The following is a 122,395-nucleotide window of genomic DNA, read 5'->3' on the forward strand; positions in this document are numbered from 1 at the left end:
GGTTTCTTGGCACTTGGCACAGTCCAGTCAGGTCTCTTGGCACATGTCACAGTCCAGTCAGGTCTCTTGGCCCATGACACAGTCCAGTCAGGTCTCTTGGCCCATGACACAGTCCAGTCAGGTCTCTTGGCACTTGGCACAGTCCAGTCAGGTCTCTTGGCACAGTCCAGTCAGGTCTCTTGGCACTTGGCACAGTCCAGTCAGGTCTCTTGGCACATGACACAGTCCAGTCAGGTCTCTTGGCACTTGACACAGTCCAGTCAGGTCTCTTGGCCCATGGCACAGTCCAGTCAGGTCTCTTGGCCAGTCAGGTCTCTTGGCCCATGGCACAGTCCAGTCAGGTCTCTTGGCCCATGACACAGTCCAGTCAGGTCTCTTGGCCCATGGCACAGTCCAGTCAGGTCTCTTGGCACTTGGCACAGTCCAGTCAGGTCTCTTGGCCCATGACACAGTTTGATCAGACTCTGTGCGTGTGTCATCTGGGTAACGAGTCATGACTTCATCCGTATCAGTGGTTCATTTGGTGCTGCGTTTGTTTCCCGTTAGATAGATCGGAATATGGTGTGTTTGTGTTGAGCGTCGGTGCTGTGATCAAAGCTCTTATCTCCACATGACCTCGACACAATAATGGCCATAAACACAGAGACGCCTAATTATATGTCCTAATAATACTTTCTACAGATACTAGTACTGCTAGATACTAGATAAGATAAATACAACTACTACTACTACTACTACTGCTACTACAAATGTTGCTGTAGTTCTGCTGCTGCTTCAAATTATTCACTTATTTAATTATTATCATGTTTTTTTTTTTGACAATATGTCCTTATTTAGACCTGGTTTATTTCTGGTTAAGAACTCTGGTTTAGGCCCTCTTTAGTCCTGGCTTAGTTCTCGTTTAGTCCTGGTTTAGTCCTGCTGGAGTCTCTGGTTTAGTCTCGGTTTAGACCCATTTTAGACCTGTTTGAGTCCTGGTTAAGTCTTGTTTTAGTCCTGGTTTAGTCCTGTTGGAGTCTCAGTTTTAGATCTGGTTCAGACCCGGTTTAGTCCTGGTTTAGTCTTGTTTTAGTCCTGGTTTAGTCCTTTTGAAGTCTCAGGTTTATTTCTGGTTTAGACCTGGTTCAGACCCGGTTTGGTCCTGGTTTAGTCCAGTTGGAGTCTCAGGTTTGGTCCTGGTTTAGACCTGGTTCAAATCCAGATTAGTCCTGGTTCAGACCCGGTTTAGTCCTGGTTTAGTCCTGGTTTAGTCTTGTTTTAGTCCTGGTTTAGTCCTTTTGGAGTCTCGGGTTTATTTCTGGTTTAGACCTGGTTCAAACCCAGTTTAGTCCTGGTTTAGTCCCGCTTTAGTCCTGGTTTAGTCCTGGTTCAGTCTTGATTCAGTCATGGTTCAGACCCGGTTTGGTCCTGGTTTGGTCCTGGTTTAGTCGTGTTGGAGACTCTGGTTTAGACCTGGTGTAGTCCTGGTTCAGTCCTGGTTTAGTCCTGTTGGAGACTCAGGTTCAGACTCCTTTCACACCCGGTATAGTCCTGGTTTAGACCCGGTGTAGTCCTGTTTTAGCCCTGGTTTAGACCCAGTGTAGTCCTGTTGGTGTCTCTGATTTAGTCCTGGTTTGGTCCTGGTTTAGTCCAGTTGGAGTCTGTGGCATGTGTGCACGTGTTTTTAAATGTTTGCAGATCATTAGAGTCTGACTTTGTTTGAGTTCAGTTAATACAGAATCACAGCGTTAAACCTGAACCTTCAAAATAAAAGCATTTATCTCACTTCACCTTTCACAGTAAAAGCCTCAACCCACAATCAACATCTGCACGGACAAAACATCTGATATTTAAGGGTTTTAATCTTGTTATCTCCAGAAAAACATACTGTAGATTTCTTTATTAGTCTCCAGGGCTGAAATGAGACTTCCCTCACCCCAGACGCTTCACCCTCTGAACACAAACAGTTGTAATTCACTTTAACACATTTTTTATGGACTTTTTATGGACAATTAATCCACAGATAATTATTTAAACTCTGCACAATAAAAATCATGTTCGGGATTGTATTTCTGTTGGAGAGGTCATAAAACAAAATAAAATAAAATAAATCCTGTAGGGTTTGATAACGTAATGATCTTGTTCTCACACATGGAGGCAAGAGACACTTTACTCCTAGTTTAGTTCTCATTTAGTCCTGGTTTTGTTCTGTTGGAGTCTCTGGTTTAGTCCTGGTTTAGTCTTGTTTTAGTCTTGTTTTAGTCCTGGTTTAGTATGAATTTAGCCCTGATTTAGTCCTGGTTTAATTCTTGTTTAGTCCCGTTGAAGTTTTTGTTTTAGTTATGGTTTTAGTCCTGGTTTAGCCCTGGTTTATTCTTGTTCTAGTCCTGGTTTAGACTTGTTTTACTCCTGGTGTATTTTTGTTTTAGTCCTGGTTTAGAACGGGTTTAGTCCTGATTTATTCTTGTTTTAGTCTTGGTGTAGTCTTGTTTTAGTCCTGGTTTAGTACAAGTTCAGCCCTGATTTAGTCCTGGTTTAGTCGCATTTAGTCCTGGTTTAGACCTGTTGAAGTCTCAGGTTTAGTCCCGGTTTAGTCCTTGTTTAGTCCTGGTTTAGTCTTGCTTCAGTCCTGGTTTTGTCCTGTTTGTTTGCTTACTTTATTCTTGTTCTAGTCTTGTTTTAGTCTTATTTTAGTCCTGGTTTATTCTTGTTTTAGTCCTGGTTTAATCTTGTTTGGGTCAAATGCAGGTCATTAAAGCCTGAAACTTAAATATGACTTTTGTTTTTCTGTTTTGTGATTTTCAGACGGTAAAACTAGAACCAAGGACAAGTACCGTGTGGTCTACACCGACCACCAGAGACTGGAGCTGGAGAAAGAGTTTCACTACAGCAAATACATCACCATCAGGAGAAAGGCGGAGCTCGCTTCTGCCCTCAGCCTATCAGAGAGACAGGTGAGAGACTACAGCCAATCAAAACACGGAAGTGAACTTTTTTTTTTTTGCACCATTGAGCACTGCCCATTGAAAACAGTACGGCACCATCTTGGGTTCAGCTTCCAGATTTTATTATAGTTCTCTGCTACTGACTTGAAAAATCTCACTAAAGTGATTGTTTATCTAAAGCTGAGCTACAAGTCATTCTTCAGTGTAGTGTTCAGTAAATTCCTCTTTCATCGAACTCAGCACAGCAAGTCAAGTGAACTTAAGTTTTCATTCATAGAACTCGTGTGGTGAAGCTGTGCCAGTGAATCAGTCAGTTCCTCAAATCTGAAATATGTATCTTCAGTATATTCACTTCATCTTATTTGGTAAAATCATGGACAGTAGGTTCTATTCTACAATAATGACATTTAGATCTAGCCAGGCTGGAGCCACCTAGTGCCTCCACTTAGGTCAGTTGCCATAACCACAAAAATGAATCACCTCGGTACTAAGAGGCCATGCCCGTGATAACCCAGGACTAACTCTGGACTAACCCAGGTGCGCCCACGAAGACCATCGGGTTACAGGTGAAACGGGTGGACCACCACAGCTCCACACCGCACAGAGTTAATCGTGGCCGTCGCTCAATCGCGCTTTGCAGACACCTGCTCTGTGTGCTCATGCTCAGGGCTCTCTCTCAAGTCTACAGGTACCCGACCTGGTGCGGGACTCTGACCCGACCTGGTGCGGGACTCTGACCCGACCTGGTGCGGGACTCTGACCCGACCTGGTGCGGGACTCTGACCCGACCTGGTGCGGGACTCTGACCCGACCTGGTGCGGGACTTTGACCTGAGCTGCCACAGTGAGAGCTGGAGAGATGCAACAAGCCAAATGTTACTTCTCCACAACACACACTATATCCACACGACAACCAAGATACTTGTGCATCTGCAACAAGTGCATCATCAAAAAGAGTTTTAAGAGCCGCTGGAAATATTATAACTCCGAGAGATGTGGGTGGAGGAGGGGATGCAATATCCCCACATACCGCGGTGTTGAGCAGCTATACCAGACTGCAGGAGAAACTACCTATCCGCGACAGTCCTACCTCCACTGTTTCATTTTTCTCCAGCGACTAGGCCAGGAAACAGAATACACTAGACGATTTGCAAGATCAACGGAAGTTGTAGACTTCGGCCAGTCAGAGAAGAGTTAAACCAACCCGAGTTGTGATAGCAGACTGCATACTCTATCTTCCTTTGGATTTCCTTTGTCAAATACAAACTTGGCGTTTTCTATTGCTCCTTTAATTCGCAAATTCATCTCACAGAAACTATAGTGATCGCTGACAGACATGTTCACTCTCTGTTTTGTTTGCTGTTGTGCCAGCAAATACTCGGACACCACTGAATGCTCCGGGGCATTACATACGTCACGACCAAACAGCAGCGATTGGTTAAATAAAAAAAGTACCTGTAGATTGTTTCCATTGAAATGTGAAACAAGCTGATGAATCAGTACTTATTAGTCATAAATGTAAAATGTAGCAAAGCTTTTGACAAAAATGTTTGTGTTTTTAATGGGGAAACAACTTTATAACAGCCCAGAAACGAGTGTGATAAATATATTTTCTCTTTTTGGTTTCACGTGTCTTTTTGTTCGTTCCAGGTGAAGATCTGGTTCCAGAATCGCCGCGCCAAAGAACGAAAGATCAACAAGAAGAAGCAGCAGCAGCCGGCGTCCTCTACCACCACGGCCACGCCCCCCGGCAACGCATCCCTCACCCCTAGCAACAGCAGCGCCATGGTAACCAGCAGCATCAGCATCAAGGAGGAGTTCTGACCCGACGCTCCCACCCGGGCCGGACCTGCGAATCTCCGCCGATTTTAACCGAGGGCACGGCGACGGACAGCCACGCACACCTGCGTGTACTCGAGTAGCATGAAACTGTACTCAAGTAACGCAAAGATTCCAAAAAGAGACAGTATATTGTTTGAAATAAATCCTCAGCGTTTAACATTTTTCAGTGTCTCTTCTTTAAAACTTCGTGAACCATAGACTGTATAAAAAAGTGGATTAAGTGAAGCTCGTCGAGGTTAAAGTGGGAATTTGGAGCCAAGTTTGGAATTCTATTTGGAATTCTGACTGAGAGGGGCTGTTGAACACGCCATGGGGAAAGAAGGCGTCTGATTGGTCTGCGATTAATGTTCCATATCTTGATTTAAGGACCAAATATCGAAATAAAAACCCCAGGATCACGAAGAGCTGGTAAAAACGAACATTTTAAGACCAAAATGACGAGCCTGACCGCAGCATTTACGGAGAGAGGAGTGACGGTTTTTCAATAGAATTTGAGTTGGTGGAGCCAGATGTGCGTCCGTGCTCACTTCCTGTTGTGGAACGCTGACATATATACAGTCTATGGCCCAGACACAGGGAGAACATGCAAACTCAAAGACCTGACCCAGGCCAAGACTCACAGTTCTCCCTGTAGAAGACGCTCACAAAGAGTCTGGACCAGACTCTGGACCGGACTCTGGACCGGACTCTGGACCGGACACTGGACCGGACACTGGACCGGACACTGGACCGGACACTGGACCGGACTCTGGACCGGACACTGGACCGGACTGTCCCTGTGGTGCAGATCTGAACCGCGGCACAAATGTTATGGTGGACTTGAGCCAAAATGGCGTCGTCAAAACTGAACTTTTGTCTCTTACGTTTGGGACTAAAACACCACAACTATAAATCTGCACTGGGACTCCATCCTTGTTTAGACCTGGTTTAGTCCTATTTAGACCTTGTTTGGACCTGGTTTAGATCCAGTTTAGACCTGATTTAGACTTGTTTTAGTCCTAGTTTCGATCTGGTTTGGACCTGGTTTAGTTGTGGGTTAAACCTGGTTTAGACCTGGTTTAGACCTGGTTTAGTCATGGTTTAGACTCAGTTTAGACCTGGTTTGGACTTGGTTTAGATCGGGTTTAGTCTTGGTTTAGACCAGGTTCAGTCTCTGTTTAGTCCCGGTTTAAACTCGGATTAGACCTGGTTCAATCCTGGTTTAGTCCTGGTTCAGACATGGTTTGGACCTGGTTTAGATCTGGTTTAGACCAGGTTTAGACCTGGTTTAATCCTGGTTTAGACCTGTTCAGACTCTGTTTAGTCCTGGTTTAGACTCGGTTTAGTCCTGTTTAGACCTCGTTTGGACCTGGTTTAGACCTGGTTTAGTCCTTGTTTAGACCTGGTTCAGGCTCTGTTTCGTCCTGGTTCAGACCTTGTTCCTCCTTTGGTGTTTTTCCTTCCTTAATGCTCCAGTCGGTGGAGTCCTTGCGCCCTCTGCTGGAAACACTGGAGTTTTTTTCTAACCACAGAATCAGGACTCTCGTTTTTTTTCACTTTCACACATCCAGAAATAAAAGATACAATTTACAAAACACTCAAAAGTCATTAAAAATAAACCTCTGAACTCAGACGACACAGAAATAATTTGAACTTTTCCTGATAATTCCTTCACAAAATGTCCGACGTCGTGTTTTATTAAATGAAGAGTTTTTACTGTTTATGTAAAAGGGTGAATGTTTTGACCAATCAGAGCGCGCCTCAGCGTCATGTGACCAAATGAATGTACAATGTGATTTTTATACATGTTTACTGTAATTTGTTTAAACTAAAGATTTATTTAAACTGAAACTCTCTCAGATTTTTTATTTGTTCATATTTAGATTTTATTTTCCCACATCCACATACGAATCTGTCCACTGAGCCTGTGGTGATGGGGCGTGTGCTCAACTCCCTGTGCCACTGTGTCCTCATGTGCCTCAAGTGAAAGTATGTGCAGTAATAAAGGGTTATAAATGTGTAATAAACGTGTAATAAAAGTGTAATAAAAGTAGGTTAAAGAGAGAAGAGGAAACTGAGGACGAGCCGGTGCCACCAGGTCAAACTACACCAGGTTTAGACCTGGTGTAGTACTGATTTGGACCTGGTTTAGTTTTTCTTTTGGACCTGGTTTGGACCTGGTTCAGTCCTGGTTTAGACCCAGTTTTAGTCCTGGTTTAGACCTGGTTTAGACCTGGTTTAGACTTGGTTTAGACTTGGTTTCATCCTGTTTTAGTCTCAGCTAAGACCCGCTTTAGCTCTAGTTTTGTTATGATTTAGACCTGGTTCAGACTCAGTTTAAGTCCAGATTTAGACCCGGCTTTAGTCCTGGTTCATTCTTGGTTTAGACTTGGTTCAGATCCAGTTTTTGTCCTGGTTTAAACTTGGTTTAGATTTAGTTTTGTTCTGTTTTAGTCCTGGATTAGATCCACTTTCTTGTTTCGTTACGGTTTAGACCTGGTTCAGACCCAGTTTAAGTCCAGATTTAGACCAGGCTTTAGTCCTGGTTCATTTTTGGTTTAGACTTGATTCAGACCCGTTTTAGTTCTAGTTTAGACCTGGTTTTAGTCCTGGTTGATTCCTGGTTTAGACCTTGTTTCGTTCTGCTTTAGTCCCGGATTAGACCCACTTTAGAGCTATTTTTGTTATGATTTAGACCTGGTCCATAACCAGTTTTAGTCCAGACTTGGATCTGGTTTTAGTCCTGGTTCAACCATGGTTTAATCCTAGTTCAGTCCTGGTTCATACGTGGTTCATTCCTGTTTAAATCCTGGTTTAGACCTGATTTAGACCCGCTTTAAGTGCTGGTCCAGACCTGTTTTAGACTGGGTTTTGTCCTGCTTTAGTCCTGGATTAGACCCACTTCAGATCTAGGTTTTTTATGATTTAAACGTGGTTCAGACCTAGTTTTAGTCCAGATTTAGACCTGGCTTTAGTCCTGGTTCATTCTGGTTTTAGTCCTAGTTTAGACCTGTTTCAGATATGTTTAAGTCCTGGCTTTAGTTTAGTTTTGGTAACACAGACTTCACAGTGACACTTCACTTTTAGTCCTGCTGCTTCTCTGTGGCGCCTGAACTGGATCACGTGCCCCTCACTTGCCGCCCCTGGAAGCCCCGCCCCCTTGTGTGACCGACGCCTCATAAACGTTTCCACGGCCGTGTTTGCTCTTCTCTCTAACTTCCCTTTTTTCTTTATCTTCAGTTGCTCAAAAATAACTTTATATATATACCCACCAACACGGAACAAAATCATTATTATACAGGAACTCTGAACTCGAGGGATTTTTTTTTCCCTCTTTCTCACGCTCATTTTAACAGCACTAACAGTACTTTTTTTTTTCAGTCTCTGGTTTAGTCCTGAGTGAGGGTCGTGAAGAGTTCTGATTGGACAGAGGCACAAACGTATTTACATCGACCAGAAGAAAACACAAACACTTCAGCTGCTGCCGACTTTTCTGTCATCTCAGTTTGTCTTTACTCCACGGACACAAACATGATCCAAACTTTTTCCACAGTCGACCCAACGAGCATCACAAACACAACTCCAGGTCTGGTTTTGTTTATGATGAACAACTTTATTAGCCAGGCTGGTGCCACCTAAGGCGTTTTCAGGCCGACAGAGAACTGTGCCAGTTTCGGTTCCCGCGCCAAATCTTGAACTGACTCATGTCTTCACGCCAGAAATCAAAGCGTTCGGGAACTTGTTTTTTTTTTTAAACTTGTTTTTCCTAAGCGAACCGTGACGACACAGAAGACGTCAGCACGTTCATCCGGGTCACACGCCGTAAAATAAACACACCAAGAGAAATTGAAACTATCACGTATGAAATTAAAAGTTTTAAGTCTACAGAAAGGATTACGTACCGTTTGTCTTGCATGTATCAGTGTTCACCTGATAAGATTACATTTTTGGATTGGGCGTCGCTGTCGTCTTCTCCACAGCAGATCGATGTTGTGTCAGAGCTTGGCACATAAATAATGACTTGTATAAGTACAAATACTCGCTGGTGTTGATGATGCGATCTGTTAGAATAATTGTATATATTATCCCATATTTGCTATATTTGCTATGTACCATTCTTTGTGTATTTGAATAATCTTTTGTGCTTGGAAACTGTATGCAGTCATGTGTGAGCAACGGCGATTCGGCGCTCGGAGCCTGGGAGCAGATGACTTTCAAGGCTGCATGGAGAAAGCTGTGTCTGAAAGCTAAACGAAACATATGCACCTGCTGTTGATAACACATATTTGTCATATTTGTATGTCTGGTGTTTCTGCTGTTTTCACCCCCTCTCCCTGAGAGCGGAGACACCCATTGTAACTAGGGACCCTCCTAAGACAATAAAAAGAGGAGACGCAGAGAGTGCATCAGAGCGGGTCGAGATTGTAACGGTAAATGCACTCTCTGTCCGCCCTCCTCATGAGAAAACTATTCTAATCTCTTGTCTTTCTTCTTGTTTTTACAATGTTTAGGTGGGTTTAAACCTGACATTAACTTGGTCTTTCCAGCCGGATCCCAACACACCTGAGGACTCCAGCAGACGTTGAGAATCCAGAAAGACCGTGGCCACGGCGGATTTGACAGCGAGTCCTTGAGACCCTTTCCGGGCTGGTTGTCTTCTCGTTGGTTGGAGTCTGACGGTTGACGGGAGTCCGAGGAAGAAAGTCAACAGACAGTGAGTAGGACTTTTCACGATCCATGATTGTTATTTTTCTCTCTGTGACATCTGTTTTCATGTGGCCTTGTTTTTATTTGGTGGTAAATCCACACTCTCTGTCAATGCGTCATTTCTCTCCAGCGACTAGATCAGGAATCAGAATACACTAGACGGTTTACAAGAACCCTGGAAGTTGTAGACTGCGCACCGCCCAATCAGTGAAGAGCTGTGAAGCCATGACGTCAAACTCGTCGCGTCTGTCTGGGTCCCTTTTGTGGAACAGCACAACAGTAAACAAAGCGTCGAGATGGATGTAGATGAAGACAGACATTCTGTGTGGGCAACGACTCCCGAGATCAAGGATTTAAAGCCGGAACAAAGAGAATGTTTGGTGAGTTTTATCAAAGGGAAAGACGTTATTGTCCTTCTTCCTACAGGATTTAGCGCATTACATAAGTCACGACCAAACAGCAGTGATTGGTTAAATAAAAAAAGTACCTGCCTCCCGTCGAGCGAACAAATCCTAACGCTGCGAGGTCAGATGGTCTCTACAAAGTGAAACTGTCTGTTGAATCAGGCTACAACTTTATAACATAGATCAGAAAATGCCTTAATCTGCACCTTTATTGTTAATCGCTATGGCAACCGCCTGAACATCTCATCTAGTGAAAAATCTATCAAAATCAAAAGACAGAAGCCTGCGATTTTTAGCCACTAGATTTAGACTTAGACAAACTTTACTGATCCACAAGTGAAATTATTTGGACACAGCAGCTCACACATCACAGAATAATATAATAACAAAGAGAAAAAAAATATAAATGATAATAATAAATTCTAAATAAGCAGCAAAATAAGGTATAATTATGTAAATGTTTATGTAGAAGTCAAAATAAAATAGAAAAAATAACTAGAAATATTAGTATTTTTTAACTCAAAATAAATTCAGACTAAAAACTGAAAACCCAAAGATCTAAATCCCGCTCACTTCTGAATCATCATAAACATAAAACATAAAAATAAACGACCCTGACATTTCCTCTTATTTCAGCAGAGTTCAAAGGTCACGGCGGCAGATAAATCCCTGTGCTCCAATTGGCCGATGAGAGCCGAAGAGGAGGAGCTCAGTGATTGGCTCGTGGGTGTGGACGGCACGGAAAAGGCCTCTGGGAAGAAAACTGGTAGATAAGGTCACCGGAATGTTAGATGTTTGCATACGATTTTTTATAGTTTTGAATTAAATAGTTCGGGATTAAAATATTCTTCTTTGAGTTTACATGGAAATAATAATTCTGAATTGAGGTTTGCATGGAAAACTTGTTAAATCGACTTTAATTCCGCTCAACGTCTGTGGAAAGGTTCGGATTGGACATAGACACAAACGTTTTTGCGTCGACCAACCTGGTTTAGTCCTGGTTTAGATCTGGTTTAGTCCTGGCTTAGACCTGGTTTAGTCCTGGTTTAGATCTGGTTTAGTCCTGGTTTAGATCTGGTTTAGTCCTGGTTTAGATCTGGTTTAGTCCTGGTTTAGATCTGGTTTAGTAAGATAAGATAAGATAAGATAAGATAAGATAAGATAAGATAATCCTTTATTGTCTCCCATGAGAGAAATTTGTCTTGGGACAGGGGGTAACATGTTTGATCAAAAAACAGGACAACACAACACAAAGCAGCACATAAACAAACACCATAAAACAAAATAAATATGAGACCAGTATGACCACGAGTGATGCACCAACACGGACCCTTAAATTATCCTTAACAGGCAAACCCTTGCATTCTTCTGTTCTATTAATTATTGCACATTCCCTAAGCCTATGTGCAGTTTTAGTTATAATTATTGCACATTCCCTAAGCCTATGTGCAGTTTTAGTTATAATTATTGCACATTCCCTAAGCCTATGTGCAGTTTTAGTTATAATTATTGCACATTCCCTTAGCCTATGTGCAGATTAATTATTGCACATTCCTTAAGCCTATGTGAAGCTTTAATTGCACATTCCCTAAGCCTATGTGCAGTTTTAGATATAATTATTGCACACTCCCTACACCTATGTGCAGTTTTGATTGCACAATCCCTAAGCCTTTTATAATTATTTTTTAACTGCATTATCTGAGTTTAGCAGTTTAACAGCTAGTGGTACAAAAGAATGTTTGAATCTGTTCAGTTTACAGTTTTGGACCCTGAACCTTCTGCCTGATGGCATCAACTCAAACTGACCGTGAAGAACATGGGTTGGGTCACTGATCACCTTCCTGCTGAGCTTCCTCACAGTCTCCTCAAAAATTTGCTGAAGTGAGCTTGGGGCCACACCCATTATTTTACCTGCTCTTTTAGTCAAGGTAAAAATCTGTGCTTTAAGTTTGACTGAGAGGTCACCAAACCATGTTGACATGTCATAGCGTAAGATAGATTCTATGCATGTTTTATAAAACAACAGCATTACATTGGTGTCAACTCCATGTAACCTAAGCCGTCTTAAAAAATAGAGACGCTGGCTGATTCTTGAGCAGACAGACTGTACCTGCTGGCTCCATTGGAGCTGAGAATCAAATAACACACCCAAGTACTTATAACATGTCACCTGCTCTATGTCCCTCCCCCTGATATTAATGGGGGCTGTGGTCCCCGACAGATTTGGGATCAAAAATGATCTCCTTTGTCTTTTCCACATTTAAGACAAGGTTATGCTCCTCACACCAATGCACCACTTCATCAATTCCTGTCCTGTAGCTGATGGCATCTGTGCTTTTACTGAGTAAACTAAGAATAGCTGTGTCATCAGAAAATTTAATTATATAGTTGTTTACCTGTCTACTCCTGCATGCATTGGTGTACAAAGTGAAAAGAAGAGGTGAGCTAACACAGCCCTGTGGTGCCCCAGTGCTGACAACCTGAATATCTGACAGCGCTGAGTTAACCTTAACTTGTTGCTGTCTCCCTGTAAGAAATGCCCAGTACCACTTAATAACATGACTGTTAACACCCAGATCTAACAGCTTCTTCAGCAGAATGCTCGGTAATATTGTATTAAATGCTGAGCTAAAATCCATGAACAGTATTCTGGCATATGATGAAGGATCCTCTAAGTGTTTCAGTATTAAGTGGGCAGTAGTTAGAAGAGCATCATCAGTACTTCTGTTGCTGCAGTAAGCAAACTGATAGGGATCTACATGTGCCGCTACCTCCTCCCTCAGAAACCCCACCATAACACGCTCAAATGATTTCATGGTCACTGATGTCAAGGCCACAGGCCTGAAGTCATTGTTCTCTTTAGGACAGGTTTTCTTTGGTACAGGGGTGATAATAGACTTTTTCCAGAGCAAAAGGTATATCCCCTGTATCTACTGAAATTTGAAATAAGGGACACCATGCTTGGCTCAGTTCATCAGCAAAAGTCTTTAGCAGGAAAGCTGAGATCCCATCTGGCCCGCTGGCCTTTTTGGTGTCAAGTCTTTTAAAAATAGTGGTGACCACCCTGGAATCAACCAGCGTATGCAGTCCTGGTTTAGTCCTGGTTTACATCTGGTTTAGTCCTGGTTTAGATCTGGTTTAGTCCTGGTTTGGTCCTGGTTTAGATCTGGTTTATTCCTGGTTTAGTCCTGCTTTAGATCTGGTTTAGTCCTGGTTTACATCTGGTTTAGTCCTGGTTTAGATCTGGTTTAGTCCTGGTTTAGTCCTGCTTTAGATCTGGTTTAGTCCTGGTTTACATCTGGTTTGGTCCTGGTTTAGTCCTGGTTTAGATCTGGTTTAGTCCTGGTTTACATCTGGTTTGGTCCTGGTTTAGTCCTGGTTTAGATCTGGTTTGGTCCTGGTTTAGTCCTGGTTTAGATCTGGTTTAGTCCTGGTTTAGATCTGGTTTGGTCCTGGTTTAGTCCATCCATCAGGTGTTTATTTCTTAACATTTTAAAAGCTAAACCTACATTCTAACTGTGAATGGGCTCGCCTCTCCGCAGATCTGACCTGGATCTAGTTTTAAGTAAAAATATTCTTCTCAAAACATGATATTTTCTGCGGTTCAGTTTCATTTCAAAATCGACTCAACAAGAAAAGTTTAAGCACAGGAAACAGGAGCTCATTTGTTTATGTGCTCATGTCTTTGACAGGTGAGGACAGGTGAGGACAGGTGAGGACAGGTGAGGACAGGTGAGGACAGGTGAGGACAGGTGGGGACAGGTGAGGACAGGTGAGGACAGGTGGGGACAGGTGAGGACAGGTGAGGACAGGTGGGGACAGGTGAGGACAGTTTTAGATACGGTCTGTGCTTGTTCTAAAGTCTTGTGCATCCTTAGTCCCTCTTGCCTCTGGTCTTAGTCCTTGTCTGGTCTGTGGTCTGGTCTCTAGTCTGGTCTCTAGTCTCTGGTCTCTGGTCTCTAGTCTCTAGTCTGGTCTCCAGTCTCCAGTATCTAGTCTCTAGTCTGGTCTCTAGTCTCCAGTATCTAGTCTCTAGTCTGGTCTCTAGTCTCTGGTCTTTAGTCCCTAGTCTCAAGTCTGGTCTCTGGTCTCCAGTTTCCAGGCTCTAGTCTCTGGTCTCTAGTCTCTAGTCTCTAGTCTCTAGTCTCTAGTCTCTAGTCTCTAGGTCTCTAGTCTCTAGTCTCTAGTCTCTAGTCTCTAGTCTCTAGTCTCTAGTCTCTAGTCTCTAGTCTGGTCTCTAGTCTCTGGTCTCTGGTCTCTAGTCTCTAGTCTGGTCTCCAGTCTCCAGTATCTAGTCTCTAGTCTGGTCTCTAGTCTCTGGTCTTTAGTCCCTAGTCTCAAGTCTGGTCTCTGGTCTCCAGTTTCCAGGCTCTAGTCTCTGGTCTCTAGTCTCTAGTCTCTGGTCTGGTCTCTGGTCTCTGGTCTGGTCTCTAGTCTCTAGTCTCTAGTCTGGTCTGGTCTCCAGTCTCTAGTCTCTAGTCTGGTCTCTAGTCTCTAGTCTGGTCTCTGGTCTCTGGTCTCTAGTCTCTGGTCTGGTCTCTGGTCTCCAGTTTCCAGGCTCTAGTCTCTAGTCTCTAGTCTCTGGTCTGGTCTCTGGTCTCTGGTCTGGTCTCTAGTCTCTAGTCTCTGGTCTGGTCTCTGGTCTCTGGTCTGGTCTCTAGTCTCTAGTCTCTAGTCTCTGGTCTGGTCTCTGGTCTCTGGTCTGGTCTCTAGTCTCTAGTCTCTAGTCTCTGGTCTGGTCTCTAGTCTCTAGTCTCTGGTCTGGTCTCTGGTCTCTGGTCTGGTCTCTAGTCTCTAGTCTCTAGTCTCTAGTCTCTAGTCTCTGGTCTGGTCTCTAGTCTCTAGTCTGGTCTCTGGTCTCTGGTCTCTAGTCTGGTCTCTGGTCTCTGTCTCTGGTCTCTGGTCTCTGGTCTCTAGTCTGGTCTCTGGTCTCTGGTCTCTAGTTGCTAGTCTGGTCTCTAGTCTCTGGTCTGGTCTCTAGTCTGGTCTGTAGTCTGGTGTCTAGTCTCTAGTCAGGTCTGGTCTGTGGTCTCCAGTCCAGTCTCTGGTCTGAGGTTGAAGTCAGGTCAGTCTGTCATGTTCCACTTTCGCTCTCGTCTTTATGGATTTTTTTTTTTTTTTTTTTTACAGCTCATCTCATAAAAGTCTCTGAGTCGTTTTATGGCAACGCGATTCTCAAAAAACATATTTCACATTTTCACCTCCGCAGGTTTGTGGGTTCATGTTTTCGTGTGTTTTCATGACGCTTTGTGAAACGTCCAGTTCGACTCAGCACACTGCTCCGACCGTATCGTCTCATTTTATCATCGGGACTCATTTAGAATCGAGCAGAATGTTTAGGTCTTTATGACTCAGTCATGGCCAATAAAATAAAAGTGGTGTTGCAGCTCAAACTGCTGTTGTGTCCTGAAAACATCTCAGAGAGTCCAGCGACAGGAGCGACAGGAGCGACAGGAGCGACAGGAGCGACAGGAGCGACAGGAGCGACAGGAGCGACAGGAGCGACAGGGAACGATTACAACATGTCGTTTTTCTCCAGAGATAATTCTCACATTGTACACGCTCAGTCTCTTAAAAAAATAAACAAACTCTCAATCTGTGACGCACAAACTCACAAACTCCTCCAAAATCTTCTTTACATCTTTTCATTTGTGTCGTTTTAATAAAAAAACAGAACATTATTTTATTGTTTCTTCCTGTTTCCTGTTTCTTTCACCCGAATCACCAACTTCAACAACACGACAACACGACAGTAAGTTAAATAAATAAAAAATACACTACTTATGGTCAGTGTTGGGGAGTAACAGATTACATGTACCGGAGTTTTATAATCAGAGTACAAATTATAAGTAACTGTATTCAGTTACAGTTACTGTTTCAGTGAATGGTAATTGGATTACAGTTACTTTGTTGGAATAAATGGATTACACAGAGGGATTTTCCTGTTTTCACATTTTGGGCTATATCCCCCCCTTTTTTTTCTTTTTTTTTCTCGGTAATTCCACTCATTTCTGGAAACTAAACCAGGTCTAGACTAGATCTAAACCAGGTCTAAACCAGGTCTAAAACCAGGTCTAAACAAGGTCTAAACAAGGTCTAAAACAGGACTAAAACAGGACTAAAACCAGGTCTAAACAGATCTAAACCAGGTGTAAACCAGGTCTAAAACCACAACTAAAACCAGGACTAAACCAGGACTAAAGCAGGACTAAACCATGCTGCGAGGACGTGTCTCCTCCTCTTCTATCAATAATATTTTTAATACGGTTCAGTAAAGTCTGGGCTTTTTATTTTCTTTTAACAGATAAAACATCTTATGTGAAGATTTCCTCGTCTTTGCTTCTCTACAGCAAACCAAGTAATCCAAAGTAATCAGATTACATTGCTCACTTTAAGTAATTTAATGGATTATGTTACAAACTACATTCTGGCGTATGTAATCTGTAATCTGTAGGGGAATACATTTTAAAAGTCACCTTCCCAACACTGTTTATGGTGTATAAATGATTTATTTTTTTTGATGTTGATAGTTTATGTGAGAAATAATCTATAATAATCTTTAATAATAATAATAATCTTTAATAATAATAATAATAATAGTGATAATAATAATAATCTATGTGAGTAATAGTTTTCTCTTATTACAGATCATTCTTTTTTTGTTTTTCATCAAACCTAATTATCTAGATTAATTATGTATGTATATAAATCTGTAAAAAAAAAATATATATATATATATAAATGCAATATTATCTTCTATAGAACAAATAACGTAACATATTTATATATATATATATATTCATAAACGTGTATGAGGTGTGTGTGTGTGTGTCTCAGCTGCATTTTACGACCAATACAAACTCATAAACGCAAACTGTAAAGTCATAAACGCTGAAAATGTATTTTTAAAAATATATTAAAAAAATAATAATAAAAAATGAATTTTAGATTCTAAAATATTTATGGAATTTTTTTTTTTACAGTTGTTGGGTTTCATAATTTTCATAATTTGACTGTACTCTTTACTTATATCTGAAGTCTGAAGTATTTTCTCGATTGCTCCATAAAGTCCAGCCTCATTTAGAATCAATATAACTTATTATTTTACCCTTAATTAAACAATAATTATATTTTTATGATGCTCATTTAATTGCTGTGATCACAAAAACATAAAGCTCTTGGATTTCACAATGACCCGACACTTCAGTTTGAGTCAAACGAAAATGACGGAGGATTATATAATTTAGACATAATTACTTCATAATTAATCTTAAGGGTCAGAGGTTTTATAAATATATATATATATATATATATATATATATATATATATATATATATATATATATATATATATATATATATATATATATTATATATATTTATTTATTTATTTATTTATTTATTTATTTGCAGAGGTTTGTAGGACTTACATCGTTACATTTATGCAAGTAACTTAAAAGAAATCTGATGAAATGATTTGATTTGAACATTTCTTGCACTGCTCTTTCAGAGCAGATTATTTAATGTTTTGTCTTTCAAATCACAATAACTTCAAATTTGAAATCACATCCCGACAGTTCAGTTACTCTAAAGTTACTGGAGAAGTTTTCCCAAATACTTTTTTACTTTTTAGAGAGAGAGGAGTTGGTGACCTTTCACCTCTAAACATTTCCCGTCATAAAAAGCTCGTCAGTGCAGCTTTAATAACTCGCCCTGCAAACATCATAATCACCAACACAACAGAATGAGCTCCACCGACAGTCCACAATCCACACAACACACACGTGTAATAATGTCCTTTTCTTGAGTTATGTTTCATTAACACATTTATTATTATTATTTATTAGTTTGACCATAAACAAAATGTCTGCATGTATATATATGTTATGTTATGTATGTATATATAAATATGTATAAATAATATATGGTACTGAATATCTGAAATGCATCTGTGTGCATGCGTGTGTGCGTGTGTGTGCGTGTGTGCGCGTGCGTGCGTGTGTGTGTGTGCGTGTGTGTGTGTGCGCGTGCGTGTGTGCGCGTGCGTGTGTGTGTGTGTGGACCTTGTGATTGTGTAAAACAATTGGGTTCGGGGTAAGTTTTTGTACATATCCTTGATTTTGTTGTTGTTGATTTTTTTGTACTTTGCTCAAACAAATAAGATGCATGAATCTATACGTACAGGAAGTGCTCCACTGTGTTTTTAATTGGATAATTTCAGTCTTGGAATTGCAAATCTCCACTGAACAAAAGATGAAATGAGCTGTTCACGTGAAAACTACCACTTCATGACATCACAAGGTGGAACAGAGCGGTTTGAGGTTCAGAGATACAGACAGACTGATAATAAAGAGTCACTCAAACACAAAACACAACTCCAGGTTTGTTTTATTCTATCGTGTCTTAAAGTTCACAGGCGTCAGTTTTGCGTCACATTGAACCTTTAAACTCTGACAATTACAGATAAAAAAAAAAAAACTTGTACTGAAATAAAAAAAATAAGTGGAACAAAGTGTCGCTGATAAAACGGCGTCGTGACCAGGAAGTGTCGTAAACGCAGGTGAGAGCGAGGACACCTGTACGCATCACTTCCTCCTCACGGGTCAATCATCCACAGACTTATCACAGTCTAACTCACAACCTCCAGCAGCAACGCACTCTCACACACCAAGAGTCTAACCCACAACCTCCAGCAGCAACGCACTCTCACACACACCAGGAGTCTAACCCACAACCTCCAGCAGCAACGCACTCTCACACACACCAGGAGTCTAACCCACAACCTCCAGCAGCAACGCACTCTCACACACCAAGAGTCTAACCCACAACCTCCAGCAGCAACGCACTCTCACACACACCAAGGAGTCTAACCCACAACCTCCAGCAGCAACGCACTCACACACACCAGGAGTCTAACCCACAACCTCCAGCAGCAACACACTCTCACACACACCGGGAGTCTAACCCACAACCTTTAGCAACGCACTCACATACACACCAGGAGTCTAACCCACAACCTTTAGCAACGCACTCACACACACACCAGGAGTCTAACCCACAACCTTTAGCAACGCACTCACACACACACACCAGGAGTCTAACCCACAACCTTTAGCAAAGCACTCACACACACACACACACCAGGAGTCTAACCCACAACCTTTAGCAACGCACTCACACACACACACCAGGAGTCTAACCCACAACCTCCAGCAGCAACGCACTCACACACACACCAGGAGTCTAACCTACAACCTCCAGCAGCAATGCACTCAGACAGACCAGGACTAAACCAGGACTAAACCAGGACTAAACTTGGACTAAATCAGGACTAAACTTGGACTAAACCAAGGACTGAACCAGGACTAAAACAGGACTAAAACAAGACTAAACTAGGACTAAACTAGGACTAAACCAGGACTAAATCAGGATTAAACTAGGACTAAACCAGGACTAAACTAGGACTAAACCAGGACTAAACCAGGACTAAACCTGGGACCAAACCAGGACTAAAACAGGACTAAACTTAGACTAAACCAGTACTAAACCAGGTAAACCAGGACTAAAAAGGGTCTAAACTAGGACTGAAGCAGATCTAAACCAGGATCAAACCTAGACTAGACCAGCCCTAAACCAGGACTAAACCGGGTCTAAACCAGATCTGTGCCAGGACCAAACCAGGACTAAACCAGGACTAAACCAAGACTAAACCAGGACTAAACCAGACCAGGAGTCTAACCCACAACTTCAGAGCTCTGCTGACATCTTGTGGTGAAACTTTAACTTTGCAATTTTGTTCTGAAATTTTAAATCTTAAACCAGGATTAAACTAGGACTAAACCAGGACTGAACCAGGACTGAACCAGGACTGAACCAGGACTGAACCAGGACTAAATAAATTACACTTCACAGACAGTGTAAATGTTTTTATTAGTTTGACGAAAAAACACATTTATATTTAGTTTTAGTTGAAGACAAAAGTAAAATTGCACAAAAGTGAAATGTTAAAATCGTGAGTTTTCATCTGTGGAGCAGGTTCCAGAGGCAGCAGCAGCACAGCGCCGCAGAACACGCCTCCAAAAACGATTTCAGACCTCCTCGAGAACCTGAACCAAAACCAGGAACCAGACCAGAACCCAGACCAGGACCGAGAGACGCCAGAGGAGAACCAAAACCATGACCAGAAGAACGCTCCTCCTGCTTCACCAGGTACACTGAGGAGACGAGGAAGAGGAGACAAGGAGACGAGGAAGAGGAGACGAGGAAGAGGAGAGGAGACGAGGAGACGAGGAAGAGGAGAGGAGACGAGGAAGAGATGAGGAGACGAGGAAGAGATGAGGAGACGAGGAAGAGGAGATGAGGAGAGGAGGAGACGAGGAAGAGATGAGGAGAGGAGGAGATGAGGAAGAGACGAGGAGACGAGGAAGAGATGAGGAGACGAGGAGAGGAGGAAGAGGAGAGGAGACAAGAAGATGAGGAGACGAGGAGAGCGAAAAGGAAGAAAATGAGGAAATAAGGAGAAAAGGAGAGGAGGAGTTGAGGAGAGAGGAGGGGATGAGGAGACGAGGAGGAGACAAGGAGGGATGGGGACAAGAAGATGAGGAGAGAGGAGAGGATGAGACAAGGAGAGATGAAATGAGGAGACAAGGAGAGGGAGGGAGAGAGAAGAGAAGATGAGGAGAGAGGAGATGAGGAGGAGAGGGGACAGAGGAGAAAGGAGACAAGGAGAGAGGAGAAGAGGAGGAGAGAGGAGACGAGGAGGGATGGGGACAAGAAGATGAGGAGAGAGGAGAGGATGAGACAAGGAGAGAGGAAATGAGGAGACAAGGAGAGGGAGAGAGAGGAGAAGATGAGGTGAGAGGAGATGAGGGGAGAGAGGAGACAAGGAGAGAGGAGAAGATGAGGAGAGAGGAGACAAGGAGAGAGGAGACAAGGAGGGAGGAGGAGATAAGGAGAGAGGAGAGGAGGAGACAAGGAGAGAGGAGATGAGGAGGAGAGAGGAGAGGAGTAGACGAGATGAAGAGACAAGGAGAAAGGAGATGAGGAGACAAGGAGAGGGGATAGAGGAGAGAGGATGAGACAAGGAGAGGAGGAGACAAGGAGAGAGGAGGGGAGGAGACAGGGAGCGGTGTAGCGAGGTGAGGAGAAAGAAAGAAGAGGAGACGAGAAGATGAGGAAAGAGGAGAGGGGGAGACAAGGAGAGAGGAAATGAGGAGGAGAGGGTTGAGAGGAGAGGAGTAGACGAGATGAGGAGACAAGGACAGAGGAGATGAGGAGAGAAGGAGAGTGGGAGACAAGGAGAGGAGACAAGGAGAGAGGAAATGAGGAGGAGAGAGTTGAGAGGAGAGGAGTAGACGAGATGAGGAGACAAGGACAGAGGAGATGAGGAGAGAAGGAGAGTGGGAGACAAGGAGAGGAGACAAGGAGAGAGGAAATGAGGAGGAGTGGGTTGAGAGGAGAGGAGTAGACGAGACGAGGAGACAAGGAGAGGAGGAGAAAAGGAGAGGAGAAGTCAAGGAGAGAGGAGAGGAGGAGACAGGGAGAGGTGTAGCAAGGTGAGGAGAAAGAAAGAGGAGGAGACGAGAAGATGAGGAAAGAGAAGAGGGGGAGACAAGGAGAGAGGAAATGAGGAGACAAGGAGAGGAGAGTGAGAAGAGAAGGAGAGGGAAGAGAGGAGAGACAAGGAGAGGAGACAGGGAGAGGGAGAGAGAGGAGAAGACGAGGAGAGAGGAGAAGATGAGGAGAGAGGAGACAAGGAGGGAGGAGGAGATGAGGAGAGAGGAGACAAGGAGAGAGGAGACAAGGAGGGATGAGGAGGTGAGGAGTAGATGAGGAGAGAGGAGACAAGGAAGAGAGGGGAGAGAAGAGGAATAGAGGAGACGAGGAGACAAGGAAAGAGGAGATGAGGAGACAAGGAGAGAAGAGATGAAGAGAGAAGGAGATAGGAGATAAGGAGACAAGGAGAGAGGAGATGAGGAGAGAGGAGACAAGGAGAGAGGAGACAAGGAGGGAGGAGGAGATGAGGAGAGGGGAGAGACGAGAGGGAGATGAGGTGGAGAGAGGAGACGTAATGAGGAAAGGAGGTGAGGAGAGAAGAGCAAAATGAATTAGTGGAGCATTGGAGCAAAATGAACAGGACTAAACCAGAACTGAACCAGGTCTAAACTGGGACTAAACCAGAACTGAACCCGGTCTTCACTGGGACTAAACCAGGACTAAACCAGGACTAAACTAAAACCAGGACTGGCCCAGAACTGAACCAGGACTCGGGTGAGTGTTACCTGTGTTTTTGGGCGTGTCCCAGGATCCTGCAGCAGGAGGAGGAGGAGGAGGAGACGAGGCCTGATAATAAAAAGGCTGAGGAGGATAAGACTGAAGAGAGAAAGAGAGAGAAGGAGAGGGAGAGAGTGAAAGAGAGAGAGAGAAAGAGAGTGAGAGAGAGAGAAAGAAAAATGGAGAGAAAGAGAGAGAGGAGGAGAGATTGTAAGTGGAAGTGAATCAAACCAAGTGACATATCTGGACACATTTAAAATCACACTGTGGAACATTCAAGGCAAAACAGTAATGTTCCTCCACCAGAAAAGTGACTTAGTGCAGCTTTAATCAGAACTGGAGATCTGGGCTCAGTTCATGCTCCAGATGCTCCAGATGCCCTCCCGCCAAAGTGAGTACCTGGTATCCTGGAAAACCCGGAGCAGATCCAAAGCCTGGAGCCGGAGCTGGAGCGTACGGAGGAGGCTGATCCATCTGAGAGAGAAGAGGGTTAGACCAGGACTAAACCAGGACTAAACCAGGACTAAACCAGGACTAAACCAGGACTGAACCAGGACTAAACCAGGACTGAACCAGGACTAAACCAGGACGGAACCAGGACTAAACCAGGACTGAATCAGGACTAAACCAGGACGGAACCAGGACTAAACCAGGACTAAACCAGAACTAAACCAGGACTGAAACAGGACTAAACCAGGACTGAACCAGGACTGAACCAGGACTAAACCAGGACTGAACCAAGTCTAAACCAGGACTGAACCAGGACTAAACCAGGACTGAACCAGGACTAAACCAGAACTGAACCAGGACTGAACCAGGTCTGAATTAAAACAAGACCTTATTGTGAGATAATTCTGCGGAGTCACTCTTTAATTGAATATTCCAATCAGAGGCAGGAATGTGGTGACATCATCAGGGAATAACAACATCCCACACTCATTTTAGTCTAACAAACAGTTTCCATGGTAATGCCACACAACCATAAAACATGTTTATGAAAGTTCACCATTAAATCAGAGCACAGGGACAAATTATTATAATTATAAAAAGCCCAGTGGAGCTTCATTAGAATCATCGGATAATTTCACATCCACCTGAATTTTCCAATCTCTAAATGTGACTGATAACTTGAACATTTTCCGCTTCATGGCATCACAAGTAATTTCCCTCGTGGAACAATAAAGTTTGTCTAAGTCTAAGTTTAACAAAACACATCAGCAGGTCTGTTTCTAAAGAGGAAACAACACAGAACATGACTTAAAGCTCACAAGAAGTCCATCCATTTTCTTCTGCTTATCCAGGGCCGGGTTGTGGGAGCATCAGTTTAAACAGAGACTCCCAGATTCCCTTCATTCCAGACACCAGGGGGCCCCAAGGTGTCCCTCCAGTGTGTTCTGGGTCTTCCATGGGGAATACTTCCGGTGAGACGTGCCCGGAACACTTCCCGAGAGGCGCCCAGGAAGCATCCGGAACAGATGCCCGAGCCTCCTCAACTGGCTCCTCTCAAAATAGAGGAGCAGCGGCTCTACTCCGAGCTCCTCCAATGTGACTGAGCTCCTCACCCTATCTCTAAGGAGCACCCAGACCCCCTGCGGAGGAAACTCATTTCGGCCGCTTGTATCCATGATCTCGTTCTTTCGGTCATTACCCAGAGCTCATGACCAGAGGTGAGGGGAGGAACGAAGACTGACAGTAAATCTTCACCACAACGGTCCGATACAGCGATCGCATCACTGCCGACGCTGCACCGATCCACCTGTCAATCTCACGCTCCATCCTCCCCTCACTCATGAACAAGACCCTGAGATACTTGAACTGTTGAGACAGGGACTCCCCACCCACCTGCAGAGGGCAAGACACCTTTTTCCGGCCCCTCCTTGAACCTTCACCTTAACGTGGTGGAGGGTTTGAGTGCCCGAATCATCCCAGGAGCTGTGTTGTCGAGGGCCTCATGCTGCTGGTCACACGAGGCAAACAGATCCAGGTCAAACTAAGAGTTGTTCAGAAGCCTTTTGCCTACGACGGGCAACACACAGAGGCCAGTTACGCCGCCTGGATTGGCATTTCTGGGGTCCCACCCTGGAGCCAGGCCCAGGGTGGGTGCTCAACATCGAGCGTCTGGTGGCTGGACCTCTCCCCACAGGGTTTGGCCAAGCTCAGCCTGAAGGGGCCATCCTTCCATGGACCCACCACCCACAGAAGGATCCAGAAGGATGCAGAGAGATCTGGGCGGTAGTCGGCGGCGGAGGCCTCAACGACACGGACATGGAAACTGGCTTTAGGGAATGTGACCTGACTGGAGGGAAGGAGCCTGAGTTTGTGCGGGAGGTTGAGCTTTACCGACTGGATATAGTCACCCTCACCTCCTCATGCGTCTTGAGCTCTGGAACTCCTTGAAGTGGTCTCACAAGAATTCATTTTGTAGAATAAAGGATCTTTAAGTTTTGACTAAAATGTTTGTTGTTGGTTTTCTTTTTTTGTAGTTTTGAAGAGATTTATCATTTTACTTCCTGCTCAGAAACGAGCAGCAAATGTGACATAAACATAACAAATATAAACAAAGGTCTAAATGTGTCTTAATTACACAATAGTTATGATGAGACAATTAAAAAATTAATTACGTTCCCTTTACTAGTGAAATCAAAGTTTAAACTGTCAGAAAAATACTTCCCGTGTTTGTAAGTCGTTCCCACATTTTGGACAGAGTTTTCCGTGTTGATGACGTAGGCAGAGTGATTCTGATTAATGCCTCAGTGTTTCTTCCTTTATTTTTATATTTTTCTTTTTTCTTTTTCATACAAACTGATACTTAACTGATGTAAAACTATCATAAATATTCAGGTCGATGTGAAACTCCATCTTACAAATCAAATTTTACTTTAACCAAATCAAACTCAACCCAGAAAACTAAAAATATCTGAACCAGACTCGAACTTACAGAGTGAAAGTAAAGTTGAACTCACCTCTGTCTGTGTCTGAGGAAGAAGATAGAATCAGGAGAGGAAGAGAGATAGAGAGATAGAGGAGGAGGAGGAGAGAGGAGTGAGAGATAGACAGAAGAAGAAGAGGAGAGAGGGACATGGGCCCAGCATGAGTCCTTATCACGAGTCTCTGAGGATAATTGTCCATTGTCTCTCCTCTCTCTCTCCATCTGTCTTTCCTCTCTCCATTCACCCCCTCCTCACTCTCTCTCTCTCTCCCTCACATGCTCCCTTGCTCTATTTAGCTCTCTTCCCTCTCTCTCTCTCCCTCATTCTCTGGCTCTATTTGGCTCTCTCTCCTTCATACCCTTTCTCTCTCTCTCTCTCTCTCTCTGTCCATCTCACTCTTCTTCTTCTCTCCCTTGCTCTAGTTGGCTCTTTTTCCTCTTTCTCTCTCTTCCCTCTCTCTTTCCTCTCTCTATCTCTCTCCTTCCTCTCTTCCTCACTCGCTCTCTCTGGCTCTTTTTGGCTCTCTTCATCTCCCTCTCTCTCTCTCTCTCTCTCTCTTCTTCCACGTTCCCTCACTCGTTCTCTGGCTTTATTTGGCTATCTCTCTCTCTCTTACTCTCTCTGTCTCTCCTTCTCTCTCTCGCTCTCTCTCTCCATCTCACTCTTCTTCTTCTCTCCCTTGCTCTATTTGGCTCTTTTTCCTCTCTCTAATCCCCAGTGTTGAGAAGGTTACTTTTAAAATGTATTCCCGTACAGATTACAGATTACACCCCAAAATGTAGTTTGTAACAGAATCCATTAAATTACTTAAAGTGAGTAACGTAATCTGATTACTTTGGATTACTTGATATTGTCATGTTTTTTTAAACGACATGAATGTAGTAACCACATCCTGAAAATTCTTGTTTGTTGTCTTCAAATTGTCTGAGCCCAAGTCTCCATGAATAAGAAACTGTTTGCTGTAGAGAAACAAAGACCAGGATATCTTAATATAAGAGGTTTTGTCTGTTAAAAGACAGAAACAAGATAAGACTTTCCTTCACCAGATTAAAAAATATTACTGATAGAGAAATTATTTTTTATATCACCTTAAGATTAAGAAGATCACCTTAAATTATGTCAACCTACTGTTAGGTGTCATGTTGTTTAGTCCTGGTTTAGTCCTGGTTTAGTCCTGATTTTTAGACCTGGTTTACTACTGATTTTAGACCTGATTTAGACCAGGTCTAGACCAGGTCTTTAGTTCTGGTTTAGTCGTGGTTTAGTCCTAGTTTAGTCCTGGTTCAGTCCTGGTTTAGTCCTGGATTAGTCCTGGTTTTAGTCCTGATGTGTTAGTTCTGGTTTTAGTCCTGGTGTTAGTTCTGGTTTAGAGGTGCACAGGAGGAAGTGCGGTTTACGCGAGAAAACACAGTCCACACGCGGCGCACGAGACGGCGGTGTCTGCGTTGTAACTACGGAAGGAGACGTGGTCCGCGGGTTCTCAGGTTGATGACGATGATGAAGGTGTGTTTGTGTTTGTGTGTGTTTGTGTGCACGTCCACTCATGTGGCAGGTCACTATAGGACAGTAGTGCAGATATTATGAGTCTATGCAGGTTGTTTTCACCAGTGCCAGTAGCTCCTGTTTCACATTTAAGTTGTAGGTGATTTTATATTTGTTTTTTTATATATATATATCTCACATCGGGAGAAGAATTTCCAAGACACAAATGCGTTTTCACCAATGCACTGCTGCTTCCACTGTGTGACTGACACCGCCCTTTAACATGACGTTTCCATCGCTCTTATTGCGCGCGTTCTGTTTGGGTTTCCGGCAATGAGTGAAATTACCGAAATAAAAAAAATAAATAAATGGGATGTAGCACAAAATGTGAAAACAGGAAAATACCGCCTTGTAATCCACTTATTTCAGCAAAGTAACTGTTATCCAATTACCACTCATTGAAACAGTAACTGTAACGGATTACAGTTACTCATAATTTGTACTCTGATTATGTAACAGTGGTACATGTAATCTGTTACTCCCCAACACTGCTAATCCCTCCCTCTTTCCTCTCTCCCTCACTCGCTCTCTGGCTCTAGTTGGCTCTTCTCTCTCTCTCTCTCTCTCTTACTCTCTCCATCTTTCTCTCATTTTCTCTTTCCTCTTGCTATCTCTCTCTCCTTCCCGGTGTCGGGCGGCAAGGTGGGGCATTTGAGGGCCGTGCCCCCCTAGCGGCCACCGGTGCCTCACCCCCCAGCACAGGCCGTTATTATTACTATTTAAAAATGATTTTGATTGGCGCATTTCACTTCGGGCTGAGGGCACAAACTTTACAATATCACAGTCTCTGCTTATTTAGTGTAGTGTGATTGGACAACTGTCCTGTCACGTCACGTCACGTCAACCTGCTGCGTCAACAAGTAGCTGCTTCACGATTAGCGGCAGCTGCTACTTTAGCCTAAAGCTCCACACAGGAAATGGCGAGGACAGAGTCAAAGACACTGACAGACCCTCCGCCGGGACCCGGGACTGTCGCCGCCCGGACTCGGGACAGTCTCTGCCGGGACTGGGGCAGTTGCCACCGGGCCGGGGCTCTCGCGGCCGCCGCCTTCACCTTATGAACAACTAAATGATTAATTGAAAGAATAATCACAAGATGAATTGATCACCAAAATAACTTTTAGTTGCAACCTTGGCAGATTCCCACCAGTCACGTAGTGTTAAATATTTAATATTATAAATATACTGTTAATACTCTACGCAATAAGGATAAATTTAGATTACTTTATTTATTTCAGATTCAAGAGATTTTATTGTCATTTTCATATGAAGCAATAGTTTAGAGCATCAAACACTGCATTAGTTTTGATGTGAAGCACAATACTACAGGTGTAAAACCCCACCCAATAACCCCTGAAGTACTAACTCCAGTGTAAACATTAGCACAGTAAGGATATTCAGGGCAGCACATATATAATAATGCAACAATGCAAAGTCCAGGTCACTGATATTTTATTGGTGGATGAGGTTATTGTCCATGGGAGAAAGGCAGAGAGGGAAAGGGGGCAGTGTTCAGCAGCCTCACAGCCGGGGGATACAGGCTGTTGGTCAGTCTGGTTGTTCTGGTGTCTATGGACCTGTACTTTCTAACTGAGGGCAGCAGGTGGAAAAGGTGATGAGTAGGCTGGTGCCGGTGACGCAGACCACGGGTCATATAGATGCTACTGATCTGTGGGAGAGTTGTCCCAGTGAGTTTCCCCGCTGTTTTTACCACCCGCTGGAGAGTGTGTAGGTTGGCCTTAGTGCAGCAGGAGAACCACACAAAAAATCCAGATGTCAGAACACTTCAGATGGCACAGTTGTAGAAGTTCCTCATTAGTGCACTGGGGATGTTGGCGCTCCTCAGTTTCCTCAAGTAGTAAAGGCGTTGTTGGGCCTCCCCACAGCTCAGGCAGTGTGAATGCCTCAGGACAGGTCCTCAGTCATGGTCACCCTCTCTACTACCTCAGTGCCGACACAGAGAGTTTGATGGTTGTTTTGCCCATTTTAGTTGAAGTCCACAATAATCTTCTTGGTTGTCACCATGAGGCCAGATGTCACACATCGTTCCTGTAGTCCGTCTCATCATCACTGTCCTTTTTCTCCAGGGGCGTAGTCTTCTATATGAGCTTCATCATTTGTTTTTGAGTCCTCCAAAAAACCATTTGTCTCTTTTTGTTCCTCCATTAAATCCACAGGTCCAGTGTGCTCCTCAGCACCTGCACAGTTACAATATAACACAGGGATCAGACAGTAAAAAATCTTGTTATAAAAACCTGCAAAGATTTAGTATAGGTTCTTTTCTCTCACCACGGTTGGAGTTTCTTGTTCCTCTGGAGATCTTCATCAGCAGTGATGCTTCAGTTTTGATTAGACTGAACTTCAGAGTAACAGCAGATTACACAGACTCTTATTGGACCAGGCCTCGATCACCTCTTCCTCTCATGTGGCTGAGAGCATCTGACGGGTCACACTCCAGGAAACTTTATGGATCCTAAAACACATGTTTAGTGTAATTTTACATTCTACTTTATTAGATTTTAATTATTTTCAGATAATAACTTACAGAAGTCTGTGGATCATCTGACTGGAGCGAGACAAGCCACTGCAGCTGTATACGTCTCAGCAGAGCTGGCAATGACTGTGGCTCCTAAAAGTGCAATAAAAGTACAAAACTCATTATTTATCATTATTTCATTAATTCTCTCATTTCTCAGAATACCTTGTGTTCCAACGTTACGATCAGGACTCCCTCTGGTGGTTAACTGCACTTTGTGGACGACACCATGGACAGTTCCATCAGCGACACGCCTTTCTTTTAAACTGAACAAAGGTCTTTAGTAATTAATACAAATATTACATTAGTATTGGTCTTTACTCACCAGGATACGATGGATCTGACTGGAACATATTTCTGGACATATATATAATAAGACATCAACTTACACAGCGGCCCGCCCCCAATCAAAGCCCTTTTAATGGAACTAGGGAGAAAGCCTTAAGTGTGCATCTACACTCCTTCTGTGTAATTCATCCACAAATATTAGAGCGATGCACTTTGGTTTAGGCCCTCGTTTGAATGAACAACCATCCTGAAAAACAGAGGCTTTTGCGTACCAATGCGCTGTGCAAAAAAGCAAGTACAGTGTTTTATCTTGTAAACACACAGTTAAAATTCACCTTAAACAGGAGAAGTAGGGAGTGTCCCACCAACCGACAAGTTAGTGAACAAACCCAAGTCTCCACATCTTACAAATCAGTATAAAGTAAAAGTACAGTCTCCACAGAGACTGTTTACAGGAGTATAACGTTACAATATAGTACACATTTGTATACTATTTGTAGTACAAGGTATTCAGAAAACAACAAATTAAATGGGAGAATTAAGGAGTGTCCCACCAACTGAAAACTTAGTGAACAAACCCAGATCTCCACATATTACAAATTATTATAAAGTAAAAGTAAAAGTACAGTTTACAGAAAGACATAATGCCACGTAGATACACATGCATTGTAAACAGTTTAATTCTAAATACCATGGTTGTGCTAATTCTGCATTTTAAACTTAAATTACAATTACTGGGAAAAAAAAAAAAAAGAGAGAGAAAAGAGAGAAACTTAGTGTCCCACTAATTCTCTAGTGAATGGACAAACACAAGTCTCCACATCTGTTTACAGGAGTATAACATTACAAATATAGTACACATTTGTTCATTTGTGTACTACTTGTAGTACAATGTAGTCATAAAACAACAACTCGAACGGGAGAATTAGGGAGTGTCCCACCAACCGACAAGTTAGTGAACAAATCTAGGTCTCCACGTCTTACAAATTATGAAAAATAAAAAAAACAAAACTACAAAAAAAGACAAACTGACTGCCTGACAACTAACTGTTGAATGAGCAGACAAAAACAAATCTCCTAATGAAGACAGGGAAATGTTTCCTCCAATGAGGGATTTCATTGTAAGTATATTTAAATTGATTTTAAGTTTTTAAAAATTGTATTAAATTTTATTTTTTTTAGGTATTTTAAAAATAATATTAATGAGTTAGTTAACCCTCCTATGACCAGAGTGGAACTAGCTCAAAGTAAATTCAAGGCAAGGTGTACTATACAGGAAACTACAAATAAGCATCAGATTGACTTTTTTCTCAATTAGAATTTAGTCATTGAGCACATTTAGAGAATTTGTTCATGCTATGTCTGTTACGTTCCTACATAGTTTTCCTTCCCTTTCAACACACAAACAAACACAGCAAACAAACACAGCAAACGAGCGGGAATCGCACCAGCGACCCCACTACCTTCTCACTCTAACCCACCTATGCCCAGAGTAGAATGCGAGGCGTAATATGCAGGACATCTGTGACATTGTAGCTTAAATTATGTTTATCTATTACTATTTACTTACTGATCATGTTTAACTTTTTTTTTTTTTTTGCTTATAAGACTTTTCAAGATTTTAGAAATCCTACATACTATTCCTTGCTTTCTCTCTTTTTTTTTTTTTGAAACACACAAAAGATGAAAAATTATTTTGGCATGCAAAGCTACTACTACTACTACTTAACACACAGCTGAGATAATAAATTGAAAAACTATGTACAAGTGAAATCGGCAGTGTTAAAGGTGGTAAATGTTGCCGAAATGATGTTACAAAGCCCAGAGTCTCAGAGACGGAATTCAGTCATCGTCCGAGTCAGGGTATGGGGGCAAGGGGCGGAAGTACCATGACAAACCTGCAGACGTCCCAGAAGATGTGGAGGGGACGGGCTCTGGGGAACTGGAGGAAGGACGCGGCCTCTTGGAGCTGGGGTCTCCCTCTTCATCCGCATCTTCATCTCTGTGGCGCTTGGATCCACCGAGAGGCAGGACGTCCAGAGCAAGGCCCACAGGGGGAGGGCAAGGAGCAGGATGGCAGGAGGGCGCAGGAAGCACAGCAGCGGGAGAAGACGGGCGATGCGCTCTCTCTTCAACGCTGGGACTGGGCGCAGGAGAAGGGCTCTCTGCTCGCTGCTGAGCAAAGGGGGTCAGGGGACGATCTCTCACATTCCGAGCTTGAGCAGGACGGGCCGCCTGCGCCAGTCGGCCCAGAACTCCTCCGGAGGGAAAACCTGGTCGTCATCTTCTCCCTCCACGTCAACATCTTCATCTTCCTCTGAGAGACTTGAGTAGCCAGAGTCTACGTCATCCTCCTCCTCCTCCTCTTCTTCACTCCAGTCCTCTTCCTCATCATCATCCTCTTCCTCTTCCTCTCGTCCAAACACGTCCTCTCGCCGAGGAGGGGAGAAACGAGCAAGAACAAAAGGCATACTTACCTGCACCTCACCTGCGTCGTCCTCGCCTGGCAAGGAGTCGGCAGCAGGAGGGTCCCCGGAGCGTCCCGCGGATCCGGAGTCACTGCAACATTTTACAACATTAACAAGTTGTTCCATACAAAGCCAGACAAATTTTTACACACAAGTCATTCTACAGAATTGTAAAAACAGGGAAAGACCAGAGCTGCTGGTCAGTGCAATATATTAGCCTATAACTACTTTTCCTTGGCTCACGTCCTGAATTACAGACTTACCAGCAAGGTTTTAGGTATAAATACAGGCCTACAGTTTTTGTACAAGACTCTAAACACAGAGGTCTGTCTGGCTTCTCTTGCACAAGTCCACAGTGCATCTGCCAGTGTGCAGTGCACCTCAGTAATCCCATTCATCCCTAAAACTCGAGTAAAACTCAACCAAAACCCCATAACATGATCTCTTTCAATATAAAATGTACATCTCTGTAAATATTCTAGTGGAGAATCTTTGGCTGGGTGCCATTTTTTTATTTTTTTTTCCCAAAAAATTATCTAAAACACTGAATTTCGACACCTACAAACTAAACTGTCCTGTCAACCTCCAAGCGCTATTACAGTTTAAATGTCCATCGATTTGAGCTACCCGAGGCAGAAGATTTGCGGCAGAATACCTATGTTAGATGATTGAATAGTTTGGATTTAATATTTGATTTTTATCGTCATCATTTTCATTCCATCTATTTTATTTTGCTTCCATGTGTAGAAAACATTGTAAATTTGTTTAGAAAGCTGCTGAATAAATAAAACTCAGTTGCATAGAATTGTCCCATCTTTATTGTCCCCAGGATCACAAAGGTCAGTTACGCTATCTCTAGTGGATGCAGTATTTGGGAGAAGATAGTAGGACTGTCCAGATAAGCTACCTCGACCCATATTCATACAAACAAGTAAATGATGTTGATTCTACAGTGGGAGCATTATTCAATTGGCCTAAATTGGCCTGTCGATATGTGCTACCTTTAGTCGGAGCCCTATTTGATAGCATAATACAACTGTCGAATATTCATACGCATATTCATAAAGATGAGTTGAAATGTACATGACTTAGGTATAAGTGTGATCACCGTGTGCAAACAGCGGCGACCCATAACAACGGCGGCCCATAACAACGGCGGCCCATATCAACAGCGGCAGTTTTCCAGAAAATACTTTGATAACTTTTTACTTTGTACCCATACCAAGAAAAATAGGCCCCTTTTACCAGTTATTATTACAATTATTACAATATTACAGTAAGTAATCGTCGATTGAAAGTCATAACCTCTCAAATGAAGCAGTTTCATATTCGACCTATGATACCATTTTACCCTAACCCGAGTAGAAATAGCCATGCGTGGATAAAATGGTTGACAACATGTAGCATTTAGTTCATTTTATCTATCTTCACGAAGATTTCAGTGATCTGTCTTACCTCCAGGGAAGAGGTCCAGGCGGGCAACAGGGCGAGCCATGGTTGACTTAAGTTGAGTTGCAAACCTTGAAAAGAGTTAACAAAGTAGGATTAGAAAGTGTGCTGATGCCCAAAGTGTAGTTTTTTTTTTCAAGAAATATTGGTATTAAGGAATCTCAAAGTGTATTTTACCAGCAGCAGCGATATTGCGTGAAATCTCTCACTCGAGCGTTCAAGTGAAAACAGACCGATTTAAAAGATGCAGCGCTTTATATAGTCCCCGCGCCTGGACGTTGCTATGGCGCCGACGCACGGACGTGTCTCTCACGTTCACCGGGTTTAGGAACAAGAAACTTTAACTTCACCTAAAGTGTAATCTTATCCGCGGTGTCGGCGGCAAGGTGGGGCATTTGAGGGCCGTGCCCCCCCTAGCGGCCACTGGTGCCTCACCCCCCAGCACAGGCCGTTATTATTACTATTTAAAAATGATTTTGATTGGCGCATTTCACTTCGGGCTGAGGGCACAAACTTTACAATATCACAGTCTCTGCTTATTTAGTGTAGTGTGATTGGACAACTGTTCTGTCACGTCACGTCACGTCAACCTGCTGCGTCAACAAGTAGCTGCTTCACGATTAGCGGCAGCTGCTACTTTAGCCTAAAGCTCCACACAGGAAATTGGCGAGGACAGAGTCAAAGACACTGACAGACCCTCCGCCGGGACCCGGGACTGTCGCCGCCCGGACTCGGGACAGTCTCTGCCGGGACTGGGGCAGTTGCCACCGGGCCGGGGCTCTCGCGGCCGCCGCCGGGGCCAGGGCAGTCGCTCGCTGCTCTATCCGCCTTTGCCCGCTCGTTTCTGGGTGTAAAAGTTTGACCTGAGCATATCACGCAGAGGCATAATTCTACCTGGTGTCCTGGTGCTGATATGGACTGACCGTAACTTTCACATTTAAGTGGGAAGTGGGATTAAGACAAATTTTACAACCATCTTGTGCACTCGGCTCCTGGACCTCGCGTCACGGACCAGTTTCATCTCTTCATATTGGACAATAGACTTTTGGAGACAGAACCAATGGGACAGTGGACAGAGGAAACACTCTGCTTCAGTCTCTGGAGAAGGTAAGAGGCTGGTTTTCATTAGTTTGCGGCAAATCTGAACTTGGAGCCTCACAGGTAAAGAGTGTTATAGTGTTAATAGTTAAATAGTGTTATAGTTATAGTTAAATAGTTAATAGTTAAATAGTGTTATAGTGTTAATAGTTAAATAGTGTTATAGTGTTAATAGTTAAAAGTGCGTAAATGAGCTCGCGGGTGCGATGGAGCTGCTCTGGTTGTTCTGCCGTGTGCTGTAGGAGCGGCATCTGTGTTCATGTTGTGATCGTAGCCTCTTATTGTAGTTTTGCTGACGTTGTTGGGTCTGGGTGTGAGCGGCGTGTTACGTTGTGTTGTTGCGTAAAGTTTGCGCTTGGCTGGTCATTGTGCTCTGATCGATATTGTTCAGCCAATAGTAACCAAAATATCTGTTTCTGGTATTTGTTATAATACTATAGACTAGATATATAATACATATATTGTTAGTAATATATATTTATAATTTTGGCCTTGGTGCCCCTCCCAAAAATTATACCACCAGCTGCCACTGGTCCTGTTTTAGTCCTGGTTTAGTCCCGGTCCCTCAAGTCTCAGGTCTCTATAGGACAGTACTGGACGGCGCACCCTCGCGTACCACGCACACTACAGCCCTGGTGCTGTCCGATGCGTGGCTATTTCTTGCCCGATTGCTTCTTTCAGTGATGTTGTTCAGGGGTGTTTTTGACGAGAGGCTGTTGTTTAATGTTTACAACCAGTGGCAGGCCTTATTGTTTTTTAATAAACCTCAACCTTTTATTATTGTCTTGTGTGCGTATCGTCTACCATACAGCCTCAACAACTATTGCAGCTAATAATAATAATTTTAATAAAATAATGATAAAAATAACAACAACACATAATTAACCTAATACCGTTAAAGAAAAACGTGTTTGATAGCATTTCTGCTTTGTATGACTCCACCGCGTTAAAATATTTCTGAAATGGCAGTGCCCCCCCTGCTGGTGACCCACGCCCCTCCAGTAGATGTGCTCTGACGCCGACTCTGCTCCTTCCTCTCTCCCTCACTCGTTCTCTGGCTTTATTTGGCTCTCTCTTTCTATCTCTCCTTCCTTCCCTCCTTCTCTCTCTCTCGCTCCTTCCTCTCTCCCTCTCACTCTCGCTCTCTCTCTCTCTCACTCGCTTTCTGGCTCTATTTGGCCTCCTCTTTCTCTCTCCTTCCTTCCCTCCTTCTCTCTCTCTCTCTCTCTCACTCTCCTTCTTCTCTTCCTTGCTCTATTTGGCTCTTCTCTCTCTCTCTCTCTCTCTCTCTTTCTCTTCTCTCTCTTCTTCCTCCTTCCCTCACTCGTTCTCTGGCTTTATTTGGCTATCTTTCTCTCTCTCTTCTCTCTCTTCTCTCTCTCCTTCCTCTCTCCCTTACTCTCTCTCTCTCTCTGGCTCTTTTTGGCTCTCTTCATCTCTCTCTCTCTCTCTCTCTCTCTCTCTCTCACTCTCTGGCTCAATTTGGCTGTCTCTGTCTCCTCCCTCTCTCTTTCCTCTCTCCCTCACTCGCTCTCTGGCTCTAGTTGGCTCTTCTCTCTCTCTCTCTCTCTCTCTCTCTCTCTCTCTCTCTTATTCTCTCCATCTTTCTCTCATTTTCTCTTTCCTCTCGCCATCCCTCTCTCCTTCCTCTCTCCCTCCCTTGTTCTCTGGCTCTCTTTTTGCACTCTCTCTCTCTCTCGTACTCTCTCTTTCTCTCTCTCTTCCTCTCTCTCCCTCACTCTGTTTGGCTCTCTTTCCCCTCTCTCTCTTCCCTCTCTCTCCATCTCTCTATCCTTCCTCTCTCCCTCTCACTTGCCTTATTTATCTCTTTTCTTATCTATCTTTTTTGGCTCTCTTCTTTCTCTTTCTCTCTTCATTTTTTGTGCTTTTTAACAATAATTTGTAGTTTGTAGCATTATATTCTGACACTCTGACAGGTGCAGAGACGTGACAGGTGCAGAGACGTGACAGGTGCAGAGACACAGCAGGTGCAGCTTCCATTTTGCTGTTGCAGGTGAAATGACAAATAAAAACGTAAACATATTTCAATTTTTTCTCAAATGTTTTCCCCGTAGCCCCTCCCCTCTCCCCATAGCCCCTCCCCCTTTCCCCGTAGCTCCTCCCCTTTCCCCATAGCCCTTCCCCTTTGCTCAGTAGCCCCTCCCCTTTCCCCGGAGCCCCTCCCCTTTCCTCAGTAGCCCCTCCCCTTTCCCCACACGTAAATAATCATCAGACATCGTTTTGTTTTTCTCATATATCATTTTTTAATTTTGGTTATTTCAGATCATGACATCATAAACACAGCCGGCCCCAAAGCATTCTGGGAGATGCAGTTTTCTCTGAGCACTCGTCAGATACATTCACAAAGCCTGTGCACTTCTACAGCAGTACTTTTACCTGTGTACTTTTACTGCAGCACTGTTATACACGATACTTTTAAATACTTTTTGTACTTCAGGTTTGTGCGTTTTTACATTCAATTAAATTATTTCAGACATTCGGAAAATTCTGTGTCGAATTTCAGCAGCGGTAAAATGATCACGTTTATACATTCAACAAAGTAATCCCTGGACTGGTCTAGACCTGGTTTAGATCTGATTCAGTCCTGTTTTAGACCTGGTTTAGTCCTTTTTTTTTTCTTTTTTTTTTTAACCTGGAATAGTCTTCCTAGTGTTCCTAGTTTAGTTCTGGTTTAGTCCTGGTCCTGATTTAGTCCTGTTTTAGACCTGGTTTAGCCCTGTTTTCGTTCTGCTTTAGCCCTGATTTAGTCCAGTTTTAGATCTGGTTTAGACCTGGTTTAGTCTTAGCTTGTCCTGGTTTAGTTCTCATTTAGACCTGGTTTAGTCCTGGTTTAGACCTGGTTTAGTCCTGGTTTCAAGCTGATTTCTGGACATATGTTTTAAAAAGTCTTTACAATAAAAAACCCAGAATAAAACAGAAATATTTTTCTTCTGTTTAACTCCACAATCTGTTTGTTCATAATAATAACAATAATATTATAATTTTAATCATAACAAAATCAAAATCATAATTCAGGATAAATTCTAAAATTATTCTCCGGTCTCTAGAGCTGTTCAGAGGAGGCCGTTTGGTTTAGTTTGGTTCATCAGAATCTGAGCTGAATCTGAGCTGAGTTTGAGACGAGTCTGAGTCTGAGCCGAGTCTGCGTCCGAGTCTGAGTCGAGTCTGAGCTGAGTTTGAGACAAGTATGAGCTGAGTCTGCGCTGAGTCTGCGCTGAGTCTGCGCTGAGTCTGCGCTGAGTCTGCGCTGAGTCTGCGCTGAGTCTGCGTCTGCGCTGAGTCTGAGCTAAGTCTGAGCTGAGTCTGAGTCTGAGTCTGAGCTGAGTCTAAGTCTGAGCTGAGTCTAAGTCTGAGTCTGAGTCTGAGTCTGAGTCTGAGTCTGAGCCGAGTCTGAGTCTGAGCCGAGTCTAAGTCTGAGCCGAGTCTAAGTCTGAGCCGAGTCTAAGTCTGAGCCGAGTCTAAGTCTGAGCCGAGTCTGGGCCGAGTCTGAGTCTGGGCCGAGTCTGCTAAAGGTGAGTGGACTTTAAAAACTTTAAAAACCCAGAGGAGTAGTACCACCTGATGATGTCACCAGATGAAACAGAATGGCCCCTTTCTGATCATGTGTAAGTGTCGTGTTTGTAAAAGTTCCTGGGAAACGACGTCGCCTGAACAGCTCCAAAAACAAACCTCAAACCGACAGATAAAGAATAAAAGTTTCATATTTACATCACGTCTTATTTACCAACGCAGCATTTGGGGGAGGTCAGAGGTCAGAGGTCAGGAGCAAAGGGCCAGAGACATTCTTTAGGAGGAGATTCTTCTTCTACATTTGTAGTCCCAGCAGACTACAAAGTACATAAGACTACTTTTCTCATGGACTTCCTGGAGTTTGATTATGTTGCGTTCATGTGGTCCTTGGGAACTCCGGAAAATGTTTTTATTTTTTTTTACGAGTTGAAAAATGCCCATGAACGCAGCACAAGTCGAACGAACAAACAACTCCTGCTTTTCTGGAGACACACAAAATTCAGCTGATTTGTCCATTTATCTTAAACATTTGATCTCGACACTGTTTAATTTTATTTTGATTTAACCAGGATAGGGGACACCGGAGCTCTCAGGCACAGGCAGAACATGCAAATTCCACTAGAAAGACTCCGAACTGCCCCAGAATCAAACCCACGAACGACCATCTTGCTATGAGGCGAGAGCGATCACAGCTTCGTCAACGTGATGCTCAATTAGTCCACTGAGGTTCATTTGGTCTTCTGATCATTTATGTTTTCAGACCATGAGTTTGTTTTCATGCCTGACAGTTTCCTCACCTGACGCTGTGAGGAAGACTCGAGTGATCAGTTGAAACTGTCAGGTATGAAAGAAACTCTTGGTCTGAAAAAGAACATAATAAAGTGTTGCTCAGTTAACTGCAGATGTAATTTTAACTAGTGTTCGTTAAGGTCAAATGAACGAGCAAACTCTATGAATTTTTTACTCAAAATCTCCGAGTTCCCAAGGACCAAGTGAATGGAGCACTTCCTGTTGTAATTCTGTGTGAACCTCCTGTTTCCTTCTCATACTTCCTGTAGTTTTTTTTTTTTTTTTTTTTGTTTTTTTTGTAGTTCTTTAAGTTCCTGTAACCCCCAGGAGGAGGAGCCAGAGGGTTTGTTTCCTATTTAACTCTTGTACTTCCTGTAGTTCTTTGTAGTTTTTACAGGTGACTTCCTGTAGTCCTCAGGAGGAGGTGGCGGTGGGTTTGTTTCGGAGCGTGTCGAAAAAGGCCATGACCCTCCGGACGCCGCTGACGCTGACGCCGGCGCCGCTCATGTTGCTGAGGCTGCTGCTGAGGGCAGAGCCTGAGCCGTTACCACGGAGATGATACAGAGTTGTGGCCGTGGCGTCGACGGACGCGGCGCGTTTGACTTTGGGCCGGAGGCGCGGTGTCTGCGCCACAAGACAGCGCTGGTACTGCACCTGAAGAGGGTGCAACAGAGCACATATAAAAACATTAAAATATAACAGACAAAAGGAAAGTTTATTTTTAAAGCACAGTTTGTACACAGAGTTATTCAAAGGGCTTTACACAATAAGAAATACGTTAAAATCACATACATACATACATACAAACATACATACATACATACATACATACATAATCATCATAAAATTAAAAAGAGAGAGACATGAAATGAGAGAGAAGAGTCTAGAATGAAAACCTTTCAGTCATACGCACAGATAAACAGAACTGTCTTGAGACTGGATTTAGGGCGACTCACACTAGGACTTTAGAATCGTGCCGTGCTCAAGCACGATTGCGTAGGGTTCTAGGGCCGCACTCACACCTGCAAATCCGAACCGGGTCACGGCCGAATGGCGTCATCATACGGCGCTGTTTGTTTACATGTGCTAACACTTTTAGTGGAGAAAATATCTTATTAGAGGCAGAAATATCTGTTAAATAGTGAGGCTGATGTGTGTCCTTTTATGATACACACTCCTCTGTGAGTTTATGGAGATAAAAACAGTGCAGAGCAGTGATAACAGTGTTCTACAGCCTGGAAGAATCCAGACTCATCACTGTACCAGCGGCTGACCTGTATAGCAAATACAGAGAAATATCCTTCTGGATTTCCAGGCAAGCGTTTCACAGCTCGTTACAGCAGTCTAACCTACTGGAGACAAACGCATGGATAAGTCTCTCCAAGTCTGTTTTAGATGGTAAAAGGCTGCAGATGTTATTGATTTGATGTGGCTGTTAAAGTTAAATTCTGAGTCCATTATTACCCCTCGATTTCTTGCCTGATTTGAAGGTTTCAGAGAGAGAGACTGGAGGTGACGCTGACACTGTCTCTTTGTTTCTGTGGGACAAACACTATGACTTCTCTGAGTTTAACTGGAGAAATTGCTGCGTATTAACTGGCCTGTAGGGGGCAGCATGTAGCGATTGAACAAAAGGGGGCCCAGGATTGACCCCTGGGGCACCCCACAGGTCATGGACATGTGATCTGAGACACAGTTTCCAATTTCAACAAAATAAGTATAAATACACCTGAGCACAATAAGTATACCTTATGTACCATAAGGCTGCCTCACACACAAAAAGTAGTAGTAGTAGTAGTAGTACCATACACGCAGCCTGCACGGCCTCGGACACGTCTCCTGCGTGTGGGTCACAGTAGAACACGTGACACTGGAACCTCCCTGAGCTGCAGAAAGAGTCGGATGCCCTCCCAGTGCCTCTGTCCATAATGAAAGAGTCAGATGCCCTCCCGCTGAATTTGTCCACGATCACGGCAAAAGTGTGAGAGTCCTGCCCCACGCCGAGGAAGGTGAGGAAACGCACTGGCAAGTCCCACAGCAACTCCTGCAACACACACAGAAAGAGTCAGATGCCCTCCCACCGTCTGGCAACACACTAAGAGCGACCTGAAGAGAGTAAGAAAGTTTTCAGAAATATTCGTGTGCATATTTGTCTGTAGTTGAGCGTAAAACAATTATTCGTAAACTCTCGGATGAGTCCAGTCATACATAAAATGTGTTGTGTGAATTTTATCCATCAGAATGCGAAATGAAAAGTTACAACATCAAGAATTACAATCACGAAATGAAAATGTACGATTATACTTTCTTTAGTACAAATATGAATTCACAGACACAACACGGCTGTTAAAAATAGAACACCAGGTCTAAACTAGGACTAAACCTGGTCTAAACCAGGTCTAAACCAGGACTAAACCAGGTCTAAACCAGGTCTAAACCAGGACTAAACCAGGACTAAACCAGGACTAAACCAGGACTAAACCAGGTCTAAACTAAGTCAAAAACTAGTACTAAACCAGGTCTAAACCAGGTCTAAACTAGGTCTAAAGCAGGACTAAACTAGGTTTAAATCAGGTGAAAACCAGGTCTAAACCAGGTCTAAATCAGGACTAAACCAGATCTAACCAGGACTAAACCAGGACTAAACCAGGACTAAACCAGGACTAAACCAGGACTAAACTAGGTCTAAACTAAGTCAAAAACTAGTACTAAACCAGGACTAAACCAGGACTAAACCAGGTCTAAACTAGGTCTAAACTAAGTCAAAAACTAGGACTAAACCAGGACTAAACCAGAACTGAACCAGAATTGAACCAGGACTAATCTAGGTCTTGAGAGAGATAAACCAACTAATAACTTGAGAACCCCAACCTTGTGGAGCAGAGTGTCTTCAAAGCACGATTGGGCGAAGGCTGCGATTAGTCACTCGACGGTCTACGCGGGCGCACCCCCGGGTCCGTCCTGACACTCAGTCCTGGTTTAGTCCTGGTTTAGTTCTTGTTTAGTCCTGGTTCAGTCCTGGTTCAGTCTTTATGCAGCGCAAAAGTTCAGCATCTTGATCGATGTTTCTTCTGCTTGTGAAGTGACGATGTATTTCTATCCTACGCACACGAATATTTCTGAAAACTTTCATACTCCATAGTCCTGGGAAGAGACTAGAGTCAGAGTCCCTCCTCGTGTGTCAGATGCCCTCCCCTCACACCCTCGTTCAGGAGCATTACCTCTCCCCTCCACAGAGCGAGGGCGCTGTGGGAGACGTGGATGTGGGCGTGGTCCCAGTCATCGGGGTCGGAGGTCATGAGGCTCTCGATCGCTCGGTTCACGACCTCCATCCCTGAAACACACACACACGTTTTAATACATGTCTGACACACACAGAGGACATTCCATGGACTGTTTTGTTAATGATCAGATGATCAAAATTCAAATCTGGGACACACCGGGGTTTGGGGCGACTGGTATAAATAAAATGTCTGTAAATTTTGTTTTTGGCCAAATAAATGACAATTTATGCTCCTCTTTACTCTTGGTAGGGATCAGATTAGTCCAAAATTGTGATAGTCCTGTTTTAGTCCTGGTTTAGACCTGATCTAGTCCTGGTTTTGATCTGATGTAGTCCTGGTTTAGTCCTGGTTTAGACCTGTTCTAGTCTTGGTTTAGATCTTATCTAGTCCTGCTTTAGACCTGATGTAGTCCTGGTTTAGACCTGGTTTAGACCTGTTCTAGTCCTGGTTTAGATCTGATCTAGTCCTGGTTTAGACCTGGTTTAGACCTGAGGTAGTCCTGGTTTAGACCTGGTTTAGACATGGTTTAGACCTGAGGTAGTCCTGGTTTAGACCTGGTTTAGTCCTGGTTTAGACCTGGTTTAGACCTGAGGTAGTCCTGGTTTAGACCTGATGTAGTCCTGGTTTAGTCCTGGTTTAGACCAGTAGACTTGATGTTGTCCTGGTTTAGTCTTAGTTTAATCCTGGTTTAGACCTGATGTGGTCCTGGTTTAGACCTGAGGTAGTCCTGGTTTAGACCTGTTTAGTCCTGGTTTAGACCTGTTCTAGTCCTGGTTTAGACCTGATGTAGTCCTGGTTTAGACCTGTTCTAGTCCTGGTTTAGATCTGATCTAGTCCTGCTTTAGACCTGATGTAGTCCTGGTTTAGTCCTGGTTTAGACCTGGTTTAGTCCTGGTTTAGACCTGAGGTAGTCCTGGTTTAGACCTGATGTAGTCCTGGTTTAGGCCTGATGTAGTCCTGGTTTAGTCCTGGTTTAGACCAGTAGACTTGATGTTGTCCTGGTTTAGTCTTAGTTTAGTCCTGGTTTAGACCTGATGTAGTCCTGGTTTAGACCTGGTTTAGACGTGGTTTAGACCTGAGGTAGTCCTGGTTTAGACCTGGTTTAGTCCTGGTTTAGACCTGATGTAGTCCTGGTTTAGACCTGGTTTAGACCTGAGGTAGTCCTGGTTTAGACCTGGTTTAGATGTGGTTTAAACCTGAGGTAGTCCTGGTTTAGACCTGATTTAGTCCTGGTTTAGACCTGGTTTAGTCCTGGTTTAGACCTGATGTAGTCCTGGTTTAGACCTGATGTAGTCCTGGTTTAGACCTGAGGTAGTCCTGGTTTAGACCTGGTTTAGAAGGTGGTTTAGACCTGATGTAGTCCTGGTTTAGACTTGAGGTAGACCTGGTTTAGACCTGGTTTAGACCTGATGTAGTCCTGGTTTAGACCTGGTTTAGTCCTGGTTTAGACCTGAGGTAGTCCTGGTTTAGACCTGTTCTAGTCCTGGTTTAGACCTGATGTAGTCCTGGTTTAGACCTGATGTAGTCCTGGTTTAGTCCTGGTTTAGACCTGGTTTAGTCCTGGTTTAGACCTGGTTTAGTCCTGGTTTAGACCTGAGGTAGTCCTGGTTTAGACCTGATGTAGTCCTGGTTTAGGCCTGATGTAGTCCTGGTTTAGACCAGTAGACTTGATGTTGTCCTGGTTTAGTCTTAGTTTAGTCCTGGATTAGACCTGATGTAGTCCTGGTTTAGACCTGGTTTAGACGTGGTTTAGACCTGAGGTAGTCCTGGTTTAGACCTGGTTTAGTCCTGGTTTAGACTGATGTAGTCCTGGTTTAGACCTGGTTTAGACCTGAGGTAGTCCTGGTTTAGACCTGGTTTAGATGTGGTTTAAACCTGAGGTAGTCCTGGTTTAGACCTGATTTAGTCCTGGTTTAGACCTGGTTTAGAAGGTGGTTTAGACCTGATGTAGTCCTGGTTTAGACTTGAGGTAGACCTGGTTTAGACCTGGTTTAGACCTGATGTAGTCCTGGTTTAGACCTGGTTTAGACCTGAGGTAGTCCTGGTTTAGACCTGAGGTAGTCCTGGTTTAGACCTGGTTTAGAAGGTGGTTTAGACCTGATGTAGTCCTGGTTTAGACCTGATGTAGTCCTGGTTTAGACTTGAGGTAGACCTGAGTAGACCTGGTTTAGACCTGGTTTAGACCTGATGTAGTCCTGGTTTAGACCTGGTTTAGACTGAGGTTAGTCCTGGTTTAGACCTGAGTAGTCCTGGTTTAGACCTGAGGTAGTCCTGGTTTAGACCTGAGGTAGTCCTGGTTTAGACCTGATGTAGTCCTTGTTTAGACCTGATGTAGTCCTGGTTTAGACCTGAGGTAGTCCTGGTTTAGACCTGGTTTAGAAGGTGGTTTAGACCTGATGTAGTCCTGGTTTAGACTTGAGGTAGACCTGGTTTAGACCTGGTTTAGACCTGATGTAGTCCTGGTTTAGACCTGGTTTAGTCCTGGTTTAGACCTGAGGTAGTCCTGGTTTAGACCTGTTCTAGTCCTGGTTTAGACCTGATGTAGTCCTGGTTTAGACCTGTTGTAGTCCTGGTTTAGTCCTGGTTTAGACCTGGTTTAGTCCTGGTTTAGACCTGTTTAGTCCTGTTTAGACCTGAGTAGTCCTGGTTTAGACCTGATGTAGTCCTGGTTTAGGCCTGATGTAGTCCTGGTTTAGTCCTGTTTAGACCAGTAGACTTGATGTTGTCCTGGTTTAGTCTTAGTTTAGTCCTGGATTAGACCTGATGTAGTCCTGGTTTAGACCTGGTTTAGACGTGGTTTAGACCTGAGGTAGTCCTGGTTTAGACCTGGTTTAGTCCTGGTTTAGACCTGATGTAGTCCTGGTTTAGACCTGGTTTAGACCTGAGGTAGTCCTGGTTTAGACCTGGTTTAGATGTGGTTTAAACCTGAGGTAGTCCTGGTTTAGACCTGATTTAGTCCTGGTTTAGACCTGGTTTAGAAGGTGGTTTAGACCTGATGTAGTCCTGGTTTAGACCTTGAGGTAGACCTGGTTTAGACCTGGTTTAGACCTGATGTAGTCCTGGTTTAGACCTGGTTTAGACCTGAGGTAGTCCTGTTAGACCTGAGGTTCCTGGTTTAGACCTGGTTTAGAAGGTGGTTTAGACCTGATGTAGTCCTGGTTTAGACCTGATGTAGTCCTGGTTTAGACTTGAGGTAGACCTGAGGTAGACCTGGTTTAGACCTGGTTTAGACCTGATGTAGTCCTGGTTTAGACCTGGTTTAGACCTGAGGTAGTCCTGGTTTAGACCTGAGGTAGTCCTGGTTTAGACCTGAGGTAGTCCTGGTTAGACCTGAGTAGAGACCTGATGTAGTCCTTGTTTAGACCTGATGTAGTCCTGGTTTAGACCTGAGGTAGTCCTGGTTTAGACCTGATGTAGTCCTGGTTTAGACCTGGTTTAGACCTGAGGTAGTCCTGGTTAGACCTTGAGGTAGTCCTGGTTTAGACCTGAGGTAGTCCTGGTTTAGACCTGAGGTAGTCCTGGTTTAGACCTGATGTAGTCCTGGTTTAGACCTGATGTAGTCCTGGTTTAGACCTGAGGTAGTCCTGGTTTAGACCTGAGGTAGTCCTGGTTTAGACCTGATGTAGTCCTGGTTTAGACCTGGTTTAGACCTGAGGTAGTCCTGGTTTAGACCTGATGTAGTCCTGGTTTAGACCTTGTTGGTTGAAGATTTGGTGATGGGGCAGATTTATGAAGCTGCTGGAGAATACACCAGACATTTCCACCGACATTTTGCCATAAAAAAACATTAACCAGAAGTTCCGCAAACCTACAACAGGGCACTTCCGGACGTTATGTTTTCCACAACGGTCTGTTTAGTCCCCAAGCACCAGTTTAATAAAGTTTAATAAGGTGAAGAGTTGTAAACATCTGTGTGTATGTAAATATGTGAACCTCTGACCCATGGCTGTGGACACTGGGAGGTTCCCCACGTATTTGACCGGAAACTTCTGCACCTGCTGCTGCACGGCCTCCACACACTCCACTGAAACACAAAAACATAATTATGATGAACAACACTCTATGTTTAATATACAACACTGCAACACACTTGAAACACAAAACATACAACATCAAATATGAGTTTACAATAACGACTCTAAGTTTATACAAAAATACAACACTGCAGTAGCTCCACACACACTCCACTGAAACAAAAAAAAAACAACATAAAACATTAAACACAATTATGAATAATATAAGTTTACAATAATGACTCTAAGTTTATAACACTAGAGAACACGGCAGCAGCTCTACACCATAGAAACATACAAGTGTTTAGAATAAAATAAGATTATCAATATGTTTCTATTTGTATCATATTTTTGCAGTACTTTTGCAGTATTTTTGCAGTACTTTTGCAGTATTTGCAGTACTGACCTTGTCGGGGGAAGTCCTGTGGAGAGATGGACTCCAAAGTGAGAGAACGAGAAGGACGACAACTTTCCTCTGACATCATCTGAAACGAGTACAAGGACGAGTAGTAACAGTAGTAGTAGTAGTAGTAGTAGTAGCGGTAATAGTAGTACTAGCAGTAGTAGTAGTGGTAGTAGTAGTAGTAGTACATGCAGTACCTTGGAGCAGAGTTGGTGCAATGCAGTAGTAGTAGTAGTAGTAGTAGTAGTAGAAGTAGTAGAAGTAGTAGTAGCGGTAGTAGTAGTAGCGGTAGTAGCAGTAGCAGTAGTAGTAGTAGTAGTAGTAGTAGTAGTAGTAGTAGTAGTAGTAGTAGTACCTTGGAGCAGAGTTGGTGTAATGCAGCAGTAGTAGTAGTAGTAGTAGTAGTAGTAGTAGTAGTAGTAGTAGTAGTAGTAGTAGTAGTAGTAGTAGTAGTAGTAGTAGTAGTAGTAGTAGTAGTACCTTGGAGCAGAGTAGTAGCAGTAGTAGTAGTAGTAGTAGTAGTACAGTAGTAGTAGTAGTAGTAGTAGTAGTAGTACCTTGGAGCAGAGGTGGTGTAATGCAGTAGTAGTAGTAGTAGTAGTAGTACCTTGGAGCAGAGTTGGTGTAATGCAGCAGCAGCAGTAGTAGTAGTAGTAGTAGTAGTAGTAGTAGTAGTAGTACCTTGGAGCAGAGGTGGTGTAATGCAGTAGTAGTAGTAGTAGTAGTAGTAGTAGTAGTAGTAGTAGTAGTAGTAGTAGTAGTAGTAGTAGTACCTTGGAGCAGAGTTGGTGTAATGCAGTAGCGATACTTTTCGCTGGGACGTCACATCTGAAAACGTGACACTTCAGGACACACGAGTCTTTGTCTCCGGCCACGAATGCAAAGTCCCTGAAAGTACAAAAAAGTACAACTGCACTTGAACACATCACAGATAAACACACGCGCACACACAGTCCCTGAAAGTACACAAAAGTACAACTGCACTTGAACACATCACAGATAAACACACACACACAGAGTCCCTGAAAATACACAAAAGTACAACTGCACTTGAACACATCACAGATAAACACACGCGCACACACAGTCCCTGAAAGTACACAAAAGTACAACTGCACTTGAACACATCACAGATAAACACATGCACACACAGTCCCTGAACGTAAAAATGAACGTAATTGACAAAATTCTTAATGATCAATTACTGATTAATCGACTAATCATGCCCATCGCTACTCATTTCACAACTTTATTATTACGAACCACCCCAAACCGAGAGTGTTCCAGTTTCTGATTTTGAAATTCTGGTCACTTTGTACATGTAGAACACCACTAGTGTGATATGACAGCAAAGTATCAATATATTACCAAATCTACTCTATTTGGAGGAAAGAAAAAGTGCCAATATTGCTCTTGTCCCCGTGTCTGGCTCTTTTATGTATCATGATAGCTTTTGTTTCTCTCTGTCGGGTTCAGAAGTTGCTCAGTTGCTCCAAAATAGTTCCGCGTTCAATTAAAAGTGAATTAACTTAACTGAAAGTGGATTTTTCTCAGGGCACATCGGGGAATACTCAGAATACACTCGTGAAAATCAATGTTTTATTTAACTGGAAAAGTCCCAGTGAGATTCGTGAAGATCGAGAGCCCATCAGACGAGACACAGACACTGGGGAGAAAATGCAAACTCCACACTCAGAGCTGAACCCAGGACCCTCTCGCTGTGAGGCCTGAGTGCTTCCTTTAATCACAGGGTCATGCAGCAGGAGTCACGTGCACAGGTGTGGTGCAGGTGAGTGTTTTTACTTGTCCGGGGTCTGGTGAGTGTGCTCGTTCTGTGGGAGGGGATGGGTTGGTGTTACTATGGTTACAAGTACATCATAGGTGTTGGTGTGGGATTACCTGTCTCTGAGGCTGTGTCTGTGTGTGTGTGTGTGAGGCGGTGTTACTATGGTTACAGGTACACAGGTGTGCCACAGGTGAGTGTGTGGAGTTACCTGTCCCTGGAGCCATGACGCAGCGAGAAGAGACACAGAGACACAGTGAGACTCAAACATCTGACCAACACACATGTATCAGAGCAACCAAAGAACCCCAGTGCTTTATCGAAATGAGCTACTGCAGCCTAAATCGACAGTGAGGTCTATTGATTCACTCCACCCCATCGAAATAAGGAGGTAAAACCCTTATTCCAACATACAGCCACTCTGACAGACATTCCGTCATTCCAACAACCCCCCATTTCGACACGCCCCCATTCCGACACCTTTTATGTCGCCATTCTGACAACCTACTTATGGAGTGTCACCTTTTTTGCCTTGTCTACACCGCATGGACTGTGCCTCTAAACCAGAACTAAAACCAGGATTAAACCAGATCTAAACCAGGATTAAACCAGGATTAAACCATGCTGCCAGTCTGGGAAAATATTGTCCTGAAAAGAGCACTACCGCAACTTAATAATTACCTGTGTGTGTCAAAATAGAGGAATGTTGAAAAAAAAAAAAGCGAAAGTGCCCCCACTCTGACCAAGGAAAAAAAAAGTCGGAGTTTGATAAAAAATGGAAATGCCGCCACTCCAACAATTAGTCAAAGTTGGAATGGCAGTATGTAACCGAAATAAGTGACCTTACGTTTTTCCATTTACATTTGTATAGATCCAATAAAGCCGAACCTCCTCATATTTCTTTGGATTAGAGGTGCGGGTTTGATGCTGTTTGCACACGGTGATCAAACTTTATACCTTAATTATGTCAAATTTCAACTCATTTATATGAATCTGCGTACGTAGTTCATTTGGACAGATGTTTGGCCAATTTAACCATCGAATAAAGCTCCCACTGTAGAATCACCATTATTCACTCATTTATAAGAATTTGTGTAGAGGTAGCTCATTTCGACAGGCTGATATCTTCTATCAAATAAGACTCCCACTATAGAAGAGAAAGAAATGACTGGAAACACTCAAATCTTTATAGTAAATGGCATTAAAAATATAATATTGAAATGTGTAAATTTCCTATTATACTATAGTGATATTTTATTTATACGCTTTCTTTCTAAACAAAGTTACAACGTTTTCTACACATGGAAACAAAATAAAATATGATGTAGTGAAAATGATAAAGATAAAATCAAATATTAAATCCAAACTGTTCAATCATCTAACGTAGATGTTCTGCCGCAAATCTAACACGCACATGTCGATGCTTAACTCGTCAAACCAGACCAAAACACTTTGAAAATGTGACTTGTTATTCCACTTCTGCCTCGGGAGCTCAATTTGACGGCATTTAAACTGTAACAGCGTAACATAATACTGTTGCAGACCTGGTTTAGACCTGATTTAGGCCTGGTTTAGACCTGGTTTAGACCTGGTGATACTTGGTGTGACCCTAAATGAAAATATTGTGTCAGACTCTGGTTAAGTCCTTCTATGTCTGAGTTCTGATTGGTTATTGGCATCAGTAACTCTTTTCTGATTGGTTTAAACCTCTCCGCCCTCTGATTGGCCGACCTGCCGTTGTTGCAGCCCACGCCCCACACTCGGATGCTGCTGATTGGCTGACAGTGCAGGGGGGTGTGGTCTAAAGGGTCCAATAGGATCAGCGAGTCCTTCTTCAAAACCAGCTTCATGTCCCTCCCCTAAGGAAAGGAAACAAGGAGAGAGGAGACAAGGAGACAAGGTTGTAGTATAGTTCCTCAGATGTAAACAATGGGAGGGCATCTGACTCACCTCTCCACAGGCTTCCAGAGGTTCAGCCGGGTCCTGGTCTTCGTTCGGACTTGGGTTCTGCTGTGGACTTCCCGTAGATCTTGGAGTCCTGTCTCTGGTCTGGTCTCTGGTCCTCTCCCTGGTCTGGTCCTTGGTCTGGTCTTTAGTCCGGTCTTTGGTCCGGTCTCTGGTCTGGTATCTGGTCTGGTTTTGGTGGGACAGTTGTTGGATCACGTGACTCACGGCGATGCTGCTCCGGCCCGGTCCCAGGTCCTCCTCCAGAACCTGCATCCAGCCCAAAGACCGGACGGAGAAGACCTGAAAACAAAACAGAACACCGGTCCAAAACTTTCTCAAGACATCGAGGAAAATGACTAAAATGAAAATGAAAATCTTATCTCTCTACCAATCCGTGTATCATTCGTTCATTCGTTTTTCAAAATAAAACCAAAAATAAGAAAACAAACAAACAAAAATATTTTCTTCATTATTTGTCTCCAAAACCAAAATGAAAAAACGAGTAACGATTAGTTTTTTCAGTTTTCGATTTTGTGCTTAAATTAAGAATGGAAAAAATGGATAACGGCTGTTTCCCATTTCCGTGACTTAATGCCTCATTTTTGCACCATATACGGACTGAACCAGGACTAAATCAGGACTAAACCAGGTCTGAGTGTGACATGTAATCTGTGAACATCTGTAGCATTCAAACTGCACAAATCTATCTGTGCTCATATCGACATCATGAAATCGATTTTTGATTTTAATTGTAGAATCTGTCCAAGTGAACAAGTTTTTAATTTTTTTTTTTTCATGACCGTGACGTTAGTTTTGTTCAATAGTTCAATAATGATAGTTGTTTGTCTTTACATTTTCGTCTTTTGGACCTTGATCGTTGTGGATAAATTCTTCATGTTTATCGTTTGTGGAGCTTGTTGGTTGAAAATGCCACAGAAAAGCATTAACCGGTAGTGACGTTTACTTTACATCGCGGCACTTCCTGTCATTGTGAAAAAGTTCTATTAGCTCTTTGGCTGTTAAGATATTTGCTCTAATTCCAACTGGGCTCTAATCGTGCCCCTGTAACCGCAGGCCTCAATGAGCTTCATTTGACTTGTTCGTTTGTGGCCACACCGGCTCGTCGAAGCCTGATCCCGTCAGATCTCAGAAACGAAACAAAGCCGGGTCTGGTCAGGACTTAGGTGGGGGCGCTAGTGGCAAAAACTGTTGTGTCCTTAGGCAAGACACTTTACCCACATTGCCTAGTATGAAAGTGGTGTGTGTGTGAGTGATGGTGGTGGTTGGAGGGGCTGATGGTGCAGATTGGCAGCTTCTCTTCCATCAGTTTGCCCCAGGGCAGCTGTGGCTACAGTAGTAGTTTACCACCGCAGAGTGTGGAGTGAATGAATAATGATCTGTAAAGAGCTTTGGGAGTCTTGAAAGTTTTATAAATGCAATGACTGATTAATTAATTAAGAACTTGATGGGAGCCGCTGGGTGACGTCACACTTCGTTAGTCCTTGTCTTTATCTGGTCTGTGGTGGAGACGTGACGGTGGGAGTGGAGACCAGACTCATGTCCCTCTGTGTAAAAATGTACAGTCTGGTCCCGCCAGGCTCCACCAGAGGAAAACCAGAGGCAGAAAAACCAGGGCAGGATTAAACCGGATTATACAGATTAGAGAAAGGAGCCGGCAGCACTCGCCTCACAGCAAGAAGGTCCCCGACTGAACTCCCACCACCGAACCAGGACTAAACCAGGACTAAAGTGGTCTGAGTCTCACCTTGGTGTCGGGGTCGTGGTGGGGCAGATCTTCGTGCCAGGAGGATCTGAAATAAAAACAGTTTCATGAATTTTCTAAACAACACAAATGCCCTCCCATAAGAAACGAGCAGAAGAGAGCAGAAAACATTTGTGGATTTCACTTTAATTTCTTTTTCATTTCTCTTTTTTTTGCTCCTCACCTGTGCAGTTCTTCTGGTTTGTCGCTGGGACTCGTCTCCTCCTGAAACAAAAGTCAAACGTCAGACGCGACTTCTGACCCTGTGTGAGGTCAGCCGACTTTACAGAGCGAGTATTACACTTCTGTGGGGTATTAACTACAAACACATGACATATTAGATCACCATGTTTCCTTTTAGTGTTTGGAAAATGCTCTATTTGCTGAAAACAACGTATTAACATGTTTTATGAAGATACTAGTCGTTCTTTTGAATTTCAATTAAGAATTAAAAACAATAAAATGGGAAAACAGTTTGTTATTTCATTATTACGTTTTAGTGTCAAACAAAAAACAGATTTCGACCTCTATTTCCAATATTTAATTTAAAGTTTCTTTCAAATAACATAACACCAATCAAAAAACAGTCATCGTGCCTATTTTAATTTTAATCTTTTATTTTCTCTGGTTTATTTGCTCTGGAAGTTTTGCTGCTCAGCTCTGTGTGTAATTTCAGTGTCAACCATGGATCTATAATAAAAAAACTATTTATTTTTATAAATTTTTTTCCCCGTTTATGGTCGGACAAACTAATAATAATGTTAACGAAGGCGAAAAAGTTTATCGTTTATGATCATGCGAAACAAACAACGATGAGAATGAAAGAATGTAAGGATTATTTGAATAAAAAAAATATTTTTATTATATTTCTACGGTGTCAATTGACAAAAGTTTATCACCTCGCTGCTTCCTGTTCCTCGTCATGGAATTCAACAATGACTTTCTAAAACACAAAAGTAAACATGTCGCTATAGAAGAAGACGACATGTCTTCAAAATTGCAACGATTTTTCAGGTAAATCCTTCTAGCAGCAGAACTTCCGGGGCTCATAAACCAGAGAGAATAAAATATCAAAATTAAAATAAGCACTGAGAGTGTTTTTTGAGGAGTTCACATACACCTAGGGCTAAATAGCATTAAAAAGTTTCTGATATGATACATTTCTCGATACAGTGCACTTTTGGTTTGATATGATATTCACTACTGGTCAAAAGTTTTAGAACACCCTAATTTTTCCAGTTATTTATTGCATTTTGCAGTAGCGCAAGTCCAACGAAGAACTTGAAATGGTACAAAGGTAAAAACTGAACAGACAGAGGTTAAAAAAAAGATAAAAGACACAAAACACAAGTCCAAGCTCTGCCAAAACTACCTCAGGAAAAAAGAACAAGATGGTCTTAAGACTTAAACCCCATGGAGCTGGTTTGGGATGAACTGGACTGAAGAGTGAAGCAACCTACAAGTGCCACACATTTATGGGAACTTCTGCAACAGACTAGGGAAGAACTTTCTGAACAATATTTGATTTCTGTTGTAAAAAGAACGAGCCACGAGTGTGTTCAGCTGTTCTATCTGCCAAAGGTGGACACTTTCATCAATCAAAAGTTTAGAATCCATTTTGTTCTATAAATTGATCTCATGATTTCTTTTTCAACTCAGAACTGTTTATTTGTTCTATACTTTCATTTCTGAGTGCAATGCCACAATAAACTGAATCATTTTTGGTCAAAAACTGGAAAAAGTGTGTTCTAAAACTTTTGACCGGTTGTGTATTTCAAATTGATTCGGTACGGTTCAATAAAAAGTCTTTGTTAAACCACTTCTTGTGCAAAGTTAAAATGAAACACAAATATTTTAATCATCAAAACTGTGAAAATGTCAAATATGTCACATAAATTAGTTTCCTTCCTCTAAACATGCAGCAAAACTGTAGCTCTAACAAAATAATTTAGTAAAATATACCAAAAAAATACTCTTATATTATAATATATCGATACAACAGCCCATGATATCGATTCTGTATCCTCACATTAAACGATACGATATTTTGATATTTTTGCACACCCTACATACACACTCACTACAGTTTGAGAAAAATTAAAGATACGTTCATGTGCCTCACCTGCAGTCCCTGGCCCCTCCCCCTGGCGGCGCTCTCCCTCGGGTGCTCCCACTGCGTCGCACCCGTCGGCAGGTGCCAGTAGTAGGTCCCCGTTGAGTCGGTGATGGTCCTCCAGCCCGACGGGAGCTCGGGGTCAGACTGGAGGTTCTGGTCCATCCACAGGTTATCTGAAAAAAACAACATACAAAACACAAAATATTAAAGCCCCACTGCGGGACATTTCGTTATCTCATATTCCTGGAAGTGTGGGGGGGTTTTCGGTTGCTGGTCATTGGCCTTTGGTGACCTCAGCTCTCACGTTTCTCACGCTCAGATCTGATTTCTCTTTAAATATCTCTGAGGAACATCTGAGCCGAGCTTCGATCGATGACGCAAACACAAGAACAACGAGAACACACAGAAAGTTCTTTGAGAAACAGGAATATTACTACTACTACAGAAAAATATACTAAAAACTGTTACCGCTACTGAATCCATGTATCATTCGTTCATTCGTTTTTCAATATAAAACGAAAAATAAGAAAACGAAAAAACTACAGTTTTCTTCGTTATTTGTCTCCAAAACCAAAATGAAAAAAACAGATAATGATTAGTATTTTCAGTTTTCGATTTTGTGTTTAAATGAAAAATGGAAAAAAAGGATAACGGCCGTTTCCCGCTTACGTGACTTCTGTGACTGTGATGCCGAACTTGTGCGCTGCATACGGACTGAACCAGGACTGATCCAGGTCTGGGACCAGAGCGGGACCAGAGCGGGACCAGACCGGGACCAGACCGGGACCAGAGCGGGACCAGAGTGGACTCCGAGCTTTGACTCTGAGCCTCCGCGGGGTCTGAGCCTCAGCTTTGAGCTCTGGCCCTGCCGTGGGTTCTGAGCCTCCGGTCTGGTCCCAGCCTTGTCTCGGTCTCAGTCCCGGTCTCAGTCTCGGTTTGGTCCTGGTCTGGTCCCGGTCTTGTCCCGGCCTGATCTTGGTCACAGTCTTGGTCTCAATCCCGCTCTGGTCTCAGTCTTGGTCTGGTCCCGATCTCAGTTCTGATCTCAGTCTCAGCCTGGTCTCGGTTTCATTCTCGCTCTGGTCCTGATCTCAGTCCCGATCTCAGTCCCGCTCTGGTCCTGGATCAGTCCTTGTTCAGTCCGTATGCAGCAAAAAGTCCGGCATCTCTTTGGTTTTATATTGAAAAATGAATGAACGAATGACTCACGGATTCTACTGCTACTAGTTAATGAAAAAAATAAATAAATCTGCTGCCATCATCTGCTCTCTAGTGTGATGTGCAGCTGTTCATGGAAGGAGACACCAAAGGCCGTCACACACTACAGGAGAATTTGCTCGATTCTGGCTCTTTGATTTCGAGGAGGCGCGATCCGACTTTGTGTCTTCGTGTGTGATTTTGAAGCCACTGCTCCTCGTGTGTGTGTGTGTGTGTGTGTGTGTGTGTGTCAGTGTGACTCTGAACTGCTCTGTCAGATCATAAACAAGAAACATCAGCAACACCACGGAAAAAAACAACTGAGGAGTGACGGACACAGAGACTCAAGATACAGAGACACTTTTGCCATATCTCAGTTTTATGATAGAGACATAAAACTGGCACCAGATGATTCATCCATCCATTTTCTTCTGTTTATCCAGGGCCGGGTCGCGGGGGCAGCAATCTAAGCACAGACTCCCAGACTTCCTTCACCCCAGACACTTCCTCCAGCTCCTCCGGGGAAGCAGATGATCCACAATGTCCGTATTTATATTTAACTTCCAATGTCACTATAGGCGAGTTTCAATGTTGACAAAAGCGCGCGTTGCATGCTGGGAATTATTTTGGTCGGCGGCAATAAACACTAATTCAACATGACGGACGGAGCGAGAAAGCACGTAAAGGGTATTGATCCCGGTTATTTATCCACTCTAACGGCAGAGGACCCAAGACCATTTGACCAGAAATTGGTCATAAGCATCGATGGAGCCAAATCACCCTTTTCAACCCCGACAAAAGGTGGACCAAACCAAATTTCTGGTCAGAATCGCCAACTACCTGGACAAATATTCACTTTGGCGATATCCACAATGACTTGGTGGAAACTCCTGGGCCATTCACAGCAGAAAAGATGAAAACCTCCAAGAGTCTCGATGTGTTGTTGAACTTGTTGGAGTCCACGGTTTGTTAGGATCTTCTACGTTTGCTCTGCGAATGTTTGAAATCTATTTAATTTACCATTAGCAGTTCTTTTCACTCAGAATACGAAAAAGACATTTTCCTTCTTCCGTGCTTCTATTTGTGCATCTGATAATGCAGCAGGAATTTACCATTATCGGGGAGAAATACGTGAGGTTACACACTGTGTTTGACCGCTATCATGTTTCTTGCCTCTGACCAAAATATTTCCCAGCATGCAACACGGGCTTTTAATAACAATGACGTCAGCTGAAACTCGCCTATAGGGCTAAATGAATTAGTTTTGATGTTATTAAAGAAAAAAAACGATGTTTCAGCTCAGATTTTGGTTTCTGCAGACACTAAACTTCAGAGGCTTGGTGGACCCAGTCGACATCAAGAGAATTTTATGAAATTTCTCATGGAATTTTACTTTGGCAAGTGTAAAAAATTGACACTAGGTACAGACTCTCTTACTCTTTGGGATTAGTAAAGTTGTTGATTGATTGATTGATTGACAACACGTCGGCTTTAATCAGACTCAGATTGAACTTTCTACTTTCACACATCTGCCGCTCTGAATCTCAGCGGTGGCGGCGGCGAAACACGACTTTTTTGTTTTTAAATCAAAAATAACAAAAACTGCTCTGGCGTAAAAGAAAGTGTCAGCTGTAATCATGGTTTTATTTTAGTTTTAGTTCCTCTGCGGCGTCCGGCTCCTGTTTCATCCACTCAGCAATTCTCACAAACGATTAATAATTCACAAGAGTCCGGTGTCTCTGCAGTGAGCCAGATGCCCTCCCGTGCTCCTCTGCGGTGAGCCAGATGCCCTCCCCCGTGTGTGTCAGAAGGGGCAGGTGTGTTCTGCTGTTGCGCCCTTGAGCCAAACACTGAACCACAGCTGCTCCAAAAAACTGACCTGGGAGGATTTTTATATTTAGTTCCTCATATTTCAGTTATAATCCTCGGGGTAAAACAGACCTATTGTGCAAACGGGACTTTTTTACAGCAGTTTCCCCTTTTCATTTCCTCTCACAAAGTTGTATTTGGAGTGTTTTGCCCGATTTTTGACGCGCTTTTATTTTCTTAATGGGTCATACACGTAGAATTCATCATCACTTTAATATAAATGACCAAAAAAGGAGCTGTCAGCTGTTTTTTTAGACTCTATTTTAAGATTTTATTGATTGTTTTTAAAGCTTTGAATGGACTGACCCCACGTTACGTCTCGGATCTATGTTTTTTGCCTTTTTATTATTCTTTGTTATGCTTTCTCTTATTTGTTTTTACTCGTTTTATTGTCTCAACGAGGATTAGTAGAGTTAAGTAGAGGATATGTTTTATTTGTATTGTGCAGCACTTTGGAAACTGTTTTGTTTTTGAGACGTGCTGTAGAAATAAAGTGGGTTGGATGTTTTGTTTGTGATGACGTGGACATTGACGTCAGTTCCCCACCAAAAAACTGCAGGGCCCAGTGGGACGTCTATGTTTTATTAAGTCATTTTAGATCAATATTGTGTTTTAAAATGTCCAAATGATAACAGAAAGATCCACAGGTGTCACAGATTCTAACTATGGAGCAGAAACAGGCACAGTGGGTCTTTTTTAAACCTCCACACTCATCATGTGGTGTGAAAATCAAACCCGAGACCACAGGGTTAACCACTCTGCCACCTGTCCTGTTTATCACATGGTCATAAAGTTACAAATGTGTGGAGTAAGAAAACTTTCAGAGAAGTTTGTGTGCGTATGATAGAAATCTGTGCATATTTGTCTGTAGTTGAGCATAAAATAAATATTTGTAAACTCTCAAATGAGTCCGATCGTTAAAATGTGTTTTGTGTATTTTATCCATCAGAATACGAACTGAAAAGTTACGACGTCAAGAATTACAATCACGAAATGAAAATTTACGATTGCTCTTTCTTCAGGACAAATATGAATTCACAGACGCGACTCGACTGTCAAAAGTACGTCATCACTTCACAAGCAGAAGAAACATCGATCAAGATCAAGACTGTGCATGCATCATCGCTCCACGACAAAATGCAGTAACGGCACAACAAGGAGCTACAACAGCTGACGAGCATGTGGGTTAATCACAATTTGTTGTAAAAATATACTGGTAATATTGGTAAATGGTCACATTTTTCTATAGCAGTTTTATAAAAAGGAACCACTCACCCATTCACACACTAGTGTACACAGACACTGGGGGCGATGTGGGTTAAGTGTCCTGCCCAAGGACACAACAACAGCATTCATCTGTGGGAGCTGGAATCACACCAGCCAACCTGTGGGTCAGTGGATCTGATCACTCAACCAATGATGTCAAGAGTGGGATTCAAACCGCCAACTTTCAGATCAGTGAACAAACACTCTACCAACTGCCCCATATTTTCTAGAAAAACCTCCTATGAACAGGAAATGACATATTTTTTTACAATAAATTGTAATTAACCGACCTATTGGTCAACTGTTGTAGCTCCTTGTTGTTAGACTGATTCATCAGCTGGTTTCACTTTGTAGAAACCGTCTGACCTCGCAGCATTAGGATTCGTTCACTCGACAGTAGGCGGGTACTTTTTTTAATCAATCACTGTTATTTGGTTGTGATGTATGTAATGCATCAAATCCGGTAGGAAGAAAGGCAGTCCCCTTGATAAAATTCACCAAAAGTTCTCTTTGTTCCAGCTTTAAATCCTCGATCTCAGGAATTGTCACCAACACAGTCTGTCTTCGTCTACATCCATCTCGACGCTTTGTTTAAGGTTGTGCTGTTCTACAAAATGGACCCAGACAGACGTGACGAGTTTAACGTCATGGCTTCACAGCTCTTCTCTGATTAGCCAGTGTACGGTCTACAACGTCCGGGGATCTTGCAAACCGTCTAGTGTCTTCTGTTTCCTGACCTAGCCGCTTGAGAGAAATGAAATTGAGTGGAGGCATTAGGTGGCATCAGCCGGGCTCATTTTAACCCTTCGCTTTTACCTTCTCTGTTAGAGCTTAAGTTGTCATCGAGCAGTGACGCATGCGCAGTCTTGATCTTGACTGATGTTTCTTCTGCTCAGTAAATAATCCCTGTGAAGTGATGATGTATTTTTGACAGTCGAGTCGCGTCTGTGAATTTGTATTCGTACTGAAGAAAGCATAATCATATTTTTTCATTTTGTGTCTGTAATTCTTGATGTTGTAACTTTTCAGTTCATATTCTGATGGATAAAACACACACAACACATTTTATGTACGACTGGACTCATTCGAGAGTTTACGAATATTTATTTTAAGCTCAACTACAGCCAAATATGCACAGATTTCTATTCTACACACACAAATATTTCTGAAAACTTCCTTACTTGATACAAACGTGATTAAAGTTTTACCGTCATAGTTCACGATGAGAATGGCCAAAGTGTAGTCCTTCCCCATCATGGCCACCGACCAATCAGCTGCTCCCGGACGATCCACCGACCAATCAGAAGAGTTTACGCTTAACACCGACCAATCGCAAACTCACAAACGATCCTCGAACCAATCAGAAGCCTTCAAACTCTCCACTGACCAATCAGAACACAGGATTCAGCGTTTGAAATCTCATCTGGACCAATCAGAGGTTTTGTAACTCCTGTCTCATAACTCCTCGTTTCGTTGCCTTTCTCCTTGTTTCCTCCCCTCTCTCCTCGTCTCCTCGGATGTGTCCTCAGCTGCCTCCTCTCCCCCTCGGCTCCTCCCTCCTCGTTCGTCTCCTAACTCCTCTAACCTGACGTCTCCTCTCTCCTAGGCTCCTAACTGCTTTGTCCTCTCTCCTCTGTCCTTGTCTCCTCGCCGCCCACTTGTTCCCTCGTTTATCCTGATGTATCCTCGTCTCCTCTCTCCCCGGCTCCTCCCTCCTCTCTCCTTGTCTCCTCTCTCCTTGTCTCCTCGTCTCCTCTGTCCTCGTCTCCTCGTCTCCTCTGTGCAGTTAAACCCTGGATAATCCGCCGGATGCAGAGAGAGAGAGAGTGATGGAGGATGAGGACGAAGAGGAGGATGAAAAAGAGGAGGAGGGTGTTTGTGTCGCTCCAACGCACCTCCCTCTCTCTCTCCCTCTAATGACGTCATAGACAAGCTCCGCCCACCTACACTACAAAACACACTACACTGTAAAAAAAAACTAAACTAAACCAGGGCTAAATCAAGAAATAAACCAGGACTAAACCAAGAACTAAACCAGGACTGAACCAAGGACTAAACCAGGACCGAACCAGCACTAAATCAAGAAATAGACTAGGATTGAACCAGGATTGAACCCGGACTAATTCAGGGACTAAACCAGGACAGACCTGATGTGATGTGCAGTAGTTTCATTCGTAGGATGGACTCTGATTTTCAGAACAATAAAAGGTAAAATACTGATCTAAATGTCCTGTGTTAACCGTTAAATACCCCATAGAAATAAGATGAAGTTTCTTTTCTTGTTGTAAAGAAAAAAAGGTTTTCTGTCTTGGTAAAGTTGTGTAAAAGTGGGAATATTATTTTAAAAGACATTCTGAACTGAAGCAGCAGCTCGGACAAACTGTGAAATGTATTTGATGAAAAAACTTTTGTTCAGTTACAGAATTTAATTTTGTCTTCTTCATTATTTTCAATATTCCGTTTGCCTGACGAAGGCCTAGTGCCGAAACGTTGCACGGTTTGTCCTAATAAATTTCACAGTTTGCAAGTAAGACGGTGTGCGTGATTTTTCTGTATGTTCTGGGGCTGCTCCCTCTCCTCCAACGCACCCGTCTCTAGTAGTTGATGTGCGAGGCTCTCATTCTCTCTTCTTCATTATTTAAATTTTTTTTTAATGAATTTGGAGCAGAGAACAGAAAAGATGTTGAACTTTGAGCCTGATTTTGTTTCTTGTGGATAGGCTCAATTACAAATATATATATACATATACATTATATAGATATGTGTATATATATATATATATATATTTATTTTTTTTTTTTACTCTTAAAATCCTTTAACCCTTCAGCAGATTGTACCACTGCACAGATTCAAGAGCAGGACGCCTGGATCCTCCTGATTCCTGTGTTTGGTTTTGTCCTTGTGCTCCAAACTGGAGCTGTGTCTGTGTGAACAAAGAATTGCAACAAAAAACCATCGTATAAAGAATATTTAATGTAGCAGAAAACAAGAAATGTCATCACCATGACGACCGTTTGTTTCAGATGCTGAATTTTAAATGGCACTGAATTTCTCACTTTAAATTTTTTAACTCTAAAAACAAGTTTGAATTATTAAATTTGTGCAAAAGTGCAAAGATCCAAGATGCCAAGGCATTAATCCTAAGGGAGTTCATCTGACTTTGTTTGGAAAATCCAGACTGACACGTCTCTGGCATTTTTATACAGACTGATTTTTTTTACACTGAAAAAACTGATATCAAAGTGAGAAATTCAACAGAAAATCAATACCTCTACCTGCAGCAACACACAACATTACACCAAAAACAGAACAACAACAAAAACGCAGCAATTTACGCACGAGGAAGGCATTCAGGTACTGATTTAACACCATAACAGGTATTTTCATTCATATCTTCATTAGTCCACTCAACTATTCCATTTAACCATTTAACTATTGTGCAGTTTAGTTTTGGCCCTTGTTTGGTCGCTGAAAACAATTTTAGAATCATCTTTACACATGTCACATCTGCCGCCTGTGTCCAACTACGAAGTAAAATCATAAAATTATTAAAGGTTTTATATCACAAAAAACTGACTCGTATGAACTTTAAGTTATGTTATAATGTTGTTACCTCCACAAAAACAGACCAGGAGTTGTCTTTTGTTTCATTCACACATTTGAGTAACTCTTTATTATCAGTCTGTCACATCTCCAAAGCTCAAAACGCTCTGTCCCACCTTGTGATGTCATGAAGCGAGAACTCCTAAATTTGCAGGATTAAATCAAACAAAACACAACTCAGGGAATGTCTGTGAAGAGGAAGCAGCATCATAACAGATTAAAAAAATAGTGTAATATGGGCCCTTTTCAGATTTTTTGTCAAATCTTAAATAAAACGTGGTTAACTGAGAATTCCAAACTGAATTTAAACCACAGGTGCTTTTTTAACACCAACCCAAACTCTAATCCTCTTCTGCGTGAGTTCTCATGTGTCTTTTTAGTGAAGAACTCAAACTAAACCTTGTATTACAGACCGAACAGCTGTAAGGTTTTTCTCCGGTGTGGATCCTCATGTGACATTTCAGAGAGTCGTTGGAGGTTAACCGAGCGTCGCAGACAGAACAGCAGTAAGGCTTTTCTCCCGTGTGACTCCTCATGTGACATTTCAGGTAATAACTCGACGTAAACTGTTTTTCACACATGGAACAGCCAAAGGGTTTCTCTCCCGTATGCGTGATCATGTGTCTTTTCAGGTGATAGCTTGAGTTGAAACGCGTGTTACAAACAGAACAGCTGAAAGGTTTATCCCCCGTGTGTCCGCTCATGTGGCTTTTCATTTTGTAGCTGGATGTGAACCGTGCGTTACAGAAAGGACAGCTGTAAGGTTTTTCCCCCGTGTGTGTTCTCATGTGTCTGTTCAGGCTCGAGCTTAAGGAAAATCTCATATTACAGACTGAACAGCTGTAGGGTTTGTCTCCCGTGTGCGTGCCCATGTGTCTTTTCAGGTGAGAGCTCGAGGTGAACCGTAAGTTACAGACTGAGCAGTTGAAAGGTTTGTCTCCTGTGTGCGTGCTCATGTGACTTTTCAGGTTGTAGCTTGAGGTAAACCGTGTATTACACACAGAACAGCTGTAGGGTTTTTCTCCTGTGTGCAGTCTTCCGTGTGCGTACAGGCTGCCCTTGTGGGTGAAGGTTTTCTCACACACAGAACAGCTGTAAGGCTTCTCCCCTGTGTGTGTTCTCATGTGTTCTTTCAGATGATCGTTTTGGGCAAATGTTTTCTTACAGAATGAACAGCTGAATGGTTTCTCTCCTGTGTGAACTCTAGCGTGTCTTTGTAAATTATACTTCGACGCAAATCCCTCGTTACATAAATGGCACTGGTGTTTCCTCCTCTCGGCTCCTTCGGCTGTTCCTGACATGTCGCCGTAGTCCACAGTGGAGCTGCTCTCGGAGTTTCTGGCTCGGATCTGGACGTCTTTAAAGTCTCCGTCAGCCTCCGAGTCCTGGACAGATGAACAGCTGAATGGATCTCCCCAGTCTTCTTCGTTGTCAGAGGAGTGTTCTGTGTCTCCGTCGGTCTCAGAGTGGACGTGTGTCTCTGAGCTCATGTCCTCGCCCTCTGAGAACTCTTCCTTCTTCACACACACGGCTCTGTACTCCGGGACAGACCTGAAGGGAAAGGAAATAAGACCAAAATTAATGGAAAATAAAAACTCTGAGTGATATAATCCTGTGTGTCTGAATGAATCTTATTTATCTATAAAACCTGCTGCACATGTACATGGGTGTGAAAGAAATGTGTGGGTATATGTGTACCGTATTTCCGGGCTATTAGACGCGCTCTTAAGCCTCTAACCCCATCAAAAAACGACCGCGCGCCCCACAATCCAGAGCGCCCACCCACAGAACACGCAAACACACATGGAGCAGACAGCGACCGCCCAGCGAAAAACACCCACAGACACACTCATCCCTCCACGCCGACGAGGAACGGAACGAAGGAACGAACCGAAAAATGTGCCACTTCTAGACACGACTGAACAACTGAGTCACTGCGAACACGCCGACAATCCGTTGGTTCCAGACAGCACCCTCCCTACACGCCACAACTGAACAAAGCCCAGAGTCACCGTGAACGCACCAAACAAACAAAACCACTCACCCATCACACTGTTGTGTTTCCTTTAAAGTCCGGTGCGGTTTATTTGTGAAAAAAGTGAATGACAGTGCGTCTTATAATCCAGAGTGACTAATAGTGCGGAAAATACAGTAAATGCATGTGGTTTTATGCAGAGACAGTGGAAATATCCTGCATTGTGAATAAAATACAATATACTGATCAGACCTGCAAACCAGTAGTCTTTTGTTTTGTTGTTCATACATTTTTGTAGAGAATATTATTTAGTACATGATAAGAGTTACTAGACTTGTTGCGCTGTGCACTGCGGTGACCAGGGATATAAGGATTATTGATCATGACACTAGCACCAGTTTTGTTGGGGCAGACTTGGATGGAGTCGGGAGTCTGGGCGTCAGGGTCCAGTCGAGGTTGGGCCCTGTCCGTCCACATCTCGTAACAATGAGTCAAACCATATTTCATAACTAACCAAAGGCTTCAGAAATACAGTCCCTGACAAAAGTCTTGTCTCTTATCCATTTTGTAGAAACAAAAGCTTATAACCTGACTTTAATTTAATCGATTGGTTTTAGAAATGTCTCATATGAAAACTAAAACCCTCCCAAATTATGCTCAATATACTAAAATAAATTTGCTTCACTGAAGAAAGATTGATCATTTAATGAACACAGAAAGGTCAGATTTTGGCAAGACAAAAGTTTTGTCGCCTTGTCATATGATGCACCCAATCCTAGATTACAGCCTCACCTGTGATCAGTCAATTAGTGGGTGTGTATAAAAAAGAACCCCAGCAGGTGGGGGAGAGGCTGTGGGGCTTCTGTCATCTCGTTTTTATTTGGTAAGATTTTGTATTATTTGGATTTCATAGACGAGCCTAAATGTTTCAAATGTAATGCACAGACTTCCATTTAATATCAAATATACAACGTGTAGACTGTGCAGAGTCGAGTCTCAGCTCTGATCTGGTTCTGGTCTGGTTCCTGCTCTGTCCAGTTCATTAAGTTTACTAAGTTACACATTCCAAGACCAGAGTGTGAAAAGTCAAGATTTTCAACAATGATGCTGAATGGTTAGAAAAGTTAATAAAATTGAAGTTTTGGACATTAGATTTTTACCACACATTGACATCAATACAATCTGATCCCGCACACATCCTGGATCTTATTCTTTGCTGTTAGTTCATTTCATAATTTTTATAGATGTATCGGATCGGGACTCGGTATCGGCAGATACTCAAAATCAAAGTACTCGGACTCGGAAAAATGTGATCGGGACATCCCTGCTTTTCACAATATGGGATTCATTTAGCAGGTAATTTTTTGGACGAATCCCAAATGCTCCTGAATCCTGATTTTAAAATAGAGATAATCTGATCATATTTATTGATAAAAGTATTTAAAGTGTTAGAGTCTCACACTTGCAGCTGCTCTTCCTCATGTTTGATGCTCTGTTCCTCTGACTCTTCTTTCACCTGGGGCGTCTCTGCGATGTCCTCAGAGGGGGGAGGGGGGATCTGGACACCTGCTGCACACAATGTAAAAATAAAAGCTTGAACTCTTTCACAGCTGAATGTTTTCTCTCGGTGTGTCCTCTGATGATATTTGAGACCAGATGAATGAGTAAAAATTGTTCTCACAGACTGAATAAACGAACGGAGCTCCACGGTCTTCATCATTGTCAGAGGAGCGCTCCCCGTCTCCCTCAGTCTCTCTGTGGACGTGTGTCTCTGAGCTGACGTCCTCTCCCTCTGAGGACTCTTCTGTCTTCACACACACGGCTCTGTACTCAAGAACAGACCTGAAAAGAAACCAAAGACACAACAAATGATCGTAAAAATAAATAAAAATAAACTATAAATAATAAATGAGTTGAGACTCACACTTGCAGCTGCTCGTCCTCCTGACTCACGCGCTGTTCCTCTGGCTCCTCTTTAATCGCTGGAGTCTCAGTGAGGTCCTGGTTCCCTGTGGATTGGTCGGAGTTTACTTTAAAGATCAAACTGTGTGATTTTCAGGCTGGATGTGGGGCAGTGAACAGGGGGAGGGGGAGAAGCACAGATCCATGGGGAGATGACCTGCAAGGACCTGCTCACGATAAGAGCGCGACTGTTGTTTCTATAGAGTTGTATCGTATATATCAATATAATGCTTGTATTCAATTCTGATTTTGCCGCTTCACTTGTTGCCTCCTCTGTCGTCACCTCCGCGCTCCCACCTCCCTGATTTTTCTGCTTGAGTCTCATTCACTCTTCACTATCGCCGTAAATGCTGAAAGTTGGTGCCAGTGAAAAGCTTCTAACACCATGAACCTTTTCCATCATTTACAGACAAAACCATCAGCAGCACATCCTCTGTCACAGAGAGAACACTCATATTCCACTGAGTCATGTCCTTTAGTCCGAAAGAAGCTGAACCGCATCAGCAGCACAAGAAAAGAGCTGTTTATGCAAATGAGCCATGTGGTTTTAAGTTTTGTTTCTGTAAAACATAAACACGTGCACAAATCTGCACTAAACACATTATAATGTCAAACGGGCTGATGTGGCTCTAGAGTCGTTTTGGTTTATATGTTGTAAAGTTTAATCATGTAAAGTTTATTTATGTAGAAGATTTTAATGAATAATCTGCTGCAGTGTCACTTGTACAACAGTGTTTGGAAACGTTGGGTTTGAGCTGCAGTGGATTGTGGGAAACCTCAGAGCTCCTGACACTGTGAGGAACATGGATCTGTTAAAATAATGAACCTCCTGAGCTTCCTCTGCTAAAGGAGCTCATGGTTATCCTATGGTTACAGAGTTAATGAAAAGATGAGCTTGAGTTGTTTTATTTCGTGAATGAAAAGAAGGAAATATGTATTATTTATTTTATTTTACAGTTAAATTATTATTTATGTAATTAAGGTTTTTTGTAATCTTAAATGTGACATAAGAACTGTCTACCTCTTGCACTTCAATAAAAATACACATTGTGGAATTTGGCCTATTTGTTTTTACAGTAGTTTTGGGGGGTTATTGTTCCTGTACATATATCCAGATGTATATCGTATATCAAGATATAGCGAAATATATCGAGATAAATATTTTGCTCCATATCGCCCAGCCCTAGGTGCAAGTGTGCAAGTAATATAAATATATATATGGTCGGAGTGAACTGAACAGAACTCTATGGGAGCCTGAAATTTTAAGAACATTAGATATAAAATCAGGTGCTTCTTTCCATTACTTTATATTTACAGCTGAGGCATAAGTCCTTGGGGAGTAATGACATTTTCTCCTGTAAAAGTTCTACACACATCTATAAAACGTGAAAGAGCTGCTGCAGTTAATAACAAATGTACGACGGAGTATAAGGGTCAGATAAAAAAAAAAAATGCTGGCGCTACGAGAATAAAGATGTAATATTTCGACATTAAAGTCAAAATATTATGAGAATAATGTCGAAGCCAGAAAAAGTCGTAATTTTACGAGAACAAAGTAGTAATTTTATGAGAATAAAGTCGTAGTCAAAATAAAGTCGTAAGAGAATATCGACTGCTCGGAAAGTATGAACAAGTGGAGAATGGAGAATCTGGAGCATTTTGTAAAGGAGAAGAATCCGTGTATCATTCGTTCATTCGACTGAACAAGAACTGAATCAGGACTAAATCAGATCTGGAACCAAACCAGAAAGACCAGGATTGAGACTGGGACCAGACCGGGACCAGACCAGGACTGAAAACAGTTTAGTCCTGGTTTAGTCCTGGTCTAAGTCTTGGAAATGGGAAATGATGTTTCCGTGACTGTAAAATGTGATGCGGGACTATTGCGCCACATACGGACTGCCAGGGCTGAATCAGGATTGAATCAGGATTGAATCAGGACTAAACAAGGACTAAACCATTTTCAGTCCTGGTCTGGTCCCGGTCTCAGTCCCGGTCTAGTCCGGTATCACGGTTTGGTTATGGTCTGGTCCCGGTTTCAGTCCCAGTGTCAGTCCTGGTCCTGTTCCCAGTCTCAATCCTGGTCTCAGTTCTCCCGGTCTGGTCCTGGACCTGGTTTAGTCCTGGTTCAGTCCGGAGGCGCAAATAATGAAGAAAATTTTTTTTCATTTTCTTATTTTTGGTTTTATATTGAAAAACAAGGTTCTTCTTCTGCTGCATTTTTCACTTTGACTGTGATTTTATTACGACTTCATTCTCGTAATCTTATAACTTTATTCTCATAATATTACGACTTTAATGTAGAAAAGTTACGACTTTATTCTCGTAGCGCCAACATCATTTTTTTTAACCCTTATACTCCGTCATACAAATGTAAAAGTAAAGAGTAGAAAAGCAGTGCAGAGTTGAACCTCAGGGACACTGCAGACACATTAAACACTGATACAGACTCTGGATCAGACGCAGCTGAACTGAACATTTCCTCCTTAAAAAACATGTTTATGAGTCTGTGTGTGTAGAGATTTATTATTGAGGAGACTTTAATTGTCCTTTATCTCCCCCTGTCGTTAGCTAACACGCTAGCTCATCTCAGCAACAAAATGCACAAACTACTTTCACTTTCCCTTTTAACACTATTACAGTAATTAGAGCTCAAATTAACACTTCACTTCGCGTTTATTCAGATGTTTCCTGACACTGTAGCGGGGAGGGTGTGTGCAGCAGCAGTGACAGAGCAGTTTATCGGTTTGTTCCGCCGCGCTCATGTTTACTTTTTTAGCATTGTTTTGGCTAAAATGTCTGCGCGTGACACTTTTGCACCACCGACGCAAACGGGGACGATTTCCATGGTAACGGCGTATTAGGACGTTGCATCTCGAGCTCTTTTACAGCCTATAATTATAATATTTAATTAAAACATGCAGGCCTTTATGGGTACAGTGTAATAATGCATAAACAGGCGCATCCCAAAAAAAAAAAAAAAAAAAAAAAAAAAAAGCCCGGAGCTCCAGCCGCGCCGTGTCCGCTTTAACCCGGGCTCCAGACACTCACCCCCGGGCTGCTGCTGCTGCTGCCGCTGCCGCCTCTGGTCCTTCTGATTCTCCGCTGTCTTTGGTCGGACCATTTTATGCAGGAAAATACAGCGGCAACAGCGAGAGGCGCCGCGCACATCGCACCGACGACAAAACTACACCGAGCGGAGCAACTTTGCGGAGCTTCCGGTCTGGAGACTTTCACAGTAAGAGTATGAAAAAAAAAAAATGCATTTCGTCCGAAGAGCCTGTAACCCTTAAAAAAAAAAAAAAAGCTAAAAAAAAAACCTCCGAAGAGCTTAGTTTTTTTTTTTGAAGTGCCTATGACCCTCTTAAAAATTTTACATTTCGTCTGAAGAGCCTGTGACCCTCTAAAAATAATTATAATATAATAATAAAACCTCTGCATTTTGTCCAAAGAGTCTGTAACCCTCTAAAAAAAAATAAATAAATAAAAAAATCTGCTAAAAAAAACCTCTGCATTTGATCAGAGGATTTGATCAAGAGGCTGTGATTCTCTAAAAAAAACTCTGCATTTCATTCGAAGAGCTTAGTTTTTGACCCTCTTAAAAACTTTACATGTCGTCTGAAGAGCCTGTGACCCTCTAAAAATAATAATAATACAATAATAAAACCTCTGCATGTCGTCCGAAGAGTCTGTGACCCTTCTTAATAAAAAACAAAACAAAAACAAAAAACAAAAAAAAACTACATTTCATCCAAAGAGCTTTTTTTTAATTTTTTTTTTATTTTTGAAGAGCCTATGACCCTCCAAAAATAATAATAATATAATAATAAAACCTCTGCATTTTGTCCGAAGAGTCTGTGACCTTCTTAATAAAAAAAACAAAAAAACAAAAAAAACTACATTTCATCCAAAGAGCTTTTTTTTTTTTTTTTTTTTTTTGAAGAGCCTATGACCCTCTTAAAAAACTTTACATTTCATCTGAAGAGCCTATGACCCTCTAAAAATAATAATAATAATATAATAATAAAACCTCTGCATTTCATCTGAAGAGTCTGTGACCCTCTTAATAAAAAATAAAAACAAAAAAACTACATTTCATCCAAAGAGCTTATTTTTTTATTTTTATTTTTGAAGAGCCTATGACCCTCTTAAAAACTTTACATTTCGTCTGAAGAGCCTGTGACCCTCTAAAAAAAAAAAAAAAAATCTGCATTTCATCCAAAGAGTCTGTAACCCTCTAAAAAACCCCAAAAAACTCTGCATTTCATCTGACAGGGTTCCCACGGTCACGGAAATTCTAGAAAAGTCATAGAAATTGAAAATATCATTTTTGAGGCCTGAAAAAGTGATGGAAATGTGTTAATTCACTGAAAGTTTTGGAAAAGTCATGGCATTTTAGTATCTCTTTCACGCAACTACAGTGTTCTGTTAAGTTCTCATGAGGCTGTTATGATTATTTCTGAACATCTGGGCCTTTTGTTTAAAAGAGACGACAATAAACGCACTGACAGCAGGAATGGAACAATAATTGAAATATTGTGACATCGTAAGAACTCTCACAATATCATGGTCTATCACAATATATCAAATTGCAAGGTTTTTCACTTAAAAGTATTTAAAAAAGAGGGAACTGCACAGACCATGATCCTTTACTTTACTACATAATAAAATAACTGTTATTAAGCACTTTCAAATCTTATGTCATTGGAATATGTCAGTAATGATTCACTCTGAAGACTGGTCAAGGTATTTAAAAAGGAAATGTACAATTCTGTTAACCCCTCCGAAATATCGCAATACTTATCGTACCGAGAGAGGCATATCGTGATAATACATCATGTGTTTGTTTGAAATGATACAGAAGAGCTTTGGATTTCCTGTTTAGTGCTGATCAGGATCGTGCGGCAACACTTACACAGTTAAACAGTTTGAAACACAAGTGACTTTGCAGCATAGTGTGTACATTATGAATAAATACAACAAATATTTTCACTTTAAAGATAATTTAAGTATAATTGAATACAAAAGTTTATTTATTTAACGTGTTAAGACTCTGTGCCAAGAACACAACAAAAAGGAGGCGAGACATTGGATTTTACAGTAAAATATATTTATTAACTAAATCACAAACGAAACATGCACTGTTACTGCCTTTTGTCTTTGCATGACTCTTTATTTTTGACTCATGATACAAAGGCAGAGAACGCCAACTGACAAATAAGTGTTAAAGATCAATTTTGAGCTCAATATTTTTCACGATATTTATGATAAAGGAGTTCTCAAATATAAACAAAATGACTTAACTCATGAGCCGAATAATCATGACTGTTATTTTTGCCATAATCAAACATCCCTGTGTGTTTCCTTAGAGTTATTATAAATTTGCCGCAATGTCACAGAATATAGCGTTACACAATTTTTCTTTCTTACATTGTCATTTTGTGAAACATTCCAAACAAAGCAAAAATTTACACACCGCATACTTACAGAAAGGGCCTGTACCTGAGTTTTTTCAATGGATTTGAGCAAAAATATGTCTTACCTCAGGACAGATATATTGTATAAGCAGATCTTGAGGTCAAAATAAGTCTGCTGTGAACTGTAAGATAATCAGGAAGTGCACGGTGAGCATGATAGCTGTTGCTGGCATCACTGTTATGGCAATACTCCGCTTTGGCCCCTGAAAGTTGTGAAAAGTGGTTCTAAACTGATCATGGTGAAGAATTAGAAAGCTCAAAATGCATAAATAAGTGAGGAAAAACTTCAGACCACTGCAAACTGTTTAAACTAGTTCTGTTTTTCATGTTTTGAGGTAAAAATCAGGTACAGTGTTTTAGATTTGTCTTGCATAACATCCCGGGCAAAGAAAAATGTACTTAGTGTTTGTTTAAGGTTTCAAATCACACAGCTTGAACAACGAAAACTAAAAAAATTAAAATAATAATCACAGGTTTTCAGTCCTTTGGCATTTTCACAGGAGGAAAAAAAAAAAAAAGAAAGGAAACAAATATCACAGTGGACTGAAAAACATGGCAGATATGTGCAGAATCAATAAGTAATGTTTTTTTTATTTCCTAATGAGGACGACTCAAATATACATTGAGTAATAATGTGTTTAATGCAGCTTTGCGCTCATTTGTTTACATTTTACAGAAGCTAAAGTTAAAACCATATGGCTCATTTAATAAACTATAAGTGCTGAAAAACACAGCTCACTCCTTGTGCGTTGATGCTGTTCAACTTCTGACGGACTAAAGGACACGACTCATTGGAATATGAGTGTTCTCTCTGTGACAAGGCGATGGCGGTGATGTGTGTTGAGTCAACGCAGAACTATGCTTCGCCCTTTACTCCAGACTACAGTAGCTGTAATGCTCCGACAATCCATCAAGTGGTGTGGCTTCGTAGTTTACCAAAGTCGTACTAAAACATTTTGACAGATTTTTGAGCGCCGTGTACCACATAAAATCGGTTTGAGGTCAGTAAGCACAACCAGAATTAATACATAAGGCACACTGTTGAATTTTTGAGAAAATGAAAGGGTTTTAAGTGCGCCTTATAGTAGGGTTGGGAGGTATCCAAATTTTGATACTGTTAAACCGTCTCAGGATTTTACCGGGATTGACGATATTACTGTATTACCAAAATGTTTTAGTACGACTTTGGCAACTGAAGCCGCACCAGTGTACGGTCTATGTGTGTGACCTGCAGGTTTATAATCTCTGAAGTGTTAAACATGAACCATCTTCAACGCGACACACGCACAGAACAGACTCACCACCAGTGTTGGGAAGGTGACTTTTAAAATGTATTCCCCTACAGATTACAGATTACACACACCAAAATGTAGTTTGTAACATAATCCATTAAGTGACTTTAGGTGAGTAACGTAATCTGAATACTTTGGATTACTTGATTTTCTGTAGAGAAGCAAAAACTAGAAAATCTTCACATAAGATGTTTTGTCTGCTAAAAGAAAATAAAAAAGCCCAGACTTTAATTAACCAAATTAAAAATATTATTGATAGAATGAGCATGATTTAGTCCTGTTAAATCCTGGTTTAGATCTGGTTTTAGACCTGGTTTGGACCTGGTTCAGTCTTTGGTTTATACCTGGTTTAGACCTGGTTTAGACCTGGTTTAGACCTGGTTTTAGACCTGGTTTAGACCTGGTTTAGACCTGGTTTTAGACCTGGTTTTAGACCTGGTTTTAGACCTGGTTTTAGACCTGGTTTTAGACCTGGTTTAGACCTGGTTTAGACCTGGTTTTAGACCTGGTTTAGACCTGGTTTAGACCTGGTTTAGACCTGGTTTTAGACCTGGTTTTAGACCTGGTTTAGACCTGGTTTAGACCTGGTTTAGACCTGGTTTAGACCTGGTTTTAGACCTGGTTTAGACCTGGTTTTAGACCTGGTTTAGACCTGGTTTAGACCTGGTTTTAGACCTGGTTTTAGACCTGGTTTTAGACCTGGTTTAGACCTGGTTTAGACCTGGTTTAGTGTCCGGCAATGAGTGGAATTACCGAGAAAAAAAAAAAAAAAAGGGACATAGCCCCAAATGTGAAAACAGGAAAATACCGCAGTGTAATCCATTTATTTCAACAAAGTAACTGTAATCCAATTACCACTCACTGAAACAGTAACTGTAACTGAATACAGTTACTCATAATTTGTACTCTGATTACATAACTCTGGTACATGTAATCTGTTACTCCCCAACACTGTTCACCGTCAGCCGCAACATCCTTTTCACAGAAAAAACATATACTCCACTGAGTCGTCTCCTTTAGTCCAACAAAAGTCGAACCGCATCAGCAGCCCAAGAAGCGAGCTGTTTTTATCAGTGCATACAGTTCATGCAAATTAGCCATGCAGTTTTAAGTTTAGTTTCTGTAAAACGTAAAGAAATGTGCGTCTGAAGCAAAAATGCTGCCACATTGCAGAAGTACTAGTATTTTTTTGGCAGGGGACAAACTCGCTCGCAGTCAGACTTGCCGTCTTGTTTTCGTCTCCCTTAGCGGAATGAAACTAATCAAACGTCATCTCCCCGCACAGTTAACAGAAACATATTATATTAGGTCCTTATGTGCTGCAGATTTTTTTAAATGACAGTAATGAAACTGAGACCATTGCTACTTTTTGATAGGGCGGTGTACCGTAATACCGTATTACCACACAACCCTACCTTATATTCCAAAAATATGGAAAACAAACAATTTATGTCTCTCTTTACTGTTGGCAGGGATCAAACTGGTCAAAACTAGGGACACCTGGGACATTTCTTGTAAAAAACTGGGACAAATCAGTGGTTCTGGATAAACCCTCTGGAACAAGGGGACACAGGACTCAAAACTGGGGCTGTCCCGGATAAATAGAGACGTCTGGTCACCCTACGTAAATCGCCCACCTCTACAGCAGTCCCTCCTCTCTACTCCTCCTTGCCCATTTTTCCCCTGTATCCGTTCTTCTTCTCCTCCCTCTCCCCCAGCCTCCCTTCTTTCTCCATCCTCCTGATCAGATCGAGCGGGCCCTTCCCCATGAGCGCAGACGGGTGCCGGTACGACCCCCCGAGTCTGTCCCACAGCGTGAAGTACTGCCCGTAGTTGTAGTCGAAGAAGAGGTGGTGGTCCGTGTGGTGCGCCGAGCCGTTGACGAAGGGCGTGAGGAGGCGGGGCACGCGGTAGTCCCCGTCGTGAATGGAGATGGTCCAGATGTTGACGAAGACGTAGAGGGCCAGGTACAGGACCTTGTGCAGCGGGAAGAGGAAGGGGTACAGGTGGTACGGCAGGCCCTGGAGGAAGCCGTCGACCGGGTGGAAGGCGTGGCTGGCGAACGGCGTCGGGACCTTCCAGATGTGGTGAGGTTTGTGGAACAGCTGTAAGAGAGAAAGAAGAGGGAGATGTTGTTAGGGTTAGGGTTAGGGTTGTTGTTTTTATAATGCTATTCCCTCGTCAAAAAACAGACCTGGAGTTGTGTTTTGTTTGCCCTTATGTCACAGATAATACTCCCTACAACTGTACAACAACTCAGCCTTATGTCACAGATAATACTCCCTACAACTGTACAACAACTCGCCTTATAATAATACTCCCTACAACTGTACAACAACTCGCCCTTATGTACAGATCACACAGATAATACTCCCTACAACTGTACAACAACTCGCTCTTATGTAACAGATAATACTCCCTACAACTGTAGAGTCACACTGATAACCCTATGTCCTGTCAGTCATCATATCATTTTTGCACTGTTTTTCATTACGACCTTTTGTATATAACAGAGATTTTGTTTTAGTTTTCCATTTTTTTAAAAACTTGTACATATACCAGTGTTTCCCACACACAGACCAATCTGTGGCACAGCAACACAGAATGAAAACTGAGCGCCACAGATTGATACTGCCTCTTTTTACCTCTCATTCTTGCTGACATGCACAGAGAGAGAGAGAGCGAGAGAGAGAGAGAGCGTTGCATACATGTCAGTGTGGGTACACTTATAAAACACTTGCACTATTTGCTCTCTGGACCCGACTCTCTGCCTGTAGCGTGGCAATGGGACGGGAAACCATTCCTCCTGTGGAGCAGGGTGTCCACAAAGTGCGGATGGCTGTGTTTAGTTCCATAGGGTGAGGAGCTCTGTGCCAGTCCTTTCTGCACCTCTGGGCTTGTCCTCACACTCAGAACTGTAAAGAAGCCCGCCTTCCCCCCCACGCAACAAATGGGCCAGAACCCAAGAGGTCCCTTATGAAAGAGCACTTGTGGTATTTTTCAGAAAGCTGTGTAAAATGAGCTGTTCTGTTAAAACATGCAAGTCATGCACCAAATAGACTAACGCTGTTTCATTATTTCAACTAGGGATGATTAGTCGATTAATCGATAATTGATCATTAAGAATTTCATCGATTACGTTCATTTTAATTGACAAACTGAATGTAGAATGCTGTGCATAGCGTGACCAAACGTCCGTGTGAGCGAGACACAAACAGTGGGTCAGTCTGTAACGTACCGAAGCACAAATGTATATTTAACGATGACTTGTACAAGAAATTCCACACTTTCCGTTGCGTTCGGGACAAGTGTGAGTCCATGTGCACAGTGTATAAAGCAGCACATATGTTTCGGTGTCCAGTGGGAAAAAGTTTTACCAGGTGAGAGTCGCTCAATATCGATGACGAGTCCCCACCTCCCTCCCCCTGTACGGTGTCCTGGTTTTGACAAACGGAAATCTGGTCACACTAACCTGTATTCACCTGAGTCATGTCTTTTAATCTGACAGAAGTTGAACCACATCAGCGCACAAAAGCTGTAGTTTTATCTTCGCTTAGTTTATGCAAATTAGCGATGTGGTTTTAAGTTTGGTTTCTGTGAGAGTTGCGCAAAACTGAATTAAACACATTATAATGTCAAACGGGCTGATGTGGCTCTAGAGTGGTTAGTTTATATGTCGTAAAGTTGAATTTATTTATGCAGATTAGTAATGCAGATAGTAATAATAATGATGATCATTTTAATATAAAAACATGAATGATTAATCGATAATCGATCGTTAATTCTTCCGACGATTGATTAAGAAAATTTCATCGAATGCCCATCCCTAATTTCAACATCTGATCATGGGGGAAGGGGTCACACAGTGCTACTTGGTCTGTGAGAAACACTGTATACATTTATATAATTATGCCTTATTGACACCCGTCTCTTACTCTTTTCTTACTACTTATTTATACTTTAATATTACCATTTATATTTTTAACTCTTTGTTATTGTGATGTGTGAGCTACTGTGTCCAAATAATTTCCCTTGTGGATTAATAAAGTTAGTCTAAGTCTAAGTCTAAGGTAGCTGTTAACTTGAAAACTACCGCTTCATGACATCAAAAGGTGGAACAGAGAATTTTGATCTTTGACTAAGAATGACAATACTTTGGGGGCATCTCATTTCTCTTTCCTCGCTTCATTCTCTTTGATTTCTCTCCTCGATTCTGCAGGAAATGGGCAATGAAGTCCCACTGTGAGGATCTAAACTCCTCACTGAGACTGATAAAGTTAGATTCTTTTATCTCACGTCTGATCCTGAAGCCTCCCTCGTGTTTCCTCTTTCCTTCTGTGGTTTTCTTTGGGACACCACTTAATATGACACATTTGATTGACAGCTGAGAAATGAAGGATCAAGGAAAAGGAAGAGAGGAAAGAGAAATGAGACTGAGATGCTGCTGCTGTCTTGTTAGATGTTGTGGTCTGTGTCTCCCTCTAGTGGCTGACCTTGTAGATGCTCTTGTGGTGCAGAAACCTGTGGATCCAGTAGATGCACATGTCGGTGAAGAGGAGGAAGTAGACGGCGCTGAGGATGAAGCCCGTCCAGCCTGGAAACACAACATGTCACATTGAAGAAACTGGACCGGGGAGTCTGGTTATGGTTGTGAATTTGAGTTTAACCTGCTCGTCTGTTTCAGTGAGAGTGTTTACATGCGCTCGAGTATTCCGGGTTTTTTTTTTTGAGTATCTTTGTTTTGTGAGTGTCCGTGTAAATGAAGCAAACTGATTTCAACATCCTGGATCTGCCAGTATCTGTAAACTGGAGCTGTACTGAGCATGTGCGAACTCAAGAAACAAAAACAGTAGGCGCAGATACTTTCCCAAAATGACTCAAACTGCTACCAGGACATTTAAGTAATAATATTTTATACTTAAAAACAAAATAAAGCTGTCTACTGTTCAATACAGTCACCTTTTAACACCAGACTCGCTTCTCTGGCTGTTCGTGTTGCTCTTGAACTAAACTGTGACACTGTGTTGTATTTTTCAACTCTTAGGCTATGTTTATATGATGACGGTTTGAACAGAAGACGCAAAAGTGGCGTCACATCTTCACTTTTTATTCTGCGTTTAGATGAGCACTTTCGGGAGGAAATCTGCGTGCATACGGTGACACAAAAGTGTGTGGAATTCGATTGGATATGATGCCAGGCGGCTCGGTGGTGATGTATGTGATGTAAATAAGATAAAGATAACAAAACACAAGTCCAAGCTCTGCCAAAACTACCTCAGGAAAAAAGAACAAGATGGTAAAGCTTGAAAACCTTGAGTGTCCAGCAGCACCGTGTCCAGACTAAAACCCCATGGAGCTGGTTTGGGATGAACCGGACAGAAGAGTGAAGCAACTTACAAGTGCCACACATTTATGGAAACTTCTGCAACAGACTTGGGAAGAACTTTCTGAACAATATTTGCTTTCTGTTGTAAAAAGAACAAGCCACGAGTGTGTTCAGCTGTTGTTATCTGCCAAAGGTGGACACTTTAGAATACGTTTTAGTTTATATATTGATTCCATGATTTACTTTTCAACTCAAATTGCTTTTATTTCAAAGAGCAATGACACAATAAACTGTAAAAAACTGGAAAAAGTGTGGTGTTCTAAAACCTTTGACCGGTAGTGTTTGTATTCTTTTTTGTTGTTATAAATTTGTTACAACTGCCAGTTGATGGAGCAGGAAGCCCATGCTCACTTCCTATTTGTTAGTTTTGTCTATTTATATACAGTCTATGCTTTACTTACAGGATCATGTCATGTCTCTCGTTAGTATGTGTGTTGTACTTGCCCAGCGGGTGGTCGGACACATTGTCGTAGAGTTTGCTGTATCCCCGCACCTCGGCGAAGAACAGGGCCACGGTGGGCAGGCTGATCCAGGGCAGAGACGTCATGGCGTACTTGATCTCCCTCCGCACCTGGTTCTAAGTCAAGCACCACATAAAAGATCTGTTATAGGCTCTGTTCGAAGGTCCACCCTAGTCCATAACCCTCCAAAGACCGCATGGACCAGCGGACTCATTAACAGACTGCTTCGGACACACACAATCAAATTCAACTGGCTCACAAGTATTTATGGACTAATAATGATAATGCAAGTTTTTGAATCCGTGTATCATTCGTTCATTTGTTTTTCAATATAAAACCAAAAAGTAGAAAACGAAAAAACAATTTTCTTCATTATTTGTCTCCAAATCCAAAATGAAAAAACAGATAAATGATTTGTTTTTTCAGTTTTTTTATTTTGTGTTTAAATGAAAAATGGAAAAAACGGATATCGGCCGTTTCCCGTTTACGTGACAAACTGTGATGTCGGATTTTAAGGCTGCATATGGACTGAACCAGGACTGAACCAGGTCCAGGACCATACTGGAACCAGACCGAGGCTGAGACTAGGACTTTGAGAGGGACCAGACCAGGATTGAGTCCGGGACCAGGACCAGACCGGACTGAGACCGGGACTGAGACCGGGACTGAGACCGGAATGAGACCGGGACTGAGACCGGGACTGAGACCAAGACCAGGATGGAGACTGGGACCAAGACTGGGACCAGACCAGGACTGAGATTGGGACCAGACCAGGACCAGACCAGGACTGAGACTGGGACCAGACCAGGACTGAAAACGGTTTAGTCCTGGTTTAGTCCTGGTTTAGTCCTGATTCAGTCCTGGTTCAGTCCGTATGCGGCTCAAAAATTCGGTATCGCAGTTTAAGTCACGGAAATGGCTGTTATCTGTTTTTTCCATTTTTCATTTAAACACAAAATCAAAAACTGAAAAAACTAATCGTTATCGAATTTTTCATTTTGGTTTTGGAGACAAATAATGAAGAAAATTATTGTTTTTTCGTTTTCTTCAAATGATACACTGATTTTTTTTAATCAAGCTGGATCTTACATAAACAAAGTGGATTATTCAACTTTTTGTCTGAGATATTGAAATTATCGATTAACAATATAATGTTTTATTTAATAGTGTTTCATTCATAATCCTGGTTCCCAGTTTGTTAAAACATTGCATTTATCTGGTTTCATTCAGTCGTGTTAAGTCTCATTTAAAGACCTGTTGCTTGTTTTTCCAATTCTCACAATGACACTCGGGCACAACTAAAAATCTTTACTTCAGCTTAAATACCATTCCAAGGCCCAATTTATAAACTACTACTACTACAGTCTATACCTCGAGAAAGTGCGGGTGCTTCATGAGCGTGTGGTCAAAGATGCAGAAGTAGCTGATGGCCCCGAGCCCCAGGTACAGCACGGCGGCCCCCAGGTTTGTGACCACCAGCAGACTCAGGATCTGCCTCAGAGCGCCCTCTTCTGACCACGAGGAGGGGTACACGTACGGGGTCAGCACATAGTGGTCGGCCACGTTCAGCACCAGGTCCATGCTGGGATCTGAGGACACAGAACACGACACTCAGAAACGGTTTCGTTCTTCTTCAGTTCTGAAGCCAGTTCTGCCTTCAAATGAATGTGTTTGGAAGAATGTGACAAAGTGGGCGTTTGTCTCATTTCATTTCATTGATTTTGAAAAGACATGCTTTGCTTTGCTTTACTTCTGTGCAGGTTGTTTGGGTTTTTTTGATTTGAGTTACTTATTTTCTGTATATTTGTACTTTCGTTGGCGTTAACTATGCATTGCATCTGCCTCCTACTTGGCCAGCTTCCCCACAAAGACAATTGATCCCCCCCCCATTGAAAATGTAAGAAAGGCTGTGAAAGGTCACAGGACAAAGTCCAGCACGGGGCCATGTAGAGCTGATGCACTGAAATCAGTGACGTCAAATTAAATGCAAGTTTAATGCAATAGTTGTTTTTATTTATAAAAGATTTCTCCAGTGTCAGTGGGTTAAATATACTCACTAAATACAGTATTTTTGTTTTAATAATTTTCTGTAGTTTGCAGAACATTTTTTGTGAACAGGGAGAAAAAAATTCAAACCAAATTGAAAATCACATTTTTGGAAACAATAAAAAAATGAATTGACAATTTAATTTTCAGACAAAATCGCCCAGCCCTGTACCTGTACCTGATTTCAGTATCATGAGTGAGGAAAAAGCTTTAGTACTTTTATCCCCTCCCACTTAGTGTGTTCTGCTGCTGCACCATGACACAGAAACAGTGTCTATGTTGGTGCCATCGTTGGTTTATAGTTCAATATAAAATCTATGCAGATGTGTTATACAGCATGAAGGCCAACCAGAAAAAATGTGGTCTTTACCATGCTGAGTAGATTATTTTTATATACATTTTGTCATTAAAAATATTACCTAAAAGATCATGGATTAATTTTGTCACTAGTGACAACATATCAAATGTAAGACTATGGCTCTTCCTTTTTGATCTTTAAAATTATGCTAATCTAAACAGTCTAATCTTAACAGCAGAATTTTACAAATACTGAGCACTTTATATAATTTAATAAGAACATTATCAGCCTTTCATTGTACAGCCTGTGCATGGACTCTGACACTTGGACAGAAGCCACTGCCCAGCATGGAACACTGAAGAAATATCACCAGGAATTATGCAACCAAATATTATGAATGTAATAAAAGAAAAGTATATACAAGTCATTAAAATAAAATATAATGGGGAAACAGAAATTTAAATAAGTGTATAGGCCAACCAAGTGACCACACAGGCAGGTTGATTCAATATTATTATAGCATTGTGTCTGAATCTACTACTACTACTACTACTACTGCTACTACTACTACTACTACTACTGTTACTACTACTACTGATGTTGCTATACTTCTGCTGTTGCTCACAAATTATTCACTTATTTAATGACTGGCATATTTTATCACAGTATGTCCTAGTTTAGACCTGATTTAGTCCTGGTTTAGTTCTTCTTTAGTCCTATTGGAGTCTCTGGTTTAGTCCTGGCTTAGTCTTGTTTAGTCTGGTTTTAGTCTTGATTTAGTCTTGGTTTAGTCTTGATTTAGACCTGGTTTAGTCTTGTTTTAGTCTTGGTTTAGTCCTGGTTTAGTCTTGATTTAGACCTGGTTTAGTCCTGGTTCAGACCTGCTTTAGACCTGTGTTAGTCCTGGCTTAATCCTGGTTTATTCTTGTTTATATATAGCTATTACTACTAAACTAAACTTATAAATATCTCCTTGGTTTATGAGTAAAAAGTTGTGTTGCTTATGTTAACACTGCACCTAAACTAATAAAACTGCACTTGCAAATAAAACAAATATTTACAGTGTTTTATGTCGTTTTTACACAATGCATTTTAATGATCTTTGTGCTTTTATCTGTTTAATTTTAACAGTTTCTAGTGAGCAAAAAGTTGACGTCCTGCTTACTAACCCTTTAAAAACTCAAAATGCATGAAGAAGCACAACTTTAATTTAAATATATTAATCTAATCTTAATATAAGTGTATAATAATTGTATCAGGTTACAAAATTATCTCAAAAATATGAATTATAACATTAAAAACGGAGTAATAACCTACCTGCGCGAGCTGTTGCGATACCGGAACAAAATGTGGGACGTTCTAAAGCTAAACATGAGAAACCAACCAATGAGAGCCTGCTTGCTCATGACGTCATGTTAGAGGCAGCCAATCAGGGCGCGGCTGGTTGTCACGGCACGGGGTCTCTGTTTTCTCATTGGTCAGAGACGAAATCTGCTCATGGGGCTACAGACGGGCTGCTGTTATACCAATAATTATTAAATACTATTGTTCATGCGAATATAATAAACCAATAAATAGCGTTAAAAGTAAAAAAATAAATAAAACGTAAAAAAGAAAATATAACAAAGTAATATTAAAATAAAGTCTGTTAAATAGAAACAGCGGTAATATAAATATAAGTGACGGTTTTGAGAAGACAAACTGTTTAAAATTGACTGCTAAAATGACGGGTTTTCTCGTAAACTGCGCACAAACTTGACAGGAGCACTGATTAAAATAGAAAATTCAATATATTGTAATCTGTTACCAGCAGAATCCACTAGATGTCGCCAGAGCTGCACTGATAACTTTACACAGATAACGCATAGTTAAAATGAAAAATCATATTTTTATTACTCTAAGACAAGTTGAAAAGGATGCATTCCAGCTTCACCTTTCCACAGATTTGACTTGTAACTGGCTTTAATGGTGTCTTCTGCATGTCTCCATAATTTTACTGTCATACTGTGGAACATCAAGTGTAAAGTGATAACATCTCTACCAAAACAAGCATACGGAGCATCTTCCACAGGAAAAATAAATAAATAAATAAATAAAATGCATAGTGCACTTTTAAAGTAAAAAGTCAAAACACTAGAGTTACTTAGTTTTAGGCTCCAAAGAAGAGGCCAAAAAGATCACATTTGGTTTGTAACCATATTTGGGGCTCTACACCATCCACATGAAAGCTCAGAAAAGTGTGAGATTGTTGTCAAAAATTGTCATTCTCTCAAATATTCAGGTTCAACAGTTAGTTTGTAAATATCTGCTTGGAGTTAAAAGATCTTGGAACTCAAAAATTGAAAAAAAAAAAAAGAGCAACAACCAAATGTGAGATTTTGAAGGCCCACAGCGCTCCCCCTAATAAAGATACCCAATATTTGACAACAGATTCAGAATCTATGACCAAAATTCTACTGTACTATACAAATTTTCAGCTTCCTAGTTCTATTTTTGATGATGTTATGGTCTCTCAAACATGCTTATAAATTAAGGCTTCCGAAAAAGTGAGCATGGCCCCAAAATGGGCCAAAACTCAGGAACGACTCAAGGGATTGAGCTAAAATTTGAGATTATTTCATTTGGTTATTTTAGAATTTTTTTTGAAAATTTTTAAGACAAATCTGAGATGGTTCATAGAGGGGATTCCTTGAAAATGGCTCACTTCATATGGATTGACCCTACTGCAAATTTCTACTCAAGTTAAAGTACAGTGACATGGCTAAAAATTTACTAAATTACAGGTACAGCTTCCAAACTTGTACTTAACTAAAAGTAAAAAATCTGAAGTGAAAGTGAAACGTTTGAAGAGGAATATAATCATTAAACCTCAATCTACAGCGCAGGAGATAGAGGACTGTTGTGTGAGTTTGTGGGTTTAGGAAAGAGCAAAGACACAGGTGGATTGGGAAAATTGGGACTTGTGCTGCTCTCAGTAACTTCTATGATTTTAAATGTAATTCATGACAATTACATGACTACAATTATTCTCGAATACATGATGATTGCGATGGTAATATCAAGAAAAAGGAACACGAGAAACTAGAGAATACCAGGGGCTCAAGGAGGAGCTGGAGAGAGCCTGGAAATTCCATCAGTGGTGCCCGTGGTGATCGGAGCACTCGGAGCTGTAAGCCCCAAAATGGAAGCGTGACTACAACAGATACCGGGAAAAACAACACACATCTCAGTCCAGAAAAGTGCAGTACTGAGAACAGCAAAGATACTGTGCAGAACTCTCCAGGTCCCAGGCCTCTTGTTAAGAGGACCCAAGCTGGATGAGAGAGAGAGAGAAACCACTGGTAGCGCTGGTTGGGCTGTGTATGGTATCCACTGCGAGTAAGCCGCGCCTGGAAAGTATGCAGAGCCCCAACTCCAACAGGGCGTCAGAATGAGTGGCTTAAATGAAGAAAAGAGTCTCAGAGGCAAAAAGTTTTCTTAATGTTTTTATTTTTATTTACATCAAAAACTTTTAAAACAACAATGTCACACAAAATAATATCTATGAATACATCACACATCTGCAGTATTGCAGTACTTTGTAGCTGATGTAATCAGCACTCCCTGGGGTGTGATGCTAACTGTAAGCACTGCTCTGTCTGAAGCTCAGGACATTAATCTGAGCTTTTTTTTTTTTTTAATCAAATTTTTATTCGTTATCATTTACATACATAAATGTTCCACAGTTATACATTCTGTAAACATATACCATAATGAAAAGTCTCACGAATAACACAATACATTCAGGTCTCAGTTTGGTCAGTTGATTGGACCAGCAAGAAATGTTTTTGGCTTTTGCTTCATGTATTCAAGCAGCAGAAAGCTCCAGTTCAATGACTTCTCTGTAAGATAAGAGAAATTCTCTCAGTCAGGAGGTTGAACTGATTTCCACCAACATATTACTATTTTTTTGGCAGCTGTAAGACCTGCTCGTAATATACAACGATCATTAATTGTTAGACTTAGTTTAGGCATGTGGTTATTCCTATTAAGACTATTAGACATCTAATGTCTAATAGGACATAAGACAATGTCCTATTAGACATTGTCTTTGTGACGTTTTCCACTCCCATATCATATGTAGGAAAGTGCCCACAGTTTTGTGGTTTGTCTTTTATTTTCATTTGATGTAATCTCCTAGGATATAAATAAACTGTGAATAATTTTGTAATGAATCATCTGGTGATTGGGATTCCTCAATGAAAGGGAGATCTTGGACCAAATCTGGTTCCAACCCCATGCAGAGTGATCCCTCAATTCAATTTTCCAAAGCTGCTCAATAGGTAGAATTTTTTCTAGGCACTTAACAATTAGTTAATCTAATTCAGAAATCGTACCAGAGCTTTTTGCTTTGTTCAAAATAATACAAACATGGTGATTTTTTAGCATGCATCCCCAAGGAACACCATGGGACCGCATTGCTGTGCTAGTGCTGTGCAAATATAAAAAAAATTTCTTTTAAGATGTAAAGTGCTGGGTGTGTGGCCTTAAAGTGCTCTGAGATATTTGTTGTTATGACAGATAATCTGAGAGTATCTGAAAACAGAAAACCACCAGCAGCAGCAGCGTAATCTGCCACATAAAAATATACAGGCCACAAACACCACCACCCCAAATACACACCACCAAGAGCCTCTGCCTGAAATATTGGTCATCTATTGCCAGAAAATGTTTAACTTTATTCCATATGCTCTGTGACACCGCTACCTACGAATTACTAAAACGAGACCCCGCCAGTGGATACAGAAAGAAGATCATTGACTGCTTGCAGAAGTTGGAGAAGGAAGAAGTCATCGATCGACAGATGTATTATAGACTGTATCCTGGTGATTCCGTTCCGTGTATCTACGGCCTCCCTAAGATTCACAGACAGGGAGAACCTCTCAGACCCATTGTTTGTAGCACAGACTCCATCACGTACAATGTGGCCAAACACCTGAAGACCATTTTGGCCCCTTTGGTGGGTAACACGGAGCACAATATTGAGAACATAGCCTAATATGTGAACAAAATTAAACATCTCCAGTTCGACCTGGATGAGACAAAGGTTTCCTTTGATGTGACCTCTCTTTTCACATGTATCCCCACATCAGTAGCAGTGGAAGCAGCAAGGAAGAGACTACTGCAGGATACCAAACTAGAAGAGAGAACTAAACTGTCACCGGATCAAATCTGCCAACTGCTGGAAATCTGTTTAAATACCACCTATTTCCAGTTCAGAGGGAACTTCTACAGGCAGATCCATGGCTGTGCTATGGGCTCACCGGTCTCTCCTATCATTGCTAACTTATATATGGGACAATTTGAACAGAGGGCCTTAACCTCTTATCCAGGAACTCCACCCACACATTGGTATCGTTATGTGGATGATAATTTTTCTAAAATCAAAACTCAAGATTTGGAACCATTTACTGCACATATTAATGCTGTAGATCCTAACATCAAATTCACCTGTGAAGATGCCAAGAACAACACATTGGCTTTCTTAGATTGTGCAGTAACGATACGAGAAGACCTGTGACTCCAGGTTGAGGTCTTCAGGAAGCCCACACACACGGACCAGTACCTACTTTTTGATTCTCACCACCCACTGCAACACAAACTTGGAGTTGTTCGGACACTACAACACAGGGCTCAAGTGGTGCCCACAAGCACAGAGGGAAAGGAGAAAGAAGAACAACATGTGCAGAAAGCCCTCTCTGTTTGCGGAGATATCCAAAATGGGCCTTCAACAAAACCAAGAGAACTAAAAAACAGAACAACAGAGAATCAGAACCCAGGAGAAAGGGGGTAACTATTCCCTACATGGCTGGTGTTTCTGAAAAACTACAGAGGATTTTCAGAGAACATGAGATCCCGGTCTATTTCAAACCTACAAACACTCTAAGACAGAAACTGGTCCAACCAAAGGACAAAACACCGAGCCACAAACCAAGCAATGTGGTCTACTCCATTCATTGCAGTGAACGCTACATTGGAGACACTAAACAGCTACTTCACAAGAGGATGAACCAACACAGGTGAGAGAGCAGCAGTGAACCTCAGTCTGCTGTACAACTCCACTTAAAAGCCACAGGCCACTTATTTGAGGACAGCGAGGTACAGATTTTAGCCAGAGAGAAAAATTTGTTTGAGAGGGGAGTGAAAGAAGACATTTTTGTTAAGAAAGAGAATTCTTCTCTAAGCAGAAATGGAGGACTCAGACACCAACTATCTCCTATTTACAACTCCATCCTCAAACCTAATTCAAAACAAACAAGAGAACAACAGGTGTAGCCAGGTCAGGTCCAGAGGTGTGGAAGCTTCATTATGGCCATGAATTGTTATGCTAATTAGACCAAACACCCTGTACAGGTCAATAGGCCCAACTAACAAAAACTGTAAACAAGTAGGTGTGTTTGTGTCAGTTAGTTAAGCTCCTCCCTGCAAATATAAGGAAGTGTCCACCAGCGTCTGACCAGAACTGAAGAAGCAGCTTGGATGAACTGTGAAACGTCTTCAACCAAACTAACTTTTGTCCAGTCGACAAACTGAATTTTCTCCTCATTTATTCCATACAGATATAAGATGTGTAAAAATTGATTCATAATGGCATTTAACAGATTAGACTTGTTTGGTCAGTTTTAGGGCCTCCTCCCTGTAGGCAGCTTTATCACGCTCTGTCCCCCAAAATGTTTTCCATCTTACACTCAGACCAAAATAAAGTGCAGTAATTGCAAATGCATTTATCATTACTAGAGACCCTTAACCGTACCAAAAACAGTCCTGAGGCCCTTCTATTTGTTGGAAGGTGGAACTTCGTAAACATGTAAACATGTAAACATGTAAACATTAACAAATAGGGGTGTAACAATATTGGTGATATCATGAATATCGTCATAGTAAATTTGCCACAATATTGTTGTGGTCTTGTCACTGTATTAAACTGTGTGCCTTTAGGCAAAAATAAGAATTTTCAGTCCGCTCCTGTGTCCACTACATGGACCATAATCCTTTGTGGCTGCGTCATCGACCAGTGCGCCTGTTGCAGACACACCAGCGACTTAAACTTAAAGCCACATGGCTAATTTGCATAAGTCTGAAAAAAACAGCTCACTTCTTGTGCGCCAATGCGATTCAGCTTCTGTTGGACTCTGTGAGGCTCCTGACTACAGTAACCGCAATGCTCCGACAATCCATCAAACGGTGCGTGAGCACCCCCACCATACCGTGAGCTTTCTGACGATATTGAAATAAATATCGTACCATGAGGTTCATACTGTGATGATATTGTATCGTAGGACTTGGATATCGTTACACCCCTAGAAACAAATTTAAAATACTGAATTAAAATACTCAAACAATACATAATATTTGAGTCCAAGTCAAGAGTCATCAAAATTTCTGTAGTTGTAAACAAACACAAAAGTAGCTTATCATACAAATTCAGTTCAAGTAAGTGAACTTCATGCTGAATTCAGTGCTGTAAATAGCTCTGGAAGCTCATTGGTTTCATCAGATTTAGAATTGTAAAACTCACTGAATTTCTCATGTTGAATTTTTTAACTCTGAAAAAACATTTTTCACTTGTTTTCATTCTGAATTTCAGTTCATGTATTTAAAATGTTTGTGTTGGTAACAAAGATCCAAGATGCCAAGGAACAGGCAATCAATTCACCTAAGTGAGTTGATTGTCTTAGTAACAACCAGGAAATGATGTAGGGAACTAATCTGATTGGTCAGAGTTTTCCTGCATTTGTTTATCCTTCCGAATCGGTTTTCCGAGGAAGTTGCCTAGTAACACAAGTGACACGCCCCTTTTCCTGTGATGTCGCGAGTCGGACCTCGGTGGCAGAAAAAGCAGACTGAGCAAGGATTTCAAGTTAGAACCCAATATGGCTACACCCACTGTGACGTGTACATATCAAGTGTTTTCATTGTGTTTGGACACTTTGGTGGTTTAAATGACAGTTTCAGTCACTCGTATCACTGCAATACCTCACCACGTCCGTATCACTGCCCATGGATATGGGAGTCAGTGTTGTGGTGAGGCCAATAGTATTGAACAAATACTTGACTTAACAAGTGTTAACCCTCTCCATGCAGCCGTTGCAGATTTGCAACAGCTAAATGCCAGTTACCTACTTACTCCACATCCATATTTTATGAGCTTTTTTTTTACTCAGGAGCCTTTTCTCCCATCCATGCTGATAAATATGGACAATGCAGACTGTGCAAGAATGGCTCCATGCAAACGGCCTGCCAGAAGTGCAAAATACTTTTTTTGTTCACAAAGGGTATAAAAAAGTCAGGATTGTATAATACTACCACATATTATCATTTTCCCCAAATATCAGATTTTTCCTAATACTAAAAATTAATTTGAGCCTGAGAGGGTTAACGTCCTTAAGGTTGTAACGGAAGAGAAATCATAATATAAAATGAAATGCAAATTTCAGAAATGTAATGAACTAAAGTGGCAGCATTTTCATTAGATGAGGGAATAGTCATAATCATAATCCATGTGGTCCAATACATGAAACATAATAATACACTTTAAGATGGGCGTGACGTCAAATCCGAGATCCAAGTGGGAGTTGGAAGATAATCGAACACAGGTTTAGCTTCATCAAAACCTCATCTCACTGATCCTGAACTATAAGGCCACACTCCACAAAAGATATAGACCAACAGGAAACAGCCCCTGCCCTCAGTCACCCACATCCACTGCTTAGGCCTTGGCATCTTGGATCTTTACTGCAATTTTTTTCACTGAGAATTTTACACTCTGACATTTGATTGTTAAATTTGAGGGCTTGAAAATACTTGTGCTGAATATTAAATTTTCTTAATATTTTTTTTCTCAAAAATTTAAACCAATTGAAAAAGTATACTCAAAAAGTCATCACCTGAAATTCAGATTTTTTTTTTTTTTGCAGAGTTTAGTGAGAAAATTCAAATTTCAAAATCTAATGAAACCAATTATGCTTTAGAACTCTCTTCTTCTAGTAATGTGCTGTTATTTTAAACAACAGTAAGTCCAACAATATTTTGTCTGTATACTTCATTTTTCTTCCTTCTTAATTATAGCATTTTAAATACTTCAAGGATGTTATTCTTCACAAAATGTAACTAGTTCCTTGCGTGCATATTGTACTGACAGTAAAGAAATAGACAAAAGTAGCATACTGGAATAAAAAGCAGGCCACTTCCCGAACTCCAGCCAGTCCTTTTTTCAGACTTGTGACCTAGACAGGAAAAAAGAAAAACAAATGTGACTTTGTAAAAAAAAAAAAAAAACACATAAATAATAATAATAATAATAATAATAATAATAATAATTTTGACTAATTTCTCTGATGAGTGAATATGTCAGTCCATCAAAGTGCACCTCCAGCTCCAGTTTCCCCTAATACTAAAAACATGTACTATAGCAGGAGTGCTCACACTTTTTCAGCATGTGAGCTACTTACAAAATGACCAAGTCAAAATGATCTACCTAATACAAAGCCAAGCAAACTGTCTGAAACACTTTGTGCCCCTTTTTTGGACCCTCACCCACAGTTTGAGAACCTCTTCTTTAAGAGAACTTCCTCTGGCACTTTACACAAAACTGTGAAAAAAGTGAAGGAAGATTTTTTAAACCTGTTTTTTAAAGTTCAAACTGAGTTACATTCTTTTCTGGTTTTGCAGTGATATTTACCAGCCTCTGCATGTTTACCAAACCAAACGCACATTGTGACAAACACAGATGCATTTGTGCACTTTTGTTAGAAAAACTTCAGCCAAATGTGGCAGTAGGTCTGTTCTGTAGATCCACTCTATGCTGTAGACCTGCTTTGTGCCAACACTGGAACACAAATTTAGACTCGCTTTTGCTTCACATTTCGTCTTACTCTTCTAATCAGCCACACTGTGGGAGGGTTTGTTTTTTAGGTAGGATGTTTAGGAAGTTGAACCTGCCCTGTGATGCACGCTGGTACACGAGGGCACACGCTGTTGCAGACGAGCCGTGCATAGGGAGCGTGTGTGTTTGTGATGCGCCGTAGAGTCTCCGCGGGTTTCAAATGAGCGCACAGGCTGCACTGAGACGCCCCACACGCTCCTGCACCCGCTACAAGTTTATTACCAACAGCAGCGGCCGTAATGAAATATGATTGCACGTGTTGAGTGTCAGACCTCGAGTGAGAGACAAGACTGAGTCCAAACGCGAGTCCGAGACGAGACACGGCGATCTACCCACACGACCTTGGCGATCGACTGGTAGATCGCGATCGACGTATTGAGCACCCCTGTACTATAGTATCTCTGTGGGGCCAGGACCCCTCTGATAGAGATTGTTCATCTCAGCAGGACTGTCCTGATTAAATAAAAGTCAATAAAAAGTATGTGTCAAACAAAGAACAGGGTTTGTAATTGTGTTACAATATAATTTACTGCCATTTTACTTTTTTCACTCAATTCTCAGTGGTGATCAGGGCAAATGTTTAATGTCATTCTGAAAGAATTTCAGCAACAGGTTCTAGTTGTGTGAATACAAGTCCTGTTGATGCTGGCTCTCTCACACATAAAAAAACTAAACAAAAACAAAAAAACCCTCTTCCCCACTTTTTCACTTAAGGATAAAGTTTCGTTACAGTAATGACTTTATCTAACCTGTGGGTAAATTTGTGTTCTTAATCTAAGAGTCTGGAGGATTAACATTCATGTTCACATTCCTTCAGACTTTTTCAATCACTTTCACAAAACATCTGCAATTACCAGACCAACCAGACCCACAGGCTTTGACAAAACTTTACAAAGATCTGGAGCTGTGTCCCGTCTCCCTGATTTCAGAGAGCATGATTGACAGGAGGATTAACCAGTCAGAGAGACACGTGCTCCGTTCAGAGGACTCACAAACAGCAGATTTCTGCAGAATCAACAGAAGCTCCAAGCGCTTATTTATCTTAAATTAAAGTTGAATATTTTATTGTGTACTTTTGAGAGGAGATGTCTTCTGCATTTGAGAGACATGTGATTTAAACCAGAGGCTGTTGTTTTATTGTCTCATGCTGCTTTATTTATTTATTATATGCTTTATTATTGTATCTCAAAGCATGTTTTCCTGATTAACTTTCAAACTGTGTTTTCATTCATTTGCTCAGAAGCTTTAGTTCTGATCTCACTCACTATGTTTATAGTTTACATGCACAGAGAACTGCACTAAACAACCAAAGTCAATTTGTCTTTGCCCCAAAACTTGTCAGACCAGTTTTGTCCCAGCCTACAGGTGGTCAGAGAACTGGATGGGTGTGAACGGGGGCTAGGAATTTAGTAATTTAGCAATAGCACAAAAATTGTGTGTATGTAAATGTAGTGTGTGACCACAGCTCTTTGCCTTTACATCTGTAAATTTTATAAGAAAGTTTAAAAAAAAAAGTAAAGTTGTTGAAATAGCAAATGCATCATACTTTTGTAATTTTGCATGAATTCTTTACGTTCATTCAGACAAGACATTTACATCTCACTGAATACTGTTTGTAAGATGTGTCTGTGTAGGTCAGACTCTTCTCCCTGTTTGTTCATGTGTGAAATCCTTTGCTGTCAGATTGTAGATAATCAGAGTTTAGTTTTTAAAGGACCCATCTCATGCAAAATCAACTTTTCAGAGCTTTCTACCTTCTAAGAGTGATGTGTGGGCCTTGTATATGTCGGTGAAGTGGTTTTTAGATTGATTCAGTGTTTTTTTAACAAACTGCAGTGTATTTCTACCACCCTCCCACGTGACAACGAACTAAAGCTGCTACAACGATGACGCAGCAGATACACCTATGATGCGTTTGACGTAGCACAAAGCGCTTTGCAAGAAATCAGTAAGATTTCATAACTGTTGTGTAATGGATGTTCCAAAACCCAAATTGTGCTTGTTTATTTGCAGAAGATACAATGTGAAAAGAGTTATTCTGCATGAGATGGGCTCTTTAAGCTTAGGCCTTTAGGCTTAAGTTTAAGTTAGTCCTTCACCACATGAGAACAGACCTGCAGTACTGAAAAAAAAAAAAGAGAGAGAGAATGATAGATACCGGTGTCATTGTCTTTAGATGTGGGTCCATGTGTGTTGTTATGGAGGTCCGGTGAGATGGTGGAGGAATCAGGTTCTGTAGGAGACACAAATATCAGTGTCTAAATGTGCCCATTTTACACAGTAGTATCATAATGTTTCACAATAATTATTTCAACAACATCCCCAGACTTTACAAAACATCTCATTCGTTAGGTAGAAGATGTTGGAGCAGCTGTGCAGCGTCAGAGGGCAGACTTACCCGGGACAGTGGGACGAGATGTGAACTCTTCTGCTTTGTTAAGGAGATCAGGTGAGTTGGTGGAAAAGCCTGGTTCTGCAACTGACTCTGTTTTTGAAAAAAAAAAAAAAAAGCCAGTACTATTAATTGCTGGGTTTCAGATGACATTACTACATTCTATCTGTATTAAATAATATATTAAATTTATTTAACACAGATGGGGGGCATTTAAAATTAACATTGTTCAACTGTTGATTTTTGATGTAATATAAGTCTTGGGTCTAGTCAGTAATGGAAATGATCAGATTCTATATTTGGGAATTTACTTTTCTGATATTTTATGGCAAAGTATAATGTAATTAATATAAAAAAACTGTCTCTTGCCCCCATCTGGAAGAACAACATAATCACATTCTATAATCTGAAGCGCACCAGTACGGGGTGCTCAAACACTTAGGTGGTACTCATGACTAAAACTTTTTGGGAACAACTGTTATGCACAGACACACTTATTTGAAATGCCCCTAAAATATTTAATACCTTTTATTTGTCAACAGAAATAGTGTGATGCCACTTTGAGGACACTTGATCCTGTTTTCATGTCATCTTGATTAAAAGATGTAGGAAGAGAAACTGCTTACCAAGGACTGTGAGATTTCTTCTCCAGACATCTTCAGATTCAGATCCCAGATTAACACACGTACTGACCGCTGTGGTTCAGGCTCAAAGTTTGTCAGGACCAGAGATATCCAGCTATTATTCAGCTTGAATTCAATGGAGTACTGCAGATGTTTACACTCTTCAAGTAGGTTGCCGTTTCTGAAACAAGCAAAATCCTCACCCTTTTCTGTTTTGCATTCAGTTATTTTTTTTTCCTGCCTGGGAATATCTTTAAATAGGGTTACATTTTGCCCTACGCAACCCAAAATGTCTTGGTCTGTGAAAAAAACAAAAAGTAAAATCAGTGCACATAATACATTGTTTAGTTATAATTTTACCACAATTAATAGATAAGAGTATGTGACGATAAGAGTAATTTATTTTTAGAAGTTATTTATATTGTAGATTCTCACTGTTTTTATTGGATGTCTCTATACAGAAGCTACTGACAGGTCACAGTTCGTACACATCTGCTTTACAGTTTTCTTAAAGTTATCAAGTGACAACATAGATTTGAGTTAAATCATTATTTTCTATTCAAATTTTGGTCTTCCTCCATTCAGGAGATGGCAGCAGGACCCCCACCTTCTATTATATTTAGGCCTGGCACTAAAGCTGACAGCACAGCACAGGCATGTCCAAACTATGGCCTGGGAGCTAAATGCAGCCCTCAGACAATTTTTTCTTGGCCCTCAGGCTTCCAGGTGAATTGGCCCAAATTAGTTTGCATCAAATAAAAATGAACTTCAGCAAGTTTCTTGAAAATCTACCTTGATGAAACAAATACTAAATATTTAGTGTGTGGTTTCGAGGATCAGTCTTTATTCATACTAACGTGTTAAACCTGCACATATTTCAATTATTCACTGTTTTGAGCACCAGTCTATGGCCCTCGATCAGCCCTGTGCTTCGTCTGTGTTTAGATCTGTGGCCCTTAATGAAAAAAAGTTTGGACACGCCGGCATAGCTTAAATGGCTAACAGACCCATGCGTTCGTACCTTAGACCGTTAGCTGTGTTCCAGATATGTGGAATCAAAACTGATAATCTTAATAAAAACACTATATAAAGCAGAAATTCCAGAATTACTCACATGCGTCCTCAGAATGTGAACACAAAATGTTCACTATAAGGACCAAAAACACCAGGTTTGCTTGCAAAATGCTTGCACGCGTTGTTACATGCAGACTCATTCCGACAATTCTCACCCGAAGGATGTTGACAGACTGCGGAAGTGACGAAAAAGGTCACGTTGGAATAAATACGAACCTATAAATGAATTAAAATTTCAGTGTGTTTTATATTTGTGTGCATTTTTATGTTTTATGCATGATTTTAGGACACCTGGCACTTTCAACCAGTGAGCGTGCAATTTGCACACGTGTCCCAAGGTGCATAGATTCAGACTGAAACAATGTGTGTGTGTATGTGTGTGTGTGTGTGTGTGTGTGTGTGTGTGTGCGTGTGTGTGCGTGTGTGTGTGTGTGTGTGTGTGTGTGTATGTGTGTGTGTGTGTGTGTGTGTGTGTGTGTGTGTGTGTGTGTGTGTGTGTGTGTGTGTGTGTGTGTGTGCACGAGGAGACAGAGTGCATAATTATTCCAGCGTGACATGCCCAGACAAATTGTGTGTTATCTTTACGGTGGCCTGCCCATGAGGAATATAGCTTTAATAATCCCTCTTTGGTATTTAACTTAAGTATGTTATAAATGATCTTTGAACTTTTATTTTGAAGGCACACAATCTTTGTGAGGAGGCTCGCTTTTGTATCTGGGTGGGGGTGGAGGGCTAGTACCTGTTATAAAACAGGTTTTTCTTTAAAGTGTAACTAAACACCAAATCCACCTTTATTGTTATTAAACTGTGTATATGATGTTTTAACAGTTTTATTTAATGTTCTTAGTCATTTGTTGGTCATTTTAGTGCAAACTTGGTAAATCTGCATCTTTCTGTTCAAACACATCTAAATGTTTGTGCTGGCTCCAGGGCCTCTGCAATTTCCAGCAGTTGGTGACATCACACAGAACTGCCCCGATTAACAGCTGTGTGTCTGATCATAAACACATGACTGCAGGTCATTGCCCAAAGCTCATGACCAGAGGTGAGAGTACAACCAGAGATCGAACCCAGGATTAAACCAGGACTAAACCCAGAAGAAACCAGGACTGAACTAAACCAGGACTAAACCAGGACCATAGGTGAGAGCAGGGATGTAGATTGAGCAGTAAATCGAGAGCTTTTCTTTGAGGTAGGAGGAGACAGATGTGGGAGGATTCTCACTTGAGCCATTCTCTGTGTCTAAAAACTGTGACTGTGGTGATGCTGTTGCAGCACGGTGTGTGATTCCTGGTGTGTGATGTTGGGGGGGGAGGTCAGGTGGGGGAGAGCACAAAGTAAAGGCATGGAGCTCCTGCACCCACGTGACTGAATCTGACAGAGACGCCATGCTGGCAGTGGTGAATTAGTGGCAATGAATGGCACGTTTGGAGTTTTTAGTCTTTAAATGAACTCATGGTATTTGAATGTAAAATCGTCTTTGTTGTACTTTTGAAACCTCTGAGAATGTTTCCATTGAATAATATTGTTGTATATTTTGTTAAAACAAGAAATTATACTGGCTATAATTAGCCATTAAACTGATTTATTTTTCCAAAAGAAACTGTTACTCTGGGACAGAAGCAATGTGCTAGAGGACAGCAGGCAGAGCAGCGTACAGGGAGACGAGGTGCACGGGGGGTGTGGCCGACACAGGCCACCGCGAACAGTGGTGTGGTGGGGGACGTCACCGAGCAACCATAGATATTCACATGAGAGCTTTTCATTTATTAAAGGAAAAGACTTGCAGTGGGTTCCAGCCAGAATGGACAGACTGAAAGAGACTCAAGTTATTTTCGGGTGATATTTTTAAATATTTACATTTCTGTACTGGCTCTAGGGAAGGAGTGGACAGTTATTTTTTCCATGGGACCACATGAGAAACAGAAAATATTGTGGAGGGACAAAATGAAGAACTTCTGCATAATATTCATTGTATTTCTTTATAAAAAGCAGTAAATAACATTGTTTTGAAGAGCTGGTCAGACTGGTAAGAGTTTATGTTTTGACTAAACAATGAAAAAGTGAGACTGTTTTACAAAAAATGAAATGAACAAAACACCTCTAAAATAAAATGCAGCTTTAGTCCTTGCATCAGGTAAAATGATAAAATATGTTTATTTTGTCATTTCAAATTAGATTAAACGGGTCGGTCAGAGTCGACCAAAGCACAGTATGTGGCCCAGGAGCTGCACAATGCCCAGGTCTGGTCTAGGGTGACCAGATGAGATTGGCTGAAATTTGTGAAGGTCACAAACATTTTTTAAATCAAAGATCAAGTCTTTCCAGCAGTACAGTACAGACCAACAGTGTAAGCATGTAGTCTAACATCTGCCTCCCCTCCGTGAGAAACACCACACTCTTTTCTACATACTTTACATTTCATCACTTAGGGCTTTGGCAATCCATGGGTACTTCCACCCACTCCTCCAGTTACCTGCACTGACACTTTTGCATATCGGCGTGTTGGGGTTCTGGTACATAAGCCATGTGGAATGAATGAATTAGTTTATCGTCAGTGCATATTCATGCCTCACTGTAAAAAATAAACAAAACAGATAGATTGTAGCTGAGCTACTTGCAGCCACTTAGAAGCCGTCAGAGTCTGTGTGCAGCCTATCAGCAGCAGTCAGGGCTGCATGCAGTCGACTCAACCTCTTTACCAACAGTTTTTCATGTTCATCAGAAAAGAACTATTCAGTATTCTGTCTGAGTGTAATTTTCTGGACATTTAGGGCCGGATTCGTGATTTGGGACAACAACTATTTCGGGACGTCTGGTCACCCTAACTGGCCCCTTACAGTTATCAAAAGCTTTGTCTGGAGTGTGAAACTGCAGAGAAATGAAGAGGAAGAGGGCATCATGCTGCTGTGGTGTGGTTTTGACATGAGTCAATGATCACTTGGTAAAAAAGTCCACCACAAAAGCCTCCACCTGGCATGACAGGAAGTGCTGCCTTCAAACCTCTGCACGCCTCACTTTATTATTATGCTTTTCTGTATCTATAAAATGCTCATATTTGAATCAAGGACCCATTACTGAGTTGGATAGAACGCTGAGAACTGAAGGGCCATGGGAGCGGTGTCACTGTTCTGTGAGTTCTGTGAATTATTATTTTATTTATTCTATATTTAGGTTCACACACACAAAAAAAATTGTGAGCAAAAATGTAAAATAACACAAGTAACAAATAACTATTTTATGTTTGTATTGTAACATGTACAAGTGTGTTAAATGTCAAATTCACAGACGTTTTGGTTTCTGTCTGCAGTACTGACCACTCTGCTGTTCTACATCACAGATCAAGGTGGGTTTAACTGGATTCTGTGCATATAATTATTTTAAAGGATATAATATTGTAGTTATATATATATATATATATATATATATACATGTATATAGTGTAAATGGCCTATTAAATTGAGATAATTCCCAGAAAAGTGAAGCCAAGGTATAATAGGATATATGGGTATAATAGATTTTTAAATGTGTTCCAGGGACCTTCAACTTAGTGTTAAATTTGTGGCACTTTTAGTTTATGTGTAGGGTCAGATAAGAAAAAAAAAGTCACTCACACACACTCACACTGATACACACTCACACACACTCACACTGATACACACATGCCCTGTCTCTCACAGCTGCGTCAGAGAGACCAATATTCATCCTGTTATTTTATTAGACAAATTAAGCTCATTATTCACACTTGCAGATCTTCTTGTTGTGAGGCCAGGACGCTCCCAGTTTTTTCAAAAGGACACTGTGGAGATCAGCTGTAAAGATAACGGCTGGAAGGTGAAGAGAAACACTTCCAAATCAGCCCGGACCCACTGTGAGAACTGGGCCACGTGGAACCCTCCTACCTGCACCATCTATGACGTACGGCCCCGAGTGGACACAGGAGTGTACTGGTGTGAGAACCCCGAGGGACAGAGCTCGGACACTGTCCACATCACTGTCACTGGTGAGAACAGTCTGGAGCTTTATTAGTGTGAAGAGATGATGCACAGGCACACTACCAGAATAGTAGAACTAGTTATCTGAAGATTGCCTATTGTTCCTTTATTGTTGCATACCCTGCACTGTGCTGTCAGGACTAAACACAGATCATGAGGACTTACCTCAGCCTTTCACCATACACCATACTCCATGCTCTGTGTTACAGATAAACAAGTTCTTCTCCAGAGCCCTGTGCTCCCAGTGACAGAGGGACAAAATATGACTTTATTATGTCAACACAAGACTTCCTCCACGATGTCAGCACTATTCTACAAAGACGGACAACTACTGAAGAGGACACCTACAGCTCGAATGACACTGCCGCATGTGCAGATGTCAGATGGTGGTCGGTACTGGTGTGAGATGGAGAGAGAGCAGTCTGAGCCCAGCCATATCACCGTCATAGGTAAGTAAGGTCATGTGCTGCTCTCACTCACAGTCTGACAGCCTGTTCTTATTGTATTTAGCCATTAGGCTTTAGAGATGACTTTTTTCAGACAATTTAAAAGTTGAAAGTTCTATGTATGCTGTAGAACGATGCAGTGAGTCACATGTACCAGATGTGCTCCCAGCTGACACATGTGACTTCTGCCTACAGGTTTAAAGCAGAGCTGAAGCAGTCAAGTTTCCCCTTATGGAAAAACAAACAAACAAACAAAAAAAACACACACACAATACATATCATCATCATCATCATCATCATCATCATTTTTATTCCAGACTCATGGTCTATTTTAAAAACAGACAAGGACAGTGACAATACAAAACAATCAATATTTATGTTTTTAAAAGACAACAACACCAGTGTCTCCACAAACTGGACGAATATCTTATTGCACTGAATTTTATATTTGTGAGTGACATTATTATTTTATTGTCCGATCTGTTCAGTCTGCAGATAAAACTGTACATTAAAAGTCTTAGTGCAGCTTGCAAAGTGTTCACTCGTGCAGTAACAAACATTTCAGTCGCACTCGTCCATCGTGGCTCCTCAAAAGCACCGTAAAGCTCCTAGAGTCTTTGCAAACCGTTTTTTATATAATTAATCCAGAGGTGAGCTGTGTACAATGGTGAACAATATGATATAAACAATAACAACTTAACATCATTTGTACAAGAACCAAACTTACGCATAAGAGTATTTGCCTGAACTTAGAGCGTCACTACACTGTCTGTACTTGTCATCATCATCTGCCATGTCCGCGGTGATGATCTGCCCTACACACAACAAAAATATACAATAAATAAATACAACAATAGGATACAGTTACTCCAGGTAGCAGAGCACCTATTAAAGCTCTGTGCAACGGTACAGGATAAACTAGACATGCAAATGTGAGAGCTGGGTTGTGCAAAAACCACACGCATACACACATTTACACACACACACACACACACACACACACACACACACACACACACACACACACACACAGGTGAGAACATCTATCACCAAACTCTCCACGAAACCCACGCTCCAACCAGACTCTGCAGAGGAAGAACAAATGTCAAACAATAACAGTATGCAATGAATCCAACAGTCAAAACAAATGAACAAACTGACCATAGACAAAAATAGACTAAAATAATATAACAGAATACAATAAAGCAGTGGTTCTTAACTATTTTCTGTCACGCCCTCCCTAAGAAGAAGAAAACATTTCGCACCCCTCCACTCGACAGAACCACTACCAAACGTGGACAAATCACACCCTCGCCTTCAGTCGCCTACATACGAGAGAAAACATTTTAGTTGTGTCTACAAAGTGACTCCCGGGACACACGCAGCATGTGTGCGTCTGTATTCCACGCTGCGCTCACCTGCATCATGAGGTGGTCCGCTCCTGTGTCCTCCTCGTCTTTAAAGGTGATGTCCGTGTTATAGTTCCAGGCACTTGCATAATCCAGCGTGACAGAAACCATGTTTAATGTTGCAGCAGTATCAGCTCCTCTATGATTTGTTTGATTTGCCACCTTATATGATGCTAACAGAGCTCGCTGGTTTACTCAAGTAGCATTCACAAAGCGAGATGATTGTTGTCGATACTCGTCACGTTTTCACTGAAAAAACTCAAGCGTCTTATCAGCGTGACTGGGGTGTAACGTCTATAGTAAGTAAGATTTAAGTAAGTTTTTTTTAATATAGTGCTTTTCACAGAAGTATGTCACAAAGACGCTTTACACATCATTATTCAGTCACTCCAGACCCGGTGGTGGTAAACTACTATTGTATCCACAGCTGCTCTGGGACAGACTGACTGAAACATGGCTGTTAATCAGCGCCATCAGTCCCTCCGACCACCATAATTCTCCTTGCGCACAGTCTGACAATGACAGCGTCACTGCCAACTACTGTAGTGGATGTGCAATTATACTTTATTCTAGTACCACCAAAAACAAACAAACAAACAAAAAAATACATCAAAACATAATAAGCACAGAAATACTGGTCCTACTGGGGACAGAATATTCTGACAAAATGCTTATCCAGGATGACGATAACGTCACAGATCCATGTATACAACTGTATATTTTCTCTTCACCATGTATATTGCAGACTTACATCATGACAAGGTGACCGAAAAATACTAATCTCTTGCGACCCCCCTGAGGGTCACGACCCAGTCTTTGAAAAACATTGGTTTAAAGGGTCTATATTACTTTATTTTCTGATCTCTGTTACAATGTTTTTTCCTCATTAAAAACATACTGGAAGTTGTGTTTTGTTTCTATAAAATGTTAACCACACAAATCTTGCATATTTAGGCTCAGTTCTTCTGTCAAATTTAAAACATTCTGTTTCACCTTGTGATGTCATGTTGTAACACAGGAAGTTCACTTCCACGTTCACTGGAATCATTTGAATATTTCATTTCAGCCCTTAAATGGCCAATCTCTACTAAACTAAAGGTAAAAAGAGCTGTTAACTTAGAAACTACAACTACATGACATCACAAGGTGGAGACTTTGGAGATGTAGACACACTATTAATAAAGAATTACTCAAACATGTGTGATTGAAACAAAACACTTCTACAGGTCTGTTTTTTTAGGAGGAAACAACATTTTAACATGAATTAAAGCTCATTTTTGCATCATATTGTATTTTTAAGGTTAGGAACAAGGTTAACTCAAGTGTCAGACGATTATCTAGCAATAACCATAAATCACTCTCATCTCCAGGCAGTGCACAGGACAAGACCAAACCCCAGACCTCGTGCCCAGCAGCATTGACCACGCTCCCCCCTGCTCCTCCAGCCCGCCCTCCTGTGGTAGCTCTGGTGTGCCACCTGCTGGTGCTGTGCCCATACATCATCTCCACTGGGCTCATGCTGTCTCTGTACTGCCATAAACCCACAGGTAACAAATATGTCTGAAGTGCACATTTTAACCCCTGTAAATACTTTGAAATCACTGTGTTTTAGAAGTCCTTACTCCTTACTCTGGACTTTGTGGAACTGGAATTGAGTCAGGCTTGTTGATGGGAGAAAACTGAGAACAGCAAGTGCCACAGTGAGACAGAAGTGGCTCTAGAGCTGTGGTGTTGATTACAGGGCAGCCTCGGGGTCTTAAAAGTCTTAAGAAAGGTCTTAAATTTCTTGTTCTTAAATTATGGCCTTGAAAAGTCTTAAATTATTTCATTAGCCCATTTTTTTGTAGACTCAACCAGGCTGCAGTGCAAAGTTAAATGGAGAAAAAAAAAAACAGCAACATGAAATCAGGTAATGTGAATGAATGTTTAATTTGGAGTCTGAGCAAACAATACTTTGGTTTCTGGCACCGGCGGCAATGAGTAAACAATCAGTAGAGTGGAGGAAGACGTTGGATGAATCATGGGGAAGTGTTGATTTAATCCACAGAGGCTCTTAGATTCTAGATACAGGACTGTAGTTGGTTGTTCATTATTAGAATTGGATCTGGTGTTTTTCGCCTGCATAATGGGCGTGATGTTGGTCTTAATTTTCATTTAAGTGCTCTTGAAAAGGTCTTAAATTTGGTTTAGTCAAACCTTGGGATACCCTGGATTACATTGATTATTATAATCTGAGTATCTTTTATTTGACAAACCAAGATGTGCAGTGTAAATGGGGAAAAACTAAATATAGAGGAATAAATGTATTGATGGATTCCCTGTGCACTGTACATTCAACACGATGGCACTATTCAGAAATTCACATATTTTGTTAATTAAGATAAACTTTGATTGAGACTAGGCCCTCCATTCTCAAGTAACATACAACTTGACGTTTCAGTTATTCATCTGGGTGCTTCACTGTGAGTATAAACTGAAAAATAACTCATGAAACTTGGGGCCATGCTGAATGTGATTTACAGTATTTTTTGGACTATAAGTTCCTCCAGCCAAAAAATGTGTAATGAAGAAGAAAAAAACATAAAAGTCGCACCGGACTATAAGTCGCAGGAACCAACATTTCATCGTGAAAGGCAAGTTATAGTAATAATAACAATAGACTAAAGAACAACAGGCTGAAAAGGCGTCTGGTCTGTTAACGTCACATATGAACAGTTATTCAGATAATTATAACATAAACAACAGAACATAAGTTTACCAAACTCTCCATCTCACACTAAATCACTAAATCCATTGTATCCAGTGAATTCTTCATCCTCTGTGTCACTTCTGAGCAACTCCGTGTAACTTCGTTTGTCACTGAAGTCCAGGCTTTGTCGATCCTTCCAGCGACTTCCAGGAAAGTTTCATGGTGCATCTGCCCGGTTGCCGTGAAGCTGTTTTCTCCATCCTGCTTTCCTCCAGTCCCTCACAAGTTTCTCGCTCACTCCAAACTTTTTTTCTGCTGCTTGATTTTCTTTTTCTGCTGCATATTTCACTACTTGCAGCAGGACAGTGGCTTTTTCTGCAGGAGACATGCGCAGAAAACTGACACACAAGACTAGAACGCTCTCTCGTGGCTGTCAGTCTTAATATACAAGTCACACCGGAGTATAAGTCGCAGGAAACACCCAAACCATGAAAGAAAGTGTGACTTATAGTCCGAAAAAATACAGTACTATTAGGAAGTGCGTGTATTATTTCTGCTGCAAAACTGAACTGTAAATGACAATATTGAGCGAGTGCAAATGTTTGTGCCTCTGCTCCTGTGGACAAGTGAACTGTTGAAGTCTTGTTGCACATTTACGTTACAACATTTGCCCTGCTTCTGAATGTTTCCTTTTGTACTGACTGTTCACGTTGACTTCTCTTTGTAGAATATGAAGACTAAGACTCCGCCCAGTCAAGACTCCTCCTGATTATTGCCCCAAAGCTCCAGGTCGAAGCCAAGAACAACATTTACAGAAGACATATTATGCTTTTCTTGTACAAAAGTAGAAGTAGTTTGTTAAAGTACATATGACACATTTTCTTGCTTTTCTTTTAATTATGTTGTTTGTGGTTAATTTTTTTTACCCAAACAGAATCTACTCATCTGAGAATTTTAAAACACGATCCGTCTACCTATGTCATGATCACAAAATATTCCATCATGTAAGTGTCTCCTCTTAAAGTGTCATTTCACTGCAATAAACAGCAGATTTTCATTTACGTGTTTTTAATTTTGAAGATTATCCACTAGAGAATTTTAACCATCACTGTTTAATGCATAATCTGTAAAACTAAGACATTTCACACAACCAGCATATAGTTCTTGTATTATGATGTTATTTTTTTTGTCTGATAATACAGTTTTACATATCAAAGCCACAATTTACTGGGACTAAAAATGGTTTGTACATAAATTGTAAAAGCAATGTTACTTAAAATAATAATACTCAAACAGTAGTGGGCCAAGAAATTATTCAAGCGCCACATTTTTTCGGACTATAAATCACACTTTTTTTTATTGTTTGGGTGTTTTCTGTGACTTATACTATGGTGTGACTTACATATTCAAATTTTCAGACTGACAGCCCCGAGAGGCTCTAGTCTTGTGTGTCAGTATCTAGTAGGGGTGTGAAAAAATATTGAAATATCGCTATATCGTATCGCTTAATGTGATGATACAGTATCGATATCTTGGGCTGCTGTATCGATATATCACCAAGAGTACTTTTTGGTATATTTTTACTAAATTATTTTGTTACAGTGCTACAGTTTTGTTGCTTGTTTAGAGGAAGGAAACTTTTTTTTATGCGACACATTTGACATTTTCACAGTTTTGATGATTAAAATGTTTGTGTTTCTTATGAACTTTGCACAAAAATTGGTTTAACAAAGACTTTTATTATCACAGACATGATTTAGTCTTTATTTTTATTGAACTGTATTGAATTGATTTGAAATATATCATATTGAATCGAAAGCTCACTGTATCGAGATATGTATCGTATCGTGGCCTATGTATCGAGGTATGTATCGTATCGGCAACTTCATAATGATACCCACCCCTAGTATCTAGTACAACTATTACTCCTGTACCACTGTCACTTCACTCTCTACTGCGCATGTCTCCTGTAGAAAAAGCTGTTGTCTTGCTGCAAATAGTGAAATATTCAGCTGAAAACGGTAATCGAGCAGCAGAAAGAAAGTTTGGAGCGAGAGAGAAACTTGTGAGGGACTGACAGAAAGCGAACACTGCTCCACGGGAGGATGCACCATGAAACTTTCCTGAAGTCACTGGATGGATGGACAAAGCCTGGACTTCAGTGACACTGAAATCCTGTCGGGATTCAGAAAAGCCTAATTACCTCCGCCAAGGAGGTTATGTTTTTGCCGGCGTTTGTCTGTTTGTTTGTTTGTCTGTTTGTCTGTTAGCAACATCACTCAAAAAGTTATGGACCGATTTTGATGAAATTTTCAGGATTTGTTGGAAATGTGAAAAGGAAGAACTGATTTCATTTTGGGGGTGATCCGGAAGAAACCCTGGATTCTGGATCACTTTGAAATTTTAGTTAACATTGTGGTAAATGGGGCCAAAAATGTTTTTCTCAATATCTCGGTTAATTATTGACCAAACCCCATGAAATTTGACTCAGGGATGAACAATGGGATCCTCTTTCAAATGAAAGATACGAGACAAATATTTATGGAAAACACAATTAATATGAGGGGGACTGTAGTCCTTGGCGGAGGTCTGCGCTCTCTGAGTGCTTTTCTAGATCTAACTGGAACTGATGCTGAGTCTGACACAGACAGAGGAAGCGGCGCTCTGTTTACATCATGGATCTACGGTTTATCTCCAGAAGCAGAAGTGACACCGAGGATGAAGAATTCAATAGATGTAGTGATTTGGAGGGAGATGGAGAGTTTGGTTATGTTATGGTTCATTTGGTTTGGTTTATGTTGTGTTGTTTATGCTATAATTATCTGAAGAACTGTTAATATCTCACGTTAACATATTAACGCCTGTTCAGTCTGTTGTTCTCTGTTCTATTGTTATTACTACAACTTGACTTTCATGATGAAATGTCGGTTCTTGGTCTCTGATTTTATAAAATACATTTCCCCAAAAACTGCGACTTATAGTCTAAAGTGACTTATATATGTTTTTTTCTTCTTCATTGCACATTTTTGGCTGGTGTGACTTATGCTCCGGAGTGACTTATAGTCCGGAAAATACGGTAAGAGTTAAAAAGTATTTGGAAAAACATCTACTCTAGTAATATTAACTTGAAAGGTAACTGTTTGGACATCGTATCTGATTTATAGTTTAGAGTGAATGCAATTGGAAGGACAGAATATAAAAAAAATTATCTGCTGAGACAAACTAAATCATATCTGAAGGAGGAAGTGCAAGAAACACAAATGTTCAGATCATTTTATATTGTCACATAAAGCTTTTATCACTTTAGACTTACTCACAGTGGGAAGAGGAACCAAAAGTATTCTGAAAAGTGCAATTTCTACCACCTCTGTGCAGCACTATAGCGTCTTTTATCTTTGTACATTTTGAGCACACAACATTCATGCAATATTTGATTTCTTGCATCAAATTATGGAAGCACAAATACAGTAATATTCTGCCTTTGCAACCGAAAACATAATAGTGGTCAATATGATGAACCAAAATGTCTCAAACTTTTCCTACCAAAGAAAAGATTTGGCTTTCTTAGTACCACCCGATCTAAACAGGCCTAAAACAGGACTATTCCAGGTCTAATCTTGGGCCAAACCAGGTCTAAACCAGGTCTAAAAGTGGACTACATCATTTCCACTTGTAATTCTAAAAAAAAAAAAATTATTCAAAGGTGGACAAAAAGTGGATAAAATGAACTCTAAATTAATTAAAGGCACAAATTGAAAAGCTCCAAGTATCACCGGAAAGAGCAGGACCATTTTACAACTGTTTACGTTATTGAAGTGTGTTTGTCCACTTATCCGAAAGTTGGTGATGGTGTAAATCCTGCTGTCCACATAAACATCACTGGTTGAGCAGAAGCCACAGGTTGACAGTGTGATGTCCTTGGGCAAGACACTTAACCTCAGTCACTTTCCTCGTCTATTACACTGGTGTGTGTGTATGTGTGTGTGTGTGTGTGCTTCCTTGCTGTAAAGTGCTTTGAGTGTTCTGGAGATGCTATATAAAAATGTGACCATTTACAAAACAAACAAACAAACAAACAAACAAACAAAACAAAACAAAATTTGATCAATTTACTCAAATCTTGGGGTAATCACCAGATGAGAAGTCTGACATGTGGACCAAAATGAATAAAATCTGCACTTACAATTGTGTCCTAAGTGCAATTTTATTAAAAAACAACGGCAAAAAAACAAAAAACAAACAAAACAAACAGTAAACACAGACAAACTCTCCCATTGTAAATAATATTTTTTGTTACATTTACATTTGTTACAGTTTTTACTTAAAATATAATACACAAATTAAGCATTTAAATAAATTATTTCATTTTACTTGTGTTTACCAAACTCAGACACATCAGGTTTTATATATATATATATATATATATATATATATATATATATATATATAAGGAATAAGGAACATTTTAAGTAATATACTAACTAGACTATATCCTCTATATCGGGGGTCGGGGTGATCTAGTGCCTGCTAGATCCACACTGAGAACCGGGGGAGGGGAGCGATCCAGGCAACTCGGCCGCAAGATCGACACTGGTTTAGTCCTGGTTAAGTCCTGGTTTAGTCTCGATTCAGTTCTATACCAGTCCTGGATTAGTCCTGGTCCAGTCCTGATCCAGTCCTGGTCTAGTCCTGGTCTAGTCCTGGTCTAGTACTGGTGTAGTCTTGTTCCATTCGCCTTTATACTGACTGACCTCCTAGCTGATGTTACGACATATCCGGTCGCAATATCAGTAAAATAATGTAATTTACGGACTTCACTTATCCGGTGCGAATGTGCTGCAAGTAACACAGACGTGGGGCAGTAATTTACAAATTACCACACGTCCCCAGGTTGTACTTATCACACTTTTCCTTCTCCTGTCAACCTCCACAGATGGGGACTTAGAGATGATGAACTATGTAAGCTCTGTGGGCAGAATGTAACAGTGGCTCACGTAGGAGGAAGCAGGAATATCAGGGCCCAGTGAATCCAGCACAAGGTTTGTGAAGTCTTCCCAGGCGTTGGAGTTCAGGGTGGACCTAAAGAAAAGTCTTCAGTTTCCTAACATTGTCCACATCACCTTTAGACCAGATGCAGTCCTTTTCTCTGCTATAATAAAGCAGATCATCTTTGTGGAGCTTCCTGTGCCATGGGAGGAGGGGTGTGAAGAGACATTTAAAAGGAAATCTGAACACTATAGGGAGCTTGTGCAGGATTGCAGAGATAAAGGGTGGCACACGTGGCTGTATCCTACTGAGGTGGGATGCAAGGGATTTCCAGGTCAATCACTTTGGAAACTGCTGATGGACTAAGAGGAGGAGAAAGGAAAAAGGCTGTGTAAAGACTCGGAGAAGCAGCAGAGAGAGACTCCAGTTGGATTTGGAATAGGAGGGAGGAGATGAGCTGGCCTCCAGGAGGAAGTGTGGAGTGACTGGCCACTGTGACCCGCCACAGAAGACTGTTATGGTTAAGGATCGAAACACTTAATGAGTGTTGGTAATCATCTGATGACACAGCCTCCTGGCTAAGAGCTCCAGTGATGACAGAAGGATCATGAGAAGCATCCCTGGATTTTATCACTGAAACCTTTAAAGTTATGTGCACCACAACTCATAATCCTGGGTTAAATTCAAAATACAAAACACTACCACTGTTATATTTGGGAGAATTTTGGACATCATCTTCTCCTCAAGGTGTAACTTTTACAAATATGTAAATATGTGATACTGCACACATTTCAGACTGATCCTCTACTCTTTCAGAAAATACATTGTAAACATACACGTGACAATTTTGTTCTCAGCTGTAACTGAACATAATTGCCAAACAACACCACCAGAGATGGAGGCTCAGGAACTTAACTGAGGCACACAAGTTTGTTATTAAATATAGACAGAGGCAAGATTTATTCTTTAAATGAATATTTAATACAAAATACATATTTAATATTATTATTAATATTAATTATAATAATTATCATTATTATTATTATTATCATTATTATTATCATTATTATTATTATCATCATCATCATCATCATCATCGTTGTTGTTGTTGTTGTTGTTGTTGTTGTTGTTGTTCAATCTCTGACGTCCACTTGACCCAACTCCAGCGATCACTGCAGGCGGATCGTGGCACCGTCACACTCTCAATGCTACTGGAGGTTCCCGGTTGGTCACTGGATCCATTGTGCTCCCCACAAGCAGTAAACATCGACTTGATTTTATCAGATTTCCAATAAACCAGTCCTGCAACTATAAAAAATCCACATGCAAAGAGTACTACCCCTACCACTATTCCAACTATTTTTCCAACTTCTCCACCTTCACCTCCAGGTCGGCACTCTGTACAGGAAACAAAGGAAAGCAGATGTCATGACATATTTCTCATCAGTTCACACAGTTCTCAGGCTCTTTCTCTGAACACTTGACATGGGTGAGGCAAACTATCTCCTTCTATATAGTATCTTAAACACGACAGTTAAATTTGAACATTTGTGAGTGTAACCCGCATCTGAGCCACTTTTATTGTAGCAGGTCAGTTCCGCTCTACCACGATTTCCCCCACTCCCTTAAAGTTGTGGAGTCACACTAACACTCCTCCTCCTCTGCTCCTCTGTGGCTGTGGCATGGTCTGGTGTCGGCAAACAATTCCTCCAAACTTTAAAAACTTTGCATCTTACAGCCTTCTTATTTAGCGCCTCCATACACGTTTTAACACCGTACATGGGGAGACCTGGAATTCAAAGGTCAGGTTTTTGTTATGGACTGATTCATCTTCAATTCAATATCACTGTGTTCCTCAACTCAACTAAGACATACTGATGGTGAGTTAATACATTAATTTGAACCTGGATTACAGCATCTTGCATTAAACTATTATCTGAATTATTGAATCATCATGTGTCAGACTATGCCCATAAAATGCAACCACTGGACTGGTTTTTATTTTCTATTTTGTTCTTGTTTTATTATTGTGTTTTGCTTAAACTCACGACGTCAACTTCACTGCTTATTATTTATCTTTAAATGCATTAATCTCAGTTTTCCTGATTATCTCGAACAGTATTTAATTCCATTCAGATCCTCTTACAGTTTACGTTACGCAGATCAGATATTTTTTGTTGTCCCAAGAGTCAAAAAACAAATAGGAAAACACTCATTTAAATATAAAGCTCCTTCTGACTGGAACAATCTTCCCTCATCGAGTCGTGCTTTAACTTCTGTCCCTTCATTTAAAAATGCTCCGGTTCAGTATTTACAGAACCCATGTCATTGTTTTTAATCATTTTGTTGTATTTCCTGATTATCTTTGTTTTTATTATTATTATTATTAATAATAATAATAATAATAATAATAATAATAATAATTTGTATTATTTGTTTATATTGTTTATTTATTTATTTATTTTTCAAATTTGTTTTATTATGTGTCGAACAGTCAAGTGTGAGTGAGTGTGTGTGACTGTGTGTGTGTGTTTGTGGTTGTGTTGATTTTGTTGTTTTGATGCTTATTTGAATTCATGTATCCTACTGTCTGTCCTACTGTATCTGTCTTTTGTCATTGTATTTATGAGGACCCCCTCAAAAACGAGATGGCGAGACATCTGAAGGGTCTTGTCCTCCAAACCAATAAATTCAAATAAATTCAAATTAAATGATCACAAAACTCTAAATACTGTCTCATGTCCCATTCACTCATACTCGGGCTCCATAAAGAATGAATCTCCTGTTGCTGCTTCTGTAGCTGTAGTCTGCACCATATCTCTAAAATCTGAGTAACATGAGCACCCAAAATCTAACAGCAAAGAATTTTCAACAGGAAGAAAGTTTAATATGGAGAAAAAATAACTCCAGCCCACATACAGTGTGATGTTTGTGTAAATGTCTGGTCTGATTTTCAAAAACACAAACATTATGTCCTGTAAAAGAGGTATTCCAGAGGATGTGATTGCTAAGCAATTTAACCAATCAGAGAAAAGCCTGCTCTAGTTCTGTCAAAACAAACATGGCAGTTTACGAGTAAAAAAAAAACTAAACTAAAAACAAAAAAATGTCATTCTGTATTTTGAAGAGGAGACCATTTGAGAGACAAGTGATATAAAGGAGTGTCCCGTGCTCCAAAGTGGCTGACTTTGAAAAAGCATGTTTTCCGATAAACTCTCATACTGTGTGCTCTTAAATTCATTTGCTTAGTTCTGTTCTCACTTGCTACACCTACATGCACAGAGAACTGCACTAAACAACCAAATTCTTTGCCCCAAAACCTGTCAGACCAGCCCTGTCCCACTCTACAGCAGATCAAAAACACAAATAGGTGTGAACAGAGGGTTAATTTAGCAATAGGACTAAAACTTTGCAGCTGTAATTACTTTAAAAATGGACGCCACATTGGCAGTGGGGAATTAGCAGTAATGAATGGCACTGAGTGCTCTTTTGGACTTTTTTTTTATCATTAAATGAAATTGTGGTATTTTAATGTAAAATTGTTTTGTTATACATTTTAAATGTTTCCATTGAATAATATTGTTATATATTTAGCTAAAACAAGAAATTATAGTTATAACTGGCAATGTACTAGTAAACAGATTTATAAAAAAAACAACAAAAAAAAACAACAACAACAACAAAACAAGTACTGTTAATTGCTGGGTTTCAGATGACATTACTACATTCTATCTGTATTAAATAATATATTAAATTTATTTAACACAGATGGGGGGCATTTAAAATTAACATTGTTCAACTGTTGATTTTTGATGTAATATAAGTCTTGGGTCTAGTCAGTAATGGAAATGATCAGATTCTATATTTGGGAATTTACTTTTCTGATATTTTATGGCAAAGTATAATGTAATTAATATCGAAAAACTGTCTCTTGCCCCCATCTGGAAGAACAACATAATCACATTCTATAATCTGAAGCGCACCAGTACGGGGTGCTCAGACACTTAGGTGGTACTCATGACTAAAACTTTTTGGGAACAACTGTTATGCACAGACACACTTATTTGAAATGCCCCTAAAATATTTAATACCTTTTATTTGTCAACAGAAATAGTGTGATGCCACTTTGAGGACACTTGATCCTGTTTTCATGTCATCTTGATTAAAAGATGTAGGAAGAGAAACTGCTTACCAAGGACTGTGAGATTGCTCCAGACATCTTCAGATTCAGATCCCAGATTACACACGTACTGACCGCTGTGGTTCAGGCTCAAGTTTGTCAGGACCAGAGATATCCGGCTATTATTCAGCTTGAATTCAATGGAGTACTGCAGATGTTTACACTCTTCAAGTCGGTTGTCGTTTCTCAAACAAGCAAAATCATCACCCTTTTCTGTTTGGCATAGTTGTTTTTTTTTCCTGCCTGGGAATATCTTTAAATAGGGTTACACTTTGCCCTACGCAACCCAAAATGTCTTGGTCTGTGAAAAAAACAAAAAGTAAAATCAGTGCACATAATACATTGTTTAGTTATAATTTTACCACAATTAATAGATAAGAGTATGTGACGATAAGAGTAATTTATTTTTAGAATTATTTATATTGTAGATTCTCACTGTTTTTATTGGATGTCTCTATACAGAAGCTACTGACTGGTCACAGTTCGTACACATCTGCTTTACAGTTTTCTTAAAGTTACCAAGTGACACCACAGCTTTGAGTTAAATCATTTTCTATTCAAATTTTGGTCTTCCTCCATTCAGGAGATGGCAGCAGGACCCCCGCCTTCTATTATATTTAGGCCTGGCACTAAAGCTGACAGCACAGCACAGGCATGTCCAAACTATGGCCTGGGGGCCAAATGCGGACCTTCCAGGTGAATTGGCCCAAATTACTTTGCATCAAATAAAAATGAACTTCTGCAAGCCCTCGATCAGCCCTGTGCTTCGTCTGTGTTTAGATCTGTGGCCCTTAATGAAAAAAGTTTGGACACGCCGGCATAGCTTAAATGGCTAACGGACCCATGCGTTCGTACCTTAGACCGTTAGCTGTGTTCCAGATATGTGGAATCAAAACTGATAATCTTAATAAAAACACTATATAAAGCAGAAATTCCAGAATTACTCACATGTGACATTCTCAGCATGTGAACACAAAACGTTCACTATAAGGACCAAAAAAAACAGGATTGCTTGCTGCATGCTGGTACACCTTTTTTCTGGCAGCCTCATACCGGCACTTCACTTCCGCAGTCTCAACATCTTCCGGGTGAGAAGAAAAGGTCACATAGGAATAAGTATTAACTTATAACTTAACTTAAAATTCAGTGTGTTTTATATTTGTGTGCATTTTTATGTTTTATGCATGATTTTAGGACAACCTGGTACTTTCAACCAGTGAGCGTGCAATTTGCACACGTGTCCCAAGGTGCACAGATTCAGGTGTGTGTGTGTGTGTGTGTGTGTGTGTGTGTGCACGAGGAGACAGAGTGCATAATTATTCCAGCGTGACATGCCCAGACAAATTGTGTGTTATCTTTACGGTGGCCTGCCCATGAGGAATATAGCTTTAATAATCCCTCTTTGGTATTTAACTTAAGTATGTTATAAATGATCTTTGAACTTTTATTTTGAAGGCACACAATCTTTGTGAGGAGGCTCGCTTTTGTATCTGGGTGGGGGTGGAGGACTAGTACCTGTTATAAAACAGGTTTTTCTTTAAAGTGTAACTAAACACCAAATCCACCTTTATTGTTATTAAACTGTGTATATGATGTTTTAACAGTTTTATTTAATGTTCTTAGTCATTTGTTGGTCATTTTAGTACAAACTTGGTAAATCTGCATCTTTCTGTTCAAACACATCTAAATGTTTGTGCTGGCTCCAGGGCCTCTGCAATTTCCAGCAGTTGGTGACATCACACAGAACTGCCCCGATTAACAGCTGTGTGTCTGATCATAAACACATGACTGCAGGTCATTGCCCAAAGCTCATGACCAGAGGTGAGAGTACAACCAGAGATCGAACCCAGGATTAAACCAGGACTGAACTAAACCAAGACTAAACCAGGACCATAGGTGAGAGCAGGGATGTAGATTGAGCAGTAAATCGAGAGCTTTTCTTTGAGGTAGGAGGAGACAGACATGGGAGGATTCTCACTTGAGCCATTCTCTGTGTCTAAAAACTGTGACTGTGGTGATGCTGTTGCAGCACGGTGTGTGATTCCTGGTGTGTGATGTTGGGGGGGGAGGTCAGGTGGGGGAGAGCACAAAGTAAAGGCATGGAGCTCCTGCACCCATGTGACTGAATCTGACAGAGACTCCATGCTGGCAGTGGTGAATTAGTGGCAATGAATGGCACGTTTGGAGTTTTTAGTCTTTAAATGAACTCATGGTATTTGAATGTAAAATCGTCTTTGTTGTACTTTTGAAACCTCTGAGAATGTTTCCATTGAATAATATTGTTATATATTTTGTTAAAACAAGAAATGATACTGGCTATAATTAGCCATTAAACTGATTTATTTTTCCAAAAGAAACTGTTACTCTGGGACAGAAGCAATGTGCTAGAGGACAGCAGGCAGAGCAGCGTGTACAGGGAGACGAGGTGCACGGGGGGCGTGGCCGACACAGGCCACTGCGAACAGTGGTGTGGTGGGGGACGTCACCGAGCAACCATAGATATTCACATGAGAGCTTTTCATTTATTAAAGGAAAAGACTTGCAGTGGGTTCCAGCCAAAGTGTGGACAGTTATTTTTTCCATGGGACCACATGAGAAACAGAAAATATTGTGGAGGGACAAAATGAAGAACTTCTGCATAATATTCATTGTATTTCTTTATAAAAAGCAGTAAATAACATTGTTTTGAAGAGCTGGTCAGACTGGTAAGAGTTTATGTTTTGACTAAACAATGAAAAAGTGAGACTGTTTTACAAAAAATGAAATGAACAAAACACCTCTAAAATAAAATGCAGCTTTAGTCCTTGCATCAGGTAAAATGATAAAAATATGTTTATTTTGTCATTTCAAATTAGATTAAACGGGTCGGTCAGAGTCGACCAAAGCACAGTATGTGGCCCAGGAGCTGCACAATGCCCAGGTCTGGTCTAGGGTGACCAGATGAGATTGGCTGAAATTTGTGAAGGTCACAAACATTTTTTAAATCAAAGATCAAGTCTTTCCAGCAGTACAGTACAGACCAACAGTGTAAGCATGTAGTCTAACATCTGCCTCCCCTCCGTGAGAAACACCACACTCTTTTCTACATACTTTACATTTCATCACTTAGGGCTTTGGCAATCCATGGGTACTTCCACCCACTCCTCCAGTTACCTGCACTGACACTTTTGCATATCGGCGTGTTGGGGTTCTGGTACATAAGCCATGTGGAATGAATGAATTAGTTTATCGTCAGTGCATATTCATGCCTCACTGTAAAAAATAAACAAAACAGATAGATTGTAGCTGAGCTACTTGCAGCCACTTAGAAGCCGTCAGAGTCTGTGTGCAGCCTATCAGCAGCAGTCAGGGCTGCATGCAGTCGACTCAACCTCTTTTACCAACAGTTTTTCATGTTCATCAGAAAAGAACTATTCAGTATTCTGTCTGAGTGTAATTTTCTGGACATTTAGGGCCGGATTCGTGATTTGGGACAACAACTATTTCGGGACGTTTGGTCACCCTAACTGGCCCCTTACAGTTATCAAAAGCTTTGTCTGGAGTGTGAAACTGCAGAGAAATGAAGAGGAAGAGGGCATCATGCTGCTGTGGTGTGGTTTTGACATGAGTCAATGATCACTTGGTAAAAAAGTCCACCACAAAAGCCTCCACCTGGCATGACAGGAAGTGCTGCCTTCAAACCTCTGCACGCCTCACTTTATTATTATTATGCTTTTCTGTATCTATAAAATGCTCATATTTGAATCAAGGACCCATTACTGAGTTGGATAGAACGCTGAGAACTGAAGGGCCATGGGAGCGGTGTCACTGTTCTGTGAGTTCTGTGAATTATTATTTTATTTATTCTATATTTAGGTTCACACACACACAAAAAATTGTGAGCAAAAATGTAAAATAACACAAGTAACAAATAACTATTTTATGTTTGTATTGTAACATGTACAAGTGTGTTAAATGTCAAATTCACAGACGTTTTGGTTTCTGTCTGCAGTACTGACCACTCTGCTGTTCTACATCACAGATCAAGGTGGGTTTAACTGGATTCTGTGTATATAATTATTTTAAAGGATATAATATTGTAGTTATATATATATATATATACATGTATATAGTGTAAATGGCCTATTAAATTGAGATAATTCCCAGAAAAGTGAAGCCAAGGTATAATAGGATATATGGGTATAATAGATTTTTAAATGTGTTCCAGGGACCTACAACTTAGTGTTAAATTTGTGGCACTTTTAGTTTATGTGTAGGGTCAGATAAGAAAAAAAAAGTCACTCACACACACACTCACACTGATACACACTCACACACACTCACACACTCACACTGATACACACATGCCCTGTCTCTCACAGCTGCGTCAGAGAGACCAATATTCATCCTGTTATTTTATTAGACAAATTAAGCTCATTATTCACACTTGCAGATCTTCTTGTTGTGAGGCCAGGACGCTCCCAGTTTTTTCAAAAGGACACTGTGGAGATCAGCTGTAAAGATAACGACTGGAAGGTGAAGAGAAACACTTCCAAATCAGCCCGGACCCACTGTGAGAACTGGGCCACGTGGAACCCTCCTACCTGCACCATCTATGACGTACGGCCCCGAGTGGACACAGGAGTGTACTGGTGTGAGAACCCCGAGGGACAGAGCTCGGGACACTGTCCACATCACTGTCACTGGTGAGAACAGTCTGGAGCTTTATTAGTGTGAAGAGATGATGCACAGGCACACTACCAGAATAGTAGAACTCGTTATCTGAAGATTGCCTATTGTTCCTTTATTGTTGCATACCCTGCACTGTGCTGTCAGGACTAAACACAGATCATGAGGACTTACCTCAGCCTTTCACCATACACCATACTCCATGCTCTGTGTTACAGATAAACAAGTTTCTTCTCCAGAGCCCTGTGCTCCCAGTGACAGAGGGACAAAATATGACTTTATTATGTCAACACAAGACTTCCTCCACGATGTCAGCACTATTCTACAAAGACGGACAACTACTGAAGAGGACACCTACAGCTCGAATGACACTGCCGCATGTGCAGATGTCAGATGGTGGTCGGTACTGGTGTGAGATGGAGAGAGAGCAGTCTGAGCCCAGCCATATCACCGTCATAGGTAAGTAAGGTCATGTGCTGCTCTCACTCACAGTCTGACAGCCTGTTCTTATTGTATTTAGCCATTAGGCTTTAGAGATGACTTTTTTCAGACAATTTAAAAGTTCAAAGTTCTATGTTGCTGTAGAATGATGCAGTGAGTCACATGTACCAGATGTGCTCCCAGCTGACACATGTGACTTCTGCCTACAGGTTTAAAGCAGAGTTGAAGCAGTCAAGTTTCCCCTTATGGAAAAACAAACAAACAAACAAAAAAACAAACACACACACAGTACATATCATCATCATCATCATCATCATCTTTATTCCAGACTCATGGTCTAGTTTAAAAACAGACGAGGACAGTGACAATACAAAACAATCAATATTTATGTTTTTAAAAGACAACAACACCAGTGTCTCCACAAACTGGACGAATATCTTATTGCACTGAATCTCATATTTGTGAGTGACATTATTATTTTATTGTCCGATCTGTTCAGTCTGCAGATAAAACTGTACATTAAAAAGTCTTAGTGCAGCTTGCAAAGTGTTTCACTCGTGCAGTAACAAACATTTCAGTCGCACTCGTCCATCGTGACTCCTCAAAAGCACCGTAAAGCTCCTAGAGTCTTTGCAAACCGTTTTTTTTATAATTAATCCAGAGGTGAGCTGTGTACAACAGTGAACAATATGATATAAACAATAACAACTTAACATCATTTGTACAAGAACCAAACTTATGCATAAGAGTATTTGCCTGAACTTAGAGCGTCACTACACTGTCTGTACTTGTCATCATCATCTGCCATGTCCGCGGTGATGATCTGCCCTACATACAACAAATATACAATAAATAAATACAACAATAGGATACAGTTACTCCAGGTAGCAGAGCACCTATTAAAGCTCTGTGCAACGGTACAGGATAAACTAGACATGCAAATGTGAGAGCTGGGTTGTGCAAAAACCACACGCATACACACACACGCACGCACGCACGCAACGCACGCACGCACGCACGCACGCACGCACGCACGCACCACGCACACACACACACACACACACACACACACACACACACACACACACACACACACACACACACACACACACACACACACACACAGGTGAGAACATCTATCACCAAACTCTCCACGAAACCCACGCTCCAACCAGACTCTGCAGAAGAAGAAGGACAAATCAATCAATCAATCAAACTTTATTTGTATAGCACTTTTCATACATTTAAAATGTAGCACAAAGTGCTTCACATGCAACAGAAAAATTACAATACAATAATTAAAATCAAGAGCAACCCCCCATCCCATCCCTTTGTTTCATCCATATATACAACCATTTAAACATAAACATAAAACAAAAACATAAAACTCCTAAAAGGTTATTATAAAAATCAAAATGGAGAGCTAAAATCAAATGGAGACAAAGTAAAACAGTAATGATAATTTAATTTAGAATAAATAAATATAATAAAATAATATAATAATAATAATTAAGTTAAGACAGATAAAAGTTTCAATTAAAAGCTAAATTAAAAAGATAGGTTTTGAGTTTACTTTTAAAAATATGAACACTCGCAGCGGACCTCAGATCCTCAGGCAGACTGTTCCACAAACGGGGGCCATAAAAGCTGAATGACGCCTCACCGTGAGTTTTTAGTCTGGACTCTTGGGACAGTTAAAAGAAGACTACCTGAGGACCTGAGAGTCCGAGAGGGCTCATATGATAAAAAGCAGATCAGATAAATAAATAGGACTAAAGACCATTAAGAGCTTTATAAACTAATAAAAGAACTTTAAAATCTATCCTGAAGCTCACAGGAAGCCAATGCAGAGACTTCAGTACTGGGGTGATGTGCTCTCGCTTCCTGGTCCTTGTCAGCAGTCGTGCTGCAGAGTTTTGGAGGAGCTGCAATGGAGCTGTAGATTTCTTTGGAAGACCAGAAAGGAGAGCATTGCAGTAATCAACACGATTTGTGATAAAAGCATGTATTAAAGTCTCTGCACTGGCTTGAGAGAGAAATGGTCTGACTCTGGCAATATTTTTTAGATGATAAAAACCGGATTTGACAAATGTCAAACAATAACAGTATGCAATGACTCCAACAGTCAAAACAAATGAACAAACTGACCATAGACAAAAATAGACTAAAATAATATAACAGAATACAATAAAGCAGTGGTTCTTAACTATTTTCTGTCACGCCCTCCCTAAGAAGAAGAAAACATTTCGCACCCCTCCACTCGACAGAACCACTACCAAACGTGAACAAATCACACCCTCGCCTTCAGTCGTCTACATACGAGAGAAAACATTTTAGTTGTGTCTACAAAGTGACTCCCGGACACACGCAGCATGTGTGCGTCTGTATTCCACGCTGCGCTCACCTGCATCATGAAGTGGTCCGCTCTCTGTGTCCTCCTCGTCTTTAAAGGTGATGTCCGTGTTATAGTGCCAGGCACTTGCATAATCCAGCGTGACAGAAACCATGTTTAATGTTGCAGCAGTATCAGCTCCTCTATGATTTGTTTGATTTGCCACCTTATATGATGCTAACAGAGCTCGCTGGTTTACTCAAGTAGCATTCACAAAGCAAGATGATTGTTGCCGATACTCGTCACGTTTTCACTGAAAAAACTCAAGCGTCTTATCAGCGTGACTGGGGTGTAAAGTCTAGTAAGTAAGATTTAAGTAAGTTTTTTTTAATATAGTGCTTTTCACAGAAGTATGTCACAAAGACGCTTTACACATCATTATTCAGTCACTCCAGACCTGGGGGTGGTAAACTACTATTGTATCCACAGCTGCTCTGGGACAGACTGACTGAAACATGGCTGTTAATCAGCGCCATCAGTCTCTCCAACCACCATAATTCTCCTTGCGCACAGTCTGACAATGACAGCGTCACTGCCAACTACTGTAGTGGATGTGCAATTATACTTTATTCTAGTACCACCAAAAACAAACAAACAAACAAAAAAATACATCAAAACATAATAAGCACAGAAATACTGGTCCTACTGGGACAGAATATTCTGACAAAATGCTTATCCAGGATGACGATAACATCACAGATCCATGTATACAACTGTATATTTTTCTCTTCACCATGTATATTGCAGACTTACATCATGACAAGGTGACCGAAAAATACTAATCTCTTGCGACCCCCCTGAGGGTCACGACCCAGTCTTTGAAAAAACATTGGTTTAAAGGGCCTATATTACTTTATTTTCTGATCTCTGTTACAATGTTTTTTCTTCATTAAAAATACCGGAAGTTGTGTTTTGTTTCTATTAAAATGTTAAACACACAAATCTGCATATTTAGGCTCAGTTCTTCTGTCAGATTTAAAACATTCTGTTTCACCTTGTGATGTCATGTTGTAACGCAGGAAGTTAACTTCCACGTTCACTGGAATCATTTGAATATTTCATTTCAGCCCTTAAATGGCCAATCTCTACTAAACTAAAGGTAAAAAGAGCTGTTAACTTAGAAACTACAACTACATGACATCACAAGGTGGAGACTTGGAGATGTAGAACACACTATTAATAAAGAATTACTCAAACATGTGTGATTGAAACAAAACACTTCTACAGGTCTGTTTTTTTTTTAGGAGGAAACAACATTATAACATGAATTAAAGCTCACAAGTGTCATTTTTGCATCATATTGTATTTTTAAGGTTAGGAACAAGGTTAACTCAGTGTCAGACGATTATCTAGCAATAACCATAAATCACTCTCATCTCCAGGCAGTGCACAGGACAAGACCAAACCCCAGACCTCGTGCCCAGCAGCATTGACCACTCCCCCTGCTCCTCCAGCCCGCCCTCCTGTGGTAGCTCTGGTGTGCCACCTGCTGGTGCTGTGCCCATACATCATCTCCACTGGGCTCATGCTGTCTCTGTACTGCCATAAACCCACAGGTAACAAATATGTCTGAAGTGCACATTTTAACCCCTGTAAATACTTTGAAATCACTGTGTTTTAGAAGTTCTTACTCCTTACTCTGGACTTTGTGGAACTGGATTGTTTTAAAAAGACCTGAGATTGATATTGTGAGAAAAGCAAAGATTCTGCCAAACAATAAAAGCTGTGCTGAGCTTTGTGCCATAACACATGAACAATTCTCATCTGATCTCTGAAACTAAACAGGGTTATGTTAGGTAAGGTAATTTTCCTCTGCATTTGACCCATATATTGGGTCAGGTTGTAGATGGGAGAAAACTGGGAACAGCAGGTGCCACCGTGAGACAGAAGTGGCTCTAGAGAGACTCTAAAAGTCTTACAAAGGTCTTAAATTTCATGTTCTTAAATTAAGGCCTTAAAAAGTCTTAAATTATTTCATTAATCCATTTTTTTGTAGACTCAACCAGGCTGCAGTGCAATGTTAAATGGAGAAATAAAAAAACACAACATGAAATCAGGTAATGTGAATGAATGTTTAATTTGGAGTCTGAGCAAACAATACTTTGGTTTCTGGCACGGCGGCAATGAGTAAACAATCAGTAGAGTGGAGGAAGACGTTGGATGAATCACGGGGAAGTGTTGATTTAATCCACAGAGGCTCTTAGATTCTAGATACAGGACTGTAGTTGGTTGTTCATTATTAGAATTGGATCTGGTGTTTTTCGCCTGCATAATGG

At 41.2% G+C, this 122,395-nt stretch overlaps 5 protein-coding genes, 1 long non-coding RNA gene and 1 pseudogene across 8 annotated transcripts in view; 3 read left to right on the plus strand and 4 right to left on the minus strand.

Moving 5' to 3' along the window:
• The window catches only part of LOC129407488 (homeobox protein CDX-1-like), a 14,112-nt gene extending 9,365 nt beyond the window's left edge, over positions 1 to 4,747 (plus strand). The window contains exons 3-4 of the mRNA XM_055148702.1: positions 2,785 to 2,933; positions 4,574 to 4,747. Of these exons, the coding sequence (XP_055004677.1) occupies positions 2,785 to 2,933; positions 4,574 to 4,747 (323 nt within the window). The remainder of the gene's footprint in view (positions 1 to 2,784; positions 2,934 to 4,573) is intronic.
• A 34,419-nt stretch (positions 4,748 to 39,166) lies between these two features.
• Positions 39,167 to 59,734, minus strand: apbb3 (amyloid beta (A4) precursor protein-binding, family B, member 3). The gene is made up of 15 exons (XM_055148704.1): positions 59,608 to 59,734; positions 54,074 to 54,240; positions 52,136 to 52,176; positions 51,955 to 52,000; positions 50,374 to 50,489; positions 50,193 to 50,226; positions 49,974 to 50,101; positions 48,454 to 48,459; positions 47,233 to 47,347; positions 46,463 to 46,541; positions 45,984 to 46,067; positions 41,981 to 42,093; positions 40,713 to 40,803; positions 40,564 to 40,640; positions 39,167 to 39,413 (listed from the first exon to the last, which is right to left on the minus strand). Exons 1-15 carry the CDS (start codon positions 59,654 to 59,656, stop codon positions 39,174 to 39,176), a joined length of 1,386 nt encoding a protein of 461 aa, XP_055004679.1. The 5' UTR covers positions 59,657 to 59,734; the 3' UTR covers positions 39,167 to 39,173.
• A 1,620-nt stretch (positions 59,735 to 61,354) lies between these two features.
• LOC110168197 (gastrula zinc finger protein XlCGF57.1-like) lies at positions 61,355 to 69,175 on the minus strand. 2 transcript variants are annotated; one of them, XM_020933618.2, is made up of 5 exons: positions 68,991 to 69,175; positions 65,902 to 65,986; positions 65,659 to 65,819; positions 65,438 to 65,543; positions 61,355 to 63,553 (listed from the first exon to the last, which is right to left on the minus strand). In XM_020933618.2, exons 1-5 carry the CDS (start codon positions 69,061 to 69,063, stop codon positions 62,344 to 62,346), a joined length of 1,635 nt encoding a protein of 544 aa, XP_020789277.2. In that variant the 5' UTR covers positions 69,064 to 69,175; the 3' UTR covers positions 61,355 to 62,343. The 2 variants fall into 2 exon arrangements, with proteins under 2 accessions (XP_020789277.2, XP_020789276.2); XM_020933617.2 differs by having other exon boundaries at positions 65,438 to 65,546; positions 68,991 to 69,173.
• Positions 69,176 to 71,032: 1,857 nt separating this feature from the next.
• Positions 71,033 to 82,264, minus strand: LOC110168196 (lathosterol oxidase-like). Its single transcript, XM_020933616.2, has 6 exons — positions 82,217 to 82,264; positions 79,927 to 80,144; positions 78,539 to 78,671; positions 77,202 to 77,302; positions 73,191 to 74,813; positions 71,033 to 73,131 (listed from the first exon to the last, which is right to left on the minus strand). Exons 2-5 carry the CDS (start codon positions 80,134 to 80,136, stop codon positions 74,367 to 74,369), a joined length of 891 nt encoding a protein of 296 aa, XP_020789275.2. The 5' UTR covers positions 80,137 to 80,144; positions 82,217 to 82,264; the 3' UTR covers positions 71,033 to 73,131; positions 73,191 to 74,366.
• Positions 82,265 to 85,411: 3,147 nt separating this feature from the next.
• Positions 85,412 to 87,454, plus strand: LOC110168191 (uncharacterized; annotated as a pseudogene).
• Positions 87,455 to 97,970: 10,516 nt separating this feature from the next.
• On the plus strand, positions 97,971 to 104,691 carry LOC110168193 (low affinity immunoglobulin gamma Fc region receptor II-like). 2 transcript variants are annotated; one of them, XM_020933614.2, is made up of 6 exons: positions 97,971 to 98,046; positions 98,224 to 98,259; positions 98,665 to 98,916; positions 99,118 to 99,357; positions 102,134 to 102,310; positions 104,180 to 104,691. In XM_020933614.2, the coding sequence occupies exons 1-6, from the start codon at positions 98,025 to 98,027 to the stop codon at positions 104,191 to 104,193; spliced, it is 741 nt and encodes a 246-aa protein (XP_020789273.2). In that variant the 5' UTR covers positions 97,971 to 98,024; the 3' UTR covers positions 104,194 to 104,691. The 2 variants fall into 2 exon arrangements, with proteins under 2 accessions (XP_020789273.2, XP_055004623.1); XM_055148648.1 differs by lacking the exon at positions 104,180 to 104,691 and adding an exon at positions 102,611 to 102,759.
• A 4,894-nt stretch (positions 104,692 to 109,585) lies between these two features.
• Positions 109,586 to 113,682, minus strand: LOC129407469 (uncharacterized). Its single transcript, XR_008631558.1, has 3 exons — positions 113,567 to 113,682; positions 112,631 to 112,919; positions 109,586 to 109,836 (listed from the first exon to the last, which is right to left on the minus strand). It is a non-coding gene; the product is annotated as an uncharacterized LOC129407469 (long non-coding RNA).
• Positions 113,683 to 122,395: the final 8,713 nt, after the last annotated feature.

This window comes from Boleophthalmus pectinirostris, unplaced genomic scaffold, assembly GCF_026225935.1.
Source record: "Boleophthalmus pectinirostris isolate CB_2022bp ecotype Guang Dong unplaced genomic scaffold, ASM2622593v1 HiC_scaffold_12, whole genome shotgun sequence".
Taxonomy (NCBI): Eukaryota; Metazoa; Chordata; class Actinopteri; order Gobiiformes; family Gobiidae; genus Boleophthalmus; species Boleophthalmus pectinirostris.

Coding starts and splice junctions, on each gene's coding strand:
- apbb3 (XM_055148704.1), bottom strand. CDS start 59,656: ATGATGGGGAAGGACTACACTTTGGCCATTCTCATCGTGAACTATGAC. Junction 46,542..47,232: donor TACACCAACTCTGCTCCAAG/GTACTACTACTA, acceptor TACTCGTTTCAG/ATGATGTCAGAGGAAAGTTG. Junction 39,414..40,563: donor CCGTGCAGGCTGCGTGTATG/GTACTACTACTA, acceptor CACCCTCTTCAG/GTGCAGTACCAGCGCTGTCT.
- LOC110168197 (XM_020933617.2), bottom strand. CDS start 69,063: ATGGTCCGACCAAAGACAGCGGAGAATCAGAAGGACCAGAGGCGGCAG. Junction 65,820..65,901: donor GAGGACGAGCAGCTGCAAGT/GTGAGTCTCAAC, acceptor GTTTCTTTTCAG/GTCTGTTCTTGAGTACAGAG. Junction 63,554..65,437: donor GAGGAAGAGCAGCTGCAAGT/GTGAGACTCTAA, acceptor CTTTCCCTTCAG/GTCTGTCCCGGAGTACAGAG.
- LOC110168196 (XM_020933616.2), bottom strand. CDS start 80,136: ATGGACCTGGTGCTGAACGTGGCCGACCACTATGTGCTGACCCCGTAC. Junction 78,672..79,926: donor AGCACCCGCACTTTCTCGAG/GTATAGACTGTA, acceptor TGCTTGACTTAG/AACCAGGTGCGGAGGGAGAT. Junction 74,814..77,201: donor ACCACAAGAGCATCTACAAG/GTCAGCCACTAG, acceptor TCTCTCTTACAG/CTGTTCCACAAACCTCACCA.
- LOC110168193 (XM_055148648.1), top strand. CDS start 98,025: ATGGGAGCGGTGTCACTGTTCT. Junction 98,260..98,664: donor GTTCTACATCACAGATCAAG/GTGGGTTTAACT, acceptor TCACACTTGCAG/ATCTTCTTGTTGTGAGGCCA. Junction 102,311..102,610: donor GTACTGCCATAAACCCACAG/GTAACAAATATG, acceptor ATTTTTTTGTAG/ACTCAACCAGGCTGCAGTGC.